Here is a 144,179-nt window from a genome sequence, read left to right as displayed (position 1 = left end):
GACAACAACACTGCTATGCTGGGGACCAGGGGAATTCTGGGAGATGTATGAATTTGCAGACAAATGAACTGTGAATGTGGGACTAGATTTGAACTCCACCCATCAGAGGTCAGGGAATGCACAAGCTGCCATGAGAGAACAACATATGGTGTATCAACATATCAAACATACTGAAAGCAGTAGAATTAGCTTTTATTAGTTCACTTTAAAATGAACATTTCCTGATAGTTTACTTACCCCCATGTCATCCAAGATGTTCATGTCTTTCTTTCTTCAGTCGAAAAGAAATTACGTTTTTTTGAGGAAAACATTCCAGGATTTTTCTCCACACAATGGTCTTCAATGGCAACCAACGGTTGAAGGTTCAAATCAATGCAGTTTCAAAGGGCTTTCGAAGGGCTTCAGAGGTTCTGCACAATCCCAGCTGAGGAATAGGGTCTTATCTAGTGATCTAACGATCTGTCATTTTCAAGAAAAACTACTTGGTGTTGTGATTCTTCACGGCGTGTGACGTCATCACGTGGAAGTACCAACCCAGTGTTAAAACGAATGTGCAAAGACTAAATCAAACGGCCTTTAAAACATAATTTTGAAATTGGAGGAGAACATGAGATGGAGTTTTTCGGCACTGGGCCGGTACTTCCACATACGTCACCTGTGACCTTTCCGGCATGATGACGTCATACGGCTTGAATAATCATAACACTGAAGTTAGTGGCTTTGCATTAGTGGTTAAAAAGTAACTCGCTTCACTAAATAAGACCCTATTCCTCAGCTGGAGATCAACCCTTTGAAGCGCTTTGAAACTGATTTGGACGTTCAACTGGTTGGTTGCCATTGAAATACATTAAATGGAGGAAAATCCTTGAATGTTTTCCTCTTAATTCCTCTTAAAAGAAATTCAAAACTTAATTTCTTTTCAACTGAAGAAAAAAAGACATGACCATCTTGGATGAGATGGGGGTGAGTAAATTATCAGGAACTTTTCATTTTGAAGTGAACTAATCCTTTAAAGGGGCTTAAAGGGATAGTTCACCCAAAAACTACATTTTTATGTTTATCTGCTTACCACCAGGGCATTCAAGATGTTGGTGTCTTTGTTTCTTCAGTAGAACACAAATGAAGATTTCTAACTCCAACCGTTGCAGTGTGATAGTCGTATAATGCAATGAGAGTAAGAACACATAGACATACGAATCCTTATTAAACCATGCGGCCCGTGGGGACACATTGATGTCTTAAGACAAAAAACTATAGTTTTTTTTGAGAAACCGAACAGTATTTATGTTATTTTTTAACCTCTTATCAGACCAATGTCATCTAGTTTTCCCAGCGCCATAACTTCCGGCGAATAAGGTCAAAATACTGGCGCGATCAAAGATATATATACACGTAGATACCTCATTCGACCGATCTGTGCAGGCACTAATGAGGAATCTATGTATATATCTATGATCACGCCGGTATTTTGCATGTATTTTGACCTTATTTGCCGGAAGTGATGGAGCGGGGATGGCTGATGCAGAGCCATAGAAAAAAATGAAATACATTTTTAAATATGGATATTTTTCTCACACAAATGCATCGATTCGCTTCAGAAGGCCTTTATTAACACCCTGGAGCCGCGTGGAGCATGTTATTTGATGGACAGATGCATTTTTTATGGACTTCAAAAACAGAGCAACTATTACTGCTATTATAATGCTTGGATTAGCCAGAACATTTTTAATATAACTCAGATTTTATTCATCTGAAAGAAGAATGTCATGTACACCTCGGATGACTTGAGGGTGAGTAAATCATGGGCTAATTTTCATTTTTGGGTGAACTATCCCTTTAATGTCGAATGCAGGACCCTTGTTATTAGTGACACCGGTGGCCATTAAGTGAACTGCAGCCAGCAAACATTTTGCTCCTGTTTGCAGCCTCGCACTCGTGCACACATAACATAATGTACAAAAGACTGAAAGCGATTCAAGATCCCGATATAGCCTACTCATGGCGACATTCTTTATCGTTCTTTGCTTCTGAGTAAAAAGAATTTGGAAATACCTTTGCAGATACTGTTAACCAACATCCAGACGCCATCCACGCTGCTGAATATGTAAATATTTGCTGCACGCTTTCCTTTACAAAACAAAAATGACAGCGGTGAGAAAATAGCAGTTAAGAAAGCTTCTGATCATAGCGATGTGGATATGTTTGTACGAGCTCTGCAATTCACCGAGATCCTGTCAACAGATGAGGTAATTAAAATTACACTGTTATTATAATTTCATTATTAAAAATATTTGAAACTATTACTATAATATAGATCTTACATTTGAATCAATCCCTTTTCTTTGCATGACACATTTATATTACAGTACAAAATGGCTCTTTCTGCGTTATCCTGAACATTGTATGAGCGTGTGGAAACATCCTTTTGATTTTCCTGGCAAAAACGTCCAGAGTCCTTCACGTAAATATCAGCCTACAGGCTTTCATAGACAACCTAGGGCGTTGGGAAAGATCTCAGTTTTAAGTTTAGTTAGCTGTTCACACATTGGCAATAAAAAAGAAATGAATAGGCATACATGACAATTCTTACATAGCCTCTTTAAAGTAAGACACCATGGCAACATCTGGTTGTTGTTACTACCAAATCAAAATGCAAAAATAATGTTTCATGAAATTGTCACATGCCTATCTCTTTTTTTTATATTTGGTTTTATATTGAGTTTTATTTTTGGAGTATATTGCTATTTACTGTTTATTCAGCCTGATGTCTGTAGTATTCATAATGTAACACTCACATTTTGGATAAATGCTGAACAAACAGCATATAAACAGTACTTAGGCTACATATGCACAGTTTTAGAAAGGTAAAGTCCTTTACTCATTAATTGCGTTATATTTCAATTATAAATATATTTGTATAGTTATAATCATGAAGTAATGAATTATTAAATGATTTGTTTGGTTATTTTAACAAATTAAAATTCAAGCTTGGGTAACATGATGAAATCCTTGAGTATGGCGCCAGAAATTATATAGGGCAGAATTAAATCAATAAATTATAAAGAGCAGAATTAAATGAATATAATATCAAATTAATGTTAAATAAATTTAATGGCATTAAACACTTAATCTCATTGACAAAATACAATACAAATAGGTTACACTTTAGTTAATAGTTAGTTAATAGTGAGAGTTGGACCCTGATCTAAAGTGTGAACTAAACTCAGTATTATTGTAACCTTAACATTGTACTTCTTGTACAAGGTTGTTAATATGTAAAATGCTTACATTTTAAATGTTGTCAATATGTTAATAATTAAATTTCAGCATCTAGGCAAACATAAAAATGTGTGCTTGAGCTATGTTTTACAAATACCCACAATTACTAATGAGATGACATTGGTTTATTGTAATCTGCACTGTCTAGACCCCTTGCTGTGCTTGACAGTTACAAGGTTGTTAGTTATCCTCTCCGATATATTGTGTGTCCTTGCATTACCTCTCCAGTACAGTTTACAGTTTTATTGCCCTTTAAATTAAGGAAATTAGAAAATTTGTGAAAGTTGAATCTCACACACACACACACACACACACACACACACACACACACACACACACACACACACACACACACACACACACACACACACACACACACACACACACACACACACACACACACACACACACACACACACACACACACACACACACACACACACACACACACACACACACACACACACACACACACACATACTTTTATACTCTATGTCTTAAGGCAATCATGACAATATTTGGCTCGCTCTAAGATATACAGGAAGCCAGTCCATGAAAGAATACAATTACAATCCATCATTGACAACGTAATCCCCGCACAGGAGCAAGGGGAGTGACACACACCCATCAATGTGCTCTTTTGTAAAGATTATCTCACCAAACAAACCTTCTCGTTCTCAAATGTTGGGAGCACTCCAATCTGTGCAAGAACAATAAAGTCAATTAAGTTGCGTGAAATGCACAAATCATACAGTGACAGTCTGCGGCTGTTCGTGATCCAGACTCTTACTCGCAACTGTAGTTTAGAGTGACATTCAAATTGCTTTATTACATTAGGTCTAATATGTTAAGAGAGAAACAATTCAGGAAATCAACACTCAGGGTACAAATTACTATCAGGTTTGAAGTGGTTTTGTGACAACTGAAATTACAGTGTCCAAAAGCAAACACAAAGAAAACAATGGACTAATTTTGATCAATTAGTCAGGTTTGTACCTCAGGCATGGTATTGTGCTTGGCGTATTGCTATACTGGGGTTGAGATCCACACGACTGTTGTAGCAACATGGGGTATAAATACCAGAGGTTGCTAATGTGATCAAAGTTGCAAGTTTGAATGTGAATAATATGCATCACTTTGTGAATGCTAGATTGATGTCACCATGGAATACATCAGAGGTGATATACTGCATCTCTCAACACTTGCATGAATCTGAAGTTCAAAGAAAACTAAGGTGCCACGTTATATTATCTAAATTTAGATAATATAACGTGGCTCCTTAGTTGAAGGTTTAAAGCTGCCGTTTACCACACAACCAAAAAACAATATTTTAGCTATGCCTATTATCAACCGTGTGTTCCCTTCCTTAGCATTTTTGGTTTAATTTATTGTTCAATATGCTTCAACTGCAGAATGAGCACCTCAAGTAGTACTTTAGAGCGCAACAATTAGTTAAAATAAACTGAAAATAGAACAAACTTTGCTAAAGTGATTGTTTTCAACAAGTATTAACATTATTAAAACATATTATTTAAGCTAAAATACTTGTGTAAATACTTTGTGCTTTGCCTCATGCTGGTGAGTATTTTACCCCGTGTGTGGGATAAAAGGCCCACCTTGCCACCTCATACATTTATACGTTTTTTAAACAAAATAAAGATAAGATAAAAAAGATTTATTTTCACACAAAATCTGTTGCTCCATCAATGTTCAATACAAACATTTGTATTTTTTCTGCAATCATATGGGAGTTGTAAAAAAAGCTATTTTTTCTTAATGTGTGCCAGTGTGCTTTTAGCCCTGTTGTACCCTGTCTGTTAATGGCAAATGTATGTATCGTCCTAAAACAACAATATAAATATGATTTAGCACTTAAGTACATTTCATAACTGAAATGTATAGCGTCATCTTTGACTTGGTGTTAGTAAGGTTGTAATTTGTAAAACTTCTTAAAACAATATGTATTGTACAAACAAATTATACATTTAAGTGTGCAAGCATTGAAATTTGCAAACATTTTTGATACTGAAATTTCTATTAAAAATATGAGGAAAGAAAATATCCCAAGGAAGGGATGGAAGAGGTGGATATGAAGATGTGAAACAGACAGAGAACTTTATCTTATTAGATAAAAACATGTGGACAAAGATTCACTTTGCGGACATTTGCAGTTGAAAATAGGTAATAAACCACAATATATGTTATTACAATACTCAGCATATCGGAAAATGCTTAAAATTGCAATATCACACTGAGGCTTAAGAATCATGATCCTAACATATTGTGGGACCTCTGGTGATTCCCACCTTGTTCACAGTGCTTCATTTTTTTTGCTTCAAAGTTTGTAGTGTTTGTGATTTACCTTGTAGCTGGTTGGTTTAGTCCATGGTTTGTAACTGTTTAATGAATACTTTTTTAAAAATCCCTATATAGGAAACATTCATGGAAAAAAATATTTCTGGAACCAAGGCCACTGAAGAAGTTGGTAGGCACTGTTGCACTCGCAACTGATTCTGACTGTTCAATCGTGACATTCAGCAGTCTAATATTTCATAATATTCGCAATCGTCCATGGGGACGCTGTATACCAGACCGCTCAAACTGGCGTTACTTTCATGAATCACACTGTGAACTTGCTCTTTGAAGGCCCTGTCCCAAATTACACACTTCATATGAAGCGCCCCCTTTGTGGTCAAAATGCGCTCTTGATCCACACTTTTGCCCAACCCGCATAAGCGGCATTACATCATGAAAGTGCAGACTGGTAGGAAGGCCTGCTTGGTGTAAATCATTAGTCGCCAGCAAATGTTACTAGCTTTATCTCTTTGGTGTTTCATCTTGCAAGAACAAACAGTATCAAATGGACAACTTCAGGGAGTGTCTGAGGCACACACTGAGCGGAAGACTGGAAGGGTTAAAAAAAGAAAATGAAAAATGGTAACTGTGGCCCAAAACTTCAGACCACTAATTTCTCTCTGACAGTGTTTTGTATGTCTCTGGCAGTGTGATTAGTCACCAGTGAGGGGTCCAATTTTACTGTGATTATTACCATGTTAACTGTGAACTGATGGAGCCCATTATCCATTATGAAAGTATGATGTCATCACTTTTTGGAAGGATAGAGAGATAAGGCCATGCAGGCAGCCAGAGGGGAGTTGGTAACTGCAAAAACTTGTGTGCCTTATTCCATACCAAACATTAATGTTTCAAATGTTATATTTAAATTTGCTTCTACACAGAGAAGCAATCCTAAAACACTGAAAGTTTGAGGGGTCTTTCTTGTAAATGTCAAGTATGAGTATGCTCAGTAGACCTTCAGCACCCTTAGGGCAAACAATCCACTTTTCTTAAAACATAAAGAACAGTCAATAAATGTCATACATGTGTGTCATTCCCCAGTGGTGGGAAACATGAATCACAGTTCAATTAATCTGACTACGCCACCCTGGTGGAGGACCAGGGAAATACTCCCAATGGACTCTTTTTACAGACTGTGATGATGCGTTTTAACGGTCATTAATATTGTAAATCCTGCAAAGTTCAAAGGTTTTTTTTTTAATTTATGTACATTTATAACACTAATACTTAGTATTATATTATTTTTGCATCAAATTACAAAAAACAAGTTAACACTGCTGTGAGGGTGTCTCTAATACAGCATCTATTGGAGTGACGGTAAAATGAACATATATCTCTCTTTCGCCGTTATCAATCTCACTCTATTTTTGCCCTCTTTTTGAAAGTTGTGGAATCACTATTGTGGAGTCTTTCTTTTGCTGTTTAAGCAAATGGGGACACAAAAATGTATTTAATGTATACTCATTTCACCGCTATAAAAGTTAACCCGACTATGACGACATCCGCTTCTGAGAAACCCGGAAATGTGAAAAGGGTCTATAAGGACACAGGTACGCTTTACCGACTGAAGCCAAATGAATAGTGAGACGGGAGTATCGTTACAAAAATATACTTTATTATAAAAGCATTCAAATTCTCTCTCATAAAACATGCCCAACAACATAACAATAATTCTCCAGGGCCAGGTTTTACAGGAACAAGGCAGGCCAGCTGCAGGAGGTCGTTCAAATTGGGAGTATTTCCCTGTCCTTATTGGGAGTATTTCCCTGGTCCTCCACCGGGGTGGTGTAGTCGGATTAATTTAACTGATGTTTGCCACCACTGGGGAATGCCACACATGGCATACTAACACAACCAAAGCTAAGTTTAACTCACATTAAATGTCGCAAAAATGGGCGTTTCCATTTTTTGAATAGAACTGACTCAGTTCTTGCACATGCATTCTTTCGCCTATGCAGACAGAACACTAAACATTAAAATGCTCTGAAAAGTGTTACCTGTGTTTTTCAGAGTGAAGCACAACCAGTGAAAGCCCGGTCAAAGTAACATTACAGCACAAAAATGTGAACTTGGAGGAAGACTGCAAAGAGACTTAGGATGCCATTTAGGACAGGGCCATACTGCTCGAAAAGTAAAGTCTAAACAGTCGGAGGCTGCAAGTCCTTATTGTCTATTGAATTGTTGTCTAAAATCAATATCACATTTGCAAACGTGCTGATATTTGGGAAAACAGCAGTTTTGCTCGTGTGATTTGACTTATAAATATTACAGAAAAAGATTAGATTTTTTTGCACCATATATTAGTTTTTGGAAGCATTTTTATTTATTTTGGTCGCATTTTTGTCCCAAGCTCCCGTTCATTTCTGACCCTTATGTGTGTGCGGGCACTATGTGATGGCAGGGGACGGGGATTTGTTGCGAGGCCCATTTCAAGTAAAATGTGTGAAACATAGCAAAAGCCGCTACTGTCAACTTGAAGCGGTATTGCGCAGAACAATCAGTGTATGAAATTGAAGTACCGCGAGAGCAGATGCCTCTGCTTGCTTTTGAACCGCTCTTGCGATATTTTGATTTTGAACTAAGACTCTGATTTGGTGCATCAGAAATCATATACTTCCCTAATATATAGTAGGCGAAAATAGTATGTGACAAAATAAGTGTCCAAATTTACAGTATTCATAAACGAGTAAGAAAATGTACCCGGGTGAACTACTATTTCTGGCGAGATTCTGAAGTGTGCATACGATGGACACTTTACTATCCCATGAGGCCACGGGAGATGATTTGTGAATGCCATTGAAGCAACACAACTGATGCTGGTAGGTCACATGATAATGACAACACAGTGAATGTAGTATGTCCAGGTTATTCAAAATAAGTACCTACTCAAGATTTTGGACACAGCCAAAGACTCTTTGTAGCTGGTTCATTTTAGTGATCATAAACTCATAAAAACATAACAATAAATAAGATGGAGCAGTTTCTTGATATAATTCAGACTTACTTACTGAACCACAAGTTATTTTCGTTATATCCGACTCAACTGATACCCTACTGTGTTTTACTATGTTTGTGAAACCTCAGACAGTGTAGTTACTGACCAGTTGTTAATAACATTGTGTAAAACATACACATCATGAGTTTTTTTTCTTTGTTGTTTTATTATTGGAACAATCAGCATTTGGTAACAGTTGTATTTCTTTCTGAAATTCAAAATAATCATTAATGGAGCCATTATGAAATAAGAATTATTAAATTCCTAGTGCCTCTGGAATATCGTTATAATCCCCTTATATAATTGACTGGATGTGGATGTTTACAGTTACTGTACAGTAAATAAGCTTAACAGATCAGCTGTACACATTTTTGGGCATGTTTGTATTATATTTTCGAACCTCTATGTGGGGATGCTAATTTAGTTGTGTGGCTGAAATTATACTGTTTATACTGTATAAGTTATACTACTGTTTATTTGAATCAGGATTAATCTGATCTGAGTGTACGCAGCCAGAAGCGTTGGCAAACAATGGTAATAATATGGCCATAGTTGGGGGTGCGAGCTACAGGAATGTTCTAGATTAATGACGGGTTTAACACATACTTGTTTTCACACTCCCAGGCGCCTGCACAAGGGAATCTTGCTGGACCAGGCACAATCAAACATGATCTCGGTTAAAATCTCCCTCCAGTCCTCTTTGGCTGGGCTCCATGCAGTGCTACCTGCTTGACGAAACCTTATCCCTGAACTTGCTTCGCATGCCCCCACGAGGTGGATGTTAACTATAATGCTTTCTACACATGTGCAGGGGTGTTGTGGTTTGGGAGTTCTGAAGCAGCAGGGTTCTGAGGAAGCTTCACGGCAGGGCAGGAAGGAGAATAAGAAAAAATTGTAAATAAAACCTATTAGGATGAAGAAAAAAACAATGCAGATAATCCTATATTTTGCTTTGAACCAGACAGGATGTGGGATTAAGAGGAGCAGGAAAAAGAATATTGAGCTCAAGGAACCCACACACACACACACACACACACACAAACAAACATGCAGTTTCAGCTTCCAAGGCCTTTCACCTTGACTCCTTAAATAAGCTCTTCGAGTGCAGACATGCTCAAACTGATTCGTTTGCTCTGTGTCCAAAATATGGGTTCTTCTATAGCCCCTGGAACTGGAAGGTTTCTACTTTAAGTAATTATTATGAATGAGAGACATGTGACAGCAGCGAACATACTTAAGACAGCCAAAAGAGGATAAATAGGGTGAAAACACAGGGTGGAAACCACAAATGGAGATTGAAAGATAGAGAATGAGAAATTAGATAAACTTTCGCTTTGTGCCAAATGTTGGTCAGGCATGACCATGACCTTCCCATACTGCAGATGTTGTCCCCTTTGAAGCATATTCTTACCATCCTAGAGGGAGTCTACCAATAACACAGGTGTAGACACACTTTCCTGTGCTGAACTGTGTAATTTATGGCAAGGGGTGCCTGAGGGAGTCACGAGAGAGGGGTTTTCCCTGTCAGAACGAGATCCTGGTTGCTGGCAACAGCCCTGGATAGAGTCAGCGATGAGAACCGATGTAGATAAAGTCATGAGCAAAGAACGGAAAGAGGCCCCTCTTGTCTCTTGTATACACATCCTCTCAGCCTGCCAAGCTTGGAGTTGCATGTTCTGCACAGCTCACCATAAACAGCTCTCGCAGTCCGAAAGACTTCATGCCTGAGTGGGGCTCCTTCAAACCGCTGAATCATGAAATGTTTCAAGAATGGTGTCATCACACCAAAGACTCATCATTCAAGACATTGCCACTGGAGGGAGGTGGTGAGCAGCTAATCACTCCAAAAATATATGACAGCTGACCGTTCTGTAACAACCTGAACCAAAGAGAACAGCAATTTCATAGGAATTTGCACAGTGTGATTCTTATGGGAAAAAGGAAGCATGATGGTCCGCCCTATAACCCTACACTCTAAAAAATGCTGGGTTAAAAACAACCCAAGTTGGGTTGAAAATGAACAAACTCAGAGATTGGGTTGTTTTAACCCATCAATTGGGTTGTTAAAACAACCCAATTGCTGGGTTTGTCCATTTTCAACCCAACTTGGGTTGATTTTAACCCAACATTTTTTAGAGCAGATCATATAAAAATGTATTAATGAAACTGTACAAATTAGCCACCAATTTGTTATGAGAGTGTGTTGGCTGTAAGGAGATACAATATGTGTTGCCATTAACTCTTTCCCCGTCATTGACGTGATTTTCCATCATTTACCAAGGTAACATAGAAATAAATAATGGTATTAATGTACCAACATAATAATGTGAAAACTAAAAAAAGGTACATTCATAGAAGAAAGTATTAATTTGATACAAACGTATATTTTTATTTGGTTATCGGTCTTTGTCAGGTGATGTCACACTCGTGAGAACCGAAGTGCATTATTAGCCGCCATTTGTAGGGTATCAATGCTGGGGGGTTCTGTTAGAGAGTTGTGTTTTTGATTCATTTCTTTTCAGTGATAAAATGGTACGTTCTTGCTGTGTGATAGGCTGCAATAGTAAGTCTCATGACAGAAAGGGTCAAAAACTAAACAACGGGGAAAGGTTTTTTAGCTTTCCCACTTTGAAGAAAAGACATGGACAGCATGTAGCGGACATAACGAGGCGGCGGATCGCCTGGCTTGCAGAGGTGCGACGCAAAAACATCACCTTCGCAAACACATCTCAGAATGTACTATAATAAAATGCACTATTAAATTCTACATACATTGATTTACTTCAGTAATGTCAGATAGTTTGTTTCATGATGATGACTTGTTTTATTGGAACATTGGGCCTCATTCATGAAATACGAGCAGAACGAATTTGTGTGTAAATCGTTCGTAAAGCCGCTCTGACGTAAATTTTCGGATTCACAAAAATGTTTGTATTTTCAAAATGCTAGTTGGTACGAAAGAAATGTACACCTGTACAGCTGAACGTACCTTTTTGAAACCCAAAGAACAAAAAAATTAGACCTATAGAAACAAAGGAAACAGCAATATTTGGGAAGTTACATTCTTGTTGGAAAGGAAATACATATCGATACATATTTTTTTTGTTTGTTTTGTTTTATCAATTAATGTAACTCACCTGTTGAGTTGGTATATTGAAAATACACATTGTGTGTTCAAACAAATGTTCACTGTTGTTGTGGCATCTTTCTCAGTAGCGAGTCTCTTTCTTCTGAAACGCTGGTCCATACATTGGCATATAACGAGTTATTTATTGATCTACAAGTTATTAGCCAGAGAGTAAGCGCTACACTTGCCCACCATTAGACTCACGTAGCCAGACCTTCAGACTGACGGCAGAATAACATGTAACGAATAACATGTTATTCTTTGAATAACATGTAACGTCATCAATCACAGTTCGTTTTGTTCCACGTCATGTTTAGGGGCGTGAAAATGTAAAGTCGATGTCTCTGCAATAACAGACCGGCATTCATCTATATAAATGATTCATTCAAGAACGTTGTGCAAGTTTACTGCAACAATGGAGACGTGAACTTCACATACTTCCAGCGTTTAGTTGATCCTGGTAAGCGCTCATTGTCACAGTTGTGAACACGATGGCGTTCTTCTTTCACTAGGGGGTTTGGCATCACAGCGTTTGTTTGGAGGTGGACCATTAAAGAACGCATCACAAATGTCTCCAGGACATCCTGTCCAATTCAACCAATCAGAAGACGACTTTAAAACTCCTGAAGTGTTTCTAGATAAGTGTGCCATATGCATCAGACGTTCAGACCACGATCCGTCATCCCCATCATTGACAAGATTTTCCGGCTTTCGCTGCTTTCGCTGCTTTCGCTGTTATACAGTATAGGGGCCGATGTTACTGAAATAGTACAGCATCTCCGGATCCAAAAGCAAGTGAAGAAAAATATCTGCATAAAACAGGGATGCATCTCATTTTTTTTTGCATCTTTGTTTCCTTTCCTCTCTTCCTTTCCTCGCCTCTTAACTCCACGCCCTTAGGATGCGAGGGAAGGATACACCTGTGATACACCACACTCATGCCTCCTAATGAAGCTTCCTCGCTCCTTGCTCCTCGTCTCCTCGCAGTGCAATTGGAGAATCGAGATGTCCTTCAAGATGGCTGAGTACGATCGGTTTCCAGGTCACGGGCTGGAGGACGGAGGAGCGGGGAAACGAGGAAGCATCAATTTGAGAACTGAGCAGCACCCCAGAAGGAGAAGTGCTTATGCACAAGTAAGCGTGATCACCAAACATTTAACAGCAAATAAATCAAAACTGAAATGTCAAACCCACAAAGAGATACGACTGTGCAAGCTTTGGGGGTGTTTATGGACTTGATATACGTTTTGATTGTTGTTCTGAATCCGATCTGGACAAAGTCTGACAAAAAAATATTTTCTCAGCTTTTAGCTCAAATTATTATTATTTTTTATGAAATGTACTGTATTGTATTGACTGTTTACATGTTCATACAGCAAAATATTCTGGGAGCAATGAAAAGTTTTGGGAAAATTATCAAAAATGCTTTTTTTTAGTAAACTCTGGTGGGGAAAGAGTTAAAACCCAAAAGTGCTGCATCTTGGAGCAGGTACTGAGGGGTTAAATTTACAATGAAATAGAAGTAGCCACAGATCTTTTCTTCAGTATTGTGACATACATCCAAGTGTAATAGATTATTGAAAAAGTAAAAGCTAATTTAGGATGGGGACTTAGCCATTGCACTCAAAAATGTATGCAGATGAATGCAAGCTTGCAGGGGAGTTTTACTGGGCTTTATGATTGGAGAAGTTCTGCATAAGCCACCAGAAAAAAGCATGTTGTTTTCACTGGAAGGTCCAGTTATGACATTTTTAATTAAAAATTACAAGGTCCATTTTTGCACAGACAATTTTTCACAGTAAGATCAATAACGTGCATTTAGAAAATTGATAGAATGATATTTCATTTTATGCCAACTATAAGGAAAAACCTTGGCCCATGATGGTGAGGAGAGGTCATGTCCTCAGCTGCTTTCCAAGCACCAAAATCTGCCCACTTTTCATCTGATCACTGACGGCAGGCTTAGAGGGATCACTCTTGTTTTTTAATAATGTTTTCAGATGAAACAGCAACCGGGGCGCTCCCTTTCTTTAATCTTCCTTTCCGGTGACATCAAATCCTCATTATTGTCTAAAGCACATGTGAATGTTTGTGTGTCCTTAGTTGTCTGATGAAGAAAGGAAAAGTAAATGATTGTTCATGTGCTGCTGTCGCAGAGGCTCACCTGTATAGAGAAATAATGGTCTGAAACCGGAGAAATGTCTTATGGACAATATACAGAAGAGGGGATCAAGACACATTTGAATTTCAGTGTTTACATAACACATCTATTAAGATATCTCCCTCAGGTTGTTCTTTGAAGGCAGGATAGATAGAGGATATCCCACATAATCTTGTATGTGCGGTTTGGCAGTTAGAGGGTACAAATGCACAAAAAAGGTGAATGAAAGATGAACGGTTGATTGAAATAAGATGAATTAATGTTATCAACTTAAGATTTAATTTCTAGTTCTTTAGATCACATCATCTCTTTGCACATTTACATAATTAGGACACTATGAGGTACAAAGTCTGCTGTCAAATACCCTGGCTGAATTCAGAATAGCATATGCCATAGAACGTTATTAACTAGCAGAGATATGAACTACTCCACTTTATTAATTATATATATTAGTATATTCTATCATCATTTACTCACCATGTCATTCCAAACCTGTTTTGATTTCTGTTGAACACAAAGGGAGATACTATTTTGAAGAATGTTGGCAACCAAACAACTTAGATATCCGTTGACTTCCAACACTGATGCATTTCTCAAAAACTCTGGTTTGTAACTAAATTAGTAAATGATTACAGAACTTTCATTTTTGGCAAAAATATTCCTCAAATGAGTTTAAACACAGTTAAAAGTGTGGAAGTGGCGGTTGAAAGCTGATTGAAAGTATGACACTGGAGCTGGAGCATGAGCTGTATAAAGCTACTTCACAAGTAAATATATATGTTTATACGGTTGCGATACATTATTAATTTTATGTTTTATGTGTAGATGTTTATACTTATTCTCTTCTTGTATAAAATATATGTAAGTGCTTAGAGCTCCTGCAAGCCAAAATAAATTCCTTGTGTGAGTGCACTTAGCCAATAAAGCTCTTTCTGAATCTGATTCAGATCAAATGTCATGAATTATTTTGCATTGCAAAGTGGAATGTGTAATTTCCTGTACTTATGCTGTATCTTAAAAAAAAAACCTTGAGCTTACTCAAGTGATGCTTACAGATACTGTTCCATCCAGACACAGCAGATGTTTATTCATTACGTTATCTTGCTGACACCATTCTGTTTCCTCATAGTGTCAACCCATTCTGCCAATCCCTGCTTAGTTACTCCTTAGAAGAGCTAATGAATGTTTTGCCACCTTAAAGGCCTGTTCACACCGGGATGATTTTCACACGCGTTTATCACCAACGTTTAACGCCTCGTGACTAAACAATGGCCGCCAATGTGAGTGTGCACACCGATGCGTAAAACGCCAGGCGTAAAAGCGTCTTTTAAAAATAAAAAAAAACGCCTCGGGATCGTTTTTTTTATTTTGACGCGGCACGTTAAAAACTGGCCGACCAATGAGATAAGTGCTTTTGTTCACGTGCCTGGAGCAGCTGAAGTGACAGTAAAACACGACTTGGTGGGGCTCAAGCACAAAACGGTCTTACCGAGCACACACTGATACGACGAAGAAGTAGTAAGTAGACAAAGAAGAAAATGAGCTGATAATGATATCTGCCAATTAGCAAAAAGTGTGTGAATGGTTTTGGCCATAGACATAATATATCTGTGGTTTTGGCAAGCACGTAAATACTGTCTCTCTTCTTCTTCTGCGTGACAAGCGAGTGTCAGAAGCGTAAAGTGCCGCAGCACCATCTTGTGTATCGGGAGTGCTATCTACTGAATGTGCACGTTCACTCAGCGCATCGCCAGTGAAAATCGCTTGGGTGTGAACACTCAAGACGCGCCGAAAAACGTCACGAAAAACGCTGGCGATAAGCGCGCGCGATATTCGTCCCGGTGTGTACAGGCCTTAATCAGATTAATCAGGATCAGATTTCTCATTCATTCTGCACTCTAAATCATTTTCCCCCTGGCAAGAAACCTCCTTTAGCCTAGAAATGTAGATGCACCATAGCGGCAGCAAATCTATTTTGCAGCCAGGGTAGTCTAGCAACTCTCCGTTGGCTTGCGAGCTGGAAAAACCAAACTCTGATCAGGCCAATCACATCGTGTACTGTATAGAGTCGGTGGGCAGCTTAACATAATGACGGCAGAGTTGCGGCAGTTCTACTTGTAAACAAAGAAGCTGGCAAACAGCGGCCTTTCGAATCGGCTTTGGCCGCGACTCTGGAAGACTTGGAGTTAAGCTTTTCTTTGAGAAGTTTAATCTATCAACTAGCTCCGCTTCACCTTCTTCATTGCTCTGGTTGGTTGTAGCGCTATCCTATTGCTTGCAGAGGGAATTTGAAAGACAACCGTTTATCCCGCCCCTCGGATTGTGTTCCCAGACCCAACATCTTGATGTGGGTCTGGCTTGTCAGGCTAGACCTCCTTCCTAAAGTAAATTAAATGTATATTAATACATTAAAATAGAAATAACTTTTATATTTTAATATATTTAAAAATGTGATTTATTCCTGTTCCTGATGTCAAATCTGAATTTTCAGCATCATTATTATCACCAGTCTTCATTGTCACATGATAATTCAGAAATAATTTGAATACGCTGATTTGTTGCTTAGAAAAATTTCTTATTATCAATGACAAACTAGTTTGTATACATTTTCAGCAATAAAATAAAATAATCACAATAAATTTTGGCATTTTTTAAAAACATATATTAATCTCCTAACTGCACAAGTTAACAGCCCTAAAAAAAAATTGAAAAAAATAAAAATAAGAAACAATTCTCTCAAATGTTTTGTGAACCCATTAGCACCCCCTTGTGGCCCCCTAGGGGTCCCCGGACCCCAGTTTGAAAACCACTGCTCTAAATAATAGAAAACATCCATCTCTCCATTTATTTTCCAAACCTCTTGTCCTATGCAGGGTCCCTGGAACAGAAAGCATCTTACTCAGAATATGATGAAACATTAATCTGCATGGCATGATTTCCATATGGTTGTTTGAACCTTAAACTGTGATTCTCTTCTGTTGTTTGTGGGGGTGAGTGTTTGTGTGGGTGTATGCGGGTAACCCTTAGCCTCCGGTGCGTCCTCTAATCGATCACGTCTGTTCCTGCCCTTTCATCTGGCGTTTGGCTAGGCTTGACTGGCCACGTGGGCTTTGCAGAGTTCATCCAAACCGAAGCCCTGACTCAGCAAGTGACCAGAGGGAAGGGTATGCAAGGCTGGGAAAGAGCTTTACATTGCGGGATAGAGCCTCAGGATGCACAGACCTGGAGTCTGCAGCTGCCAGCAACCCTGCAACACTGAGGCACTGTTCAGACTCTCCAGGATACTTCTAATTTCTTTGACTGGCTCAGATTTTTAAACCACGATCAGTCTCAGTGAAGTAGGGATGTGTATTAAGGCGTTTCGGAAAGTAGTTTCCATTATTTGAGAAATTTAAGTCAATATTTGGCTTTGACACTAATGACTCTCATTTGAAAACACTAACGTGGTAAATGGATAAAGGTCGCCTCTATCCGTTAGACTGAGAGACAGTGGAAAGTGAGCTGGCCTGTGCTCTCTCTCACAGTTAGAGGTGTGGTGCGGACAGTGCTGTATGTGGGTGTTATGGGTGGATGGAGGTGGTGGTGCTGCATACTATGAATCCTGTCTGTTAATGGTTCTGCATTTCCCCCTGATAATTCTAAATCCATCACTCAATTTGGGGCGGGTCTCTATTCTTACTCTCATTTGTTTTCTCAAGAGCTGTTCCTATAGAGACCTAATATAAATCAACCTCAGTTTTCTTCTTCACCACCGGCCTAAAACTTTGTGCATGTATTAAACTTTGAACATTCAAATAGTGAACTTTAAATGTTTGTTTTTTTTAACATATAAAAAATTGTTTATGACCATAATCCCCATAATTTACACGCTCATTCTTTTCAAGCCTTAATGTCCTGTTCAATAACAATCAATGTTCATAACATCCTATCATGAAATCTGAAAATATATAGTCAATTTGATTGAGAACATCATAAAATAAATAAGCTGAGAGGATAAGCCACACATTCAGTAGTGTAAACGTCATTTTACTGTTGACTACAACTGACACAGTATTTTTCCTCTGCGTGTAAATATTTACAGAGTGTAAGATGATGTCATGTCTCAAGTCCCTTGTTCAAAATGCAGATTGTCTCTGCTGGAAGCAGCAGACGTGGTACAACTCCAGAACTGTGCGGCCATATCAAAACAGAGTCACTGCTCATTCTGACCAATCAGGGCGGAAAATTGGAGACAAGGGGCCTACGTGGACTTCTAAAGCTGGACCAACAAACAGCAACCCACACATAGTGTTTCCTTTGCCTAAGAGCCCTTTCAAAGCGTCCTCACAGATTACACTAACAATCCCTATTGTAACAGATCATTGGGAAACAAATGTCATCCCATCTAAATGCAATTATTCATCCTAGAGAGTGGGGCATAGTGGGATATGGTTGTTTTCATCTCGCCGCTGAGAGGTCTGGTGTGGGGGACAAACTCAAACTGCCATGGTAAAAGGAATGACAAATCTTTCCTTTAGTTTAGCACGACAAAATAACAAAACTAAAGGAATAATCTGTTCAGTACATGTTAAGATTAAGCTTGACAGCACTTCATATTTTGGCACAATCAATTTGGGTTATGAACTACTTATAATGGAAGTGAATAGAGACAGTTCCTAAATGTTGAAGTCAACATGAAGTGGAAATTCATGCTATTTTGTAAATTCATGCTATCGATCCAATTGTGAATGATTATTGTCATCCATGCATATCATTTTATATATATCAAAACATTTTTTAAATCAAAATGTCATTACTGGATGTTTCCGAGGATATGACATATTTCTCTGGCGAAGTATGCTGGACTTCTCATGTCATCCACATACTCCCCAACAACATTATTTGTTGTGTGGTAGTCAACATTATGCCACAAACGCTGCTGATTGAGCTTAACTTGTGTTATACCCGGAAATTGAATGTTTAAAACAGAATCAAAAGAAGATAAGCAATGACTTACTTTAATCTTCACTGAGAACTTTGACTGTAAGAAACTCCAAAAAACCCTCATAAATCTTCATTTCCCGGTATTTTCACAAGGAATAATTGAGGTTGCACAGTCAAGAAAACGAATGCTTGATTAGCTCAGCTGTGGTTTCGCTCCGTGACAGACAGTGGATAATAGGTATTTACAGTAGTTACTGCAGACAAACATGTCTGAGCGTGCGGCTGTATTGTGCTCGGTCTCCCGCAGTGAATGAGTTTTAACGAGGAACAAATCGTCTGTGGATTTTTTAATTGATGACTCTTATATTTACAGAAATGCGTTTCCACCGCTCTTCAGGCTCATTTAAATGTGAAGTTTGAGATGCTCTGAGGGTGGAGAGTTTTCAGGACGTGCAGTGTCAGTGTGTTTTGAAAGATTTGCTTTGACGCTTCTGTTTAGACAAGAGGGATAAAGGCTTTCAGCTAGAGAAATGAAGCTGATGACAGAGTAATTTACAGCATGTGAGCCAGAGAACCAGTTGCAATCTTTGATGAGGGGATGGATTTATTGTTGATCTCTTCTGCTATTGCGTTAGAAACACCGCTACAACACAAAAACGTGCCAGGTGAATTGCCATTATACCCAAAGCTCCTTAAAATTGGCAGAAGCAAAATAAACATGCCTGATTTATCACCTGAGAGGAAAGAGCTCACTGTACACAATGTCGAACAAAGTTGGACATAACAATGCCGCATTAGGCTACTCCTGATGTTTATGACCCGCTGACTGGTGCAGTGCTTGATCTGTTTAATTCATTACGTGATCCTCGGCAGCCACACACCCTGTAGATCAAAAGATTGCAGATTGAATCAACTATTGTGTAAAACTGCAATTGTATATACCATTGTATGTTTGGATTTATGTGCTGTGGCAACGTGTGTGTGCTCACTTTAAAAGTGCTGACTGTGTTGATTCAAACAAAGTAAAGCCTCTGCATGTCGCACTCATCATATTTATGCTATATGCTTCTAGGTTTACTAGAAGCATGAACAAAAATGTGATTTACATTTTTTTTGGTTTGGTACAAAGTCGTATTTCATGTGTTTTTCCTGTTCAGACTATAAAAAAACTATTAAAAGTATGGTTTGCTTTCTGCCTGATCAAGGTGTGCTTGAATTATTTAGCAAGAGCCAGAGCCGGGGCTAACTGGGTCATGCTGACCAGCCAAACTTTGACCCCTTGGTCATAAAAAAAAGAAGAAGTATGACATCGTTCTATTGAGTTTCCTCTCCGTTTCATATCCACAAGATAATTACAGATTGTTTCATTGTTCTGTCAGACCTGGGTGTTTTTGTTCTCTTGAAAGAGTGCAGAGAGGATGTTCATGACACACCTCGAGGGAAATGAAGACCTCCTTCACACCACTTTTGGCAAACTAAAACCCAACCCTATATGAGTAGTGAACAAACGACCTTTGTTTCCAATGCTTAGTTGAGTTAAAAGGGAAACACTGTGTGTGTCTGTTGTTGCGGAGAGGTTGGCAGAGACCAACAGGAAAAGTCAAGAGAAGAAAAAACTGAGTAAAGTAGATGTGCAGGTGCTGTGGAATTATGAAACACTATCACCTATCACAGAAGACTGCACCTGAAATCTCAGGCTCTCAGAGTAATCATCAAGTTGGTGCAGTGCTCTCTCTCTCCACTGAGCTTTGTGGTCAGAAACACTTCATCCTCCAACTTGTAGAACTTGGATAACAATTTCACAATTTCAGCATGGAGCACTGGCCCATAAGAGAAACACACTTTTATTTTAACAGAGCTACATTTTTGGTAAAAAGACAAAAAGCTTAATTCACCCAAAATCAATAGCAACTTTTAATATAAAATATTTATTCATTTTATATATATTTAAATATGAATATGTATTATATATAATACTAATATATTTGAATAATTATATTAAATATCTAAATATAAATAGACTATGATTACATTATTGGATTCCCATTGTTGTACTGCAGGGACTGAAATACATACAGTACAGTGGCACTTAATATTCAACAAAATTATTGATCTGACTGCACTGACACTATTGGATGAGAACTGAACTGAGCTGGACGATGACATCACTGTTTTCTGCAGAACTGCTTTAGGGATGAAATTAACTAATGTAATAACTGATTATCTTTACAACGGAACATAATCAATACTGACCTGTTTTCAGCTGAACAATGACGCTCTTTTCTTTTAGAGCAGCTGTACAGCCCAAATGAACTCTGTTTGCATCATTGAATCATTTTCCTGTTATCACTGTAAAGTTGCTTTGAATCTGAATTGTATAAAGCTCTATATAAATAAAGGTGACTGTTCTAAAGTTTGTGGTCAGTATAATAATAATAATAATAATAATAATAATAATAATAATAATACAAAAAAATATCATACTTTTATTGAGCAAGGATGCATTCAGTGAATCAAAATGGACAACTCCCTTATGTTACAAAATATTTCTATTTCAAATAAATGTTCTTTTGAACTTTCTTTTAATCAAAAAATCCTTTAAAATGTTTTAGTTAAAAAAAAAAGATTAAGCAGTAAAACTGCTTTCAATATTGATAATATTAAGAAATGTTTCTTGAGCACCAAATCGGAGTAATGGCTGCTGAAAATTCAGCTTTAACATCACAGGAATAATAACGGTAGCGTATGAAAGGTTCTGTGCATGAGCGTTTGATGATTTCTGTGTCTTGGGCTTCGGCAGCTTAGTGGATCTTTCCAGTGCTTAGTGCTCCTGTTTCAGATTCTTGAGGTTGGTGAATTGCTCCTTGCAATTGGATTTTGAAACTCATAACAGGAACTTTAGGCTCAAACAGACCATCCAACCTTCCAATTCCTTTATCCATTAAAAAGAATTGACTTAGTATCTATCCTCGACAATCCTCTAGAAATGTTCTTATTGATTGTTATATGCCTTTTTGGGTTTGAATGAAAACTACCAGAATACATTTTAGATTGATCGCGGTCATGTTGACATTAGCATCAGGATTGAATTTGGTGAGATTTGAATAAAATGTCCAGATAGGCCTCAGATATGTCTGAAATATGTCTTTCCATAAATTTTGCATTTACAAAAACCTCTGACTGAGATTCTACAAATTACACATCAACACCCAGTTAAACCAGAGTAAATCATATTGAGAGTGTAATTCTGTTCCTTACAGATTCATGTCAGCTTAAAGGGATAGTTCACCCAAAAATAAAAATTTTCTGATCTGGCTATTTTACTTTATAAAGTTTTAAATACGGATATTTTTCTTACAAAAATGCATTGCTTCGCTTCAGAAGGCCTTTACATTTAAAGGATGTAAATGTGGATTACATTTAATAATGGAAGGGTGCACTTTTTTGGGCTTCGAATTTTGGGCTCCTATTCACTACTATTATAAAGCGTGGATTAGCCAGGAAATGTTTTGATATAACTCCGATTGTATTCATCTGAAAGAAGAATGTCATATACACCTAGATGGCTTGGGGGGTGAGTAAATCATGTGGTAATTTTCATTTCGGGTGAACTATCCCTTTAAAGATGGCATCTATTGTGAATAAAGGCTCCTGCAGCCAGACCAGTCTCTGGACATGAGCCCTAAAACACTCAACCCCTCTTCAATAATATCTTAAAGCACATGTTCCTTTAAGTAAATAATTATAATACAGCTCCCAAATTGCATATTTTTTTCTGCTTTGTGGTGAATAAGCAGAATGTTTAAAAGAAACATCAAAGGCAATCACTCCACCCATAGACAAGGCATACCACAAAGTAGAGGAATTATCATAATCAGGGATGAAACTTTTCCTATAGAACAATTCTAAAAATACCTTATACCAAAAGAAGTTTCCCCCTCAATTTTTCTACCTCATAATGTTAACCCTCTAACTTTGGAAATGCTGACATTTTGAGCCCAGACACTGACCAGAAAGAGAGATTTGAGAAGTGTGTCTTGGTGTGATGGAAGAGTTTAGGCACCCTGAGCTCTGTCACGTCCTTCATGGTGAGGCACTGTCATGAGTCTCACAGAGGTTTTATAGATCATCATTTTAAATTTTGTTTGTATTGATATTAAGTCTGTCTTAGCAGTTTACTTCATTTTTGTCAGTTTTCCATTTTAATATTTTGTAAAATATAATGTATTCCTATGATGACAAAGCTGAATTTTCAGCAGCCATTATTCCAGTCTTCAGTGTCACAATAACAATGTCACAAAAAAATGTATACCTCAAATGCACTATAAGCTTCTTTGGATAAAAGCATCTGTCATATGTATAAATGTAAAAAAAAAATAAAAAAAATACCTCTTATGATTTATATCCTGTTATTCACATGTTTCTCAACTACATTGTTGCGATTATGATAGTTTGCATCTGTGTTACATAGACCGCTGTGGTTATTGCACAAACACACACATGAGTATGTATAATCGGGTAAAGCCGATTTGGGTTTGGTCATATTAATCATTTCTATCTGGGAGGTGAAGCTGCTGTATTTGATACAGAGAGCTCAAGCATTGCTCTGTCTGTAGACACACAGCACTAATGAGTGACAGGCAGCTCCCACAAACACAAAGCCCTGCTTATCCTCTTTAAGGTATAAATCCAAATTCATTTGAGTAATCCCTGGCAAATGTTCCCCACAGACCTCATGATCATCAGAGCTTCTGTAGTGATTTCTGGGAGAAAGCCGTTGCTTTTAATCTGACCCCACAGCCAACACATGCTGATAGACAAAAGGGGAAGCAGTCATACGTCAGATGTATTTACACAATTAAAACACATGGGTGAAGGTGAGCTCATGCTATTGCCCATTACAATGGAAAGTCTTTCTCCACATGCACCTTTGGTGTGTGTTTGTGTTTATACAGACGTGTGGGAAGTAAATTATCCTGTCTGCTGTCTCCGAGGTGTGTGTGTTTTCTTTGCTTTATTAAGCTTTACAGCCCATAAACCTATAGTTCTCTAGGAGTGCTGGGCTTTGATGGGTTGCTGTTAATTTTCCTTGCTCTCCCTCACTGTTGTGCAGGACTGTGAAACGCTGGTAAAATGACTGGGTTAAGACCTCTCTATAAAAGCCATTACGTGGCTCGTGAGAACCGGTACGTGATTTACTCTCGGGGTCACTTGCTTGTTTAGGTTTCTCACTCCTGTTCATCGGCATCTGCATGACCGTCCGCTTTGGATGCGTATATTTTGTTCTGAGACATGTACCGTACCAAAGATCAGAGGAAATAAAACACAAAAAAACCCCAAAGTGGATGTCTGGATGGTAATTTATAGCTTCGTAAATATAGCAGCAGATCATGATGTGGTCCAGAGGGCACTGTGGAGCCAAGCTGTTGACAGTGAGCGATTGGATTTGCTCTACCCTCCCATTATTCAAAAATGTAGCCTCACTACATCCCGTGCGCTCTATCAGCTCTGCCTCTACAGTTTGGGTCTGTGCTGATGTGGCACGACTGTGTTAGAGAGTCTGCACCCTTTCCAGGCGACGAGGAGTTTATGATTGTAAGCGTTGGCAAAGACCAATTCAAATTAAAGAACATGTAGTGTCATAAATGAATCAGTTGCAACATTTTCTTGACGTCTCTTAAAACAGCTAATTTTTCATAGTTGAATCCAAATATAGCTCACTCCAAGCAATCAGGCAATTTATTAAGTGATGAGGGACCCATAATGTGGGGAAGGCTGGGAGATTTTAAGGGCTCTTTACAGGCAGATGGGCCAGCAGAACCTTCAACTTTTTCCTGCATGACTGTTCCTTTTCTAGACTTGGTGTTAAGAGTGACCAAACATGTGGGCTCCCTCTTAAAGGGTTAGTTCACCCAAAAATGAAAATTATGTCATTAATTACTCACCCTCATGTCGTTCGACACCCGTAAGACCTCCGTTCATCTTCGGAACACAAATGAAGATATTTTTGTTGAAAGCTGATGGCTGAGAAAGGCCTCAGATAGGCCTCCATTGGCATTCAGTACATTTACACTCACAAGACCCATAAAAGCCACTAAAAACGTCGTTACAAAGTCCATCTCACTACAGTGGCTCTAAAATAATTTTACGAAGCGACGAAAATAGTTCTCCTCCTCAATCTCCTCCTCGCTTCTGGGTCATGTGTCCGAACGGCGGATCTGCGTCATATTCTCGCGCATGCGTCGTGGTGCTTCATGAGTTCCAGTCCGAGGCCTACACGGAAGACAAGAACTTGTTGAATAAAGTCGTTATTTAGATTTTTTTTTGCGCACAAAAACTATTGTCGTCGCTTCGTAAAATTATTGTAGAGCCACTGTAGTGAGAAGGACTTTGTAACAACGTTTTTAGAGCCTTTTATGGGTCTTGTGAGTGTGAATGTACTGAATGCCAATGGAGGCCTATCTGAGGCCTTTCTCAGCCATCAGCTTTCAACAAAAATATCTTCATTTGTGTTCCGAAGATGAACGGAGGTCTTACGGGTGTCGAACGACATGAGGGTGAGTAATTAATGACATAATTTTCCTTTTTGGGTGAACCAACCCTTTAAGGCCGGGACACACCAACGTCGGGCTGTCGGTGAGAGTCTGTCAGGATAGTTTTTGTGTTGTATTCCACATGTCAGCTCTCGTCTGGCTCACATGCTACATTTCGTAAATCTCTCGTATAGGCCGTTACCTGTTTCGGTTTCTCCTTCTGAATGATGAATATAGACTTTTGATACTTGCTGATATAGACAGTTAATTCCTTACATGCAGGCACAGAATGCCTGTGCTGTGTGTTCAAGCGCAGCCTTTTGGTCCAGACAACCATTTTCGTTGCCTCTAGATATTCGAAGTCAGCTTGGTGTGTCCTAGGCTTTAAGATGTTTAAGCCCGCACTTAAGACTTATAACACTCCCGCAGGTAGTTGGCAAGAGATGACAAATTCAAAATTAAGATATCGGAAGCAGAAAGACAAATGGGAGAGAGTTGGAGTAACTGAGCAGTGTTACAGCTGAGTTCCATGATTTTGCCTGAAGCAAGCACATTTTTTTTCACATTTTATTTTAAAAGTCGGTTTCTTTTGCATTACTGTAATAATGCTCCATCACAAGAGTAACTTGCATGTGAACAAATACACACACTCACAGTTACATACAAAACATTCACTCAAAGTGTTTTTAAAGGTCATTTATATTTTGACCAGTGTGTGTACAGGTTTAATCTACATCTACTTAACTTACTTCTGAGCCCGACTTGTCAGATTTAAAGTTGCAATTACATTTAAAAAAAATCAATATTAAGACTAAAATCAAATATAGATATTCATCCACTGTTTATGTTCATTCATAATTTATTAACAAATTTACAGGTTGGACTTACAATAAAACAGTGGCCCAGAATCTCATCTGAACCATCATCACTGAACCATCTCCTCCAATGATGTTCTTTTAAACAGAACATCTTCTGGTAATCCTGTTACATTTTCTGAGCAGTACCTGAATTTGGAATTGTGAGTATATTTGAGTATATTTGCATATTGTTAAATTGCATATGTAACCTCAACCTGGATAATCTACTGACTGTTCTGTATTTTTTTTCTGCCTATCAACTGATAGTCACTGAGGGCTATGAATCACTCACATGTCCACCTAGGACAGGAATGAAGTAATGCCCTATTATTCAATAATATAAAGGCTCTCGGTGAGAAGAAAAAGGAAGAGGAAAAAAAAAATAGGTCATAAACTTTCATTGTAGGATGGGTAACTGGAGCTCTTCACATAGTCATTGCCAACTTTTTTCTTTATACACACACAAATATAATCTTGAATGGCTGATTGTGGTTAACAGCGGTGGCTTTGCTGTTGATGGAGCCCTGCTAGCTGTCTCCCATTCAGAACTGAGACCACGTGACACCATGTCACAACGTGTCCCGTCACGCCTGTCTTGCGCCTCCAAATGTCAATGAAAGTTAAATATTTATCTGCCTAGTCCCTGTTACAGCGACCGTATTGTTTAAGAGCTTGATTGACTTTTGTATTTTAATGTGGTAGAGTCTCTGCACTGTGCATCTTCTGTGGTGGTTACACTGTGTCAAGGCAGGATGATAAATCTTCAATGATTCAGTATGCTGAACTTCAGTGGATCCTATATATTATATATGTTGCTGATATAATAAGTAACTTAATATTCACACATACTGCATGTGGTGGTGCTCATATTGACAGGTTGCTGCATTCACACTAAGAGTGTAAACTGTGCAGTATTGAGTTCCAGAAGCATCCTGAGTAAAATGAAAACCCCTTGCACATGTCCTGCACACGGATATGTATTCAATGACTCACTCATAAAGACAGTGGCTACATCTAAAATTGCATACTCTCTGATTCTTTTGAATAAGTAATTACTTTACAACTGTTATGCTCTATATAGTAAGACTATGTATAGTGAATGTAATCTAAACATAGGCTACTACATTCATTATATTTTCATTGTCATGTGACTTGCCAGTGTCAGTTGTATTGCTTCACTGTTATTGCAGTTTCTCTCCCATGTAAAGTGTCCATTAGATCCTCAATTCAGAATATCAGGGAAAGCAAATCAGTGTTGTTGAATGAATTGTTTAAATTAATGATTCAATGACTTATTAATCAAAACCGTCACTTGTTTTGTTCCTAAGTGAAAGACTGCTGTTGAACAAATCTGTTGAATGAATGATTCAATAACTGCTCCGCAGGCCACATTCAGAGGTAGGAACACAACACGGCACTGTCCCAGAGTCTGTCCGAAATAAGTTTTGTGAGGTACCATTGTGCGCAAATGCAGCCTGCAAAGCCATTTACTAATAGGGCAGCGAGGCATCAAGTTTTCAGATGCAGCCCATGACTTATTTAGTACCAAAGTGAATCAGTTTTGTTAAACAAATACATGACTCACTAATAAAGACCCTCACTTGTTGGCTGCGTCCGAAAACTTAGGCAGCTGACATGTTTCTTTGCTGCCTTATCAGGCAATGACTTTGTAGGCAGTGTTTGCGCAAGAAGGTACCTCACGAAATTGAGCGTTATGGTTGAATGATCTACAGCTAAATTGAGCGACCTTTGGTGATAACTAAACAAATATTTAATTACTTAAACAATAGTAATTTCTCGCTAGAAATGACATCATAAGTAGAAAACATTAGTCAAAAACGTACATTTACACAAACTGGTCACCAACTGCAACTTTCAGATGCAATCTTTATTATTCTTTTTTATCTGTCACAAAATGGAAAGCACAGGATTGTGGGATATCAAACGCAGTGAAGGATACATCTATGCTGCATGCCTTCAAAATCAATCAGATGAAGGGATCTCAGGAGACAGGAAGTGAAACTAACATTGGATTTGGACATGTCTTGATGCCTTCCTACCTTGGAATGAATCCTTCAGGATGCAGCCATTTTCTTCCTAAATGAATCAGTGTTGTTAAATGAATCATTTGAATGAATGATTCAATAATGACTCAATCATAAGGACAGTCACTTGTCGCCACCTGGTGTAGCTATTTAACTTACAGAAAGAGTCACTAAAACGAATGCATAGACTTATAGCCTATCTGGATTGCATAAACAGACAAGTGGAGTAATGCAGTGCTGTTGGATATGTTATTCATGAAATATATAGCATATATCAACATGCTAAAATGTACTTCTTTTATGTCTACATGTAAAAATATTTTTTCTAATACATTTTTTGCTTGGGCCTTATTACTTTTATAGCATTTTACCATTGATTTACTCTCTAACAAGGACGAAACAAAAATGTCCTCTGTAAAAAGGTGCAGACTCAATGGCTGTTTGAGCAGAGAGTTTCTTTGAGCAGAGGACAGGCATTGACGACTGTGAATGGGTCAGAGTGAATTGGCCTCCTGTTGATGCCCGGAGACGTCTCTTTAGCCTCTCTACAGGAGAAGAAAGCCAGAGTGCCACTCGGCCCACAGCTAATGCTGCCTGCGGCTATTTGCAAGACCCCATGTGAATGTGAGAAAGCAGAGGTGGCGGGGGGCTAATTTGACAAAGTTAAAGCAAATCATCTTAGAGAGTGAAAGGAGCAAGTAAGAGAAAAATGTGTGCGTGTCCGTGTGTTTTCATACTATTGACGGGCCGGCCAGCAGGGGGCTACAATGGGAATTCCCAAAGCATGCTGAAACACATCCCCTCTTTTTTTCAGTCTTTTTAACCTCAGTTCTGTTCACCAGAGATCTTCTCACTTTTATGCTCTTTTCTCATTCATTCTCTCCAACTCTCACTGCCCCTTCCTTTGGTGGTAAAATCACATTGTCAACTTGAGTCATGTAAAGGTAAAGTCTTGAATCCTAGTAGGCCTGATTATTACTTCAAACTTAATGGCTTCAATTTAGCCTGATCAAATTCTAAATGAAAAATGTGCATGTCCTCGTTTGTTCCTAAATTTAAAAATCACTGTCCAACATGGGAACTTTAACTCCGATTAACCTTGTACACAGACCGTCAACCAACTCCTGCAATGTCCATAACAGAATTCGCATACCACAAACATTTTGGCAGCAGGGCATATGTCATAAATTATGTTTATAGATGGACATTATTTTGCAATCTCCTCTTAATAAAATCTAAAGTGAAATGTATGGGGTTTAAAAGGATATTACACTGGAGAAATGGTAAGCCATCCAGTAGACACGTAACACATACCGGATCTTTAAACAGGTTTTGTGACGAAAGACAATTAGCATAAGTATGTTAGTAAGCCATATGTGAGGCTTTTCTGGCTAAAAGGGAATATAAAAGGAAGAAAAATACTGCAGAATATTACACCCACACTATTTGCCATTTGGAGATGTGGTCAGTCTCCCAGTGAGAAGTTTATTCAGTCTATTTTCATGGACTGTGATACTGTCCACTACCGGCTTATGGAACATTGGGTATTAATTCTTGTTGAACTTGTGATTCATCATGATTGTAAAATAATGCAAGTGTTGTGTTTTCATGTTTTATGACAACTTTCCATAGACATAATGATTTTTTTATACTGAACAATCTGCATCTTATATCTCCCTATACTAACCCTTCCCCTAAACCTACCCATCACAGAAAACGTTCTGCATTTTTACGTTTTTACGTCAAAAAAATCACTTAGTATGGTTCCTCAAGAGGACCAAAAAGGGTTTTGGATATTGCCATCTTTGTGGGGACAATTGGTCCCCATTAAGAAGGGTTTAACTGGACCACACACTGTGTGTGTGTACAGGTTTAATCTACATCTACCTAACATACTTCTGAGCCCGACTTGTTAGATTTAAACTAGCAATTGTGAAAAAGTTGCAATTTCCTTTTTATACTTTTATTCCACAATGGAAACATGCTTCCATACAAATACTCTCTGAGAATCACATGAATACTTTTGCCCATTTGGATTTAATGACATTTCTGTGGGGGCTGGGCTTCCGAAAGCACGTTGAAGATAACAAAATTTCTGAAATGTCTTTTTGCACCTCTAACATTTTGAATTTAATATTTTAAAGTTACTATTTATTCAAAATACGAAATTATAAACATAATATAATATAATATATACAGTATATATATATATATATAATATTTTGCATTCCGCAATACTCTGAGCTTTAGAACTTAAATATTGGGTTGTGTTAGAAGTTCAACACGGTATTAAAACAAAAATTTACTTTTTGAAAATCATCCTTACTTCATTCCAACCTGTCAAGCTATAAACTCTGCAGATGAAAGAGGGAATCCAACAGTTCATTCAACACTAAAGACCCTCATGTGGAGGATGTGTCTTTCGTTATTTGTCCAGTAATTTTAACGTTCATCTCCGCTCACCTCTCTTAATCTTAACCTCCAGAATAGCTCCCTCAGCAGCCTGCTCGGGGCTGAGATGGGCCCTGCCTCCTGGTGTGTTCAAAGGCTAGCATTATGTTCTAGAGGGGTGTAGGTTACAGTGCCATTCACTTTATGGGTGGTCAAAGGGTCAGATGAACATGTAACCACATAGGAGATAAATCTTTAAGTAGCAAGCCCAGGGTCAGATGGGTTGTGATGTATGAGGCGATTGGGGATGATATCACATCTACTGCTCTCACGGACCACCACGACTCAGACACTCAGTTCATTGGTGACTTATCTAAACTGTGTATGTGTTGCCTCAGAGCTCAGTAATACAACACAATGCGAAGCTAGAGACAGATGAACTTAAACACTCAGAAACCCAATGTCTCTGTGACATTGATAGAATGTGTATGTCAAGATTATACATGACAAGAGAACCATTCTCAAACCATTCACACTTATATTTTGATTCTGATTAGTTATACATTCCAATGTATTATCTGTAGAGTAAGTAGTTCTACACATTCACCTGAAAAAAAGTCTTGAGATAAAAAAACTTGTTTTTAGATGTGCATTCATTTACATTTGTTCATTGATCTATTGTGAATAGGTTGCAACAGTTAGGCTCTGCAAGTAAAAATCCCATTAATTTTATATTAAGAGGAATTGAGCTTTTACCAATAACTCATAAACCTTTAAAGATTGTGGAAAGAAGACTGTGAGCGCTGATGTTGTTAATCGATAATGTAAATGTTAAAATAGGCCTACTTATGTATTTGTGTATACCTGTATATTTTTCGTAATGCTTCATGGGACTGTAGTTCATTCCCTCTGGTTATTTTTCATGCTAAAAGTAAACCTAAAGTTTACCTAAAGTAGTTTTTCTTCATAAGAATTTTAATTGAGGTAATAACTCTTAAATGACTTTTCTTTACTGATGACATCACTGATGCCATGCAGGCTAGATGGTGTTAACGAACAGCCAAATCACCCCAAGCAATCAAAATCACATTATGCCTCGCTCCATTCTGGTGTGTAATACTATTTTCCTCATCCAATCAATTATCAATGGTTAAAATGAAGCGCAATCATACCTATTTTCTTGCTTCCTGGGACTGTAGTTCATTTCCCTAATTAATATGTGTACCTTTGTTTGGTTTTATGTTCATATCTTTTTTGGCTTTAAATGAAAGTTTGTAATGTTGAGATTCACCACAGAGTTGGTTGTTTTAGTTCATTAGAACTCTTTAACAAAGCCTTTCTTTAAATCACTATGTAAAAATTAATAAATTAAAAATGAACTTTTATCCAATTTCTTTTTTTCATTTTCAATAAAGGCTGATGATATCTGATGCATTACATAGCTCTCAGATCTCACCATGCACGCTATAAATGTATCATTTATAAAGTTTTATACTACCTATACTGTATCTACTTGACACGTCAGTATTTTTGAGTAAATGGAGTAAAATGAGCCATAAGCATCTTTATCTTGATTATTGTATTTGGAGTATCCTTGGTGCCACTCCTTATCCTCCGGCTCTCTTTGGTCATTGTGGCAAGCCAAGAAAGAGGCTTCAGAACAAACTTCTGCCTGTTCCTCTAACCTCTCCACTCCTGCAATTTTTACATTTCCACAGATGGGGAAAAAAATAACCAAAACAACAATATTTAGGCTGCAATTATGGGAGAGTAAAATTCTATGTCTGACAGCGAATGAAGGATGGTTTCGTATGGTCAAACACGCCACTCAGAAGATTCTTCGTGCGCAGACCGCTAAACTAAAAATACATTGAGTCTGGTCTATTTGCTCACTGCAAACAAGAACACAATGGAGACTTGCTGTGAGGTTTAAGCTAATTCACTTCAACAAGCATAAATCAGATGCTAATAGGATGTGGAGTTTTTACTGCTTGAGTAGTTTTGTGAGCTTTCATGTACAACAGTAAATAAACATTGACGTTTCAAGGTTGTGAGTACAGGAACAAATTAAACGAGTGCATATAGATATGCTCAGTAGGTCTGTCGCAGTGAAATAGATAAAAGTGATAATCCTTTAAAGAAGAATCGGCAGACTCCCAGGAGCCTCGTCTCCCACAAATGATCTTCCTCCTACCCACAGCCTGCAGGGCTAAAGCCCACCTGTGGTGATATCTTACACAGGTACAGTACATTCTTTTTTGTGGATTGGAAGAGAACAGATGGTTGTCATATATAGCTGTGTATTTTGTTATTAAAAAGTGGTAGATGTTTATTTTTTTCCTTCTGTTGAAGTCAACATGTCAATCAAAATAGAACCTGTTTACTTTCTTAGTGCATGTTTCTGGTTTCATTGTGAACAATTCATCTGTGCATACTCTGAATAATTTTTTTCCTCAATTAATCAATTATTGATGGTTAAATTGAAGTCTAATACATAATTTCTTGCTTACGTTCTTGTTTGCTATTCGCTGACTTATACAATAAAGGTAAATACAATATTTTTTAGTACTACTGTATATAGGATGTATTCAAAAAAGTCCATCATGGAAATGAGTCATTACGGTTTTATGGGTCAACACTAATGGCTTTTAAAAGGGAATGTAGGAGGGGGCTTTATCCCAGATTAAGCAGTCATTAGCTGCATTCTTATCAGATGTTGAGACATTGTTTAATACATGGAGTATTTTTCTTTTGCCCCCTACAGCACACAGACTTACACATACGTGTTTGCAGACAAGGCAAATATTACCAAATAGAGCAGCTACACATACACAAACCACTCTCCCACCATGTTTTTGTATTTATGTGAATGTATTTATATGAGCATTTGACCCTTGTCTAGAGCCATGTCATGTTGATACTATTGGACTTATTTATTTTTATTGCCCTGAACTTCAAGGAGCTTCTCTGACAATGCCAAGCTGTTTTTCTTCAACTACAGGCTGCTTCTCAGTGCTAACATTGTGCTTGATCATTTATTGAGTGCTGACACTGTTTTTAAGTCTATATTCTCAGGCCAGGTACACAATATCAGGGAATAGTAAACAACATTAAACAGACAATAAACAGCTACATCCGTGCCAATTTAACCATTATTTGACCCATAGCACATGTGGACAAAAGCTCTTATCTCAATCCTTGCAAATGCAAATATGTTAGGTTTTAGAATTTATAATGAACACATATGTAGCCATATTTGCAATGGTGTCTGTAAGAATGCGAGTTGGAAGTTTCCTGAGACCTTCAAGTCATTAGATAACAGATATCAAGGATGTTTTCCAGGGTAAGAGCTGAAGTCAAAAGGTCAGGCTTGAAAGGCAGTTATTTCTTAGTTATTTCCTGGACTATTTGGGGTTTCAGTGACACAGTCAAATAAATAGTGGGTGCAACCGCCACTCAAAGGTGTATTGATTCTTGTCATGGATTAAGATTTATGACCTCTCCAGTCAACATCTGAGTCTGGATCCCACATTTACTTCCCACATAGACTTTACTATGGATAAACATTTTTGTTTTGTTTTTTCAGAGTAGAATGGAAATCGGCCCATTCATGTAGGTTGTGACTTGATCTATGGTTTATGTCCTCCTCAGCAAAATGAATGAGTGTTTACAAAACCGATGTTACCAAATACATGTCCATGAGCTGTGCTGTGTTATTCTGCATAAATGAATTGAAACCCTCATCATTTGGAGATGTGCTTCGACTGACCGTCAGACATTATGGTTCCAGTTTCGCACTCTGTTCTCTAAACGCAGTACGGGGTAAATTAGGAGCAGATATGGGCAACCCTGACCTGGCATAGTTCTCCTCAGCTGGAGCCACTGCTGGAAAAGCCATTTCTCCACAACATGCAAACAAATATAAAACAAATGGTATACATCCATGTAAAGAGAGGGGGAACAAATGATAGCAAATATGAGGTCAGAGGCTGAGTTATGACCTCACTGCCCATTGCATTACATTAAATTGCGAAAGTTGCTTTAAACGATCATATGTGCCAATTCAAAACTGATGGAAAACTGATGAGGAAACAGGTTTAAGAGTCATTTCATTTACTCCAGAAGTTTTTACTGGCAAAGGCTCTATATATATAGCCTTTGAAGTCTATATTCTTTATAAGTCTATATTCTTTATGAAGTCTATAGTCTATATATAGTCTATATAGTCTATAAATAGTCTATAGTCATATACTGTATATATATATATATCTGTGCCCCTCCAGGCTTTAACTGCTCATTGGTTGGTTGTGTGACTGATTTTTGGACAGACTTCTTTGAGTGAGCCTTTTGACTAGTTTGTTGTTTCACTCCATTTAACATACTGTATACATAAACCCATATGTAAGCAAGTACCACAGAACTACAGTATCTGTGCCCACTCCATTCAGCGGAGTTATGGCACCGTTTTAAACCAGAGAGAGAAGTGTTGGCACACAAACATATGGTAAATAACAACACTGTAGTCAAAGCAAAAACCATCTTTCTTTGGGCTTTGATGCAGTTTGCTTTGACAAGCATAGCCCCCAGTCAACATTTACCAAAACATCTGACAACACTCTTTCTGAGGACTTTTCCAATTGAGGCTAAAAACTAATGGATTGTAAAGCACAATTGAACTCACTGGATGATTCTTTTCACATGGAGACTTTCTTTGAGCTACTTGTCATATGGTTGATATTGTGTAGAGCACGATTATCTTGCATGCCCTTATCTGTTAATTAGAGGCAAAATCCGAAAAATAAATAAATAAACGCCAACTATACTTTTAATCCACCTCTTATGACGTCTTGAACTGATCTTTTATGCTTTGGCTGAACCTTGACTTTAACTTTTATGTGATTCATAAACATTTTAGTATGAAAATCACATAATAAACCAGCAAACAGGGAAAACGATCAAACAAATGAGAGTGCTCAAATGAACCCAAACGTAGACAGAGCTCTTGTCCTAATAAGACTTTTGAGTCGTGTGTATAACAACTGCCCTCTGTTCGGGTCTCAAGAACTTGTTCATATTCAGACCTGGTTCAATCTCTGAAATGTGATTGCACAGCGAATGAGCCAGATCTTTTGTATGATTTTTGACTTTTTGAAAATGAAAACGAGCAACTAGTGTAGTCCGATTTCTGAAAAATTATTCTGAAGTGCAGAATCTGACTCATGTACTGAATGTCACTTGTATGTTGTACGTTACTTAAACTTGGGACTTTTGTTGTTTATTTGTTTTTGTTTTTTAATTTTACATTTAGGGCCAATGGATTAGCTACACTAAAAATTGCTTAAAAATAACCCAAGTTGGGTTGAAAATGGACTAACCCAGCAATTGGGTTGTTTTAACCCAACATTTGGGTTGTTTTAACCCAGCGGTTGGGTTAAATGTTTGCTTAAAACAACCCAATTGCTGGGTTAGTCCATGCATGATGTCTCTGAAAGGTATTTCAAAGTATGTTTAGACTGATCTATATTTAATCATCTATAGATAAATGGCGTAAACACATTTTGAAAGAATTGTAGCATAGGCCTACTAAATATCTATGCAATTTGGCACCAGACTACTGAGAGCATCCCCCCCCCCTCCAAAAAAATAAAAATAAAAAATCACTCAAAAGTTGCCTCATAAGAATAGTTTAGGCTATATGCTGCTGGAATCAAGTCATCAGGAGATTTGCACAATTTTGAAGAAAACGCTGAATAGATGCAGTATGAATTGTCACAGTTTTAAGTCGAAGAACACCAACAATAACTTAAACAAACTGCTACATTCAATGAAGCCTACTGTTAAATATCACCTGAGCTCTTGCAGAACAGATGACAGTACAGTTTTAGGAACAAGACCTGACGTGAAAGCGCTTCATTATACAGTACAGTAGGCTACACTATCATAAATCATCCCGCAGCCCATTCACAACTCTTCAGTTTCACATTAAACACATCAACTCTTTTGACAGCGTGTGTTTACTTGCTCGGACCGTTCATTTAGAGGGAGTGCTACGAACATGCTTCCCATTTCAATAAACTCTCTGCTCTTTTTATGGACGGTCGGACAGTGAGGAACGCTAATGCACCGAATCGCTCGCAGATGGTCGTCGCTGATTGGTGGAAATTTAAACCCCAACCCTTTCCCCATCAACTGCAACTATTGCCGTTATACACACACACACACACACACACACACACACACACACACACACACACACACACACACACATACGCGTGCGCGCGCGCACACACACACCCGCCGACTGTCACCGCTCAGCAGTCAGCAGTTCTCTGTGTACCTGCGCTCGCAAACAGAGGCGGTGCGCATTACCCAAATGGAACCGGTGGATTTTACTTGAGAAACGACAAAAACAGGGCAGTTTGAACAATCAGCAATGTCTCTAAATTGCATTGCATGGATTTGCGGATCGTTCCTTTGCCCGTTTTTGAAGAGGTAACAGTTAAGGTGCATGCATGCCAACATGGATTGCCTTTTCCTTTTGCTCTGGAGTTTACAAATCCCTCTGGTGAACAGCACATCTGTAAGATTACTGGCGACTGTGTCGTTTGGGAACTTTATTAAGGCAGGTGACACACTCATAATTAATTATTTATTACATATACTGTACTCATTGTCATTTAGCAAGTTAATTGTGGTGAGCTGTTTGCGCTTTTGCAGGCTCTGCAGTTCTGTTGCTTCCACTCTGTGACATCGGTGTCATTTACCGGCGACACCGGCGGCCTCTATCAAGGTTCGTGTCTTTACGCACTGCAATTGTATTTCAATTCTTAATGATGACAAGGCAATGATTGATGCCGATGGCGCTCTTGCGCTCTCGCGCTCTGGTTGAACCAAAAATCCTTACCTGTCCGGTATACCTGTACAGATAAATTTATCAATACGCCGAAGCTTGATACATATATTCGGGGAATTATAGGGTTTACAACTAATATACTCCCAATATACGAGTTTCCTGTGCCGGCGGTCGTGCGCTAACACGCGTAGGCTGTTGTATTAAGGGATTCCCTCATCTCATATCTGCCGCGTACTAGCCAGTCATAGAGAGTTTGTCTTTTTTCATTCATATTTACACTACTAGTGGAAAGTTTGGAAACACTTCCTCGCGAGATTATGCTTAGCTAAATGCTTGACATTAGTTTTGTATATAAATTGTGGCTACATGAAATATAAGTCATTTTCACAGCTTGCCCAGGCTACAAATGGCATTGAAATGCTTGTAAAGCTCACAATGCAGAAATATGAGACGTATGTATAGCAACATCAAAGTGTAAAGAGTGATATACAGATAAAGTCAGGAGGTTTTATTTAATGGATATGTTAGACCAGATAGTGAAAGTAAATAAGCCAACAAGTATTGACAAGATCCCATGACATTGATAAGTGCAGTTTTTTTTCCTGTTTTGCATTTTGTATTAACAAAGAGCGTTTTGGTGGGACATATAATAGGGCTTATCCCTATTAAAGTATATGCTAATAATAAAAATGAATTACCATTGGAATTGCTTGTCTTTGGCAGGTGGTATTATGGGGAGTGACAAAATCATTACAGACCATTTCATTGGACATAAGTCTGTGCAGTGCAGGATGATTCATCTGTATTTTTGCTTTCATTTTCCTGGAAGAGAAAGACTTTTAAAAGTGTATATCTGGTAAAATAGTCAGCTTTTAGGAGTGTAACCACAAAGACAATAGACATGGAACCATGGAAACTGTCCTAATTCCTGATGGACAGAAAACCGTTGCTGACATTACAATGTTACGTTATATTAGTAAGACTAATGCAATAATTAACTGATGATTGATTGATATTGAGTCAGATAACTTAAACTGTGTTTGTCCCACTCCCAGATTACGATTTTGCCACACCAGTGCAAGTGGACTCACTTGGAGGCTACATTTCCCATTATGTGTCAAGACATGAACGGAACAGGAGGTCCCTGTCAGAAGCTGGCGGTTCGCTGCACTATCAGGTCTCTGCATTTGGCAAGGAATTGCATTTAGACCTGCAGCCGTCCCATGTGCTGGCAGAGGGGTTTACCATACAGACACTGGGTGCAGAGGGCATCAACACAGCGACCCTTGACCCTTCTATTCATAACTGTCTCTATCAGGGTTCCATACGAAACCATTCTGAATCCTCTGTGGCTATATCCACCTGCACAGGTCTGGTAAGTGTCTCCTTTTACACTCACTCATAGATTCACTGACTCCAAAACTTAATGAGCCACATCAATGTCTACTAGTTTCATAGGAAGCTTTGAGGCAACCTATGGAGTCTTCCTAACTGAAATGGAACCTCATAAGTGACTGGTTTGAAATGCACTACATGGGCAGCAACTTCTGTGCTCAAACATTTCTGAACACGTCACCCAAAAATGTGTTGGTAAAAATATTCAGTTTGAAATTAATTGAAAGTATTAAAATTTCTTCTGCTATGTCCACCATCTTTCTTTTTTTGGTTCAGTGGTCCTCTGGGATTATTTTGCAGAGCTACCTTTGAATTTGGCCAAAACATACCTTAATAATTAAGTTTCTAACAAGCTTTGTGTCTTGTGCATACTTAGACACTGCATTGCCATCTACTGACATGGATCAGCATGATCTCAGTTTTGTCAATTACACGGTACAGTTTTCAACTCAAAACGGAAAACTTTTTATGGCCGTTCATTTAAACGACAATGGCGTTTTGGGGGCCTAAAAACATAAGCTCTTGAAAATGGGTTGAAAAGTGCTAGGTTTTGAAAACGGTGCTCTTACCGTCTCCATGTAAACAACAAAAACGTGCATATGGTGACGTCATGCGCATGTTTATTCACACATGTGTATTACGTGTTCACATGCTGTTCCTTGACAAAGTGACATCTCCAACTACTGGCCTAGCATACATAATACAACCTTTTTTTGCCATTTTTGTGTGAATAGGGATCACTTTGACAACGTTGTCGTCTGTTTTTAGTACGTCGCTGCTGTGTAAAAATACCCTTATACTAGTGAGTTTAAGAGAGCATTCTACACAGTGATGAATTCGCTCACCTGTTTAACAAAAGAAGTAACTTGAGCATCAAATGTTTACGTTTGTTTTTTGTCTTTGTTAGTCTTTCTGTCTCCTGGCTTTAGACCTTTTTGCCTCTTCGGCTGTATAGGTACTGATTCTACCATGATCCCGGTTGATAATAAGTGTGTTCCATTGTCTAATTAAGATTTTTTTTTCACAGCAAAAAACTTTAGCACGAAACTACTGAATGCATCTTGAATCTGTTGACTACGGATATAGCTCACTAATTTGTGTAATAAAGGTCATATGTGCTGTTCCACTGCTTTACTTATTAACACAAGGACATGTTTCAAGTAGCTGCCAATGTCAAGTAGCATGTTTGCAAACATGTTTGAGTTACGGTATACGTATAGTGTAGTATATAGTGTGCATGAAGAGCTTAGTAAAACAGGTTCACTGAAGCATTGAAGTATGAAGTAAACCAAAGTAGAGAAATGACTTGTGTGGGATGGAGCACTGACTTTTGCTTGACACATCTTGGGTCTTTATGTTTGCCTTCAGTGAGGATCACGTCTCACCTTGGGTAGTGGGCTACTGTAAAATCATCCCCAGAGTTCTGCTGACGGACTCTGCCTCCACTCCCTGCTCTTTTGTTCTGTGTTTGCCCTGCTTTCCTGTCTCCCTTGTTCTCTACAATTAAAGACAGAGTGAGGTTTCAGGCGCATGGCTGGCAGCGCTAATCTTTGCATTGTCCTTTTCATTAGTGCTAGCTTCTCCACTATAAAACAGCAGTGACCCATTCTTTTAAAACTGTGTGACAACACAATGTGATTTGGGAGCAATTGCATCTGAATAGACTGCAGGGACTCTTTGATCTACTCCCCCCTTCTTTTGAAGCTCTTTTTTTGAATGATGGCCTGAGCTCAAGGTGGTCTTAAAGGTGCCCCTATTTCAGATATACAGGACGCCAAACAAGACCTGTGTGTCCCTTCGGATTTTGTGCTTAAATGTACAGAAGAAAAAGGAAATGTCTGAGAAAAAAGGGGTCTCTCACTCTGTCACTCTGCCTCTTTCACTCTCACTTTCTTTGTTGGATTGAAAAAGAACGAGTCACAGAGGACTTTAACCCTTCCATGTCATCTCCGCATGATGAGGAGCTTTGGATTAAGTACAAATGAGAAACCATTCATCTCTCTGCTGATCCGCAGCAACCCCTTGCGCTGTGAAAGGCTGAGGAGGCAGTTGCTTAGAGGAAGAGAGGTTTTGTGTGGCGAGAATGCCAGTCCAAAAGTAAAATCAATGCTTATCTGGATGAGAACCCCCACAGTCGAAACATTCAGAGGTAATGCCGTTCATTAGGTTACTGAGTTGATGAAAGCCTGATTTGCTTGTGCTAGTCCTCTTGCTTGCTGTTAAACAGTGCATAACGTAGCAGATGGACAGGGATTCTGTTGTTAAATGAAGAACAGGCGGTCCCGGCCTTTAAATCAGGAACAGAGGGATTTACTCACTAAATCCTGCTTCTTTTAAAGTTTTTAATTACGGAGCGCTCTTCAATTGCTGTTATCACTTGCTTCAAATGGATTGTGTGGCCTCAGATTTAACGGCATGATCAAACATCTTCCATCCAACCTTAAACAACACACATCATCCTAGTAATAAAATGCTAGTTGATTTGTGGATTAGTTTAGTCATGTGTGCTGTTTCTAGCTTGGTTCAAAATCTTCTAGATGGGCTGCATCCAAGATGGCATATGAATGCCAGTCCCGCAGTGCAAGCTGCTTCAGTTTGTAAAAGCGGATTAGCAGGTGGAGCTTCTGAAGTGGCGTTCTGCTACTTCTTGTTCAGAGGTCAGAACTTCCACCAGATCAAGCTTCAGGGTCACATGGTTTTGCAAGTTCAGAGTTGCTTTTCCAGCCTAGGCATAGACAAATCCACATCCTCGGGTCTTCCCTGGGTCACTGTTCCATATGGCTGGTGGCAGGTTCAAGCCCATCCCCCTTTGAATTGGCTGATTTTGCTTTCTAGACGTGTTTTGACTGGCCCGGCCATGCTGTCCAGAAATAGATCAAGTAACACAATGAAAGACATAGAGATCTTTCGTAATACTGTTCAACTTGGATTATTGATGGATGAACTATTCTGACAGTGCTGCTATATTTAGTTGTTATGATTTGTTTGACACCTGTCAGATCAAGTTTTTAAAGCAGATAATGAGACAGCAGACATGTTCTTTATCTGTTTATGTTAATTGGCACCATTGTTTGCTAATAATTAACATGTTAGGAAGCGCTGCTGGGTAGGAAAACAATAGGTTGAATAAATAGCCTTAGGTTACATATGTTGACAATGTGAATCAATCACTTATCTCAGTCAACATACATGGATGGAAAACTTCCCCTTTTTCATGATGTCCAACTTGATAGAGATGCTATTTGCTGATGTTTTGCTAGCTGTTTGGTATTCTGAATCAAGGACATCCTTAGCTTTATTCACTCTTTATCTTTGTTTCCATTTAGTGTACACTTTATGTATATGCACAACTTTTTTTTAACATGGATAATAATAAGAAATGTTTCTTGAGCAGTTATTCAGCATATTAGAATGATTTCTGAAGGATCATGTGACACTAAAGACTGGAGTAATGCAGCTGAAAATTCAGATTTGCCATCATTTTAAAATAGAAAACTGTTAACTTGTAGTAATATTTCACAATATTATTCTTTTAACTGAATTTTTTTTGTCAAATAAAGGCAACCTTGTTGAGCACATAGAGACTTCTTTCAAAAACATTTAAAAATCTTACCGACCCCCAAACTTTGTGTGTTCTGCTTCATGTTCTCTCTATAGCTCTCATTTAGAGATTAACCAAAACTTTTCATGGTAAGGCCAGAAATGTGAATATAGGCAGGGAGGGTTTTTCAGAGTCTATCAAGCAGACAACTGAGTATAGTTAATTATCCTCCTAGTCTTTTGAATGGTTTGCAAGCAGGTCTTTGTAAGGCAGGGGACTCACTAGATTTGCCCTTCAGCTTTTGCTGAACTCAGACATGATCTTTCCAAAGTCCCAAGTTATATGAATAACTTATTCAAGCACACCTATTTAAAATGATCTGTTACTCATATTGAATTAACCAAATTAATGTTAAGCCTTCATAAATGTATTGATTTGATGTGACATAACGAGTAAAACAAATGGAAAACTGAATCAATTATGCAGTTTATACAAATTTTATGAGGTGTTAGTCATTTTTGCTAAACAGGTTTCCCACAGGTTCTCTCTCTCTCTCTGTCTTAGACACCCTAAGACAGAGAGAGAGATAACCTGTGGGAAGCCTGTTTCTTTTAACTGGGGGTGTTTCATGAAGTCTTTTTGGATGGCAAAGTGTTCTTTTATCTTTTATGGACAGCCCGACCAATAGTCCAACCTTGTGGGTGCTAGACGGTCTGTGAATGTGTGAGGTGTGTATGTGTGTGAATTGCTGCTGAAGCACTTCAGCTGTGTTTATTCAGTACCAGACCTGCTGGTTCAAGCTGATGCGCTAACGTGTGGGATTGCACTTAGGGACAGTTGTGATGCTAATTCACTCTGACTGGAAAGGAGGCAAGCTGTCAGTGCGCTCAAAGCTTGGATACACTGCAGTGAGAGTAGAGCACCGGGGCATTCAAACATCAATGGAAGAGAGAGGCTGGGAATTACCATATACAGACTCCAAGAGCAGATCTGTAGTGCTTGTCTGACTCAGGAAATTGTGAGAAAATGCAATGGAGTTTCCATCAGACATGTTTTTTGTCATGATTGATACTTATGGATTCTGCTGTTTGGGGCCTCCCAGTTTAAGCCCCTTTTTCGGCCATCATAATTAAATGTTGATGCATTGGAACATTTGGGCAGTGCCATTATAATTATATATCAAGATTCTGTGATTCTTTTGATCACGATTATTTATAAAAATGTAAAAAACCCTGTGTCATTTTTTTTTCAATAATCAATACTTGTAAAATTCATGCAGGTCATGTAAATTAGAGGTTTTCAAACGGTAGTCCGGGCCCATTAAGGGTTATTTAGAGCTACATTTCAGAAAAAAAAAAAAAAATGTTTTGAAAAATATATATTTTTTAATCCAAATATGTAAATTTAAGAGATTAATCATGATTGTTCTGGTTAGAGCCATAGTTTTAACACGACAAATAAAAATAAATCTGCATGTATTTTTGTAAAAACATCTAGCAAGAAAGTTCATAGTTGCAATGTATAAAAGAGTTTATACATCCAGCGGTACATATATTTTTCAGATAACATTTTTCTCATAGCTTTAGAACAACGACAGCAGAAATGAAAATTTTTCAATATTTAATCTAGTAAAAAAAGATTTTATAGTATCACATTTACAGTTGCGTTTCCTCACATGGTATAAAAGTGTGTTCAAAGTGAAATTTGATGGGCAAAAAAGGTCCATTGTCTATTGTCAATAGTGTAGCATAGGGGTTGAACGACATTTATGTGATGAAAGTCGAGTCGAAGTAGACTAGTCGCTGATGACGTCATAAATAAACAAATAAGCCTGAACCTCGAGCCGAGACTCAAACACGGGTTGCCTCGTGCTCACCTTTAGCCTGGAACACACCAAGACGACAAGTTTTTGTGAGTCAGCCAACTAAGTTTTCTCGGTGTGTTCCGCACCGTCAGCTGATGTTGGTCCTTGTTGGCTATTTTTCAACATGTCGAATCGGCGTTGGCGCTTGTCGGTCAGTTGGGCCATCTGATCATTCAGATTGGCTGTTCAGCTAGCAAACCAGTGCACGAGAAAAAAACCCCAGAAGTGATCGTCTGTAGTGAGCGAGATTATGAGGTGCTTTGCTTGTATCCCTGTAGCTCTTCCGGTTTCCCGCTTTGAATAACGAAAACAGACTACTGCCACCAGCTGGAAAGCAGAAAGCTATTAACTCTTACGCAGACGCAGAACGGACGTGCTACTTGGCCGTCGGATGTCGAGTGTCTGCTTGGTGTGTCAAAAAGAGATTAAGATTTTTGACGAAAACATTCCAGGACTTTTCTCCATATAATGGACTTCAATGGGCTCCAAACGGTTCAAGGTCCAAATGACTGATGTATACGTAGATACCACATTAGCGCTTGCACGGATCAATAGAATGAGGCATCTACGATTGATATATCTATGACCACGCTCGTATTTTGACCTCACTTAGCGGAAGTTATGGCTGAGCTCAGAGATGATCACGTTCGTCTGATAAGAGGTAAAATAATAGCACAAATACTGCTCGGTTTCTCGCAGAAACTGATCATTTCGCTAGATAAGACCCTTATTCATCGTCCGGTATCGTTTTGTATCGTTTAAAGCCCTTTGAAGCTGCACTGAAACTGTCATTTGGACCTTGAACCGTTTGTAACCCATTGAAGTCCATTATATGGAGAAAAATCCTGGAATGTTTTCATCAAAAATCTTAATCTCTTTTCGACTGCAGAAAGAAAGACATGGACATCTTGGATGACATGGGGGTGAGTAAATTATCAGCAAAAGTTTATTTAAAAGTGAACTAATCCTTTAACTTACATGAACGTGCATTCTCCCGATCAGTTTTAAGCATTCAGATGGTATAATCAAACATATCTTGTGGAGCGCTCTCGGAGTATGCATTTATTTGTCATTTTAACTATTTGGAAACGGGGCGTAAAAAAGTGGACTTTTTAGTAGATTTCTTATCCTGTTGCGCCCTCTATAGGCCATGATAAGCGACTAGTCGACGTCAAGCTTAAAGCGTCATGGCAGAGCATTAAAGTCAACTAGTCTGTGCAACCCCTATGTAAAGCACATCTCACACAAAAGTCACTTTCAAACCAAGCATAAAAACAACAGTAAATATGGCTTAAAATATAAAGGGGTCTTTCTCAAGGGTACATCATATTACGGGGTCCTTTACATCAAATGTTTGGAAACTCTTGGACTGCTGTTACTTAGTTAGTCTTCCTTGTTTGTTCAGTTTACAATAATGTGTTTAAAATAGCAGTACAATTATGATACACAGCATATGTGTTGATGTATCATATCATGAAGTATTTAGCGATATCCTACACATACAGTATCTCTACAGGGGCATGCCTGGGACCAGTCTGGGATTCTTCCTGCCACTATTTGACTCAGTCCCTCGTATTAACCACTCTGAGTCTGCTAGCTGAGAGTCAAATGCTCTGCACCATGGGAGACAATAATGCTCAGGTGACGTGGTGGACATTTATACTTGTCTGAGTTTTGGGAGGGCAGACAGACAAATTGAAACCAGAGTGAATATATGCTGGGCTTCTTTGTAGTTACAAATGTTCCCCACTCCCCCTTTCATAATTCATGGGGTGTTATGCCATGTTAGCACTATAGGAGTTGCCAGGGGCTATTCCCTGGTGGTCTGTGTGGTGACAGTGATGTAGAGGCTGCTTTGGGATGCCAGAGAGAGAGAGAGAGAGAGAGAGAGAGAGGCTTTTGGGAGAAAGTAAGGAAGGGGAAAGGCAGGCTGTTCCTGTAATAGCTCTTGTTCTCACTCACTTGAAGACCTAAAACTAATGGCCAGTGGTGAAGTGGCTGTCACACCAGCTCTAAGAAGCCATAAATATTATAAGGAATCCCATATCTTGTGCCGTGGACCATTTGGGACAGGCATTTTAAAATTCTCATTTCTCCATTGAGGTTTAATTATGTTAGTCAAGCTCATGCATCTAATAGGGTTGTGAAAGGACACCTTTTTGTCATTGACAATTTAGCTGTGCAATATTCTGAGGCTTGGGCAGCAGCTTCATCTTTTTAGTCACTTCTCTTGTTTAGTTTATTTAGGTTTACCCACTAGACCAGCTTTCATTGTGATTTTGCTCAAGCTTGCTTAATAGATCTTAGTCAGTGTGGCACCATATGAAATTTTTGACACACATTAAAATGAGCCTGCGAGAGATAGAAGTACATTGTGTTTTGTACTGTAGTTTAACAACATGCAGTTTTTTTTTCAATGGACAAAACATCTTTCTAAAAAGAAAACCTTCAGCAGACAATTATCCGAGTCAATTTAGAACATTATGGCATATACCGTATAGTGTTCAGTACGACTGTAAAGACTCCAAGTCTATCCCTCACAGCCGTTTTCAACCTTGTAAAATGCATTATGTGGTCTAACCTGACTAAGGTCTATGGAGAAATTCAGTTTATTACCTGTTGTTATAGATTCAGATCTACAAGTTGCTGGAAAGATCTGTCCCAAAACCCAGTGTGCAGGATTTTTAAGGCATCATAGATGCACTCCAAACATAAAGTTGTGTGTATCTTTTTCAGAAAACAGAATGCACAGAATACAAGAAGCTCTATATGAAAAAATATATATATTTTAAGTATTGAAAATATAAATTTCACTTTGCAGAGTTTTTTTTGCTTTTAACAGTGTAACATTAACTCTGGGCCCCGTTTTGTAGAGTAAATAATTTTCAAGCCCCCCATGCACCCACTCATATAAAGACACTCTCATAACCTTACTTGCAAAATCCCATAGGATTTATTTGAAACATTGTAATTAACTACAAGTACTACAACTAATCAACTTCATTTGGCTTCTCTTTGTGTTTGTGATATAAAGTTAAGAAGGGGCATCCTAACTTTTTCGGCTTCATACTGTCAGAAGCTATTTTAATGCACACTGTGGTCTCTTTTCATTACCCACCATAGTATTGGTGAATCTGAGGGCGAGATATGCCTCATTATATTTTCTTGTCTTTTAAACACTATGTCTACACTGGACACGATGGTTGTCGTCGCATTGCGCCATGTTGCAACAGCTTGATGAAGCTGTCTACCCTGGACGTGGCAAAGCAAACGTTGCAAATCCATTTGTCCTTTGTGTCAGAAGTTGTGCGGGCTTTTAAGTACATCCGAAATAAAACAGGGCATCAGTTTACTGTGAGAAATTTGTCATGCCGCGTCATGCCGCTTCCAGTGTAGACAGCATCACTGATTACAATGGGTTCTATTTTCTTATGTAGGGTTGCTCCGCTCGCATCTGGTGTAGACACATTGTTTTGGTAGTTGTGATGTTTGAAGTAGATTCATCGTCTGCTTTACATTTACCTGGCAGTGGCAGTCCTTTCAATAACTTGTCCATGCTTAGTGCAGAACAATGCATCGTTCATTTATATCTTTACACGGCTCCCTGCAATACTCAATTCTGATTCTTCAATCGCACCATCTAGTGGTCTGTTATTCCACAACAACCACTACAACTGATAACAGACTGATTGGCCGGTTATTGTATGATTGAAATTTTTAGCCTTAAACAATTACTAACTAATTACTAATTTCTTTTTTTTCATGCATGGATTGCTACTGACAGCGCTGCATGAGCTCGCAGAGCCATCTGTGGGACACCCTTAGCATGTTAGCCATTCAAAGCGCCAAATTCAAGTAAAAATTGGCACTGAAACTGTGTTACTCGCCAGATGCCTGGCGACTTTCTTTTTTGTGTGACAATTTTGACAATGCAAGGTTGTGAGAATGTGATATGGCTTAGTGTGATCATAAAATCATTTGGGAACGCAATGTGTGCCAACCATCTTCCCAAATTCATAATGAGAATCTCTTGAATGAATGATTAAATTGACAAATCCATTTTTAACAGTCACTTACAGTCACCAGGTGGCATAACCATAGATATACATAATAAAGGCTAGATGTCTTACGACGGAGTCTCTAACGTCATCACCGGCGGCCATCTTGTCACAGGCAGGGTTCTGTGGTACCTGATGTATGGCGAGTGATCTGCATGAACACAAATATACTCTTATCTCACTGAAATGGATTGACGGATTTACAAATGGTTTCTTACAAACGTGGCTATAATTATGGATGCTTGAACAAATTATGAATAATTTTTCATAAGTATGCAGTGTCATAACTACATCTCTGACGTTTATAACAAACCAAACAGTTTGAAAATCGGTAGAAAATGGAGCAATTTATGGTTATTTAAAAAGTGCAGTCACCCATGAAAACAAATTAGACGAAAATGTTTAGGTATGATTTGGGAAGAGATCCAGTCAGGGCTGATGTCCTGCGTGAGCACAGCGTGTCATTCCATTTTATGTATCATTTCAGCCCTAATATTTATTGTACATTTTAGCACTGCAAAACCATGCTAGCCCAGTGTTTCATAAACCAGGGTTAAAAGTATATTTAACTCTAGGGTTAAAAAAAGTGTTAAGTGGAGTTTGTGAATTTGTGTAGATCTCCAATATGCAAATGCCCCTCAAGTGACCATTATTTTTCTGAGCACACAAACACACACTCTCACCCCTCTGTAGCAAGTAGAGTTGATGCTCTGGTCAGATGTTACCCAGCAGTGGAATGCAGATGTGTTTTAAAGCTGGGTAATAAGCAGCTTTGGGTTTCTCACTGCTCCCTTCCAGCCTTTAACAGCATGTAAGCACTTACTCATCTAGATTATAATACCATGGTTGGAGGCTTTAAAAACACTCAAGGTTTACACAAAGAGATGCTAATTACGTTTCACAGAATCACAGAGACAGGCAATAAATTATTCCTCATACTTGCACTGAAGACTCACTAGTTATGTAGTCAAAGACAGATCTCATGAAACCACATAAAATAGACAATCCCTGTGGTTAAATCATCCATAGAGTATTACTTTTGAGGATCGTGGTTTATTAGTTAATTCCCAACCTCTGATATTCCTTTGAAATATGTGAAAATGAGGGGGCTCAATGAGGGGAGTGAAATTTAAAAGAGCTCTCATGGTTTCTGTTCACTGTGAAAATGAAACATGTTTATCTGGCAGCAGACAGTGGCCCTCTAATCTACATCTCTTACAAGTGTTTCTTGAAGAAGAGAAGAAGAGACTGTGGTTGAGTGCTTCCCTTCCATCCCTCGAGTGTAATAGGCTTTAAGTAGTCAGGTGGTTTTTGGAGAAGGCTGTAGTTAGGCACTTGTGTAATTATGTGATCACCTGTCACACATTATTACATTAAGACACATTGGAGCTCAGTAATATCTTCTACAGCAGAAATTCCCAAACGTTTTTTTTTGTCTGCCAAACCCATTTGACCTAAAATATTTACTTGAAGTACTCCCTGAGATTTTGAGTGAATATTTCAATAATTTAACAACACATTCACAGTTGGTCACATGACATGTAGCTTAAACGAATTAAAAACACATTTTATAGTACTTTATTTTGAAATGTATTGATTAAAATAATCAATTCATTAATTATTTAAAATGTTTTATGATTTAATTTAATCAACTCATGAACCCCAGTTTGGGAAACCCTGTTCAATAGCCTCAGATCTGAATACTGAACCGGAATACTGATCTTAATTACCTTTTTTTTTTAATGAAATTTGACAAAAAGAAAGACAAGAAAGCGAGAAAAAAAGATTTATGTTGTGATAATAGGATCCCTGCAGTTCTTCAGTTAGTTTCCTCTCTCATGTCTTCAGCCAGCTCCTTTCTTTCTGCATCCCGTCAGACATAATGGCCAAAAACTGATGGTCCCAGATGGAATCCATTTACCCCCATTATCGAAGCAAAGCACCTCCATCTGCTAACTGCTGGACTAAGTTGTAAGATATTTGACAGTAAAGTTTGTTATGTCTCTAAAACAAAAACAAATGGAATACATGTGTGATAATTAAATGGACTGCGGGGCACTTGTAGAGGATGTTGGTTAAACACATGCTTGCGGGATGCCGTGTACGGGAAGGGTTTCACTGCAGGAAGCTCATCTCAAAGAATTGAAATCTGCCAGCTTTTCTGAAAATGCCAGTTTATGAAGTGAATAATCCCCACTCTGAAAGCAAGTGGAAATTAGTGAAAAGAAATTGTAAAAATTTTTTTCTTCTGTAAGTGTGGTTTAAAATGAAAACCCACATCACAGTGTCTGGAGTTGTCCAGTTATTTTTAAAAGTAGTGTTTCATAATTTGCACAGAACGTGGATCAATGGCTTTCTGGTTGTGAGTAAAGTTTTAATGCAAAACTACACTGTAATTCCAATACACTAATAATAGGGTGATTCTGCCCTATTATCATCAAAAAAGAATCTTAACCCTGTTATTTAAAGAAAGCAAATTACATGCTGCCCTTCTTTGGTAGATTTGTATGTGCCAGACGTTAGCTGGTGTCTTGTGTATAGTCTGTATGTACATTTGATGTTCTTAATGCTTGAATGCAGATTTCAATTTTACAGTGGTGCACAATATGACTCCTACATCAATCAGATGAAACTCACACACATGGGCAGTGTGGATGAGAACAGGGTCAGTCGAATGCACTTTTACATCCAATATGGTTGTGCTCCACAGTGTGCATTAAATTTTTACTTGTAGGTGTATATGTTTGATTCCACATTTTAATGATTATTATAATCAGAGTGCTCAGCACTAAGGATGTCCTGCTGGCCTGGAGCCTGTGTGAGAGAGTGCTGCATTGCTACAGACATTTTTACATTCATTGATTTTGTCCATTGTTATGCCATACAAAAATCAGTAATGTTTTGCATTTAAGAAAAAATATTTCAGCTAAAGTGGCCACACTATCTTGTCCCCACTGGCATTTCATATATGGGGCTACGTAGGAAAACGTAAACAAAGGAAAACATAAACAAAGAATAAAGAAAACGTAAAGGGTGCCCATTTACGCCCATTTTTACAAGATGTAATATAAAGGGTTACTTCAGCGATTTAGCATTAAGCTTTGTATCAGTAGAAACCCGGTAGTATATTTGAATTATGGTACTTTCCCCCCTCATATCCCCCTGAGACGAGAGAATTATGCATTTTATTTCTGGAAAAATCCTCTGACGACGCAAATATCATCATTTTGCGTCATTGGAGGATTTTTTGGCCAGAGGCTAAAGACTACAGCCAGTAGAAGGAGCTAGTTCCACATGTTTTCAACCCGCCCACAGAGGAGGGATCTCACTCACAGAATGTAAATGCGCACGGCCGCTCGGATCGGGCATTAATAACGGAGCGGTGTGGAGCAAAGTGAGTGTTTCAACTTTTCAATGAATTCCTATGGAAGTTAAGCTTCCATAGGCATGATCTGACAACGCGCCACACTGGACATGCGTCGTGAATGACTACCACGCTTACCTCAGCTCTGCTCTGCTCAGCTCAGCTTTCGTGATGAATGAAATCTGACTCCTGCTGCATTTGTGTCTTGACTTTCGTTCGGCTCACTCACACGTTATTGAAAAGACACGTTCAGTTTTTAATTGTAGTGTTTATTATCTAACTGAACAAAATAATTGTATTACTATGAATATCAAAACGACGGTGGAGCCGGTGGAATGTTGGGCAAGTGATAACTACCCGGGACTTGGGAGTGGCCTCGTTGGGCAGCGAAGCAAGTGCATTCTGGGAGTTGTTGTCTTTCATCCACATGAGACAAAAAATAATTTTCTGTCTTTTCTCAGTCTAGAAGGCACCAAATTCAAAAATAATTTCACATTTCTTCTACATAAATGACCCAGTTTAAATACACATTCATTTTCCCAGTGCTGAAGTACCCCTTTAAGTCTCAGGTGTCCCCAGAATGTGTCTGTGAAGTTTCAGCTTAAAATACCTCGCATATCATTTATAAATCCATGTCGTAAATACCCATTTCTGACTACAGTCAAGAACAGGCTGTTTTCGTGCATGTGTCTTTAAATGCAAATGAGCTGGTGTGTGCCGCCCCCTTTCTACACAGTTCCTGCCTTGATCGGATTCTCTGCCAAATACTAATAAGGCATCTGCTTGGTTTTGATTGTCATCTATATCGTGATCACTCTCACAGATATCATGGTTCTTCATTCATCATTAAAGTTTATTATTTCCACGTGTTTTAAGTGAAGTTCCAAACATAATTTAGGGAGGAGCGAGCCCAATCGCCCAATCAACAGCCAGAGTATATAAACAGCTGCTTACCTCTCCTCTGTCTCAGATGTTCCAGCATCCCACCACCTCCCCAAACTCCACTTTTATCTTAGGTACCTTGCCCTACATAATCATTTAGTCACCATGGGGGTATATCAGAGCTCGAGTTGAAACTACTTCATCGAGCCCCTCATCAGTTGACAGCTGGCCAAATAAGCTTAACCTAAATATCTTAAGATTATATGGGCAAACAAATTTGTTAAAGCTATATTAGTTAAAAATTCTAATGGATTGTTTTCTGGTTACATTTTGCACTTATTTTTGCACAGACAACTGGCTGTCAGATGTCAAGTCTCGTGAGTAACTTCTCTTTCAGATTTTTTTGTTGTGTTTAAACGGTCAAATACACACATGGGTCTTGTTCACCGTTGTCACTTGCAAAAACAAAATAGTGGTGCTGTGGGTGGAAACATGCAGATTAAAGGGCAGTAATATTATAATAAGATCCCCTTCCTATGTCAGAAGGGAAGAGAATTCTGAGCGGCTCGTTTTTTTTTCAAGGGCTTGCAGAGAGAGGCTTACCAAAACAAAGTTACTGGATTGTCCTTTTTCACGTTTTCTGGGTTGGTAGATGCACCAGGGAACCGATTATAGCACTTAAACACGGAAAAAGTCAGATTTTCATGATAAGTCCCCTTTAAGGGGTTAGTTCACCCAGGAAATGAAAACTCTGTCATCATTTGTTTCAAACCTATAAGACATTCATTCATCTTCGGAACACAAATGAAGATATTTTTAATGAAATCTGATAGATTTCTGTCCCTCCATTGAAAGTCTATTCACCCAAAAGTCTTGATGCTTCAAAGCATTCTAAAATATAAATGAACGTACACTCTAAAAAAAAAAAGGTTCTATATTGCACCAAAAATGGTTCTTGGCTCGTAATCATAGGGGAACCTTTTTTAGTGCTATATAGCACCAATTTTGGTGCTTCAGTGGTTCTTCAGCGGTTCTTCAGAGGTTCTTCAGCGGTTCTTCAGAGGTTCTTCACCGGTTCTTTGACTAAGGTGCTATATAGCACCTCTGAAGAACCGCTGAAGAACCACTGAAGCACCAAAATTGGTGCTATATAGCACTAAAAAAGGTTCCCCTATGATTACGAGCCTTTTTTTTTAGAGTGAGCACACATCTTGCTTGACATGTGGGAACGAATCAGGATAATTCTCACGTGTCACGCCAGCACATTTGAGCTTCCGGCAGAACCAACAAGGTTCGTTCTTGCACATCAAGCAAGTACAATTGAGCTTCTGCTTACCATGTTTGAGGGATCTATGTATGTTTGCTGATCAATGTTTATAATTTATAATGTTTATAATATTTCATTTTTGGGTGAACTATCACTTTAACATCAATATTATTTATGGCAAATATAAAAATACATATTTTTAGGCAGCGGCTAAGTGCAAATAGCGATAGATTCTATTTACACTAAGTGAAATTAACATATTTTCTTAGCGATAGATGATATTTACACTAAGTGCAAATAGCTGTAGATGCTATTTACTAAGTGAAATAACATACTAAGTGAAAATAGTGATATATTCTATTTACACCATGTAAAAGTAGTTATTTGCAATATGTGTAAATAGTAATTAGATGCTATTTATACTTTATTTTGACAGATACATACCATTTGCACCTCAGTATTGTTGTACATTAACAGGATGCAATAATAACATAGAGTATAAATTATTATATTCATTAAAATTATTAAATGGATGCCACCGTAATATGACAATAAAAGTCCTCCCTACACCTATCCCAAACCCTACCCAATAAATGCTTTTATTATTATTAAACATTTCGTTAGTCACTTTATTTCCACATTTAGAACATTTTCTTACTTTTTATTGAAAGTAAATGCCTTTCCGATGTGATTTGTGATGAGAAAAGGGATAAGAGCGAACTCTGCAAAAATTCGAACCTGGGTTGATCACGTCAAAAACAAGATCCTTAAGCCATATGCTTTACTGATTGCACCACTGAAGACATTGAAATAAGCAGTTTTTTTAATCTTATTTGGCCCAACCAGTCATTGTTAGGCGGAGCTAGTGCGAATAGCACTTGCCAACAAGACACGCTATTTGCACTTGATGTGAATAGACACTGTTTTTTTAATATTCAAAATTAAATGCATTGCAAAGTTTCTGCAATTAACTGATCACTAATTGAGTTCTTCCTATTTCCTGAGATCGCGTTTGTAGATGTTGGTAAAAACTAACATCTCACATCAGTCGACTCAGTTTTGTTGCCTTCAGCTAGTGGAAGAAAACCATTGGAGAGGTCAGCACGGCTGGAGAGCGATGAATGCCCTTGTTGCCCTGTGTTTAATGGTGGGAGCAGATGCCCCAGATCATTGCGGCAGCCTGCCACGGTCTACCACTGTTTTCACAGCATGGGCTTTTGCGGACACCGCCTCAGCCCTGGGAGTGGCCTGTGTTTACTTTGCCACCTGCGAGACGGGAGGGGTCAGGGCATGCAGGATCAAACACACAGGGGCATGAAGAACGCAAGGGGGTTAGATCAGTGACTGAATGCACGGCTATTCTGCAAGGATTTGCCTGTTCATGGAGGGTGGGATTAGGTAGAATTCCAAAGCCAGACGGAATGTGTGAGTTATAGCAGTTTGGGAGACAGAGGTTAAAGATCTAGTCTTAAAGAGGGGAGATGACCTCAGCTCGGTGATGAGAGCAGCTCAAGTCATTCAGGAAGATGCGCTTTCCCGTGACATATGGTCTCTTTACGACACCACAGGTCTCTAAATATTATCTTCGAATTTGTGTCATGTAGCCAGTATTTAAGAAACCATTCAGTATTTAATTCATCCCCAAGCCAAACTGACAGGACAGAGTGGCTCATCTTTAGCACAGTTTGTTTATTATATCTTTGTGGCTATGCTGGTAAAATATTCCTCTCACTGCTCACAATAATCTGCCTTCTCAGAAGTTTGTCTCTCTGGTAATAATGGCTCTGCCAGACTGTATGGTCCTGGAACTGATGACTGGAGGACTATGACCTATTTTACAACTGCAACACTTCCCACTTAGCAAAGCCAGACCTGTCAGGGGGTGCTCAGTATAGTCATTGTGCTGAATTAATAATAACTTTGTGTTCATATTCAAATTACCATATACAGAGTATATATGCAAATATTGAACAGGATAGAGACAAAAACAAAAACAAAAAAACAATAGAGAAACACCTATTTTATCTTTTACTCCACTCTAGACTGTCTGCAAGAGCAGTAAACCAGTCATTGATTAAAAAAAAAAATTTCACACGTCATTAAACAAATGTATTGTGTGCTGTACTTACAGTGTATAAACCTAAAGAACACAACTTTATTCAAGAAAGCATCCTGTAACCTAAAGGACCTAATGTAAATAAAATCTAATCATATTATTCATATTTGGACAAACAGCATGATTGCAATAGTGTGATATTTTTATACAATAACAGCAACAGAAAAAAAAGAATTTAAGTTGAAAATGTATTATTATTAATAATAATATTATTATATATTTTCATGTAGAAAGACATTAATACTGTGAAAAAATAATATTATAAATATGAAAATATTATTTGGATAAATAATGGGAAAATATTTAGTTTCTATTATATTACATCATAACTTTTTACACACTAGTATTGTACTGTTAGATTTAATTTTAATTTATTTAATTTATTTTAATCAATTAGATTAATACTTTGCCATTAATTTATTATTTTAATCTATTATTTAATTATTTAAATAAAATTGTAATATTTTTATTTGAATGGAATTGAGTTAGTTGGTTAGTTTAATGTTAATATTATTATTAATTTATTTGGTAACACTTTACAATAAGATTCATTTTAATTCATTTTTTTTTTTTTTTAATATTTAAAATTATTCTGTGTTTTAATGAATAATGAATCAATTAATTTAATGAATATTTTAAAATGTAACCAAATTAATTTTGAACAAAAACAAAGATTATGTGATATTCCTTCAATACAATTTTAATAAACTATATTATTAATATTATCATTACTTTGAGAATTACATTCTACTGTACAATAATACAATATTTCTGTCATACTTTCTTCAAGTTCACTCGCAGAATATGCAGACTTCTTATTTAATTAGCACCTATCATGGCATTTAAAATGTTCCAAATATTGTTTTAGAAGTCCCCAACAACAGTTTTGCATGCATGCAATGACAAAAAAGACTTTAGTTTTCTTATAATATGCATTTATTTTTACCTGTTTTGACAGCGATTCTCAAATGATTCCTTTAGTGATTCACTTTTCAAAACCCTGCCTTTACGTGACGCTAATCTGCGGTGATTGGTCCGATGACCCAGTCAGTTGTGATTGGTATAGTCTGTGCAGATATTTTCGGAAACGGAACGCCCATCAAAGTCTTATAGTGACAGTAATTTGTTAATATGTGTCAGGAGTTATGAATATGAAAACCGCGTCTGTACCTTTTGATTGTAATATGAGCCTCAGCTGATCTCATTCATAAAAAAAACTCCTCTATTCTCCTCACGAAGACTCGCGACAAATCAACATCCCTCAGGGCTTTTAGTTCAAAAGTGTGCAGATGAGGAGACATATTGATAGATTCTCATATGTCTGTGTCAAATTTCTAAACAGAGGAGTATTTTTTATTCAATACTTCCTCAAAATGCGCAGATATAGCCTAATCATGAGCGATTGAGTCTCTTATGTGTTGTTTTCAATTTATACTGGCAGCCGGAGGGCGCTCTGTGCACATGTAGTCCATGTACAGACAGACGAAGAAGATACCATGTGCCATAATAGAAGTCCATAATAAAAGCTTCCTGAGATCGCGAAACATACATTTGACGACTAATAAACACTCAATCGCGACGATGTATGGTTTGTCTTCAAGCCACTTAGTCTTCAAATGCTCATCCTTGGGCAGATGAGAAGTTTGCTTTTGAGTCGCACTTCAGAACACAGCGTCTCGTGGCCATGATGTTTTCTAGTTTTCACTGGCGTCTTGGAGCGCAATAAGTGGGCGTATCGTATTCAAATAACTTGACAAGTTGACGTCATCTAGTCAGAGAAAAAGCTTCGGTCTTCTAACGATTCTTAAAAATGACTCAGAGTCGACTCTTACTTTTGAAAGAAAATAACTATATATACGGTGTACGGTCATATTTCAAACTATGCAGGATGTTTTTGTTGACTTAGATCTATGTTACACACTACATGAAAGGTTAATTTCAAAATTCCATGATAGGTGCTCTTTAATAGTAACAGATGGTAGTTCATATCATGATTTGTGTACTGGCCTACTTTTGATGTATTCATCCAAATTTTGCTGTGACATTCTATTTTTATGATGGGATTCCTTCAGGATTTTCCACATTGCGGAAATCACAGGATCCTATTACATACAATGAAAAGATTCATCATGTAAACCTAAAGAAAGAATGAGGCCTAAATGTATAGTACATGTTTGCTTCAAGGGTTAGTTCACCTAAAAAAAAAAAAATCTGTCATTAATTACTCTTCCTCATGTCGTTCCAAACCCGTAAGACTTTCATTCATCTTCAGAACACAAATTAAAGGGGTGGTACAACACATTCTTTTGAAGGCTTGATTGTGTTTGTGAGGTGCACTGTAACATGTGTTCATGCTTCGTTTAAAAAAAAATAGCATTATTTTTCATATATTTGACACTTTCTGATTATTCTACACTGCTCTGTCCCTCCTTGTAAAACGGTCTGATGGTTTCCGGGTTCTATGAAACTAGTCCCTCAAAAATACGCGATGGGCTCAGATTGGTTAGCTGGCCCAGTGTGTTGTGATTCGCTAACCGCAGTGCATGTTTATCGGAAACGTCAGGCCCCTTACCTGGAAGCTGTGCTTTGGTCAGTATTAGAAACAATGGCGTCAATAAAACCATATGAGCCCGAATCAGACCCAGAACATTTTAGTGAAGATGATCGAGCAGAACCTGTTCAACCTGTTCAGTCCTCAAGAGTAAAGACTGCGGGTCTATAGTGATCGCTACTGAATGGCACTTTTGTATTTTTAGAACGATTATAGCCAAATATCTGTTGCAAGAACCCAAAACGAACACTAAACACTGGCTTTACTAGTAAGTTTGCCAAATCACACACAGAACCATGTTTAGCATGCCTGTAGATAAATAATACATAAAAGCTCTAATCAAAGAATCATTTACACTAATGCCAAGTTCGCTGTTGAGATTTTAACGTTAGTGTTTGTAACGTTAGGTGTTCGTCGGATAACATTAAGTATGAATGAGCATTTAACAGACTGGTTTGCAGAACAGCGTTGTCATCTGTTTACTTCCTTGCTACAACGTACAATTAACCTATTACAGGAAAACACATCGATGAAAAATAAATCAGACTTACAGGTTGTGGCCCGTAAACAGCTTCTGTTTGTAAATCCAGCTTTCAGGACAAGCCGTTGTGCAAATCATGCATTGAACTCGCAAAGATTGTGGAAGTTTTCCTCCGTGAAATGTGCAGCGGGAGCCCCGCGCGCGTCGTGCATCCACACACTGGCAGTGTTTGTCTCACGCAGCTGACGTTGTGCGAATCCTGTATTGAACTCGCGAAGAATGTGGAAGTTTTCCTCCGTGAGATGTGCAGCGGGAGCCCCGCGCGCGCCTGTTCCCCTCTGTCTCAAACACACATGCATATAACATGCTGTATGTTAAACGCACTGCAACGCACCCCCGTCCCTATGAAGGCTGCACAAAGCAAGTACCCCAGACCTGCAATCCGGATGAAAATAACAACGTTTCGTCGGCATTGCAGCAACACCACTCCAGCCTAACTATACCACAACAACAGCGATACAAAATGGCCTCACCTCCCCTTATTTAATATTCTCGGAGGAGGGGTTTATGTTAATATTGAGGCTGGTGATGTCACCAACCCTGGAGGAATGTCTGTAGTCGCCTACTGGCCGTTTGCCGTAGTCCTTAGAAATTGATTTCTTTAAAAGCAATTATCTCCCTTTGCTTTAAACTTTGAACGTTGTAACTTTGCAGATGTTGTTTATGCTCAAGCAGCAACATTACACGCTAGCTAAAGTTAGAATAGTGAAATCGTGGTTTACCACCCCTTTAAGATATTTTGTATAAATCCTGAGTGATTTCTGTCCCTCCATTGACAGCTACTCAACTACCACTTTGATGCTTCAAAAGGTTCATAAGGAGATCATAAAACTAATTAATATGCATTTTATGTGGGGTTTAGTCCAGGCTTTTATTCACATATAAACATTCATCAACGAGAACAAACCTCATTGGTTCTTGCAGAAGCTCAAAAGTGGTGCGTAACACACAAGAATGAACCTCATTGGCTCTCGCACGTCAAGCAAACATTCTTGAGCTTCTGTTTACCATAACTGATTTGTGCGTTGATGAATGTTTATATGTGAATAAAAGCCTGGTCTAAACCACTCAATGCATATGGATTAGTTTTATGATCTCCTTATGAACCTTTTGAAGCATCAAAGTGGTAGTTGCATAGCTGTCAATGGAGGGACAGAAATTGCTCAGATTTCATTAAAAGTATCTTCATTTGTGTTTCAAAAAATAAACGCAAATGATGACAGAATTTTTATTTTTGGGTGCACTATGCCTTTAATAAAGCTGACATATATTGCTTTTCCCATTGGTAGTGCAGTTCTGAAAGTGGTTCACGCTAGAATATTGCTATATTTTGCTTGTATCATCATTGTAGAAACACTGACCCAAACCAAATAAACCTGGAGACACATGTGTATGACTTATAATGAAGCATTTAAACTTTGACATGTTTTATTAGTAATGGCTAAATATGTGCATGTGTTGGCTTGCTGTGGATGTGTCCCAGGGCACCAATGCATGTCACTATCATAGCAGACGATAAGCTTTGTGCTCGCCTTTGACCCCACACCTCATTAATCAACTGCTTGTGAATATCTGACCTCCTCCACCTACCTCTCAAACATGCCATCTAATTCAGCTCTAAAAGATACATAAAACTCCACCAAGCAACACACACGCACGCACGCACGCACGCACGCACGCACGCACGCACACACACACACACACGGGTGAGGAGCCTGGGTTATGTGATTTCGATATTTCAATTAATATTAGTATTTTTTCTGATAATGTGTTAGAAATGGCCAGCTTTGCAGAATTGAAGTTGCCATGAAATTGAAGTTGCAATAGTCTTTTCTTCCCTATTGTGATCCACCCGAGGGCAGGATTGTTAGATTTGTTATTGTTTGCTGGTGCTGCGATCTTATGTAAGGGACAGGTTGTCCCACCCTCGTGCTAGTAAACACGTTATCAAAGAAGAGAGCTGTGTTTGAAATCGCCCCCCCCCCCATATGCTCATTCACTACGTCCTACATTACTCCACTAACAGTGTTGGAGAGTAACTAGTTACATGTAATTAGATTACATAATTTAATTACAAAATAAATGTAACTGTAATCAGTTACAGTTACTGAGAAAAAATATGTAATTAAATTACAGTTACTTATGAAAATGTTATTGATTACAAGGGGCTTACATCTGAATATTTTCTGTAAGACACTAGGATTATGTAAAGTAATCAAATGTATTCAGTTACATTACTTTAAAGGGGTCATGAACTGGCTTTGTAAAATTTTTTATACTGTTGTCTGAGGTCAACTTATGACATTCGCGTGGTTTTAACATTAAAAAAAATCATAATGAATAAGTAATAGGCTATTTTCTACCCTGGTTTTGAGCCTAGCTCTTGAAATGCTTTGTGTTTTTATGGGCGTGCCACATTGAAGACTTGGAAGTAAACGCCCACTGCTATGATTGGATAACAGTTTTGCATATTGTAATGAGCTTCTGCTCCCCCGTCAGTACACGTGGGAATTGTGGAAAAACAGCAACTGGTATGATTCGCCCAAAGGGCTTGCAAAATGTCTTTATCAAACAAACACAATGATTTATATCTCATCCACCCACCCGCAATTAATTGTAATGTTACGTTATTTTTTATTACTTGGATACACCCGATCGGTGGATATACCACGAAACGTGCATAACACACACAGATATGCGCGCGAGTGCGAGTGCAAGCCCTGGCCCATACATGTTCAAGTCTGATCAGGATCAGTCAATGAACCAACTCAAATACAAAGCCTGTGACTGTGGTAAATTATGTTTAGGTAGACATGTACATAATAGATATCAAATGCAACAATGCAATATTATCACATACAAAAAATTTTTTTTTTACTCACATAATTGTATTGCATCATTCCTGTCAGATTCAGAAGTCACATCATTCTTTTTTTTTCTCATCCTGTCTGCAAATCCAGTCTCTTGTTTACAAACGAATCCGTGGTGAAATGAAGCAAACAAATGCAATGTCTTCTCCACATGAGCTGGATCTTCATTAAAAATATAGTTCAACCATGCCTTTTGGAATCCGAAGGAAGCTTAATTCACGTTTGAAACATGCCGTAAGCTTTATTGCTTGGAAGTTCGATCTGGTTTAGCTCCACGTAGGCCTGTTATTTATCTAACATGCCAGGTACGAGTCAGTGGGCGGGGCTACAGAATCAGGAGTGAGTCTTCTTCTGTTGAGGCGGCGTTTCACCACATCTGACGTCACAGCCTTAGGTCTCTCGTTTGGTGGGCCTGGTGTCAATAAAAGCTTTTCTTTGACTAACAAGGAAGTTTTCAGCTCTGAAACTTACAGGATATTCTTGTATTACCATGACCTTTTTGTAGTAGTTTTTGGTTCTTGTGGGTGTGGGAAGGAAGAAGACCAGGGTCGGCTTTCTGGGACTCGTAAGTGCTCTTTTTATTTTCTCCTTCGGTCACTCAATAAACTGTGTGCACATCGCACAAAAACATAAAACAATAATCAAACTCTCTTTTCACTTCGTCGGTTTTATCAGCAGTTCCTCTCTGCGTGGCTGTGTGCATACGAGTCCCAGTGAGTCTCTCTCTCTCTCATCTCTCTCTCTGCTGCAGCTTATAAGCAGTCTCTCCAGCCAATTACTGCAATCAGAGACAGGTGTTACTCATTTGCACTTGACCCACTTACCAACCGCTCGGCCCTGCTCTCTCTCCCGCTACAGACCTCGCAAAACCACGCCCCCTCCTCCACATACCCCCACCGCCCGACTCAGGCCGGGAAGCCATCCGGCCTGCAGCCTCCCCCCCCCCCCCCCCCTCCTGGAGAGGAAGTCAGCCACAGCCATCTGAGCACCCGGCCTGTGGACCACCTTGAACTTAAATGGCTGTAAAGCTAGATACCAACGGGTGATCCGCGCGTTGGTATCCTTCATGCGGTGGAGCCACTGCAAGGGGGCGTGGTCCGAACAGAGGGTGAACTCCCGCCCCAGGAGGTAATAGCGAAGGGTGAGAACGGCCCACCTGATGGCCAAACACTCCTTCTCAATGGTGCTGTACATCGTCTCTCTCTTAGAGAGCTTGCGACTGATGTACAGCACCGGCCGCTCCTCACCCTCCACCTCCTGGGACAGGACCGCGCCCAACCCTCTGTCCGAGGCGTCAGTCTGTAGAAGAAAAGGGAGAGAAAAGTTAGGAGCCTGCAAGAGCGGTCCACCACACAGAGCAGCCTTTATCTGAGTAAAAGCCTGCTGGCACCGCTCCGTCCACTGAACCGTATCTGGTACCTCTTTTTTAGTTAGATCAGTCAGCGGGCTAGCGAGGTCCGAATAATTAGGTACAAACCTCCTGTAATATCCCGCTAGCCCCAGGAACTGTCTAACCTCCTTTTTGGTCTTGGGTCTCGGACAGGCCGCAACAGCTGCGGTCTTGTCAATTTGGGGACGCACCTGCCCATGACCCAAGTGGAAGCCCAGATACTTTACTTCCACCTGCCCAATTGCACACTTCTTCGGGTTGGCGGTAAGCCCCGCCCTTCTCAGCGACTTCAGGACAGCTCGCAAGTGCTGCATATGACGCTGCCAGTCTGCACTGTAGATGATGATATCATCCAGATAGGCAGCGGCATATGCTGCATGCGGCCGGAGAATTCTGTCCATCAGACGCTGGAAGGTTGCGGGAGCCCCGAACAGGCCGAAAGGAAGGGTGACGAATTGGTGTAATCCAAACGGCGTGCTGAAAGCGGTCTTTTCTTTGGTCATTGGAGACAAGGGGATCTGCCAATAACCCTTAGTCAAGTCCAGCGTTGAATAAAAACGAGCAGTCCCTAGCCGATCAAGCAATTCGTCAATCCTTGGCATTGGATAAGCATCAAATTTCGACACCGCGTTCACCTTACGATAATCCACACAGAAACGGACCGAGCCGTCAGGTTTAGGCACTAAAACAATCGGGCTCGCCCAGTCACTGTTGGATTCTTCTATCACACCCATGTCAAGCATAGCCTCTAATTCTTCCTGAACCACTTTTTTCTTATGTTCAGGCAAGCGGTACGGCCGGCTGCGAACCACAACTCCCGGCTCAGTCTCAACGTGGTGCTGGATGAGATCGGTGCGACCAGGTAGGGGCGAGAACACGTCAGCGAACTCCGCTTGTAAATGTTTTACGTCAGTGAGCTGCGAGGGCGAGAGGTGGTATCCCCCCGGGCCAGAGCGAGAGATAGAGGTTTTTGAACCGCCTCCGGCCTGAGATCCTCCTCTCCGCTCACCACCGTTGCGAGCATCACTGACTCTGCCTCAGACCATTTCTTTAGCAGGTTGAGGTGGTAAATTTGACGTGCCCCGTCCCTATCTGATCGAATCACCTCATAGTTGAGATCGCTAACTCGCCGTGTGACCTCAAAGGGTCCTTGCCACTTTGCGAGTAATTTCGAGCTCGACGTAGGGAGTAATACAAGTACCTTATCTCCCGGAGTGAATTGACGAAGCCTAGCGCCTCTGTTGTATAGCTGTCTCTGTTTGTCCTGAGCCTGTAACAAATTCTCCATTGACAGCCGCCCCAAAGTGTGGAGTTTTGTTCTCAGGTCCAGGACATACTGAATTTCATTTTTACTTGCTGAAGGTCCTTCCTCCCAAGCCTCCCTAAGGACATCCAGCACCCCCCGGGGCTGGCGCCCATAGAGAAGCTCGAAGGGGGAAAACCCTGTGGAGGCTTGCGGGACCTCGCGAACAGCAAACATCAGAGGTTCTAGCCATTTATCCCAATTTTTAGCGTCCTCGTGAACGAACTTACGAATCATGGATTTCAACGTGCGATTAAACCGTTCCACCAAGCCATCTGTTTGTGGGTGATAGACGCTTGTGCGAACCGATTTAACGCCCAACAACTCGTAAAGTTCGCGAATCGTTCGTGACATGAATGCCGTGCCTTGATCAGTGAGAATCTCTTTCGGGATTCCCACCCGGGAGATGAATGAAAACAGTGCGCTCGCAACACTTTTCGCCGAAATAGTGCGGAGCGGGACTGCTTCCGGGTATCGCGTTGCATAGTCTACCATAACTAATGCAAAGCGATGCCCGCGTGCTGACCGCTCTAATGGCCCGATGAGGTCCATACCAATTCTCTCGAAGGGGACCTGCACTAGCGGGAGTGGGCACAATGGTGCTTTTGGGGTGGCCGGTGGATTCACCAACTGACATTCACGACAAGACGCACACCATCTGCGTACATTCTCGTGAATGCCCGGCCAGAAGAAACGGGCCATTAGACGGTTGAGTATAGCCGTTTGTCCTAAATGCCCGGCCATAGGATTAGAATGAGCCGCCTGGAAAAGCATTTCCCGGTGGCTTTTAGGTACTAACAACTGGGTTGTATCCTGCTTTGACTGGGTGTCTTGGGTCACCCGATACAACCTATCCTTTAAAATACAAAAATAGGGATAAGAGAGCGGCTGGTCAGGCTGGAGGAGGTGGCCGTCGATGGAACGGACCTGATTAAACGCGTTTTTCAGCGACTCATCCCGGGACTGTTCCAGGGGAAAGTCATCGCGGTCTGTGAGAATGGGCATCTCCAGACCGCTCTGTTCCCCCGGACCGGCCCCCGGAGGTCCCGAATCCACCTCTCCCGACTGAGCAACCGTCTCTTTCCCCTTTACATGTTTTCCCCAAGAAGCATCCGCACACAAATGCCCCAACAATTTATTAAATGATGGCCAATTGGTCCCCAAAATTAGCGGATGCCGGAGGTGCGGGTTAACTGCTACCTCCACACTATGCTTTTGTCCCCGAAATTGAATATCCACGGGCAACACCGGATAATTCACCACTTCCCCGTGCACACACCTCACCTTAACCATGCGGCGGTTATCCAACACCTTAGACTGAATCAGGCTTTGATGGATGGAGGTCTTGTTACAACCCGAATCCACCAAAGCCTGATAAGTACCCCCCTCGATACTCACAGGTATCTGGTACAGGCCAGCTTGATCGGGGGCGGCTTGTGGCGCGTCGGGGACCCGGATCAGTGTCCCCACCTCCATCACTGGATACCGATTGATGAAATAGCCGGGGTCCCCACAGCGCCAGCAAGCCGGCCCAGGCTTCCCCGCCGCCCTAGTGGCTGGAAGTGGGTCGGGGAATTGGCATGGAGAGAGTGCTGGAGAAGATGAGGAGGGGAACGGGTCGGTTGTCGCTCCCCCTCCCCGGGGCGCCGGTCTGGGAGCCGCCATGGCCTTGGGCGGAACCCCCGACCTCCACCTCGGCGCCGGTCTGGGTATCGTCCTGCGCCGCAACCTGGGAAGGGGGACAGGTTTGGGGAGAGAGGGGGAAGAAACAACAGGGGGGAGAGAGAGAGAGAGAGAAGCGGATGGAAGGGGTTCGCCGACCCCGGAGCACGCCACCATTTGGTCCTCCGCCAGCTGGATGGCCTGGTCTAGCGACGTCGGGCGGTGGCACTGGACCCACTGGGCAGTTGTCTTCGGTAGCCGGGCGACGAACTGTTCCAGTACCACACGATCGATCATTCCCTCGACGTCACACCCATCGGCCATCAGCCATTTGCGGCAGGAGTCCCGGAGCTGTTGGGCGAAGACGAAGGGCCGGCCGGACTCTTCGAGGCTCAGGGTCCGGAACCTCTGACGGTGTTGTTCTGGGGTCCGGCCGACCCGCTGAAGGATGGCCCACTTCAGGTCCTGATAGACCAGGAGGTTCTGGACTGGCAGTTGGTGGGCGGCTACTTGTGCCTCTCCGGACAGCAAGGGAAGTAGCCGCATTGGCCAGTCCGCGGTGGGCCACCCCCAGACCTCGGCGGACTTCTCAAATAAGTCCAGGAACACCTCGGGGTCGTCCTGGGGACCCATCTTGGCAAGGCTCAGAGAAGCCGCTGAGTCAGATGGTGCGTGGGGGGCGGCCTTAGCCTCCCGGTCTATCCAGCTCCGGAACAGCTGGCGGTCTTCATACTGGCCCTGGAGGAGCACCTCGAACCTCTTTTCGTGCTCCTCCCTCATGGCCAGTAGCTGCTGGTGTTGCTCTTGGTGAAGATCAGCCAGCGAGTTGATAATCTGCGCAAATGGCGTTCCTGGCGGGGATTGCATGGCGGCGGCGTTCTTCTCCCTTCCCGGGTTTCGGCACCAGTGTAGTAGTTTTTGGTTCTTGTGGGTGTGGGAAGGAAGAAGACCAGGGTCGGCTTTCTGGGACTCGTAAGTGCTCTTTTTATTTTCTCCTTCGGTCACTCAATAAACTCTGTGCACATCGCACAAAAACATAAAACAATAATCAAACTCTCTTTTCACTTCGTCGGTTTTATCAGCAGTTCCTCTCTGCGTGGCTGTGTGCATACGAGTCCCAGTGAGTCTCTCTCTCTCTCATCTCTCTCTCTGCTGCAGCTTATAAGCAGTCTCTCCAGCCAATTACTGCAATCAGAGACAGGTGTTACTCATTTGCACTTGACCCACTTACCAACCGCTCGGCCCTGCTCTCTCTCCCGCTACAGACCTCGCAAAACCACGCCCCCTCCTCCACACTTTTATTTATCAAAAGCTCAAGGGAAAGTTGATTTCTCAATTCATGACCCCTTTAATAAAGTAATTGAAATAGTTACACTACTTATTACATTTTAAATAGGGTAACTTGTAATCTGTAATAATTACATTTCCAAAGTAATCTTCCCAACACTGTCAACTTGAGGGAGTGAATAAAATCTATGGAACGGACTCGGACACTGAGAAGGGCTGCTGCTTTTGCATAGTTTGTGCTTTGGTGTTTAAAGGGGTGGTTGCATGCGATTTCACTTTTTAAAATGTAGTTAGTGTGTAATGTTGCTGCTTGAGCATAAACAGTACCTGCAAAGTTACAGCGCTGAAAGTTCAATGCAAACGGAGATATTGTCTTTTAAAGTTATGGCAGTTTATTGCCTACAAAAACGGCCGGTTTGGACTACAACAAGCTTCTTCCCGGGTTGGTGACATCATAAACCCTTGCTATTAACATAAACACTGCCCCCGCGAACACGCAACAAAGTGGGCGAGGCCACGTCACAGTCATTAAGAAAGAGTAATTTGTCCATCTAACCAATCTAAGACTATTGCATTTTTTGGAGGGATGGGCTTCATAGAAGCCGGAAGCAAACGAGCCGTTCAAAGGACAGTGGAGACAGCGGTGTGGAATAAAGGTCAAATATAAGAAAAATACGGCGTTTAAAAAAAAAAAGAAGTATTAAGACATGTTATACTGTGCCCCATAAACACAACCAAGCCTAGAAAAAAACCACAGAACCACCCCTTTAATCATTTGAAACTTAGCAAACTGGCAATTCCAGTAGTAATGAAAACTAGCGTCATGGAAACTAGCATGTATAAACCTTATCAATTTAATAATCAATTAAAAAGGAATTTAACCTGTATGATATTACACTGTAACCACATTGGACCAGCGGTTTGGAAAATGGATGTATGGATGATTCAGTAGCAGGCGCCATTTTCTGGTAAGACACAGGAATTTGTATACATCAGTTGTACATTCATTTTTGCGGAGCATTGTGCACTCGATAACGTCCACTATGGTTTTGACACAACTACAAATGGCTGTCCCCTCAAATAGTGCCCTATTTTAGGGTATAGGGGGTGATTTTGGACAAAAGGGAGGGGAAGTTACTTTGATTAAAGATTACAAAGGCACATTTATAATAACTACTGCAATATAGCAAAAAACAAAAAACAAAAAAAAACAAGAACTGTCCATTTTTATTTCATGGTGAATTAACCATACAGCATGGTACTATACAGTAGGTTTCCTCACTTTTACTTCTCAGGTTTCCTTTTCCTTGGAGAAAGGGAGTTAATTAGAGATTTTCAAGGGCTGAGTGCTGTTGAGAGAGGATGTAGATATGATAGTCTATCATACCTGTCATGCCTGGCTTGTGGCTATGCTAATCGTCACTGTAAAACAAGCTGCTGAAAGGTTATGCTGCATATGAACTTTCCTCTGCTCTCTGTAGTGAAACATTTGATAAATGGGCAGCTCTTTAAGATGCCTTCAGAAGCCCCAGGCTGCTCTACGTCCCGCCATGTCATCGTTTGTTTATTGTGTACTGACAGCTGTAACTATGGCGATGCCCGTGTTTTGTGACTCTGCAACAGCTGTTTTTTAACCACTATTTCAGCTGGAGGGACCATGAATCCCCCACAACCAGGAATATAAAAGTCGATGGTCTCCTGGAGGGCTTTTCTTCCATGACATCAAACTCACCTAAATACCTCCATGTCTTTGATTTGATATATTTTCAGTCCCACATCTGTGCGCTCTGGTTTTAGCTTGGTCTTGAGGGTTATCTCAAGGCTAATGTGTCCTTTTAGGAATATTCCTGGTTAACTAGAAGTTGACCTCTGTTGACAGCATCTGTTGCATGCTGTTGATTACCACTGAGAGCAAGCACAAATCAGCCCTCGGTTTTTCAAAACAAAACAATAAACATGATGACAGTTGTGTTAACATGTATTTACAATGGAAATCTTTTGGGCAATTATTGTATAGTGTGGAACAGATGCTGCAAATAGAGCTCAACTTGAATATTTCCGTTGCCTGCTATATTGGACATTAGAGATGCACAATATTAATACTAATTGTAAGTAGAATATACACAGGTGAAGTGAATAACACTGATTATCTCTTCATGACAGCATCTGTTAGTGGGTGCAATATATTAGGCAGTAAGTGAACATTTTGTCCTCAAAGTTGATGTGTTAAAAGCAGGAAAAATTGGCAAGCGTAATGATTTGAGCAAGTTTGACAAGGGCCAAATTGTGATGGCTTGATGACTGGGTCAGAGCATCTCTAAAACTGCAGCTCTTGTGGGGTGTTCCCGGTCTGCAGTGGTCAGTATCTATTAAAAGTGATCTTATGAAGGAACAGTGGTGAAGTCATGGCCGGCCAAGGCTCACACGTGGGGAGCTGGCCTGTGTGGTCCAATCAAACAGACGAGCTACTGTAGCTCAAATTGCTCAAGAAGTTAATGCTGGTTGTGATAGAAAGGTGTCAGAATGCACAGTGCATCGCAATTTTTTGCGTATGGGGCTGCATAGCCGCAGATCAGTCAAGGTGCCCATGCTGACCCCTGTCCACCGCCGAAAGTGCCAACAGTGGGCACGTGAGCATCAGAACTGGACCACAGAGAAATGAAAGAAGGTTGCCTGGTCTGATGAATCACATTTTCTTTTACATCATGTGGGCGTCGCTTACCTGGGGAACACATAGCACCAGGATGCACTATGGAAAGAAGGCAAGCCGGCGGAGGCAGTGTGATGCTTTGGGCAATGTTCTGCTGGGAAACTTTGGGTCCTTCCATCCATGTGAATGTTACTTTGACACATACCACCTACCTAAGCATTGTTGCAGATCATTTACACCCTTTCATGGAAACAGTATTCCCTGGTGGCTGTGGCCTCGTTCAGCAGGATAATGCACCCCCCCACAAAGCAAAAGTGGTTCAGGAATGGGTTGAGGAGCACAACAACGAGTTTGAGGTGTTGACTTGGCCTCCAAATTCCCCAAAACTCAATCCAATCGAGTATCTGTTGGATGTGCTGAATAAACAAGTTCAATCCATGGAGGTTCAATCCATCCCAACTCGCAACTTACAGGCCTGAAATTATCTGCTGCTAACATCTTGGTGCCAGATACCACAGCACACCTTCAGGGGTCTAGTGGAGTCCATGCCTCAAAGGGTCAGCAAAAGGGGGACCAACACAATATTAGGACACAATATATGCCTGATCTGTGTATATCGGCAAATATTGGATATTTAATTGTTCATGCTCATTGCCACTATTTTTATATTTAGATTACCTTCGCCATCATCTTACCTTCACTTTAAGTTAATATTTAAAAACACTAATAAAGAAACTGTTAAATATATAACATTTAGCAAACTTATTTTGGTTGCACTTTATTTTACAGTATGTATACTTACAGCGTTCTTACCTAAAAAAGTACTGGGTTATATAAGGTAACTACATGGGTTAAGGTTAGGTTTAGGTTTAGGGGTAGGTTCAGGGTTATTACCCAGTTATTGTAATAGAGAATGGTTATTGTAATAACTGCAATAAGTATATATAATGTACGGGGAACAAGACTGTAAAATAAAGTGCTACATTTATTTTTCATACTGTACTAACACATAATAATGTTGTAATGCCAAGATTTATATAGCATTTCAATAATTAGTTTAATTCTTTTTTTATTTTTATCACATATACTATTAATAACAGTCATTTGTATATAACAATGAATACTTTTATTCAACAGTGATGCGTCAAATTAATCAAAAGTGATAGTAAAGACATCTATAATGTTACAGTTCAAATAAAATGTTCATAACATAATTGTGAAAAAGGTATCACATTTTCCACAAAAATATTAAGCACAACATTGGAAAAAAAGAGGAAATGTTTTCTTAGCACCAAATCAGCCTATTAGAATAATTTCTGATAGATCATGTAACATTTTACTGTATTTTGATCAATTAAATGCACCTTTGCTGAACATTTAATAAAAACACAAAATAATCTTACTGACCCCAAACTTTTAAAAAGTGCATATACATTTGACATGGAGTCCAACCTCATAGTTTGTTATTATATGGCTCATAGTTTCCTGTTCCTCTGTACTCTGCAGTCAGGTCTGCTACGATTTTCCGGTGAGGAACTTTTCATCACTCCACTACCGCAGCATTTGGCTTCACGACACAACTACAGCGCCCCCTCTGGACATCACCCACATGTCATCTACAAGCGATCAGCTGAGCGCAGAGTGCATGCAGAGAAGACTGACTGGTCCAGCGGCTTTAAATCAAACAACCCCTACGAGGACCACCACCATCATCACCACCACCATGACTTCCAGCACGGAAAGCTCCAGAGACAACATTTCTGCGGACGCCGCAAGCAATGTATGTAAGGGAATTTCCTTTGAGCTTTTTTTAGTTGGAAAGTGCATCACACATGATTTACTTATAGAATTCATCAGTATGCATATAACAACAAAGCCCTCTACAGCAAAGCTATTTAGAAACTGTGTCATCGTTATCATCTGTTGTACGGAATTGAATGAAAGCTCGGAAACATCATGTGAAGTTAATGACTGTGTATTTCCTGGTCTGTCGTCGCCTCTCAGCCGCTTTTTATCAGAGAGCAAGCTTGGAAAAAGGAAAAGCAGTTATCTGAGGCAATTTCCAGTTTCTCTCACTCGTTTTCATGAGTTTCCATACTTTTATCTCTCCACCTCATCCTAACTACAGATACTCCCAAGCCTCCGACAGAGGATCATTTTTTCATGCCTGATGAGTTTGAGCAGCAAAGCCGGGTTAAACGCTCAGAGATTACATCGAGCAAAGACGGTGTCCTGAACGTGGAAACTCTAGTGGTGGCAGACAGGAAGATGCTGGAGAAACATGGAAGAGAGAATGTCACTACTTATGTCCTTACTGTCATGAACATGGTGAGCAGAGCTATCAGCAGCATTGTTATTGAGAAGACACTTTGATCCGGCATGTTCAGTGACCGTTCTCTTCTCCCTATACGTAGTAATATGCAATATATAATATTGTTGTGCTAAACAGGTCTCCAGTCTTTTCAAAGATGGAACGATTGGAAATGATATCAATATTGTTGTGGTCAGCCTCCTTCTGCTAGAGAAAGATCCGGTAAGATACATACATACATGGTCAGTAACCATCCATCCATCCATCCATCCATCCATCCATCCATCCATCCATCCATCCATCCATCCATCCATCCATCCATCCATCCATCCATCCATCCATCCATCCATCATCATGCTGGTCATGCTGTGTGTTTTTAATTCACTAAAAAAGGCTTACAAAAGTTATTTGCGCATAAATCGGACTACACTGATATGTTGTTGTGCAGTCTTGTAACTCAACAGAAAGACAATTCTTGGCATTATTACTACATTATTATTTCATTTGCTTTTGAGCTAAATAGTGCAGAAAACACTGGTCACTATAGCTAATTTATTCTCATTAAAGGTACATTTGATGTGTAATATCTTCATTTTTTAAAGAATGCCAGTCTTTTTTTCTTTTCTTTCATACACAACAGATGTCTGATCATTCATTACTCTTTTATCTCTCTCTCACCACCCCTCTGAACACTTCATCTCTCTTGGTTTCACTGCTGTCAGCTGGGCTTGTCTATCAACCACCACGCAGACCAATCCCTCAACAGCTTCTGCCAGTGGCAATCAGGCCTGATAGGTAAAAATGGCAAGCGGCACGACCATGCTATACTGTTGACGGGGCTGGACATCTGCTCCTGGAAGAATGAACCGTGTGACACCTTGGGTAAGGCACTTGACATTCACCATCCAGCAGCAGAAGTGGGTCATGTGTTGTGATGAGGGAGGCTGAATTACACAACGCCAAGGTTAGAAAGAGCTTGTGGTTGGTGATGTGTGTCCTAGTCTGCCCCCAGTCAGAGAACTTCACCTGAATGAATCCAAGAAAGCTCAAATCCACTTTGCAGTCAGTTGGCAGCTTTTTCAATTTTTACTATAGAGGCATCAGCCAAATGTAATGAATTCATCTCTGAAGCTCCAAACCACAAGTATGCACTCCTTTGAATGTATGGCAAAGGGGAGAGCACTGCTTTTAAATTGCCCCTGCATGATGTGAAACTTAAACCAAAGCTTTTTCTGAGACCATGCAGTCAGAAAAATAGTCTGAAAGTGTGTTTCTGCGCAATGGGATCCTGTTTCAAATTCTATAGTTGTGAATACATCGTGGTGTGTTCAGTGATACTTAAATCATGTATTACGGTTTTCATCCAGACCTCTTGGTAATTGTAATGTCTTTGTAAACAATCAATTTGATTCACGTTCCCAACATGCATCAGTGTCATTCTTCTTCTTCCACCCATGTTTTGCTGTTTCTTTCTGTTTGCAGGTTTTGCTCCAATAAGTGGGATGTGTAGCAAATACCGTAGCTGCACTATTAATGAAGACACAGGGCTGGGTCTCGCTTTCACCATCGCCCACGAGTCAGGACATAAGTACGTTTACTCATTCTTTCAGGTCCCATACAATTTCAATTTGGGAAACCATATGCTGTGAAACAGGCAAACATTTTGTTTGTGTTTGCTGGTTGCCATTGTGATAAGGGGAAGTTTATGTAGTACGTCTGAGACTTTGTTTTTATGACAGCCGTATTTTGATTCCTTTGGCGTATTCTCAACATAAACTGGAACAAAATATATCCTGGAGAACCACCCGGCTGATAACATGTTGTGGGATTTGTTATTCCCAGTGGTTAAAACATTTTGGTCAAATGAAATGGACACGTGCCTCCAATGTGCATGGTGTTTGGGGTAAAATCTTCACTGGCCAGCAGTCATTAATCACTCATTTATTGAGGAGTGGTCATTTATAATCACATGGCACATCGTGCAACACTGAATTTCGTGACTATAGTGCATATGTTTATTTTGATGCTTTAATTGGTCTGATTCTCACAGGGCTGACGAAAGTAAGCATGTAAATGTGTGAGTGTGAATCACATGACTTGTTCTATTCAGTAGAATACAGAGAATATTGTAGAGGTTTGTGTGATGCAAGAGCTTTCAGTTATAGAGGTAATGTCCCACCTGACTCAGGGAGTGGTTTCTGTCCTGAGGTTGTACATTAATAGTCTCACTGGGTAAAACTCTCAATCTCCATCTCTCCCTCTTTTGCTCCCTCCTTTTTTTATGCACCAGTTTTGGAATGATCCATGACGGAGAGGGGAATCCCTGCCGGAAGACTGAGGGGAACATAATGTCTCCCACATTGGCTGGAAATAATGGTGTTTTCTCTTGGTCTGCCTGTAGTCGGCAATACCTGAACCGATTTTTAGGGTAAACTTTCACTTCACATATCATTATATTCAGCTGACAAAGAGTAGTATATAAATATACTTTAGAAACGTATATATTTTTAATTGTAAAATATATATATATATATATATATATATTTGTTTATTTTTAAAAAATGCATGTTAATATAATAAGAATTTTGAACATGCATTTTGAAAACTGCATTTTAATAAATCATTTATTTAATATGTTGCTAAATTATTTATATTTAACTATTTTCCCCCATTTGAGATACATATAATATGGTAAAAAAATTATTTTTTTTAAATGCCTGTTTCTATGCTCATGTTTCTTTGCATGCATTTGTGTTCACAGTACAGCTCAGGCTTCGTGTCTAGTGGATGAGCCCAAGCAGATAAGCCAGTACAAATACCCTGAGCAGCTTCCAGGTCAGCTGTACGATGCCGATATACAGTGCAAATGGCAGTTTGGATCAAAAGCCAAACTGTGCAGCCTAGACTTTGTAAAGGTAACCCATAGATCTTCAAAATATGCTATCAGGCTTCTCTTTCAGAGTTAGATTACCTCACATTTTTATGCTTAATTTGTTTGAACACATTTGAGTTAATTTAACCGTGTGTCCACCAACGCGTCTTTTCCAGCGGATATCGTATTTTTCCAATTTTTTTTCAATGGGAGCACCACGTTTTTAAAACGGCAGGAGTGTAATGAGGCTATCCATTTCATGCTGAATCGCTGAGCGCGCTGCGTTTTTTACCGGTCGCCAAGAGTTGAAGAATGTTCATCTTTGAGTAAAACGCAGCGTTCATCGCTGACACTTTTCACCCAGCCATCCAATCCCAGTGGAGGAGGGGCGGGACATATACAGCACCGACCAACCGCCACATTCTGCTTGTAAAACGTTAACCGATAATAACAAGTGTAACAAACTAATTTAAAACAAGAGCCAGAGCAAATACTTGACATTGCATCGACATTTTTTATATAGAAACAATACAGAAACACAGAAACACTAGTTACACTTTTGCGGATATTCCGTATCATAGCAAGTCTCAACTGAAAAAAATGCTGCACTGCCAAAACGCTCTCAAGCACCCACAGCTAGGCATTTTCAGTAGATCACCTAGCGTTTTCAGCTGGCTCAAAACGCTTTGGTGGACACATGGCCTTAGGATCTTAGATATTGAAATGTGCTTCAACCTGTAATGTTTGTGTGTAGAGACATCATGCTCAACACAAACACATATCTAAGCTTTGGAATGAAAACAAACTACTGAGAGGAAACCCATTGCCTCAAAATCTACTTTAAGTCTTCATTCACAGTCCATGTACAAAGGTTCAACAAAGATGGACAGGGCCCCCTTTGGCATCCGCTGTAGCCTTTAGCGTCTAACACACACATTGATATGCAAATAGTTATGCTTGGGAAATGAACATTGCGAGAGTCTATCTGTGGGATTAGCTCTTATATGCTATGGACTTCCTTTTTGAGAGATCCCTGTTGCTTTTGTGCGCTTCAGAGACCTTATACGTGCGCTGAAAAGAGTCTTGAACGTCGACCTCGATGGAAGGCAGCTGTACATCTTAATTAAGAACGATTGTGAAGATAAAACCCAATGTTTTTGTTTTCTGTCCCCCCAAGCCATCCCGTCCTTGTCACAAAGTCGTTAAGATGTAATTAGCCGTGGGAGCTAGTGGTGTTAGCTACCCGGTGATCCAGAGTCCAGTGTTGCTAGCTTTTATAAACCACGTCTCTCTCTCACTGTCTGCCAGATGCAATCGGGCCGTCGGCCAGCAGTGGCCGGTCTCCCAACCCCTCATCACCCATTATTATCGTTGTATTGTGGGAAGAAACAAAATGCAATGATAATAGCGTGTTTCTTTTGGGCAGAACAGTGATTGATTTTGACAGGCTTTTTTATTTGTTGGGAAAGTTGATTGGCCGTTGCTGTAGAAACAAGAGGTCAGCGTAGCGAGGTGGAAGCCAGGGAGGTTGAAGGGTTCCCAGCGGGTGGATGCTCGTCTTTGACTGTGCTCTCTGTGTGTTTGTGCCCACCAGGACATCTGTAAATCATTGTGGTGCCACAGAACAGGACACCGGTGTGAGACCAAGTTCATGCCTGCTGCTGAGGGCACCATCTGCGGACCAGACATGGTGAGTGAGTGCTTGTCAGTTCACCCTTTCTCTGTCTGAACTCACTTGAACCACCATTAAGGATGAATACGGACTGACCAGTCTCTCTCAGCATCGTTCTTCATGCACACCTGCGGTATTGTTCTCTGCTTTGTGTAAATGTTCCATACGGATGGTTAGTCCTGCGTGTCTTTCCAATGGTGAATGGGGATCAGGGTGAGAGGTGCTGATGTGTGGGACTGTGTGGCTTGGCTGGGCCGAGTCCTGCTCTCCAGGTGTAACTCTGGGCTCCATCCCAAACCAGCAGGCTCAAGATCTCCTCAGCAGATACACTCTCTCCTTTACTTCACATCCCCTCTCATACCTTCTCTTTGACATGAAAGAGATCAATTTGGTCTGTGACCTTTTTAAATTTAAGCACATTTTTATGGAAATCTCTTTCTGCCTCAAAGTAAAAAATAAAAAGATAATTACTAATTATAGGATAGTAAGATATGAGCCAAGTCTAAAATGAGAAATAAAGCCACAATATAAGATTTAAAGGTGAACTTTTGAAATGATATAAAATGCAATTACAAGAAATAGTCATAATCGCAAGATTGTGAGATATGATATAACATTTTGAGATTGTTAGGTCGTAATTGCAAGATATAAAGTCACAATGTGAAAAATAAAGACAAATAACTTTTGTTTGAGGAAGACACTTTTTCATACATCACTGATCAATGTGAGATGGTCTTTCTTTTTCTTTCCCATTATGCAGTGGTGCCGGAGAGGACAGTGTGTCAAATTTGGTGATCATGGTCCTAGAGCAGTACATGGCCAGTGGTCGGGCTGGTCCGAGTGGTCCGACTGTTCACGTACATGTGGTGGAGGGGTCATGTATCGAGAGAGGTCCTGCAACAGCCCCAGGTAACCAACAACTCTAAGATTCAGACCCTGTGCTTCAGACTCATTCAGATATTGAGACATCATTATCGTTTTCTTAATGAACCATCTACTCTGCATTTGAAGAAGAGGGTGTTAAATTCAGTTTGTGTATGTGTTAGAGAAGAAATTCCATTGCAAAATGAGCTTTTTGCAATATTGTGCTGTGGCAGGTTGTTTATGCTAATTAAAATTGCCACTGCAGTAAGTGAATGGCACTTTTTTATCATTAGGCTGCCCAAATGTTTACTTTCACTTTAGACAAAACTGACTGTGTTTACGTGAAAACTCACCAAAATATTCTGAAACATAAATGTGTGTATTTGACAGTTGTAGTGCAATAGCGAAAGTTAACTGTATTCAGGACTCAGATGTGCGCCACAGAAAGCCGCCTCAGTACCGAATTCAGTTCTCTGTCGTGGTTTATTGTGCCTTTAATAACTCATCATCAAGCACACGTCCCGCTCTTTCTTCTCATTCATCCATGTTTCTTTGCTGCTCCATCATGTTTAAGCGCTGCATAGATACACTTTTTGGTCAAAAGTATTGGGACACCCCTCCAAATCATTGAATTCAGGTGTTCCAATGACTTCCATGCCCACAGGTGTATAAAATCAAGCATCTAGGCATGCAGTCTGCTTCTACAAATATTTGTGAAAGAATGGGTTGCTCTCTGGAGCTCAGTGAATTCAAGAGTGGTACAGTGATATATTGCCACCTGTGCAATAAGTCCATTTGTGAAATGTCCTCACTTTTAAATATTCCACAGTCAACTGTTAGTGGTATTATAACAAAGTGGAAGCAATTGGAAACAACAGCAACTCAGCCACGAAGTGGTAGGCCACGTTCAATCACAGAGCTGGGTCAGCTCTGAGGCGTACAGTGCGCAGAAGTTGCCAACTTTCTGCAGAGTCAATAGCTACAGACCTCCAAACTTCGTGTGGCCTTCAGATTAGCTCAAGAACAGTGCATAGAGCGCTTCAATGGAATGAGCAGCTGCATCCAAGCCTTACATCACCAAGTTCAATGGAAAGCGTCAGTTGCAGTGATGTAAACCATGCCGCCACTGGACTCTAGAGCAGTGGAGACGTGTTCTCTGGAGTGACAAATCACACTTCTCTCTCTGGCAATATGGTGGACGAGTCTGGGTTTGGCAGTTGCCAGGAGAACGGTAGGCCTACTTGCCTGACTGCATTGTGCCAAGTGTAAAGTTTGGTGGAGGGGGGATTATAGTGTGGAGTTCTTTTTCAGAGGAACTTGACTGGCCTCAGTCCTGACCTCAACCCGATAGAGCACTTTTTTGATGAATTAGAACGGAGACTGCGAGCCAGGCCTTCTTGTCCAACAAATGCGCTTCTAGAAGAATGGTCAAAAATTCCCATAAACACACTCCTGTACCTTGTGGAAAGCCTTCCCAGAAGAGTTGAAGCTGTTATAGCTGGAAAGGGTGGGCCAACTCCATATTAAACCCTACGGATTAAGAATGGGATATCATTAAAGTTCATGTGCATGTAAAGGCAGGTGTCCCAAAACTTTTGGCAATATAGTTTATATTTACACACAGATAAACTATATAGAAAAATCTCTATCAATTATAATCGTCATATTTCCCACATGGGCAGGCACACCCCACACTTTGAAAACCCCTGGTATATAATATAAAGCAGGATTGTTAAAGATGTGAGTGTCTGTCAAATAGTTGATGTAGTTTTTGTGCATTTAGGTTCAGGTGCTTCCTCTCTGAATGTGGTGGCAGGTTTATTTGAGATTGGGTTTCAATGGACCGCAGGTGTCTCTACATGTGGTTTGGTCAAGCTGATGGAACATGGGTTTGTGCTTCATCAACAGTTGGCTGTCTAGAGCATCTTAACATATTTCTGTTGGATAAGGAAATACTTATAATGTCTTAGACAGCCAGACCAACAGTCAGGAACAGTTCCAGTAAAGAAAGAAAGTAAGAAAGAAACTATTCAAAGGGATGTGAAGTGAGGTGGAGAACTCCATTAAAGCCCTGTAAATACCCAGCCCAGAAAGAGTACATATGAAATATTAGATTGGGTACATATGATCTATATTATGCAGTGTGATCTCATACAATGTGCTTAGGTAGAATCCTGGTTTTGATTTAAAGATCCTTCTCATAGATGCACAACGTTTAGAGATGTTGCAAAATGATTGCTTTTGGAAAGCACGTTTCAGGAAAAAACAGAGTAGGCATTTACCCACATTATTGCCAGAAAGCTGTTTTTGAATTCAGATTATGCTGCATAGAAACCTTTACAATGACCTAAATACAGTTACATTTTTGATATGTTGTATTTAATCCAGAAAAGAAATGGTTAGAATCTTTTTTATGAATTCTGATTCTAATGGTCTGTATTAGTCCAATGGCGTCTGATCCTCTAAGAGAGGCTTAGGGTGTAGTGAATCTGTTTGATGGGTTGGTGTTTAAGGCAGAATTTTCACTATAATATGAGACTTTGGAGAGGTATTAGCATCCAATTTCTCTGTTTTTGCTATCAGTGTGACCCCCACTCATGGTTCAATAAAAATAAGGGGATATTGTGGCTTTTCACCCTGCAGTCAAGTTTACAATGATTATTGTAACTGACTTCTCTTTTTATCGAGCAGCTGTTTACACATATTTATGAGGTGCACACCATGAACATCTGCTTGCATTCTGTATCCAAAATTCATGATGATCAGAACGTGTCCTGTCATTCTATATTCTTTCACTCGGAAATTATTGAGAACACTTTCCTTTAAATGTTGCAAAAGAGGCATTTTGATGGATAATCTTCCCTTACTGCTCTCAGACAGCACCTGCAGCAGAATATGTGTTGGTATGTCTTCTGTTTGTGGCGGTGCAGTTCAAGGGGAATCCCTGTACTCATCACTTCAGTATAAGGTCCTCCGGAGACATCTGTTGAAGCCAGAGGCAAGAGATGTCATCTCACTCAAATAACATTTATCAATAAAAATGATCTGATAAATGTACTCCCTTGACTGTATCCATACTCAGCTGCCAGATTTACAGTTTCATGCATCTTTGATATGAGTGTTTTAGAAATATGTCTCTTGGCAACAGCCTAGTGGAGATGGTTGCTGATGGGATTGCCACAAAGATGGCGCCGCCGTGCTCGGTCGCCGTTCAGGTCGCTCCGCTAAGACTTTGCTTTTATTTATTATTCTACTCTCTTTTACTCTCTATTTTTTCCAACGGATCATCTGCTTTGATCTGTTACGACAGCAAAACACTTCTGGAAATTGGTTACCGCTACACTGACCTGTTTCAGGACACTTTCTCCAATCTTCCATCTGAGATTCGCCGGGACGCCGAGTTGAACAATGGCCACTCGAGTCGACGGCGAAGATTCAAAAAACACCGCGGGAAACGCGCTGGGATCCGCAACAGACTGAGAAAAAGAGCATTCAGTCCTCCTCTCCCGAGCATTTTGCTCGCAAATGTCCAATCCTTGGAGAATAAGATGGACGATCTTAGAGCCAGGATAAGTTTTCAACGGGACATGAGAGACTGCAACATCTATTGTCTGTCCGAAACATGGCTCACGCCAGCGGTCCCGGATACAGCCGTGACGCCGTCCGAGAACTTCTCTGTTTTTCGGATGGACAGAACAGCCGAGGCCGGGAAATCTAAAGGCGGTGGAGTGTGTTTCATGATAAACAAGAAATGGTGCGATCCTAGGAACATCTCCATTCTTTCGCGATCCTGCTCGCCTCACTTGGAACATTTAACTCTCATGTGCCGGCCTTTCTACCTGCCGAGGGAGTTTTCCTCGGTCATCACCACTGCCGTTTATATTCCACCACAAGCAGACACGGGGCTGGCTTTATCTGCCCTCCATGATGTGACCAGCGGCTTCATAAACAAACACCCCGACGCTGCTTTCATCGTCGCGGGTGATTTTAACAAAGCAAACCTAAAGAAAGTATTGCCAAACTTTCACCAGCATGTCTCCTGTCCCACACGAGGAGCAAACACACTGGATCATTGCTACTCTCCGTTTAAGAACGCCTACAAAGCTCGTTCACAGCCAGCTCTTGGCAAATCGGACCATGCCGCCATTTTCCTCACACCGGAATATAAACAAAGGCTCGTTCAAGAGCCCCCGGTGAGGAGGGAAGTCAAACGCTGGTCATCCCATTCAGAGATCACGCTACAGGCAGCTCTTGATGACGTCGACTGGGACATGTTCCGCGCGAGTTCTGAAGACGTCAGCGAGTTCACAGAAGTGGCGCTCTGCTTTATTAACACACTGACAGAGCAAGCCACACAAACAATAACTATAACGTCCTTCCCTAATCAGAAACCGTGGGTGGACAGTTCAATTCACACTGCAGTAAACTCGCGCACCACCGCTTACAATGCCGGTCTCCTAACGGGGGATATGAGGGAGTACAAAGCTTCATGTTACGCTCTCCGGCGCGCCGTTAAAGCCGCAAAACTCCGCTATAAAGACCGAGTGGAATCTCATTTCCAACTCAACGACTCCCGGCGGATGTGGCAGGGACTGAGAACCATCTGTGCTTTTGGAACTAAATCCTCTGCAGAGGTGAGAGCTGATCCGTTACTGGTGAACGAGTTAAACTCTTTCTACGCTCGCTTTGATGGTAATCGCGGCAGCGCGACTCCGGCGAGTGACGCGTCAGAGAGAGTCCCTCAGAGCAGCAACGGTCACGTGATCTCTGTCACGGAGGACGAGGTTCGGAGGGCACTCAAACGTGTGGATGTCAGGAAAGCTGCTGGGCCGGATGGTATTTCAGGTCGTGTTCTGCGGTCCTGTGCTGATCAGCTCGCAGGGCTCTTTACATCCATATTTAACGAGTCCCTTGCTACATCTGTTGTCCCCACCTCCTTCAAACGATCCTCCATCATCCCTGTACCTAAGATCAGTAAACCCTCTTGCCTAAATGACTATCGTCCAGTGGCTCTCACATCTTTAGTCATGAAGGTCTTTGAGAGACTCATTAAAAACAACATTTGCTCCTCCATTCCTGACACTTTGGACCCTCTTCAGTTTGCCTATCGTCCCAATAGATCGACTGAAGATGCCATTTCTCACGTCCTTCACTCCTGCCTCACTCACATCGACAGCAAAAGTGGGAACTATGTCAGGTTGCTATTTATTGACTATAGCTCAGCCTTTAACACCATAGTTCCCATTAAGCTAACACACAAACTCCTGGATCTAGGCCTGAATTCTTCTCTCTGCCTCTGGATTGAAGATTTCCTCACTGGCAGACCCCAGGCGGTGAGAGTAGGCCAGTTCACCTCCACCTCCATCACCCTGAGTGTTGGAGCTCCACAGGGCTGTGTGCTGAGTCCCCTGCTCTACTCTCTCTACACCCATGACTGTTTGTCCACACACAGCTCCACCTCCATCATCAAGTTTGCTGATGATACTGTTGTCCTGGGTCTCATCTCCAACAACAATGAGACGGCATACTTGGACGAAGTGGAGCAACTGACATCATGGTGCCAGGACAACTGTCTCTCTCTGAATGTTAACAAGACCAAAGAACTGATTGTGGACTTCAGGAAGAGACAGCATCGGTCATACTCCCCTCTCATGATCAGCGGGACACCGGTAGAGAGAGTGAGCAGCTTCAAATACCTGGGTGTGAACATCTCCGAGGATCTGACCTGGACTACACACATCCAGACTCAGGTGAAAAAAGCCAGGCAAAGACTGTACCACCTGCGCCAGCTGAGGAAATTCAGGGTTTCACCAGCCATCCTGAAAACTTTCTATCGAGGGGCGATAGAAAGTGTCCTGACTCAGTGCATCACAGCGTGGTACGGGAACAGCACCAGTCACGACTGCAAAGCCCTGCAAAGAGTGGTGCGCTTATCCGAGCGCATCTCAGGCTCAGCTCTCCCGTCTCTGCAGGACATCTACACCAAACGCTGCAGAGGTAGAGCTACAAAAATCATCAGAGACATTAATCACCCTGCAAACTCTCACTTCACCCTGCTGCCATCTGGTAAGCGCTTCCGTAGCCTGATGGCAAAGACTGAAAGACTCAGGAGGAGTTTCTTCCCCCAGGCCATCAGACTCCTGAACTCAGTCACGTGACTTCACTTCACCACGCACACGCATAAACATCCAGTTTAAACATTAACATCAACATACTGCCATTGCACTGCACTTTACGTTCCTATTGTTACTGTGTAACAACCTGTAATAAACCTTGCACATTATACTTCTTTATATATACATATATATATATTTTATGTTAACCACTTATTTTTAAGTCTACAGTTTATCTCACTTATCATATCCACATATTTTTTATATTTTTATTTTATCTTATTTCCTATTTTTATCTTTACTTGATTTATTTATAATTCTACTTATGTTAATACTTTTTATTCTAATTTTATTCTATTTCTATTTTAATTTCTTGTAACTGTTATTTGCACTGTCCATGGAGCGGACCTGTTTACATTTCACTGCCAGTTGTATATTGTGTATATAACTGTGTATGTGACAAATAAAACTCTTGAATCTTGAATCTTGAATCTTGAATCTTTTTGAAGTTTGTTTAGTGTAGAGGAAATATTGTTAACTAGCAGAGTATGGGTTAATGCACCATTTCCAGAGGCTAAACTTTAAAGAGTAGGATGCATGTACAACCCCAAATCAGAAAAAGTTGGGACAGTATGGAAAACGCAAATAAAAAAAAAAGAAGTGATTTCTAAATTTACTTTGACTTGTATTTCATTGCAGACAATATGAACAAAAAATATTTCATATTTTGTCTGGTCAACTTCATGTCATTTGTAAATATTCATCCTTTCCTGTCATTCAGACCTGCAACACATTTCAAAAAAAGTTGGGACAGTAAAGCATTTACCACTTTGTAATGTTGTCATTCCTTTTCACAACACTTAAAAGATGTTTAGGGACTGAAGACACCAAGTGATGAAGTGTTTCAGGTGTAATTTTGTCCCATTCTTCCTGCAAACAAGTCTTAAGGTGGGCAACAGTACGGGGTCTTCGTTGTCGCATTTTGCTCTTCAAAATGCGCTACACATTCTCTATTGGAGACAGGTCGGGACTGCAGGCAGGCCAGTCAAGTACCCGTACCCTCTTCCTCCGCAGCCAGGACTTTGTAATGTGTGCAGAATGTGGTTTTGCATTGTCTTGTTGAAATATGCATGGATGTCCCTGGAAAAGATGTCTTCTTGAAGGCAGCATATTATGCTCCAAAATCTCTATGTACTTTTCAGCATTAATGATGCCTTCACAGAAGTGCAAGTTACCTTTGCCAAGGGCACTGACACAACCCCATACCATGACAGACCCTGGCTTTTTGACTTGTTGCTGGTAACAGTCTGGATGATCCTTTTCTTCTTTGGTCCGGAGAACACGGCGTCCATTCCTCCCAAAAAATACCTGAAATACAGTACACGTTTCCACTGTGTGATGGTCCATCCAAGATGCCTCCGAGCCCAGAGAAGTCGACGGCGCTTCTGGACACTGTTAACATAGGGCTTCCTTTTGGCACAGTACAGTTTTAACTGGCATTTGTGGATGTAACTACGTATTGTGGTACTTGACAAAGGTTTGCCAAAGTAGTCCTGAGCCCATGTGGTGATATCGCTTATAGATGAATGACGATTCTTGATGCAGTGCCGCCTGAGGGATCGGAGATCACGGTTGTTCAGCTTAGGCTTGCGCCCTTGTCCTTTACGCACTGAAATTCCTCCAGATTCCTTGAATCTTTTAATTATGTTATGCACTGTTGAATGTGAAATATCCAAATCTCTTCCTATCTTTCTTTGAGGAACATTGTTTTTAAACATTTCTATAATTTTCTCACGTATTTGTTGGCAAACTGGCGATCCTCGGCCCATCTTTGCTCCTAAAGGATTAGACCTTTCTTGGATGCTGCTTTTGTACCAAATCATAATTACAATCACCTGTTGACATCACCTGTTTCAAATCACATCATTATTTAACCATTTTACCTCATTACTAGACCAAAATTGCTCCTGTCCCAACTTTTTTTGAAATGTGTTGCAGGTCTGAATGACAGGAAAGGATGCATATTTACAATGAAGTTGACCAGACAAAACATGAAATATTTTGTGTTCATATTGTTTGCAATGAAATACAAGTCAAAGTAAATTTAGAAATCACTTCTTTTTTTATTTATTTGCGTTTTCCATACTGTCACAACTTTTTCTGATTTGGGGTTGTACAATCACCCTCAGGACTTCGGAAAGCTTTTAACAAACAAACGATTCAATTTCATTACATCATTGTTTGGTATTGTTTATTTATATGTGGAGGGCTCTGTTTTAATGACTTTACTTTAAAGTGGATACCTAATGGCTAACAGTGTGGGCATAATGAGGGTTTGATTAAAGATGGGGGTCTTAGTGATGGGTGATGTATTGAGAGAGTGAGATACAGAAGGATGTGGGTCTAGGTGGGGGTTTTTCGGGGGGGATTCAGGCAAACAAGTCTGACAGACAGGGTGACAGACTTGTTTCCTCTAAAGTTTGCACCCAGTCCTGTTGTTAATAGATTTAGCGTTCCCCAGTTGCAAAACAATGCTACAAAGTCTTGTTGACAGAGAGAAGAAAAAGAATAATGTTCCTTTTGCCAACAACTCTTCAGTGAAGTTTAATATGTAGCACAAACTTCATTTGGGTTCATTTCAAATAATTTTTTTCTATGTCTAATCAGAAAACCTACACTTATCATTCTCCCAATCTCTTACTGTGCACTGTGTTGTTGTTGTAAGTGCTCTACCGTATGGTGCCATAGTACACTGTTGCTAAAGCTCTAATAGGATCAGCCTGAAAACCTGCTCCAAAAACAAAAGCAGACATGCACAAACAGCCGTCTGACAGCACTTTTAGATGTTTAGAAATCTCTTTTTCATTGATTTCTCCTGAAAAACGACACATTTCCCATCACAACATGTTTATACACACCTATAGATCTAGAGTTTCCAGACTCTTTCAGTCACTTTTTCAGTCTCGAGACATACCAAAAACATATTAGTGACATGCTAAAAAAGAAAACATTATTAAAGTAATTGAAGCCTACATATTTTTGTATGCCAATCTGCATCACCCTGGTCCCCTCAACAAAAATTCCAATTGGCTTTTGGATTATTGCAAAAAATATGAGCTCGGTGACCAACAAAAGTTTATGATTCTTACATATTGTGGCGCCTAAATACAATCACCAGAAGTAAAAATCTATAAATGAACACCACTAAGCGTCCAACAAATCTTTTGATCTTTATTTAAAATCTACAAGCCAGAAATTTTTAGTTCCGTTTTCCGGTTTGTATTTCCACAGTATGAAGGTATGATCTTACGGATTTATGAATGAACCGCTCGTTATATATACATATTTTGAGCTTGTGTTAGCCACAGATCTTATTTCAGGCATTTAATCAAAAACCCATTCAAACGATTCATTAAAATAATATAAAACTCTTTAGAGTAATTTGTTGGATAGGTCACTCAGTATGTTTGTTTTCACTGCAGCTGAACGCACCACCATTCTAGTGACCCACTTATTCCCACTCTTCAACCCACCAGCAGGTCATGACCCACAGTTTGAAAACAGCTGCTCTAGACAATAGAAGCATGTTGTCAGTTTTGAGATTAACAGTTATTCATGTATCTCACTGTGTGTGTTTTTCCCAAGCTTACTGTGTTTGATCACTGTATGTGCATCAGGGCTTAAAAACGAATAAAAAATATCAATCGGTTCACTCCGAGCAGAATCGATATTTTAACGTTTCCGTTTTTGCGTTCCTCAATAAACATTACTGTTCCGAAAACGGTTTGATATGAAAAAATACCGGTTAATAACGTTATTTTAATTTAGCCTATACTTTAAACAAATATGTATAAATAGACTTATTTTCACTCAATAATAATATAACGCATGGTAATTAAACTTGAATATTTAATTCATAACATTTTTAAAACCAGAAATACATGCATTAGAATTACAAAGCATAAACAGCAGACCTGTTTTAATGGAGCGTTAGACAATCGAAAGTGGCTCTTATGCCTAATTATTTTCAGAAGAGTGATAACATTTTTTGTACATAACTTTTTTTCAACACGACTTGTTTTAAAAATTGCATGAATAAAGAATAAATAAACTGGATAACCATTGCTCTTTTAATGCACCGTCAACTGCTAATTTCAAAGCAAACACTGCGCAACACGTCCTTGCATCACATAATCAAATTCAGTCAGCTAATAAAGCTTGATAATTTAATGAAATATAACATATCATTTAATACGAAGCATCAACCGTCTATATAGAAAACATTGACCTGTCCTGTATTGGCAATCTGAAAGACTATAGGAAAAATGTTTGATAGATGCTAGTAGACTTGGACAGGCTTAAACAAAATCCATAAACTAGCCTAAATCGGTCTGTTTGAGCTTAAAGTCTGTACTGCTTATTTAAACGTACGAAAATAATGTCCTCCAATACCTGCGCTTTCATTGTAGACCTCAGCGGGGAAAGAAATGTACTTGAGGCATGAAAATGCGCGCTCTGCACTGATGGTAGATTCATAGATGACTGGTGCGCGGGCATTTCACTCACGCTTGATAAGTCAACGTCACATGCTGGACTAGCTACTCTATTCATGATTGGTCACTGCCAAATTAAAACATTAAAGAGAACGATAAAATAACGTTATTAACAGGTTAATGGTCATTTCAAATTAACGTTTCTGTTCAGAACGATTCAAATTGATTTTGATTTCGTTTCCGTTTTTGAGCCCTGATGTGCATAAAGATGAGTGATTTTTAAGAGCATGAGGAAGACTTATCTGTTCTCTCTGTGAGCGGTTTCCTGACCTCAAGTGTGAACACGCTATAAAAAGCTAAAGGCCAGAGACTAAAAGAACATGCACAGACACACACACATTGGCTGGCCCATGGCACAGTCCTTTGCTTTGAGGTTATAGGCTACAAGAGGGTACCCAAGAGTCTTCCACTTTAAAACATGCAACCATGCCGCAAGCATGCCTCCGCTCTCACAGCCTCAGATACAGGAGCTGCTGGGCTGCTTTTCCCTCAGGGAAAGATGGTGACTGTGTGCTTCATGTGGCACTCGGAGGCATTCCTGTGGCATTGGGAGGAGGCTGCTTCTCTTCTCCAGCCTCCAGCTGCCTCAGCAATACAGGGTGATGGTTCGAAAGAGCTGACCATTTATGAGCCATTACAGGTTTCAAAGAAGTAATAAAGGTAAATGAATGCATTTTATGCTGGTCAAGGCAGGTTTATGTTAATGTGGTGGTGGCTGTTTTTTGTTGGATCAGCATAGTGATGTTGTTCACCAGAAAAAAGGTTCACAGTAGTACCTTAAGTGTACATATTACTACTCTAAGGTACTAAAATGCACCTTTTAGGGGTAGATAAGGTGTGAGGGTACTGTCCCAGGGACAAGCTGTACCCCTAAAGTAAAATTTTTGCACATTTTTCGGACAGTGTACAAGCAGCCAGCATCCAAAACAAAACATTTTCAACCAGGTTTCCTGCAACGTGGAAGCGTTTACTCAGATTACAAAATGTGTAAAGTAGATCAGCACAGCTGTGTGTTGTCATGTTCTTGCTGAAGTTTATTATTCAAAAATCATTGCTGTTGAAAACACAGACGTGTCCAAGTCATGAATTGCATCCCAAACACTTTATATCTCTTACAGCTGTCAGTTGGGATGTGATTCAGTCAGACATATCACAGATAACACACAAAGACATTCTTTGAGTGCATGATGCTAATGCACATCATTTGAAATGTATCTCACCAGCCCCTCTTCCAAAAAATACTGAATGGCTGTCATTCCACACGCATGTTGAATGCTTGCTGAGGCACATCTGTTTCTTCTCTTCTTCTCTCTCTCTCTCTCTCTCTCTCTCTCTCGCTCCCATGCTTCCATGTTCACTTGTGCTAATTGCTGGTTGTTTCACCCAAGCCCACAGCACAACGGCAAGTTCTGCCAAGGCCCCGGTCGACTGCACCAGCTGTGTAACACCAAGCCATGCCAGCCCAATGGAGTGGACTTCAGAGCTCAGCAGTGCGCCGAGTACAACAGCAAACCCTTCAGGGGATGGTACTACAAATGGAAGCCATACACCAAAGTGGAAGGTATGGGAGATATTTGGGCCTTAATGCAATAATTACGAACAAAAGCAAATGTCTCATTAACTCTTTCCCCCGGCAGCGTTTAAAAAAGTCATTTTCACAAACTTTTCATGGCCTCCTGAATATGTTTTTGTATGAATATCTGAACATGCAATATATCAAAACAAAGAACAGCCTCTGCTAAATTCTGAAAAATTCTTTAATAATGCATTCTTTTTATCAACACTTGAATGTGGGAAAGTTTCATAAAAAGCTACATTTTGAACAAAAAGCGGAGAAAATCGCGTTTTTGTCAAAGCCAGATCGGATTCAGAATGAGGATCAAAAGTATATCGCTTTTATCAACACCACAAAGCTTGCAGTCCTATAGCTCATCCTAAATTTCCTTCAGTGTCTGGGAAGCGTTGTGTCATAAATGAAAGAAAATTCTGTCAATGGTGGTGAAGGAGAACCTTTGCTGTGGCTTAAAAATCCCCATGTGTATTTCTTTGTTTACTGCACGTGTGAGATATAATGTGCATTTATAATATAATATAATATAATATAATATAATATAATATAATATAATATAATATAATTAATATAATTAATATAATATAATATAATATAATATAATATAATATAATATAATATAATATAATATAATATAATATAATATAATATAATATAATATAATATAATATAATATAATATAATATAATTATTATATAATATAAATATATAATATACAATGAATATAATAAATATTTTTTGTAAGTGTCTTTGCTCACCAAGGCTACATTATTTGATCAATGATACAGTGAAAACAGTAATACTGTGAAATTTTATTACAATTTAAAATAATTGTTTTTTATTTTAATATATTTTAAATATAATTTATTCCTGTGATGGCGAAGCTGAATTTTCAGCATCATTACTTCAGTCTTCAGTGTCACATGATCCTTCAGAAATCATTCTAATATGCTGATTTGGTGCTCAAGACACATTTCTTATTATTATCAATGTTGAAAACAGTTTTACTATGATTATTTTTTTCTGTTTTCTTTGATGAATAGAAAGTTCAAAAGAAAAGCATTTATTTGAAATAGAATTTTAATCTAACATTATAATGTTCTATAAATCTAATGTGTCCTTGCTAAATAAAATTACTCATTTCTTTAAAAAAAAATTGTACTGACCTCAAACTTTTGAACGTAATATGTAACCGTCTCAGACAAAATCTAACAATAAACCTCTAAAAACATTCATCCTAGCCTAGCTTGCCTGCTTAGGTTTTAATACTCTCTGATATCTGACTCAGCTAGAACAGGTGTGTTTTTAAATAGTAATCATTCCCATTTGTTTCTGACAATATGTGTTGAGATTGTTACATCAGACAAACATATTCCACCCAAGCGATTCATCTCACCTAATGTGTGTTGACTGAGCTGTGGATGGATTTGGACTGGAAACATGTAGCCACTTGTTCTGTGAGCACAGTGCACTGATCGACCCTGTAGGCAGGTTTGTACCTGAAAAGGAGCCATTGAGGCTGTTTATGTATTTGGGCTTTCTTATGAGTTAGTGGGCTAGGAGTGAAAAAGGGAAAGGATAAGAACATTTGGGTACCACCCTGTCAGTTTCCTTAAAACTAAAGAAAAAGACTATGAGGAGATGCTGAGCTGTCTCCTGGGTATCCAGGGGTGTCAATGGGGTAATTGGAGCTCCATTCTCTAATCAGTAGATCATGTCTGGCCTTGGGATACTTTCAGTGACTAGTACAGGTGTTAGGAAGCACTTACCACTGTTTGTCTCGGCTTTTGGCATTAGATCAAATTGGATTAACCACTGACGTCTTCTGTTGATAAATTTCACTTGGCCTTTACTTTTAGGGACATTAATCAGAATTAAGCTTTTGTTGTTAAAATTTTACCATTGTTTGGTTCCCCTTTCAGCTGCACCTTTAAGTATGTCACATCGTGGTTTTGCAGAATTTAAGTGAAGTGATTTACTTTGAAGTAATAGCACAAGAATTATGATATAATGTGTTCCTAATAGAAGGACAAAAATCTAACAATTCATACTGTGCTGCTCTATTGAACAAGCCTGGGTCTGTTTTTTCTGCCTGGGAAGCGCGGATGCAGATGCATCTCTGATAGGTCCATGTTTTTCTCTCGGTGGGAGAGTTGGATAAAGCCGCCCCTCTTGCATTCCAGCTTTATAGGCCCATTTGTAACAGAGTTTTAAATTTTAGTGTAACATGTGTTTTGTGGGTATGTTCTGTACAGCATGGTGAGTCTTTTAGTTACTTCACAGCCAACCACACATGGCTTACACATGCCCAGTAATTAGCACTAGACAGTAGTGCACATTTGCATTGTCTGCTTGGAATAACAGATGCATTATGCAAAGCAAAGCAAAGCGACTGTTTATTTTATTTTATGTATTTTATTTTATTTTTACATTTTTTTATGCAGCCATTTGCGTTTGAGCAATCCAATACTCAAGCTTAAACCTACTAAAATGTGATAAATGGGAATCATTACGTTTTCGGGGTTTGTGCATGTGTCTCAGTGAACTGTTTTCCATTTGACATAAAAGTCCACCTGCGTTTTGTCTGAAAAATGTTCAAAAGATCATTGCTTTATATGTCCTCATGCATGAAACTTCATAGCAGCATGCTGAGGGTACTGCTGGACAGCTTAAGAAGATCTAACATAAAATCACTCTGAAGTTATAATATCTAATGACCCTATTCATCTGCTATCTAGAAGAGGACATCTGCAAGCTGTACTGCATTGCTGAGGACTTTGATTTTTTCTTCGCAATGTCCAGCAAAGTCAAAGATGGGACGTCTTGCTCTAACTACAAAGGAGGTGTGTGCATCGATGGGATATGTGAGGTATGTGAGGTGCTTTTTCATTGGTTTTCAATTGAATGACATGCATTTTGTTGTATTCAACAGTCCCAATGGGCTAAACTGAGCATGTCAGTTTAAAAATTTCATTTCAATAACTTTTCCTGTGTAGCCGGTGGGCTGTGACCAGGTGTTGGGATCAAAGGCCGCTCTGGATGCCTGTGGGGTGTGTAAAGGAGACAACTCCACCTGCAAGTTCTACAGTGGCCAGTACACCCTTCAGCACAGAGCCAATGGTAAGGAGAATTACAGGCTTCAGACAGAAACAATGAGTAAATCATTATAAAATAATAGAAAGATGCCTAAAGCATTTGTCCTCACCTGAGGTGGTACACATGACCCTAAAACAAAATATTTAAAAAAGTACTTTTTTCTAAGATTATTTTATAATTTTTTCATTGTTTGATTATTTATAACCTGCAATTTTAATGTTTATGCATTTATAATAGTCTTGCATTTTTACATTGGCAGTGCGGGTGTAAATTGGTAATGTTGTGTCTAATAACTCAAAAGTGTACGGAGCCCAGGAAGTCACATGTAGGAAAAAACTAAACCTGGAAATCCGTGGCCACTGCATTGCAATTTGTTCCCTTAGTTGATAAACCATACTCACAAATTATTTATTTGTTCCCTCGGTTTAACATATCGTGTCCATGGATTGATAAACAGTACCCACAAATTCATAAACTGAAGGTATGGTGTACAAATCTGAGTGCATGGATTATGAACTCATGGGTATAGTTTAGTAATATGTGGGCACAATTTGTTAAACTGAGGGAACAATTTAAGAATTTGTGAGTACGGTTTATAAACTGAGGGAACAAGTTGCAAAGCTGTGGCCACGGATTTTAAGGTCTTGTATTTGTTTTCCTCCAGTTGACTTCCCATGTGTACGATTTAAAGGGGACATTTGGAAATCTGACTCTTTTTTTTAAATAATCAAGTCCCTGGTGCATCTACCAACCGTGAAAAGGACAACCCAGTAACTTTGTTTTGGTAAGCCTTTTTCTACAAGCATGTGAAAAAACGAGCCGCTCAGATTTCTCTCCCCTTCCTCACGTAGGAAGGGGATATATTATAGTATTACCCGCCCCTTAATCTGCATGTTTCCACCCACGATGCTGACAGATTGTTCCGTATTAGCATAGTTTCCGCCCTCAGCCAGTTGTACACTGTCCGCCATTTTCTCTGCACTTGAGCAGCTATAGCGACAACAATGTCTGGTAAGCAATTCTGGTGCATTGCCTGAACGAGGGACAATTCAAGGCAGGTTTAGCTAAAAAGTTAAAGTTCAATGATGGATCAGTACCAACTATTTGTGATCCAGCTTAGTCTCCAGAGCAATACTGGTCACGGCAGTAATTCATTTATTACAGTTTATCCGAGTTGTTTTACGGATATAAAGTTTACCAGTTTATTAAGCACCCCCTGAAAAGGCATAAGGTCTGTATATATTTGTTTACTGTTAGTTGTAAAGTGTGTTTTTGTGTAATTTGCTGTGTATGCTGATGATAATGCAAGGGAGTATGGATAAAACTTTAATGCGCACATCTTATACTTGTTTTATTCAGCTTTTACAGTGATTTTCTGGAGTGAAAACAGACACTTCGTCTTTAGTGTGATGAACAATAAACTTTTGGCCATCATTCGGACAGGGTCCACTACAACATGCTTGTACTAATAGTGGATAAAAGCAAGATGGCAACATAAGTTAAAACCAGAATTAAACTAAACTACACCTGTTCTATCTCCATGCAGCATTTATTCTCTGGCTCTGGAGGCATCAGTGTTCGACTCCGGTTCAAACGGAACACCATTCGTTTCTGACATGTTCTGTTGTTGTTGTTGCACAAGCTATTAGTGATGGGGAGTCGACTGTCTGTGTCGACTCTGTTGCTGTGTCTGAAATCGCTCACTTGTTTACGGATTCTCTAATCCCTATATAGTGCATGGCAGTTGAGTGCACTCTATAAGCAAGAAGTGAACGAAATGAAGGGAGAAATTCGGACACTGAAGTATTACACCGTGTCAGAGTGCTGTCGCAGAAACTTTTTATACATTTATCCTACATGTACAGTAGATCAATTTAGAAATAGATAACATCCATAGAGACTTTAGTTTGTAATTATACATAATTACATAATTATTAGCCGTGCCAGCTTTAATTTAATTGATAGTATATTAATGCAATAAATATAGATTTGGTTTTCCATGGTTAACCTTGTGTTCATAATCATTAAACTAAATATAAATCATAAAAAAACTCTCATAAATAATAAATATCAATAAGTGTACAACATCATCGTATGTATTGTATACATTTTAAGTATCTTTAACTATCCTGTCCAAACACCCTTTAAGCTTTTAAGACAATGATAACCTTCTTTCTCGTTGATATAATTCTGACATAATATTCGACCACGGCTGTTTTTTTCGTGAATTTTCCCTCTGTAAAATTAGATATTGGCAACAGCTAAGTAGCAACGTTGATAGCTACTCATCAAGTCATCGCTAAATTGGACTAATTTAGTTTTAATAGGGGATTTTAAAACTTTTTGTCGGAGGTAAATACATAAATTAAGTGTGTAACGATTGCCATCTTGTCTTATGTCTGACCCTGTTTTGATGTAAAGTAAATTGAGTAGAGGAGTCGATTCCATCAACTCCTACAGTGAGAGTCGGAATCAGAGTCGACTCCAAAAAACCTGGAATTGAACACCCCTACGAGCTCTTCTTGAAAGAACAGGCAGGGGCCACCAGCTCATTTGCATTTAAAGGGAAATACACAAAAACTGTGTTTTTGTTCAACCCAAAAAAGTGGCAATTCTAACAGGCTATAAAACATGTATATATGTAAAATATGTAAAATATGTAAATAAATGTAAATATGTAAAAAAGAAGTAAAAACAGTAATATTGTGAAACAAAATACAATTTAAAACAAATGATTTATTTAATTAAAAAAAGTAAAGGCAAGTCTGTGGGCCACTTTAGAGCTCCTCTCCTCAGACTTAAAAGAAAACGGCAATGCATTTTTAGAGCACTTACACAGCAAGAGCTCTGCAGTCTGGCACCTCATCGCTTTCTTCTGACTAAAGGAGGTGATAATAAATCAGCTCAAAGATGCCTGTTCCCTCCAGGCCTAAAAATTGCAAAAAAAATGCAAAAGTGAACAGCTCTTTTTTTCTCTCTCTTCAGAGTATTACCCCATTGTGACGGTTCCTGCTGGAGCGAGGAGCATCAGGGTGCAGGAGATGGAGATCTCTACCAGCTACCTGGCTGTCCGCAGCCTGAAGCGTGGCACCTACTACCTGACGGGGGATTGGACGGTGGACTGGCCGGGCAGATTTCAGTTCGCCGGCACTACGTTCAACTATCAGCGCTCTTTCAACCGGCCTGAGATCTTGTACGCCACAGGCCCCACTAATGAGACCCTGCTCTTTGAAGTGAGTCACCCCCGTCTGGCCTGACACCTGTTAGCGAATTAGCCATGACAGGGTCTTGGCAAGTGCACCATAGCCATTCGGTCAGATGAAAACAAGGCTGAGGGACAGTGGGTGGGCAAGAGAGATGAGAAACAAATGAGGGAAAGATAGCGAGAGAGACAGAAGAGAAGGCACACAAATGACTCAAACGGGCAGACTAACGCCTCTGTTTGGGATTAATTGCAGGCAAGAGCTGACATGGTCATTGTGACTTTCATCTTCAGTATGTGGAGATTCAAGATCAAACGGTGCGACTTTGTGAATGGCACCAAGCTTTGAACTTGCTGCACTGTGTGCTCTTGCTAATGGGCAGCACAGGGTACCTCTTACATGATGAGTATGGGTTCAGATGACCTTTGAGGTTAAGTCATAGTAAGGGCGCTTCATATATCTGAAGTAAGAAAGGGAGATAATTAGATTTCAGAAAAATCATTTAAACTATCATTTATGCCATCAGAACCATTTATGCCATTGTGTCCTACTGTAGTAGATCAGTTCTGTGGGATGATATGTAATATTATGCTTGTTCTTGGAAAGAGAACTTGCTCGTCCATGATACAGCAGTATATATACATTACAATTACAATTAGACATGGATTTTGATTACATCCAGACCAAGAAGTAAAATTTGAGAACACACTTTTATGTCAAACTCATACAACTACTCTTACACTGAGGTTATAGAACAATTTAAAAAAGTCAATCAAGATTTCAAGTAGAAGACGTTTGGGTTACACTTTATAATAATGTTCAGTTATAAGTCACTAGTCACAAGTTATTAATTAATGATGAACTAATCATTTACAAAACATGACATATATTCATAAGTGATTAATAAGTGATATGCTAACATTTTATGAATTTGATGTTAATTTGGTTATAAGTCATTTATAAATTATTAATTAATATATTCATAAACTATTAATAAGTGGTATGCTATACCGCCTATATCCGTATATATAAGTAATTAATAGTTTACACTTTAGTTTAAGGGATGCAGAAAGCTTTGTAAATGACTTGTATACACATACACGGAATGTAAAAAAAGGTAAGAAATATCTACAAATGATTTGTTACACATTTACAAGTGATGAATGGTTTGCACTTTAGATTAAGAGATGAAGAAAGCTTTGTAAATGATTTACACATCATCTATATCAGGCGTTGAACATTGCAGTGTGTACTGCAGTGTAAGTGCTGACTGGTGAGGGAGCCTCTTCTCTGACACACATGGAGCCTTTAAAGTCCTCATGAAATCAAAATTGATCTTATTTACTTTGTTAGCCCACATTACAGGTCTTAATGTGAACAACTAATCCGCGCAAGTTAATACACAGAGAAAAAAAGTTTGCCGTGGTAATCTTTAATCAAAATCTGAAAAGTAACTTCCGGTCTGGAATGGCGTTCCCTTTCTGATGACTCACACACTCCTGTGTGACAGGCTTGGGTTTGAATATCCTTAACCACTCCCCTCCAACCGTTAGTCTGCTATGAGTGAGCGATGGAGAGGAGGAACGCTGAAGTAAAACCCTGCCCTCTATTCAATATTCTGTTTCTCTTGGAAATATGTCACAGCACTGAAATAAAATCAGTTGCAACTTCCGGTTCACTGGGACTTTAAACACTGTGCAGATGAGGTGAGCTTCAGTGGATGGTGGAACTGGTTCACATTATCAGTAGATCAAATTATTTATTAAACCCACTGGAAGCCCTTGACTGTAAGCCATTTATAAATGTTTATCCCCTTGAAAACAAATAAATTACTCATCCTGCATGTTTGTGCTTTTGAACACAGACCAGTTTATATTGATCATTTACTAATGGTCTGTTCATAATTTGTTCAAGATTAACCATTGTTTATTGAGACAATACTGAAACAAGTTTGACATAAATACTTCAATGATTTATACGTGATAAATTGTGTAGCAACTAATAACTCATCAACCATCTACTATTGATCTGTTTGATTTATTTTGATTTACACTTTTTTTTAAAGATAACTTACATTACATTTGTATATCATTAGCATACCAATTATTTATAAGTTATATTTATATAGTCATGTTTTGTAAATGATTTGTTCATCATTAACTAATAATTAATAAATGACGTAACTAAATTAAAACATTTATAAAATGTTTGCATATCACCTATTAATCATTTATGAACATATAGTCATGTTTTGTAAATTATTAGTTCATCATTAACTTATGTGACTTATAACTGAACGTTATTATAAAGTGTTACCGATGTTTGTTATCAAGATGTAGATACAATTAAGTTATGGCCATGACAACAGAAGACTAAAATAACAAATAATGCTGTAGCAACAAAACAATTATATTTTTATGCTGAAATTTTTGTTGTAACTATCATGAAAAACAGTTATTCGAACTCTAAGTAAGATGAACATGTTTGGATGTCTTTCTGTTGTTCTCTTACCAGTTACAACAAATGCTGATACATTATGTAGGCTACATAAAATATTTGCAATCATACGTCCAAATTTCTTTTGTTATCAACACCTCAAACTGTTAAAAATCCATTTGGTTTTGATAGTATTGATAGTATTGTGTTGTTGTGTAAGTAAGTTGTATAAAAGCTAGACATGCTTCACTTAATACACTTTCATTTTGATCTTATTTTCTGGCCTTTGATCTGCACTGTACTCAACCTGTGCGTTACATGCATGCAGAATTCCCCTTTATCCTAAATGCCCTCTGTTCATTACGTTTTCCCCAGGGTGGGCAGTGGCAGCAGAGGTCTGATTTGCCGATGAGTTGGCATTAATCTCTCTAAGTATGCTCTGTAATTTCTAAAAGAAGAGGAGGGTAGAAAGAGATTAAAAGATTAAGATTTCTGCAATTGAACTCAGTAGATCAGAGAGGCTTGGGGTCGCGATTCGAGGGAAGCAGCTGGTCAGTTATGCTTGACTGGATCTCTCAGTCTACCCTGCTACTTCAGCCTCAAGAACCTTATTGAACGCCAAGGAAAATGCACTTTACATGAAAGTACACTTTGACTTGGTTCCAGAACTTGCAATCAGCTTAGCAAGGTGGATTGAGAGGCACTAGACAAGACATATCAGAAGGGTTCCCTTCAAACTTGACATGCTTCTGATTGAAACACTCTTTTAAGATTCCTTTAGGTATGGACATTCTTGTAGCATTCCTGTAGCAAGCATAGCTCGTAGCAGACCCAGACTGAACAAAATAAATTACCCAGAGAAGATTTCCAGAGCCCCGGAGCGCACCTACCTATTACTTAATTGCTATAGACCAATCGTAGTTGGAAGGTGTAGACCAAATAGACCAAACTTTTCCGGAAAGTTCAACGCGTTTCTGAATTCATTGTGGCTTGATTTTGTTCAAAATGACATCACACCAGTTTATTCTTCGATCTTGCTTGAAGTATATTGTGGCCTTTAGATGTGGTATCCATGCTCCCATTCATCAGTCGTTCATCCACTCTTTTTTCTTCATGAGAGGGAGGAACTTCCACAGTTCTAGCCAGGGCACAGATGGATGTTTGTGTAGTAACTCTATACTGGGAGTGCTTGATAATGAACCTGTCCTAGTAGTCCTGTTCAACAGAGTTCAGTAATTGCCCCAGATTTTCTGTCATTATTTAGAATGATTAGGGTGAAAGATAGTGAAGGGGTGTCTAAGCTCGAAAATGGGGACAGAAGCTTGCAATGAAGCTTTTGGCAACACAAGACAATGTAAGACACAAAAAAGCAGTATTTGGATGGGGAATGATGTTTGCATGTTGAGTTGATAATCAGAATTGTGATTCTTGTTGCATATGTTAAGACTGAAACTCGAGACTTGCTATACCAGAGCACAGACATGGTGCAATGGACTCTTTTGGGTCTTGACCCTGGATCAGAAGAGGTAGATTTTCTCCATGTGTTGTATCCATAGTCAGATGGCTAGCCGGATCACAGATGGATCAGAGACCTTCTCCTGAGCCTGATTCTGGAAAAGCTGATCTGTGTTCAGTGCCAACTGTAAATCTAGACCAGCTTTGAAAAGGTTAGCGTGCAGGGCCCCATGGATCGCTTCTAGGGCAATAGATTCAGCCTAGATGCTTGGAAGGAAAGTTAGCCAAAAAGTTTGCTAACCTGCCACTGTCTTTCAATATACTTGTTTTACTTCCTTTTGAAATCCACTATCCTTCAAACACCGCCTTTGTTTGATTCACACAAAACCTTCTGATGTTCTGTTGATAGAATCTTTGCCCCTCTACAGGTCTCTTGCATCTCATTGAACAAAAAACATGAATGCAAACAAACTCATGCCTCTCCATCCTTAAAATAAAACATAGTCATGTCTCTAAACTGAATCCAAGTTTGGCTAGTAAAGATATTGGATGCTTTTAGCTATAATATGGCAGAGCATTGAGGCTGGTTGAAGAGTATGTATTGTGTTTATTGTGACTGACTTAAGGATAATCTTCCCACATCAGCAGCAGCCTGCCACACTCTTCCTGTTCAAAATATTAACTCGCTGAGGATAAATCCATAGTAATTAGAGGTTGGGTGGCATCTGCCTAATCCACTATTTCAGTTTGCACTCTTACTTACGAGAATTTTGGGCTGCCTTGCAATTACTGTTGGCTTGTGTAAACACTGCTGCAACTCTTCAGTGAGATCAGTGACCCTTAGTATTCGATCCTTGTTTAGCTGCTTTGTTTGTACTTTCTACATATAGCTTGGTGGTTTACCATTTCCAGTGAATTTAGTGTCATTGCATTTTTTAATACAAATAGTCTGAGGAAAATCTCCATGTGGCAAAGCCTAAGTGAAAACAAAGCTTCTCTTCTTGTCTGAGGACTTTTCCACTCCATTAGAGTTATCCTCGGGCCGTCCTCAATGGCCCTGGGCACAGATTTAGTGAGAAACCTGCTGAACTTCCTTTGTGGTCTAGTCTCACATGAATGACTATAAGATCTTCTCCAGGAACAGCTACCAAAACTATAGCATACAGGCCTAACGAAACATAAACATGGATGTAAATCTTCCTGGGAAATTAAGTCTCATTGTACACTGCTATGTGAAAATATGGAGATTCATCCAACCCACAGTTTGGTCCACTTGTGCTGTTTTCCAAGCTGACAAGCTTCAGTTCAAACACATAGACAATCTAATTCAAACATCCCTCCTAGTGTAGCATCACTAGGAACACTGTGGTGACATCTCTCAGTCCCAATGGAGCTATAGCCACAAAACAGCACCAGACGCTCTGGCACCTTCTCCCTTGCTGAAATACGAGAACATTAACAAGACATTCAGCGATTTCAGTCAGACTGAAGCAATAATTTAAGTCTTTGAAAATGTTATGTAAATGACTGAAATCAGTGAACAGTAGTGTATACTTGGATAGACAGAAACCTGTCACTTGATTATAAGTGTTCTATGATCATCTCTCCTCCACAGATTCTTCTTCAGGGTAAAAATCCTGGTGTATCATGGGAGTATACTCTACCCCATCCAGAGAAGAAGCACAACTACACCTGGTCTGTGGTGCGCTCTGACTGCTCAGCGCCTTGTGCTGGCGGTGAGTATGTGCTAAATGTACTGTAAATGTTTGTTTTGTTGACTCAAGTGTGAGAGAGGGGAGAGTTTCTGTGCTTGTGTGTTGAGTGTGTTTGTCCAGGTCCATCAAATGCACCTTTGTGAGGAGGACATAAAGACAAAAGCATGCCCCTCCTTCCCTTCAGACCTCCCAATCTCATTGGCTCATCTCTGTGGTTGTGGCTCCTCCATTCACAGTCAGTTTTCTCTGAGTGTTGGTGGCAGACAGACAGCACTATGACATGCCCAGAGCACAGATCTCTATCTGCGCTCTCACACAGTTTCATTCATGCTTTTCTTTAGAGCAGACCTCTGGGCAGCCCCTCCTGGCCTCTCACACTGACAGAGGCCTGGCTTTGTTTGCCTCAACAGAAGCCACACTACAGTACTGCCATTCATCCTGAGCTCCCATAATCCCCAGAAAGACCATCCACGGACAGTGTGCTCCAAGCTTTCCTTTTCAAAAGATTGCTCTGAGGATGCATTAGTTTATCTCATGATAAAGACGTATGTTAGGCCGTATTAGAAAACATGGATCTCTGCAACATGTCCAAAGAGAGTAGATGCAAAGTGTTTGTACTCATCCCTCATTCCATCTGTTTCTAATTATCTCTCAGGTCGGGTCTCGACGAAAGCCATTTGTCTGCAAGATCAGCACACGCAGGTCAACTCTTCGCTCTGCAACCCTCAGACCAGACCGGTGGTGGGCTCTCACCTGTGTAACACACAGCCCTGCCCTGCCTAGTAAGAGTGTGTGTGTGTGTGTGTGTGTGTTGTATGTGGCTTCCCTGTGCCATACTTGCTTTAGGTTTGGCTGCCTTTCAGTTCATGCGTTGAAATCTGAATTAAGTTGATCATGCACGGGTAGTTAAATTGCAATTACAGAAACTGGAACTTCAGAATTACAATTCATAGAAATTTCCTGAAATGGAGTTTTGGTGTGGAAGTATTTGTCCATAAAATAAAAGTTAATTTATTAAATATAAACAAATAATATATCATATTTACATACAATACTTTTTTTAAAGTTACAAAGTAATGGAATTAGCAACTGATATATATACATTTTTTGGTATTGTGACAGTGTTAGAAAAAAAAAGTAAGGGCAAGGACTTTTATAAATTGGTTGTTGATTGTATGGAGGCAGATCTGATTGTGAGCTTGCAGTCAATTTTAAACGTGTCATGAACTGGCTTTAAAAATTTTTTTATACTGTTGTCTGAGGTCAACTTATGATGTTTGTGTTGTTTTTACATTCAAAAACATCATAATGAATAAGTAATAGGCTATTTTCTGCCTTTTCTGGTTTTGAGGCTCTCTGAAAAACGGTCGGTTTTGATGGGCGTTCCACACTGAAGACTTGGAAGTAAATGTCCACGGCTAGGATTGGATACGATTTGCATATTTAATGAGCTTCTGCTCCCCTGCAGTGACAGCGTGTGGCAAATGGCAACCGGGATGAATCGCCCAGCCCACAGCCAGGGCTCGCGAAATGTCTTTATCAAACAAACACAATGATTCATCTCTCATCCACCCGCGATTGATTGGAATGTTATTTCTGTATCATTTCGCCCGATCATCAATGAATATAACTGCGAACCGTACACACACACAGCCGGTGATAGCTCATCTGAAAAACACATAGCCCAGGGGCTTTGCAAGCTGGCGTTACAAGTCCGAGTCTGATCATGAATGAACCAATAACACCTTCTACAGCCTGTGACAGCGTGCTAAGGTATGTAATCAATAGATATCAAACGATATGTAAAAAAACATGTTTTACTCACATAAGTGTTGCACCGTTCCTGTCGGATCCAATATAGAAGGCACAGCATTGTGTTTTAATCTCAATGTGTCTGCAAATCCAGTCTCGGTCTCTATCTTGTTTACAATCGATTACGCATCGTATAGCTCCACGAGTCGGTGGGCGGGCTTGAGGCGGTGCTTCTGCGTCCTGATACGTCAATGGTCGACACATTGTTTGAGCTCTCATTTTCTGGGCCTGGTGTCTATAAAACCTTTCTTTGACTAACAAGGACATTTTCAGCTCTGAAGCTTACACAATAATAAGACAATAAACACAATGAACTTTTATATACCGAAGGCTCAAAGGAAAGTTGATTTCTCAATTCATCACCCCTTTAAGGAAAGGGCAGGAGCTTAAGCTGACAAAATGATTGGAGAAGTCTGTTTTTTTTTTCATTGGAAAATCGAGTTGTGACATTTTGATTAAAAGTGATGTGGTCCAAAAATAAATAAAACAAAATATCAATAATAAAACAGATGCATGGATTAATCTTAAACATACACAACATGCATTTAGAAATAGATAGGGGGAACATTCATTTAATCTCAAATATTTTTTTTTGTTTAGTTTAATTCCACTTTTTCAAATTCAATTGCAATTCTACATCATGTTTGCTACCTCCATTCAAATTCAAAAACTGAAATGGAATTTTAAAAGCATTCTTCAATTCTCAATGGTGTACAACCACGCTCTCCAGCATTACTGCCCTGGTATGTCTGCCCGAAATCAGCTGTGGTAGCTTCAACGTGAGCAGAAACCAACTTAAAGCTCTGAAAAGTCACGTTCTTCCTCGGGTTCTCCTCTCTGTTTTATTCCTTAAAGAAAACAGGATTAACATAGCCTCCAGACAGGGACTGACTGCTCCCTCACTGCCCAAACTCTAGCTCCAAGCCACAGCCTGCCACACACGCACCTTAAATTATACAAACACAAACCCACATACACACATACGCAAACCAGCTTTCTCAATAAGGCATATACAGTACTCACACAAATACTAGTCTCTCGTTCTGTCTTGTCTTTTTGTTGACTACAGTGAATTAATACTCAAATATTCCAAGAATTGAAGTCATATTTATCAAATACTCCCACTATATTTACAATGAGAGTTACGAGTGAAAAGAATAATGTTATATTTGGAAATGAGGAGGATAAATGGAAAAAAGGCACTTAAGAAAAGACACACTTAAAGATCTTTTTTGCATGGAAAAAAAGAAAGAAAGAAATGTGGGGACTCTCTCACTAGGGACCCTGGGAAAAACATCCTCAGCCTATAAGTGTCAGAACCCTTCTCTGGGCTCTGAAGACTATGAAAGGAGCTGCTCAAAACAGCCTTTCTCTGGGTGTCTCAAAGCTAAAGTCAATCTATCGGTCCATCTTCCTTTTGAGATTCCTGCTGCCATTCTTACAAGAGCAACACTCAACTCGACTTGATTTACTGATCTCTTGCCTTGCAGAGGCATCTACATACCCAGCATCCTTCACTTGCAAGGGTGAATAGCATTGACGCTGCATTTTGGCACTCAGATAACAAATCACCCCTCCTGGCTTTTCTCCCTCCATCCCTCTCACTCTCTCTCTTTCTCTCTGGCCTTACATCGTGTGAAATGTTGGCTGCGACCGATTATAATGTGCAGGCTATAGCAAGGCGATGCTAAAAGGGGAAATCAAGACCATATGATTGTTTCCTTTCAGCAACAAGCTCTAACCGATTTGGCTTGTCCCATTCAAAGCCTGACAAATAGTTCAATAACACTGTAATTGAAAACAACGGCAGGGTTGACGGGAGAGCAGCGTGTCTGCGGCGGTGCTGGATATGTGTAGACAGACTGCACAGGTTCCCATCACTCACCACCAATGTCTGCCTGTAACCCTATGACACTTTAACTTGGTGAGCAGAGGTACTTTGATTACCGGTAGAGATTACCAGTGATCCCAGGCTCCTTCAGTTGGCGTCACACCTTAATGACATCACCATTCTGTGGGTCACACAATGAGTTGGTTGCCCCGTCACACCTACATGTGAAAAGCTCTTACAGGGATAGTTTGTAAAAACATGAAAATTCTGTCTTCATTTACTTCATCAACCACATCATACAGTCATACATCATAAAGTCATACAGGTTTGGAACAACATGAGGGCGAGTAAATGATGAGAGCATTTGAATTTTCATCCATTTAAGAGCTTTTCAAATGACGGTACAATGGGGTATTATGCTAAACCTTAAATGGCCTTGTGCTTTTTCTTTTCTCTTCATGAGATTCCCACTATTCAAGATGGATTTTTTTCTCTCCGTCTAGGTCATACTGTAAGTGTGTTTATTGTTCAGACAGACAGGTCTTAAATCCCACAGTTACTAATGACCTCCCCCACCATATGCAGAGCAGAGTCTGTTTCGCTCCATACTGAATGACACCAAGGCCTTATGATATCGACTTTAGACTCCTGAAACATTATTTGTTTGAGGCATTATGCACTTTGATTTATGAGCGCTGAAAAGAGGAAAACTAAAAAGAGGGTGCAGGAAAGGGAAAATAAATAGACCTTTGGAAACACTTCCAGAAAAGTATGGACATGCATTCAAAACAGGAGAGAAAGACAGAAGCTTCTGCTTATCTTTCCAGCAAATATCTTCAGTGTTGACAGGTCTGCCCATGTTTTATTATGGAGCAAGAGAGACGGCATCCCTGTGGGGATTGAGCGCATCTAGCCGACCAGGAATCGAGCGCTAATCTCCGGACTATGGCCTACAGGATTCTGCAAACGCTGCCCTGCTGCTTCTGTGAAGCGTGGAGCGCGGTGACTACAAACATGGGCCTGGCCCAGAAGCGGCCAGCTTGATTTGTGCCCTAAAATGTCACGAAAAGATTAATGCACATGCCTTAAAGACTTTTGCAGTGCTTTTCTTTTAGTTTCTTAGCTGCGTTTCATGATTATATGCTTTTGTCTTTAACTGACACTCTTCAAGTGCAGACAGTACAGCCTTTACATTGATACAAAATATTTGTATTTAGAAGAAATGCTGTTCTATTCATCAAAGCATCCTGAAAAATAACGTATCACAGTTTCCACAAAAATATTATACAGCAAAACTGTTTTCAACAATGATAATATTATGTTTCTTAAGCAGCAAATCAGCATATTAGAATGATTTCTGAAGGATCATGCGACACTGAAACTTAAACCCTTAAATGCATGAATGTTTCACCAATCATTCTTACATATTCGGGTATTTAGCGACTCGGATCTATATCTAACACAGATGGATCTCTATGTTGTGATTAATATAAAGCTCTCCTAATATTAGAGTAACAATTACAGAAGAATAAAATAAAGCATATTTTATTACCTTTTGGAGCTTGGAAGGGTTCAGTTTGAGCAGATGTTTTATGCCATCATCACTGTCCTTGTCAGAGCTAATTTCCCAGTACATTCAGCATCTGGCCCATATACGCAATCTCAAACATATTCTCAAAACTAAAATATTGATTCTGAAGATGTTGAAAAGGATAATCGCTAACAGCTTCTTCACCAGATCCACCATCAAGTGACAGAGACACTAACTTTTTAACAGTCATGTACATGATCACTGAAAAAAACAAACAAAGGCTACTGTATTTAATAACATTAAAAACAATTTCATATCGTAAACAACTAAACATACTTAAAGTTGTTAATGCACATGCTTTGGTTTGTTTAAAGTGATATATTTAGCAAAAGAATTCAAAATGTTGCATGGGTTTAGGAAAATACATGGTTCTTCTAGAGCTCTTAAATTGACAAATGCTTTTAAACCAAAAGAATTCCACTGAGAATGCTAAAAAGTGATTCGGAATAAGTATGAATTATGGGTGCATCGTTTTGGGCAGACATGGAGAAAATGCCAGCAAAATCAGACCATATCCGGAAATGTGAAGCAGTCCACAGTATTGTCCCCAAAGACATCTTTGACCAAAGACGTCTCCTTTAATTGTATGGCTTGAAATATTCAAGTTATTGAAAGATTCCAGAAATACAAAATTAAAACAAGAGCCAGCAGTGGTTTGCAGTGAGGCACGGCATGTCAGCTCTTTGACCAATGACACATTGTCATTTATGTGGCGAGGAGAGCACGAGGGGGAGTGAAAAGGCATATTGTGCCGTGGATCGTGTTTCTTCCCTCAATTAAAATAGCAGTTTAACCATCTCCCTCCAATTTGTCAGATGGCTGGAGAGAAAATTAAAGGATTTTTCTCAGCTCCGTGGCTCAGGTCTGTGAGAGTGGTTGGGTGGAACCGGGTCTACTAAGAACTCGACCCGCGGCGTCTGTCCGGTGTTGCGGCCACGGCTCTTGTCATAGCTGTCATTTGCTCTAATCTCTCCCTGGCCTGCCCAGCTCTATTTTAAAGTCTCTTTTCATCCACAGCCAAGAGAAGCAAGGACAGAGTTGCAATCTGAGCACTGGAAGAGAGCTGCTGTGGCATCAGTGTTGATTTTTTACAATTTTATTTTAGACATAACTACCCTTTAAATTTAGTCAGTATTTTTGTCAGGTCATATCCTTTAAGTAAAGTTTAGTCCACAAACATATTTTTTTTAATGGAAAATTGCTAAATGAAACCAAATATACATGTTTTAGTCTACCATTCTAAGGTTTGGGGGTCCGTTTTTTGTTGTTGTTTTTGTTGTTGGAAGAAATTATATTTTTTGTTAAGCAAGGATGCATTAAATTGATCAAAAGTGACAGTAAAATAACTTATTACAAATGTTTAATGATTTCATGTTTCATGTGGTGATAATAAGAAATGTTTTTTGAGCAGCAAATCAGAATGATTTCTGAAGGATCATGTGACACTGAAGACTGAAGAGTAATGATGCTGAAAATTCAGCTTTGCAATCACAGGAATAAATTACATTTATAATAATAATAATAATGATACAGTAATATACATTAAATTGTAATACTATTTCACAATATTACTTGTTTCACTGCATTTAATTAAATAAATGCAGCCTGTGAGGCTTAAAACATAAAAAAAAATCATACTGATCCCAGACTTTTGAAAGGGGGTATATATTAGCTTAAACGTGTCAGCATTTAACAAAACAAAACTCCTTGTTGTGAAATCTGAAAGCTGAAATAACATTCAGTACATTACTGAAATACAATATTCTTTATGCTTTAGTTAATAATTTTCCGCGTTTTAGTGTGCTACAGAAAAAGTGCATTTGCAACGTCACTTGAACATTTTGACTAGAGCATACGTTTTTTTTTTTTTTTACTGAATGATTGGCCGTAGGGGGGCACTATTGCATTATCACAAATAGTGTCCAAAAAGCAAATTTGTCATATTGACTATTCAGAAGGAAGACATTGATTCATTCCAGCTGTTGTTTATCATATTGTTGCAGTGAAACTGATTAATCTATTACAGAACCTTGGAATGTATCATTTACTTGCCAGTTCTGTGTTTTGTAATATTTTGTTGTGAAAATTGCATAATCAGAAATCATATTTATGAACTCAAGATGTATGCATCCGTTGATAATGATTGAACTCTAAAGCTGGAAATGAAAATGATATGTGCATGTGTGTATATGCTCATATGAGCCCACAGGGAGAGGGTGGGGTGGGTGCAGACAGATGTATGTGTTTTTTTATTAGTCTTTCCATCATGTGGTTTACAGAGTAATCAGATTGGCCATAATCTAATGATCATCACATTAGGTCGATTTTGTCTAATGAAGCCCTTGTGTATGTCTAAGTGAATCTGTGCCATATGGATTTAAAGTGTCCTCTTCCATTTTAAAATATGCTGAAATGTTCAAACATAAGGTTCACATCTGAAGGTCAATTCATTTGTCTTGACAGTTGGACAACAGGCAAATGGGGAGTGTGCAGTAGAACATGTGGAGGCGGGCAGCAGACGCGGAACATCCGTTGCATGAGGAAGGTGACATACCAGCGTGAGGAGGTGGCAGCTCACTCGTTATGTCCAGTAATGGCTCCGGCCCAACTTCAGCCCTGCAACACACAGGCATGTCCTCCAGAGTGGAGCACTGGCTCCTGGTCACAGGTATGTTTACATGAACATGCAAACCTACAATTAAAATTCAAATACATTTTACCAGCAAAATTAATAAAAAAAAAAAAAAAATGTTTTTACTTTAAATGTACTCTTAGATCTTTGCTGTCTTTTCATCAATGAATTAAAAAAAACAAAAAAAAAAACATTATCAAGCAGCTTAAAGGTGGGGTAAGTGCTTTCTGGTAACCGATGTTGATATTTCAAATCACCAAAACAAACACGCCCCTACCCCAAAAGGGTATCGCCCCTATTTTGATAGCTCCGCCCCAGACATACGTACGCAATGCAGGCAACGACTATGGCGGAATCTGCTGTGCCAGCCGGCGGAGGCTATGCCATAAATAAGTGAAAGCAAGCATATATTAGTTTATTGTCTTACTTTCCGGACACACTGTGAGCTGATGCTTGAAACATACAGTGGTTTATATAGGGTGTTTAAATGAATGGGTCTTTATCATCGCTGAAGTGAACGACGATATGATTGCAAATTGACAAACAAGCAACAAACATGGCACACAAGCATATTCAAGCAAAAGCTAGCATATATTAGTTCTGTGAAACAAAACAAAACCAATGTTACTCGCCTATCGAGAAGAAATAAAGCAACCTCGGTGTCCGATTGCAGGTCTTAGTGCTCCTTGAGTTCTCTCCAGCGCTGAAAAGCTGATACTTCTTGTCTGATCGTAAGCCTTCTTTTGTTCACCAGACATTTTCCACATTTGTTTTTTATCTGCCATCTTTCTCTTTCTGTCGTTGCTCGGCTAATGTCCATCCTGTGTGTCGTGTCTTTTGAATAATGACGTGCACTGAGCGCTCTCTTCTCACCATCATTAGTAGACACGCCCCTTCCTGCCGATTGGCTGCAAGTTTGTTTTGGTCCTCGGCCCGAGACACTTCTATAAAGCATTTTTGAAATAACACTTACCCCACCTTTAACCTCCCAAGCTCAAGGTTTCAACACTGATAATAATAATAAATGTTTCTTGAGCAACAAATCAGCATATTAGAATGGTTTTTGAAGGATCATGTGACACTGAAGACTGGAGTAATGATGCTGAAAATTCAGCTTTACAATCAAAGGGTTAAATTACATTTTAAAATAGAAAATAACCATTTTAAATTGTAATATTTCACAATATTACTATTTTTGCTGTATTTTTTATTAATAAATTAATAAATGCAGCCTTGGTGAGCATAAAAGACTTTAAAAAGCATTAAAAATCATACCGACCCCAAATGTTTGAACAGTTGGGAAACAGTCAAATTACTGCAAAATTTATTGCAAATTCTACAAAACTACTACTACTACTACTACTAATTCTACAAAAGCCAGGTTCTGTCATTAGCATCGGATTGATGAATTCAGTGATGTTCTGTGGAATTAGTAAGTTTGTCTCGCTTTAAAACATTCCATCCTGTCAGGTAAAGTTACAGAAATTAGTATGATATTATAAAAAAATTAAAAGATGGTTACAAAATATTAAAATTAACTCCAGGTTTCATGTACAATAAACCTCATGTAATCTTACTCCCGTTCCTTCCATGAGGCTAACAAGGGGCGATTTTAGCTCTTTAATTTATTCCTGTTCATTTTCATGCCTTTGTGTAAATAATTTAGTTATAATGAATTGTTTGAGCTTGACCAGAACATGTCTCCGAAATTCTGCTATACCCTTTTATAGAAATACTTAACTAAATTACAACACAAGTGTATTCAGTTTTGAAAAGTGCTCAAAAAAGTTCTACATAACAGCAATGACCCAAATAAAAAGTGAAGATTTGAGATGCCCAGAACAATATAATGGATAATTGTGCTGTATGTCAGTGCTGAAACACTACTGCCCCCTGCTGTTTTTGCACATGTAACACATTATACTCCACTGTTGCATTGCTCACAATAAGAATCTATTTTGGACTTCTGAAATGACCATGCAAATCACTTTGCTGATGTTTGGAAGTGTTACTTTAGATGAATGAGTACTTTAAACACTGCATATTTTGTAATATATTTTGTCTTTTGCTTTGCTCGTGTTTGAATATTTGCAATAATATATTTGTGTACTCTGTACTTGATCTTCCCATTTACACACACAGAAGCCACAGACAATGCTTAAACACACCACCAGAGTTAATTTCCTCATTAGCAGCAGTTCATTTCTTTAACTTTTTTTCAATCGAATCCTATTCAATATGTTAAATCATAAATCCATGTTTTGCATAAGCAGTTTGAGATATTTGAGAATTTTTTGCAGTAGTTGATATTGACTAAATTCCTTCTAAAGGTCAGAATGAGTTCACACCGCCTGTCTCAAGAGTTCATTTCAACTCTTGTTTGAGGTGAACTGCATGCCACTGTGACCTTTACAATGTTTAAACTAACATCACTCAAAGACCACACGAGGGTAACTCTCTCTGTCTCTGTTTATCTTTCTTTCCTTCCTTCTCTCTAGTGCTCTAAGACCTGTGGGCGAGGGTTGAAGAAGCGCAGTGTTTTCTGCAGGAGCACTGATCCAGGTGCCAGGGCTGTGGTGGTGCCTGACAGCATGTGTAAATTACACCTGAAGCCCAAATCCCAAGAGACCTGTGTGCTGAGCCGCTGCCCGAAGAATGAACGTCTTCAGTGGATAACTACCGCCTGGGGAGAGGTAAGGCCCCTCATAGGAATATCAAAGGTTACGTAGAAGCGCTCACACAAACAGTACATATTTAACGTGAGCATATACTCAATCATTTAACCCTGATGCAGAATACTCCGCGTGCACCATATCCAGTCAACATACATGTCATTACTATTTGACAGGACACATTGCATCTAAGGCTATATCCAGTTATTAGCAAAATATTTTAAGGTGTCCTTGTTACAGTGTAACTATACATTTAAGGACTGAGTGATATTAATTAACAACATACTTATTAGGCTAGGGTTAGAGTTTGGTTAGTTGCATGGTATTATGCATAATTTACTGTTAGTACGTACATGAAACATATGTAACAAGGACACTGTAAAATAAAGGGTAGCACTTTATTTTACAGTCCTGTTACCCAGTACATACCACGTACTTATTATAGTAATAACACTAACTGGGTAACTAGGTACTAACCCTGAACCTACCCCTAAACCTAACCTTAACCCATGTAGTTACCTTATATTACCCAGTACTTTCTTAGCTAAGTACACTGTACGTGCACACACTGTAAAATAAAGTGCAACCAAATAAAGTGTCACCAAATATCCCACCATTTACTGGTGTGCTCAGGTCACACTCAGTTGCCATTATGGATTACATGTATGATCAAAAACACAATCTATGATGTCCAACATGTATTGACTGATGCAGGACAGCAATTACAAGTACATTTTCTGTCATCTTTGCAGGGATATAATATGAAGATTGTACAAAGAAACGTTTATCTTTAGCAACAATGTGCAATTGAATAGCACACAGCTGGCACATATCGGTAAAACTATAGATATCCTATACAATATGCGTCTCATGACGAAAAATGCGGCATAGTTTTTGAATCTCTTTTCAAAAAATGTATGATTTTGGAGTGTGTCTTCAAAATGTTCTAGAAATGCTTTCTCAGTGTGGACAGATGGCCAAAACTTACAGAAAAAGATGTTTTCAAATGTATCAGGATGAATGTAGACGTACCCTTAGATACGTGGTTGGAGCAATATCTGTGCATGAATATTTAAAAACAGTGGCACTTTCTACATTTGTTCTTAAGTGTCTCTCTCTTCTCCTAACTAGCAGCATTGTTAACATTTGTTATGGAGGCATGAGATGATCTTTCAGCAAGGGGTCAGCGGAGGATTTATGTGTATATACCTTATTATCTGATCGTCTGGTTGTTTTACACAGTGTTCAGCCTCCTGTGGAGCAGGAGTAAGGAGAAGAGAGCTGCATTGTGGGGAGAAAGAGTCCCAAAGAGGCTACACAGAGTTCCCAATAAGGAGGTGCAGAAACCTACGGAAGCCCCAAGAAGACCTTGAGCAAGCTTGTAATAATGGCCCCTGCCCAGAGCCCCCACCACCCCAGCTCCTACAGCCCGGCCCAGAAAGGAGTGGTTCATCTGTGACTTTGGGCTGGTATTCTTCTCCTTGGCTGCAGGTATGCAAAACTAGTTCTTTATAACCTGTCAGGGATCTGTTCGGTTTCTATTCTGCCAGACCTCTAATCTTCCTGTCCTGTCCATGTGTTTTTCAGTGCACAGTGTCCTGTGGTGGTGGGGTGCAGACACGGAGCGTTCAATGTCTGAGACTAGGGCGTCCGTCAGTGGGCTGTTTACCTTATCAGAGACCCATAAGCTCACGGGCTTGCAATACACACTTCTGTCCTGGTCCAATCCCAGTCCCACCTCTCTCACCCACACTTAAAGGTACAAGTCTTTACATTTACATGTATTAATTTAGAAAGCACTTAAATCCGCTACCGTCCAAAAGTTTGGGATCAGCAAGACCATTAGCCAGCACAGGAATAAATTACATTTTAAAATATATTCAAATTGAAAACAGTTATTTTAATTTGTAATAATATTAATACAAAATCGTACTGACCCCAAACTTTCGGATGTTAATGTATACATTTTATCACAGTTTGTGTTTTCCCTAAGAAAAAAAACCCAAGATCTTGGCATAAGCATGGAATACAACATAAGTAATTTTATTGTTCAGACAAGTACAGAGAGCATTGCATTCTAGAGTTTACAAGAGCCTCAATAGGGCTTGTGCTGCAGATTGAAATAGGAACAGCCTGATCTTCTTCATGACCAGACTGTTTACACAATGTGAAGGGAAATGTTGTTAATCTACTCCCATTGTTAGTTCCCTTCCTTCCTTGCAGCTTTAGAATAGCACCCAACCAGGAAATTGATTTCCACGACTTTCATGTGATGCTGCCCCAGAACATACAGGGATGTTCTCAATTGTCTTGCTTATAGCAACAATGGTGTTGGCTCATGGATCAAACCAGCAAACATCAGTTGCCACTGTGAACACTACACCACACCACCCCAAATTTTACCTCAACTGTTGTTATCGTATTTAACAGTACCTGCAGTGCCTGAGTGGACACACTGCTGAATTTGTTTTGAACTCTCATATCTAGTTCTGGAGCTCAACTGGCAGAGCGTTAGTAATGTCATGGGTTGGATTCTCAGGACACATATACTGATAAAATGTATGAACTTGACGTTGCTTTGCATGAAGAATCTGCCAATTGCATAAATGCATGTATGTTTTCCAGCATTAAGTGTTATTGTTCCCTTGATAAATGAACTGTCAATCAATTATCAAGCTTGATAAATATCTCTGGTGTTTACACGTATTCATTATGTAGTGGTAAAAAAAAATTGCTTTTTACTTGTTGATTTGTAAGACCACATTGGTAGGCCACTATTTAACAATACTGACATAAATTGTGATAACAATTATGATTTGTTCATTTAAATGATATTGTTTTATGTTTCATTATAATCTCTTTCTCTGGCAAGTACATGGCACATACCACAGAGAACAGAAGTGTGTAATTGTTTATTCTCATGGGAGAACTAAATGTGAGGGCCTTCAGAGAGCAGGTCAGGTCCTTATCAGTATGCCGGGGCAGTAATTCCAAGTGGTTTGCAACATCGCCACAATGTCTCTATTCAGAGTAAACAGTACTTACAAAAACACTGAGTGCTTGTGTGCGCAATGTTGTTTTTAAGGCTTAATATAAATAATAGTCATTATGTGTGTTCCCATTAACAGAAGGCCAGCCTTGCATCGACTTCTTCAGCTGGTGTCATTTGGTGCCTCAGCATGGTGTTTGCAATCACAAATTCTACGGTCAACAATGCTGCAAGTCCTGCTCCGCCAAAAGACAGTAAAGCAGAAGATATTCACTTCCCACAAGCCTCCTCACTGACTCTTTGAAATCTGTAAATCATTGTGATAATGATGACCACTATGGACAAAGTTGATATTTGCGAGATGTGGCACAGAAAGAGGCATTCTAGTGGACCTTTTCTTGGACAGATGAGATGTAATGGGAGCACTGGATTCTGGCTTCAACAATGGTGTATAATAACTAGAATTGTGGTTCTTCGATAACCAATCTACAGAACATTTATTGTGTAAATATCTCTGTTTGTTCTCTTAAGATTGGAGATGTGACCATTGGTTAATGCCATTAAGAGACTTCTATTATCAACTCATTTATATGCTACATTGAAGAGCACCAAATGAACATTGGAGCTACTCTGGTTAATGTGTACACCTGAAGTACTCTAGAATTTGCGTTTGCTCTTTGAGCTCCAGCCGAACCCATACAACAGTATGTTTATGTCTAGATTTCATGACTCCTTAGCCTGTAATATTTTAGTGTAAAGGTGCGGTCACAGTAGTGAATTTTTTGCTAAATGTTGCAGCAAAAAGTCCATTGTCATGTTCAAACCAAGCAGCTATCTGTTGGTAAACATGCTGAAAACATGTGACCTGTTGTGAAATTTGCCTGGGAAAAATGGTTTGCCCTCACACAGAATTCCTGATTGCATGGATTCCTATTGAAATGACTACATTTTGACCTCGAAAATGGGCCAAACAATGGTAAATGTGACCACACCCTCATACTGCCTGCTTTACATGGCTGCTATACATTGAATCAATGAATCTGTTGAATTAGTGTTTTTGGTGCTATAAGAAGTGCAGTGCACTTTTATTCAAAACAACCTACAGTGAATTCAACTTACCGTACATCACAATCTTATGTTTACTTAAGTATAAAACCCCTCTACTCTAGTATGTTTGCAAACTAACTCAAACTTTTCCATTGGTCAGAATCCTCTTGTCAAGAGAGCATCTACATCCCCATCATGCAGGCTTCTGATTTTAACAAACATTAACATGCTCAAATTTTCTCTGTGGAACTGGTCTGACCTGTATGGTTGAGCCACAATCCCGTCTGATCACCACAGAAGACTAAAGCAGACAAGATAGATTTATCATTAATGAAGATCAGTGCTTCTGCTGAAATATGCAGTGGGTCCATTGGCGGATGAACTGTGTATGAGTGTCAGTATGTGTGTGTAATTTGTGTGCAGTTCATGCAGTGCTGTCTCCCACATGGCGTACGAGAGGGCTGAGCTCGTCCCAGACGAGTGTCAGAGAGAGTAAAGAAGGTTGCTCTCAGTCACTTTGGAGGGACTAATTAGTGTGCAGGAGTGAGTGTCATGTTCAGAAGGAGGAGGAGGAGCAGCTAACAAACCCAAGCCTCTCAGGACTTGGAACCTCATCTCAGTTTACTTTATTAGTGCTCTTCATCTCTTTCTGTTTCTATCTCTCAGTGTGCTGTAGTTGTTGGGCTACCTCATGCTAACAGAAGAGTGGATTCTCACCTTAGTAATCCTTGCACAGGGTTCAGGTATGATGGTCCTGCTCTAACAACAAACATTGGAGCAGGTGGCACATGAGGCACATTCCAAACACTTCATTACCAATCCCCAATCCCTTGAAGGGATATTTGCATACACTAATAAGTGCAAAAGGTCACTTTTAAAAGTAGATGTTGCACTGCAGGGTGCTCAGTCCTTTTTTTTTTGTTGCCTGAACCATTTTAAAGGGTACTTTCACTTATTTCTAGTTGTATAACTTCTGGATCTCCATAAATGAACTTTTGGTCTTTTGCAGCGTTTCATTCGTTCCTTACTCGACTTTAAGTGTTCCTAATCACGAACAAATGGAAAAATACATTGTTTAGCCTTGTTGTGATGTTATGTATGTTGTACAAACGATGAGTCATGTCTTTCATCACTGTCTGAATTGAAAATTGTGTAATTTATTACTATGTCAAAATAGTTCCTGGCCTACAGTGTTGTCTGGAGAGGAGCTGCCTGTATAATAGCACGCTGAAAGTGTGATATTTAATATTTCCACTGAAAGTTTTATAATAAAAGTATCTGATTTACTGTATTCCTCTAGTGAGGCTTTTTCCACTTGTGCTCTTGCAACAGTGAGTAAAGAAAGCCCTTGAATGATGAAAATGCTGCAGTATTTAAGGAATGAAAAATGATATGCTGTCATCACAACAAATTACTATGAACATCAAGCCAGAAGCAAAGTGGATTTTAGACAAAATACTCCCTAGCATATTATCGACAAGGAAAACAGACTTGTTCTTGTGCAAATATAAAACGTTATTTAAAATGTGCCACTAAGGGACAGACGCTATAATAAGCTATAAACACATGAAAAAAACCCTCTAATACAAATAGCAATGTTTCCCAGCCAACCGTAACGTTAAATACCCAAAACATTCATATTCCTCACTTTCCTCTTTGTGTTCCAGGCGAAATGTTCCTGTGTGTACTAAATGCCCTAGTAAATCACACAGAGTTTGCTTAAATCCTCCCTCGACACTCTTGCATATCTATTCCTCCTCATAATATGCATACATTTGTCATTTTTGTCATATTTCTTAATTTCCTGTGTGTACAATTATTTGTGATAATTTCTGACAGCATCGAGAGACTCGTAAAAGAAAGGAGCAATTCCTCATCCGTGTCACTGGATGCACAGACACTGATTATGAAGACTGAATACCAAGCACGTCTGTGGCATTCTCTATCCTCTTGTGCATGGTGCAAACTCTCTTTGTTTCTCTCTCTCTTCTTGTCTGCTCACACAAACATGCACATAGTCTCTTCACTCTCTGGAATTCTATGTCACTGTGTCACTTCAGCTCCGGCAGTATGATGCTTCTTTGGAGTGCCCCTCACTTCTGACAGGCTTTCTAATCACATCTTAACAGGGCGCTGGCCATGAGCACACTCTCTTTCTCTCTTTTCCAGCCCTTAGATGAAGTGAGAGCTGTCAGCACATATCTCCAATCATCAGCTAAAGGGTATCATCCAGCATTCACTCTGTGCCCTTGCAGACAATAGATCACTCAAAGGGTGAATGCACATTTACAGGATCATACTGAACAGTGATTCACAACAGGTGGTCACAGGTCAGTTCTGATCAGACGGCAGAGGAAAAAAAAAGTACAAATAATAAAATGCAACTAACCATAAAATTGTGTATAGTTGAGACACTTCCCTATGTTTTGTTGTTTGCGTTCATTATACAAACAAACTCTACTGTGTCTTGACACAAATTCATCTGTCAAAAACCAAAGCTAGCCAAATAATAAAAAAGAAAAGAGAAAAAAAAGCCCCGCCATACTAAGTATCATTTAATCACTCCTTATGCATCAAACAGACGAGGAGAGACTTGTGAAAGTTTCAAATTGGATAGTATTTGAATCATCCCCTTAAGCATCACAGAAGTGAGAAGTAAGAAGCATTACAGAAGTCATGAAAATTCAAGGTATGTGTTTTACGCTTTATATGTCGTTGTAAGAGCGAAAACGTGCCAAAAGAGAGAACTGGCCCTCGCGCTGTTCTGATTGGCCGTTTGTGAATGATTGTGTCAGGTCGCGCTGAAAATCCAGCTTGATGCTTGAGCCATTGCGTATTTTGTCACGTAGCAGGTGTCGTGTACTTTGCATTTTGTTGGACATTATGCAGTTCAGTTTTGGTACTATGTTGGTGCACACTTCTTGACATTATGGAGATATAGTATATCAGTCAATAATACAGTCAATAGATTTTTTTTCTGGTAACACTCTATTTTAGGGTTCAGTTCTCACTACTAACTAGCTTATTAACATGCATATTACTAGAATATTGGCTGTTTATTAGTACTTATAAAGCACATAATGCCTTATTCTGCATGACCTTATTCTGTATCCCTTAATTCTACCCATTCAATAGGCTACCTAAACTTAAATGATACTAAAACTACCTTACTTACTATTAATAAGCAGTAAATTAGGGGTTTATTGTCGTAGTTAATAGTGAATACATGTGTTCCCCATACTAAAGTGTTCTTTTTTTCTTGAAATTTGGGTTACTTGCCACTGTTGCCACTTTATGTTAAGCAATATTAAATTGATTGCACTGACAATATTTGATGAGAACTGAACTGAGCTGGACATCACTGTTTTCTACAGAGCTGCTTTATTGCTGAATTGTAGTAGAATAACTCATTTCATATTTGATTGCCTTTGCAGTGATTGAACGGAGCTGAATTAACACTGAACTGACACTATTTTCATTTTATGCATCATCATTGAATCATTATTTTCTCTTTATCTCTGTAAAGCTGCTTTGAAACAATCTGTATTTTATAAAGTGCAATATAGCCTAAGTAAACATGACTTGACCTGCCTTGATAGAGATAATCGACATATCTGCACAGTTTTCGCACCTATCTTGGGGGCATGCAAGTTAAAATGTAACAGTTAATTATTTGTGTAAACAGTTGATTATGTCTTAAGTGAATGTAAACAGTTGGGGGGAAAATTGAATGTCAATATGTCATCCCTCAATATTACCGTCATATACCTTCTGCTGTCTGTGTCCTTAAAGTCACTATAAAAGCAAAATGAACAATTGTTATTTTTTGTCGAATATTGCAGTATTTATTATCCTATACATGATTTATCAGTGCACATCATTATTATTATTTTTAAATCTTTAATCAAAATAAAAAAAACTTCCCTTCCTGTTGTAACAACATTTCTTATGATGTGTTTTTCGGTGTGAGGGTGGGACAACCTGTCACTCACATGAGATCGCAGCATTAGCAAGCATCAACGGTCCAACGATTCAATCAATTCCCAATGGGCAAATTTATATCCCGGCCTACATTTTTTTCTTGTTTGAGATGCAGTTTCATTTGGATACATGTTACAATAGGGAAGAAAAGACTATCACAACTTCCGTTACATGCTGACTTTAATGTTAATAAAAAAATAAATTAAAAAACAGCTCTTAGAAGAAGAAGAAGAAGAAGAAGAAGAAAAAGAAGGTCACTGTACATAGTGCTATACATTTGCACACCCACATACACAATACAAGCACAGGCCTTATATAGCCACATTATTCAAAATACATATTAAATAGATACATCTTTAGCTGAGTCTTGAAGGTAGACAAAGATGATATATTACGAAGTGGAAGGGGAAGCGAATTCCATAATTTAGGAGCATCAATACTAAATTACCTATCACCTAAAGTGGACAACCGAAAATGAGGAATGGACAAAAGACCAAGCTCAGATGATCTGAGGGACCGGGCAGGAGAGTAGAAGAAGAGTAGGTCAGACAGATATGTGTCACAGACACGTCAGGTTCCACCCTTCACCAATCACAGCGCACTCCATCCCCAGAGTACTGATCACTATCACCTGCACCTCATCATGGCACTCATCACCAGCACTATAAGAAGCACACGCACACAGCACTCCACGTCCGGTCTCGTTCGCATATACTGCTACCTATGCTTACCTCAAGGACTCGCCTATCGATACTAACTGTCTCCAGCGTGTATCCCTCCTTCCGTGTTTCCTGTCTGCTGTGCCAGTCTCCAGCAATCTCCAGGCTCCAGCGTCATTCTACCTTCTATGCAAAGACAGTAACTCTCTCACTCATATCACCTTCCTAACTACCATCAACCGCTTAACTCACCTGCTCCACTTCCCATGCTCTACTGTGGTCAATAAACTACCATTCCTGTTAACACCTGTGTCTGCCTCCTGTCTACATGTAACAATATGGAGGTGCAAGACCATTTAATGCCTTAAATGTTAGAAGTAATATCTTAAAGCTACACTGTGTGATATTTTCCCCCATCTAGCAGTGAAAAGGTATATGACCATCCAGTGAATATTAGTTTCTGTTCCTCTCAATTCCGATTTCGTTTTAACTCCTACGGTGGCCGATTTAGTCCAAGATTAACATGGCTTCCAGTTCGACCTCGTCCACATTCGACACGGTGCCATTGAGTGTTAAAACGCGAAAGGCGAAGCTTTAATTTACGGGTATGTCCCTCTTTGGCTAATGTACTTTCAAGATGAAGGGGCAACATGGCGACCGGCATTCGAAACCCTCACCCGTATGTATTTTCAATGGCATATTATAAACTTACGAGAATACTTTATTACTTGAAAGAAGTAAATATACATTAATGAGCACATATATTTTTGAAAGAACTAAGTGTTTTTAGCTAAGAATAAACTAAAAAAGTTACACAGTGTAGCTTTAAAGTGAATTAACTCTTTTAGCTTTAATACAATTAATGCATATTAAAACATTTTATTACAAAATTGTACTATTGTTTATTTAATTAATTCAAAATCCCTGTTTATTTAATTTGTATATTTGTTCTGTTGTATTTATTTCTCCTTTATCCTTGATAGATGTTAATTCTGATCTTATTTTATTAGTGACTGTTTACTTCTCTTCAACAATGCTTGAATTTTTTGACTTGTATTAGTTGGGCTAGCATTAGTTTTTGCTGTAGTGTTGAAATTGGTTCAGAGATTTTCAAACTTTCACTGCTATCTAAAATGTTGATATTGTAACAAATATATTTCCAGAAAAATTAACTATTTTGAGGCTAGTTGTCATGAAATAAAATTACACATACTACAATATAAACTTTTGGTCATATAATTTGATTACATGTTCGTCGTAAAGTCTGGATCCTGAAGCGAAACAGGTTGAGAACCAGTGATCTAATCACAGTTGCATTCATACAGGAACCATATTCACACAAGCATCCCTCTCTATGTCTGCTCTTCTCTTTCACATTTCTTGATTTTTTACACACACACACATACAATTTCTCATTGCCTCTGTGGGAGAATTTCAGCGTAGGTTATTTCGGGAGGATTAAAACGTCAGTGTGGGTTTAGATGGCTGTGATTGTGTCTAGGCTCAGGAGCGGGGCTCATTTGTAGCTGTCAGTCGGCATTGGCCTTTTCTCAGTAATGTAAAGATGGCAGTCTCCGTTGCCCCGTTTGTCGCTGCAAGAGCGATCTCACAGATTATCATCTCAAAGGGACTGATAGCGGCTTGCTCCACCTTTGTGTGGCTGCCTCTCCAGCTGAGCAGAAGACCCCCGACCCCCACAGTCTCGACTCCTGGAAGCTCTGCGACTTTGAAAAGTTTTACTGGTGGCATTAAAACCCTGCCAGAAAGTCTATATAGGGGAGATTTGTGGAATGCCACCCACGTTTTACAGGCTTTTGGGGGGGAAATTGGGCTGTATTATGGAATTTGACATATCTCATAAAACCTGCACTGTGAAGATGGTTTTGTGGTAACATCTCGATTAAGTAGTTTTACTAAGGCAAACACATTATTTAATAGGTAAACCAACCCAACTACATTGGATTATACCAACAACAATATTTTAAGGGTTATTTCAGGTAGAAATACAGTTGCTCCTTAAAGGGAAAAATGACATTTATTTCATCTTTTACTCGCTCTCTTGTCGTTCCATACCAATGACTCTTCTGCAGAACACAAAAGGAAAAATTGAAGGCTGCTCTATGCTCTTTTACATGCTTTTGCAGAAATAGAGACTGACTGAAGCTTTCAAAAGGATGCAAAAGTGCCATAATAACTCCATATAGAAGTCCATATAATTCTTGTGCTTTATGAAAAGTTTTCTGAAGCCATACCATGTCTTTATGTCAGAAACAGACCACAATTCACAAAAACAAATCACTAAAATTGTGACATCCTCCCTAACTTATGTCTGCTCACTCATGATAGATTAGTGATGTCTTAATATATAAAAAAGTTATTTTGAGTCATATCATTGTAATAAATCAATGCACTAACTCAATCATCTGCTCATACTGTAGCAGTTTAATGGGGTACTTTACTGCTGACAAAAAGGGCTTTCAAGAAAACATGGTTGCCTACACAGTAGAAAGGCAAAATAAATAAATAAATTGTAATCGGTGCAGAGAAACAGAGAAAAAGGCTGTTGTCTTCCATTTTGCCAAATAGGTAGGACACAAAATGCACTAGGCATCTTGGTGTCCAAGGCCACTCCCACCAGTCTGCTATTGTGTTACGCTTACTAGAGACAAATACTGTCTTGCTTTAGTAGGAAATACCTCTTAGCAAACTTTTAGTCAAATTGGTGTATTGTTTCCAACTGTATTGTTGTATTGTTCCCGCGTGCAAGAATTCAAAGAGTAATTATGAGTGAGTTTCGGTTTCCAGCGAAGGATCTAGCGAGTTGTAGGCAGTGACTAAAGCCCACAAAGAATCATAAATACGGAGAGAACGCCACAACAGAAAATCTGAAAAACCTCCATGTTTCAAATTAGATGACCACGGACACAGTGTTTTAGGCCAAACGGGGGGAAAAACTGTAAGAAACCACTGTTACGTGCTGTTTAAAGAGTAGACTAAGTACGATACAATTTTCAATTATAAACCCACTCTTACAATGACTGTTCTGTTAATAACCCTCTGTCGGTGAAGTAACATTTTAACATCTTACTGGAGGGAAAGGTTTTCATTGAAAAACTATTTGAATTGTGGTCTGTTTTGCATACAATGCTATTGCATGATCTGCAAGTCACAAGGACCACTTTTATGATGCTTTTATCTTGTTTGCTTTTGTGGGTTTTTTTCTGTTTAAAAGCTCCAGTTTATTTGAATTAAAGATCATTGAAACAAATTGTCTTCACATTTTCTTCTTTTGTGTTTCACGGAAGAAAGCAAGTCATACGGGTTTGGAACAACATGAGGGTGAGTAAATGATGACAGAACTATCCCTTTAAGGTAACAACCGCACATTTTCACACTTTGCACAGACAGAGATGAAGGAGCTTAATGTTTTGTGGCACTGAGACTGTATTCTCACCTTATCAAATTATAAAGCACTGGGATCAGAAGATGTAGCTGGTCACGTTGATATTCCACTGAGACACAGCATGATAAAACACAATTAGAATTATTATTTATCTTATTAAATTCTTATTGGACAGCCGCACATCTCTTTGAGATTTTACATAGTCCTATTTGTTTTACTCCTTATGCTACCTTACTTTCACATTCCAACTACACACATAGATAGATAAATAGTGGAGCAATGGAAGCGCAAAATGTTGGCACTTCAAACAGAAAAATCCACAAACACCCCTTTCCCTCGCTTTTCTGAATAATGCATTTTGCAATGGTTAAGGGCAAATTTACTGCAGCATGTCTCTCTACATCTCCTCCACAGATCATTGATTAAAATTGTAATTTATTGTTTTTTTCCCTGTACGCTATGAATATTATTGATCTGAGTGTTTGTGGCTGTGCTCTCTCATCTATCTTCCTTTGAGCGACTTGTTCAGATTTTGCTCCCCTTGAAATGTAAGAATTGATTACAATTCCTATAGCGGTAGACAGCCGCTGCCTCCTCTTCAGCCTCACTGACCTTGGCGCAGAGAAAAAGATGCTTGCACACGACGCGAGGAGCGTTCTGTCCCCCATTCTCTTTCTCTCTCTCCTCCACTTTAACCTCTCCACTTCAAGGCTATTGCGATGCATTTCATGACTCTTAAACTGTCGTAGTGTATTACCTTAAAGACCACAGGCAATCTGAAGTCCTTCCTTTTGACACTCCAGAATTAATCAATTTACTGCCAAAAGCAGATCCATTTCTTGTCAGTGTATTTCAAGGCACTGATGTGCCTGATATTGTAAAACAGCCTCGTACCTGCAAGCACACACACACACACGCCTACCGACCGACCCTCTTCTCTCTTCTCGCCTCCCCTGAGATGTTGTGTGTTGGAGGACATCGATTTATTTTACATAGTAATACAAACAGTGGGAGGGAACAGGTCACCTCAGCTATTGCCACCTGTGCGTCGGTATAAAGCACATGGCACAGGTCAGTGAAGCCCTTTCTGCTTGAGTGGCTGCTGCATATTTCATATTACGCATGAAGAATGCCAGCCGTCTCTTTAGAACGAGGACATTTGAGTGGAAGCAGCAAGTGAAGCAGCACTGTTCCGCTTGACTCCAGTAGAGGGAGGTGCTTACCTGCTGTTGAGCTGCAGGCTTTGTCTCTGAGGACAAGGAACCAGAATTAGATTCCTTCAGGGATGAACATCAGAAGTGATCACATGAGCATTTAAGGAGGATCTGCACTTGCAAATGTGTAGATGCAGAGTATAGCTTTCTCTTCTGATACAAGATCTGGGGACTGATGTATTCCTGTTTGACCACACAATTTGTTTAGATGCATCAAATGGATTAAGATCATTTCATTGTAGTCTGCTTTTTTTTTACGAATTCTGGTCAATGACACAAAAGTGTGTCCACAATAATGAAAAGCAGAAATCTAAATGAAACACAAATGCTTTCAACGTAACTTTGAATTCTTGTTGGTTTCTTACGGTTTAGAAAAACGGTAATACATTTTTCAGTAATTCACATGAATTGCACTACATGACCCCTAATATTAAAAATCTAAATGAACTTAAACAATATTCATCATAGAACAAGTGTATTGCAATTTAAATTTGAATGTAGTTTTGAATGAACTAGGGTATGGATCAATTCCATTTCTTTCCTATCTCACAATCATCCAAAAAAAGATGAAAAATCACATTGAGAAATCCTGCAGAAGGCACCAAAAAGTTGTTTTAGCGTTACTGGACATGGTACGGTTCAGTAATCAAAATGAGATTCAGGGTTTCACATGTGAGCTTTAACTGTTTGTGAAATGTATATGGGATATCACAGTTTTCTGTTCTCAGTACGTATATAGGAGCTGTCGCACTTCCATTACTTTAGTTTGTGGTAACTGCTGTGCATCTTTGTTTAAGTGTCTGTTTGGTGGAGCTGACAGTGTGCATAGTTTGTCTAAAAAAAAACCTCATAGAAATTGACAGAGACTGTGTTCAGCACTCTAAAGGGGAGCTATTTTTACACGGCTGTCTCTGAAGATCCCTCTAAAAGACAAGTGACAGGCAGGTATAACTCAAAACTGGCCTGCCATCTCCAAAGATAACGCCACTATCTCAGCTACCTGCAACTGTTTTGCTTCAGAGCTGTCAAATTTGTCAGCAGGAGACAGGGGAGTGTCGATGACAGTTACAGCTCACACTTAAGTCGTGTTCTTTCTTTCATTTAGTTTTTTTAACTCGTCGCCTCTGGTAAAGTGAGCATGAAAGTGGTGAGTTGTGGCAGCGTTGCTATTCGTTGTCGTTATTAAAGCACAAAACAAGCTGTCACTGAAAGCCAAGCCACGCTCCTGACGGGCTCGGGAGCCTTCGTGTGACGCCGTGAAACACAAAACAAATAAAGCGTGTGCGCCTCTAATAACTTTCGAATAAATAAATCATATTTACAAATCACTCCATTATTAAGGGGAGCGACAGCGAGCGCCACGAGTGCAGTCTCCTTCTCAGCATGTGCCCAAAGCCCAAGGCACAGCTGTCAAACACGGTAACAATTACAATAGATATCACAGCAAATGAAGCAAATCAATCACCTCTCCAACCCCCCTCCATCACCTTCTCAAAGAGAGAATAAACAATCATTAACATTCTCCAGAGCCAATAAGGTCTGTTTTGCTCTGGGAGGCTCATATTCTCATTTGGGATACACAATCGGGGGTGGAGAGTGCGATGAGTGCAGTCCCATAAGCCCTTGTTGTGGGAAGTTTACTCTCCTCTCTACAGTCTGCCAAATACCCCCCTAAGAGCCCACGTCTACCTGTTCTCATCCCTGGCATCACATCAGTTAGGGGAGATTTAAAGAATCGTTTCGCCAGAACCTGTTCAGGGGGCTGGGGGGCTTAATTAGTCCAGAGCGGTGCATGCTGGTGGAGAAGTGATTACCAGACCAACCCTCAGAAAAAGAGCTGTGAAGTGTAGTTTTGGAGAACAGCGGGACGCAACGATTAGTTCCACCACAGATGCAACAAGAAGAGAAACAGAGACAGTTGTTTTGACTCCTTAATACCATCCCACTGTTCCAGGCTGGAGCCTGAACAAGGCACACTCAATAAAGAGGACTTCTCTCGTTGATTGCATATACTGCATCACAGCTGTTGTTATCAGAACCACAAGTGTGAAAAAATCACAAAATCAGTCTCCTTCCACTGTTTCCAAAGATATTTAAAAAACGATATAAAACAATAGTGATACAAATGATAATGTAATTTACATCTTTTATTTATTTATTATTAATATAATACGAAACGTACTTGAGTGAATTAGATTTTTTGATAAATTGATTAGATTTCATATATGATGATAACTTGTTTAAAGATATTGAGGTTGCACTTTATTTTACAGTACATGCACGTATGTGTACTTGCAGTGTACTTCCCTGAGACAGTACTGGGTAATATAAGGTAACTACATGTGTTAAGGTTCAGGGTTAGTACCAAGTTATTACCCATATTGCAATTACTATAATAGGTACATAGTATGTACATAGGGAACAGGACTGTAAAATAAAGTGCTACCGTTTATTTATATTGTGCATATCTGCAAACTTTGAATGTGATGAGGAGTATCTTGTGTTGAAGTGGAGTCTGCGTAGAATAGGAGTAATGTGGGAATATTTCTTTGTATATCCGACCCTTGCTGTGGAGTTCTGAATATATTGGATCTTTTTTACTGTTTTGGGTAAGCCATAGAAAAGAGAAATACAGTAGTCAAGCCGTGAAGTGATGAAAGCATGAACTAGGGTCTTAGCATCACTGTCATCACTTATTTGTGTCTCTTTGTCACTGATAAGAAAAAAATCAAGCCAATCATGCCGGCGCGACGGTCGACTCGAGAGGGTTAAAAATGGACATAAGCGAGCGATATTATTGAGGTGAAAGAAGGCAGACTTAGTGAGTGAGGAAATGTGAGGAAGGACGGAGAGAAAAGAATCAAAGATTATACCAAGGTTTTTATCAGTGAGGGAAGGTTGAACCAAGACTCCTGCAATATTAACATTGTCAACACAGAAGCAGGATGCAATTTGAGGTGAACCAACAAGAAGTAGATCTGTTTTATCAGTGTTGAGTTTGAGAAAATGATTGGTCATCAAAGCCTTTATATCATCAATACAAGCTGATATGGAGTTAATGGGGAATGGAGCATTGCATTGAGAACGGATGTAAAGTTGGGAAGTTAAAAGCCATGATGATGGATAATGTTACCTAAAGGGAGCATGCAAATGATGAATAGTAGACGCCCAAGAACAGAAACCTGGGGAACACAGTGTGAGACAGGGGCAGTAGTGGGCTTGGCCTGGCGGATAGAGATGTAATGCTGACAGTCAGACAGGTAGGAAGCGAACCTGGATAGGGCAGTTCCAGAAATACCAAGAGCAGAGAGTCGTGAGATGAGAATACAGTGAGAGATTGTGCCAAATGCAGAGGAAAGGTCTAAAAGAATTCAAATGCAAATGGAGCTATAAGGAGATAATTGACAACCCTAAGAAGTGCTATCTCACTGCTGTGGAGAGTGAGGAAGCAAGATTGCAAACATTTGTAGAGGTTATAAGATGACACATATGTTTGAAGTTGAATATCGACCACTTTCTCAAGCAGCTTAGAAAGAAACAGAAAATTCGAGGTCTGTAATTTGGCCTTGTCAGAAGGGTCGAGGCCGGGTTTCAAGGAGCCAGAAGAACACACAAGAAGTGTTATGCTAGGTTTGTTGTCATGATTGGCTAAAAACATCCTCCTATTTAACTGATCATACAACCTGATCTCACAGAATTCCGTGAAATGAACATGGACCCCTTAACTCAAAATCTGTGGCAGTTTCATGGAATTGCCAAAATTCCGTGATGGGTCCACGGAAGTGATGCCTATGTAAGTCAATGAGAGTAAAAAGTAGACATGATTTTATGAATATTTATAGGCTACTTTTATATTTTGGAGCAACTAACCCCACTCCTACCCTAAACCTACCCACTCTCAACAATATAAAACACATAACAGACAAATACAAGTACAGTCACAGGTATTTATTGCAAAAACTGACCAAAAACAGTATAAAAGTATTAACTCATGTTGCATTCCAAGTCTTCTGAAGTCACACGATGTCTTCATGTAAAGAACAGAGTTGATCTTAATGTTTTAATCCCTAAAACGATGATCCCGCCGCTCCGTGAACACACTCATTCATATCTCATTCAAATAATACACACAACTCTTTAGCATGACGCAATTGGTCACGAGACATACGACAGCCAATGCTGTCAAAGCTGACGTAACGTTTCTTCCGGCGGTAAAATTTGAAATGTGTTTGCGTTTATGATCTTTGGCGGATGGACTCGACGCTGCTGATCGCTTTTGGGGATTTTCTTCACACAAATCAATCGTTTGGGCTCGGAACACTTGGAATATTTGTACTTTTTGAATAAATTGTGCCTGAAGTCGTATCTGCTTGTTATATCCTGTTTTTTATAATACACAAATGGGTAGGTTTAGGGAAGGGATTGGGTTACGTGTTCAAAACGTGTCTGAATACTGTAAATAAAAAAAAAGAAAATAATTGTAAATTAAATTATGCTGGCTGATTAAATCGAGAATCACACTCCATGTCATAATGGCAAAATCATAGTTTCATGACGATAACCATGCCCAACGCGTCTGTATACTGTCATTGACTTACATAGGCATCACTTCCGTGGACCCATCACAGAATTTTCGGCGATTCCGTGAAACTGCCACGGATTTTGAGTTAAGGGGCCCGTGTTCATTTCACGGAATTCTGTGAGACCAGTTTGGATCATAATACATCAAATTTGAATGTGCATGTTTTCAAAGTGCAGAAATAAGATATGAGAGCTACAGTGGTGGGGGCAATTTTCAGTAAATAATGACTTTTGGGTATGTTTCTCACGCAAAGCTACTGTTCTTACTTTAGCTTTTGAGAGTGTTTCTTTACCCTTTAATTGTATAAAAGACCAGTGTGAACATCCTGCTAAACATCTCTTCTTATGTTCTGTGGAAGAAAGAAAGGGGTTATGGAAAAATATGTGGCTGAGTAAATGACAACACAAAGACTTTTTTTCTTACCCCATTGGCAATTTTTTTCTTTCTTATTTTTTTAAGCAAGAATCTAACTACATTTAATGAGATTTATGCTGAAAGCGAGAAAATAATTTGCCAGCGGGGTAGGAGAAAAAAATTACACTTAATTCAAGAGATACAGTGTGAAAACAAGTCTTACTATATTACACACTTTTACTCGTCAAGTAAATGTATCTGGTTTTAATGATAGTTCGTTTTACAGGGAAACCAGCCAGAATTCTGATTAGGAAAATGATGTTCTGTAGTGTCGAGATTTCACTGCTATTTTAGTTATTATAATAGAGCCTTTCTCAGAAATCTGAATATAAGCTTTTAAAGATGAGGGATGATAATGCCGCTCTGTTCTCCCTGCTGCTCTTCAGAACAGAACATTAAACCCAAAGCGCTACTCAGCTTATTTTCAGCCCCGCTTTTAGCTTGGAAGTGCTGGATATTGCCGCAGAGTGTCTGCTGCCTGAATACCCGAGAGCGTCTGTGGCCACTGCAGTCCTCTCACCCAGCACAGGTTATTTATGTCTGTGCTGTGAGAGGGTCAGTGCACAACACGGGCCAAAGCCGTGCAGGAGGACTGAACCCGGAGATGAGGATGTTGGTTTATCCAGAGACACACGAGTCTGCTCATTCCCTGCTGACTAGTGAGATGACAGGTGAGGCGGAGGGGTTTAATTTGTCAAAGACATCTCACTGGCAGTGTTTGTGCCCAGCTGTGCATGTTTGTGTGTATGCATATAGGTGAGGGGGTGTATTTTCAACAGAAACACGCATCCTGGTCCAAATATATCCTGCATATTTAGTCTCAGGTGCATTGGCAGATCCAAACAAGCTAGTTGGGTTTGGTTTGCAGAGACGAACACGTGCACGTATACATGGCAACATGTGTGCACATATACGAACACCCAGCGAACGGAAAATGGAATGGAAGTGAACACAAATGCGTGTTCCTGTAAACATGGAGAGGGATTCGTGGAGGGTGGCGGCATATCAAAGCCAGTCTTATCCATCCCCAGCTCACTGTTTCTAGGTAGCTCAGGGATGACGGTCCCTCCTCTATCCCTACGCTATTATGTATGGAAGCATTGTTTCCGCCATGGACATTTATCTCACAATGCTTTTTTATCTCACAACTCTTTTTTTATCTCACAATTTGAGTTTTTTCTCACAATTGTGAGTTTATATCTCGCAATTGCAAGTTATAAACCTGTAATTGTGACGTCTCGCAATGAATTTTTTTTCCCCTCAGAATGGCGAGTTTACACCTCGCATCTTTTACTTTTTTTCCCTCTGAATTCTGAGTTTACATCTCACATTCTGTTCCCCATCACAGAATAAAAAAGTTAAAAAAGTCCTTGCGGCTTTTTATCTCCAAATTCAGCATTTCCCTAGCCTGGCTCCGCCCACCTACGTACGTCCGCTCAATTTTCATTTTCCTTCAGTACTACGTCTGGGACTGCGGTGTATGCTTAGGTTTTCTCCTGAACAATTTTTTACCGGTCCAATCAGCGAACAGAGGGAGTGGCTGAGAACGATGACGTTGATGTCGTGCGCTAGTTTGAGTTGTAGTTCAGTAATGACGGCGGAGAAAGATGTGAGTGTGTGGCACTGGCACCGCTGACGAATGTCCAGAAGTTAAAGCCGCAGTGTGGCGAGGTGGACGAGCGAGCGAGATCGGTGGGCGTGATTGAGAATGAGACACCGATCTCGAGTCCTCTCATGAGGGAGCACGGAGGCATATAAGGACGAGCGACACCAGTGAAGGACAAGAGAGGACCAGGCCTGGAGTTTTGTTATGTGTGTGTGGCAGTCGTCCGTGAGGTGCTGCCGCTTACTTTCATTTTGTGTTTATTATTTGATTAAAAGTTGTTAAACGTTCGCCGGTTCCCGCCTCCTTCTTCACTGAAAAAAACGAACTCCGTTTCACCGAGCAAGAACAATCACTGCTGAGTTTTGTTGGTGGCCATGATGTTGTGGTCCGGGAAAAGTATTTTTCAGCTCGCTCTGTTAACGTTAGTGATGAAGGAGTTGGCTGAAGCCGTCCGTCTCCCACCAACCGCGGAAAAAACCCAGGCTGAATTTACGTTACCGACTGCTTTTGACAAACACCAAGGTCGCGTGGTAATGTGATTGCTGTCCGAATCCACATCTCTGAGTTTTCAAGAATATATCAGTTCAAAATTCACTGTTTATATCCTTTTTAGACCCCTGCAGAGCACCGTGCGGTTGCGTGCGCTATAATTTGGATGCATTTCTAGACTTGTATTTCTTTAAATGCTGGCAAGTATTTATAAGAGCAAAATATTTCATCACCGCTCAAAAAATAAAAGAAGAAAAGCACGTAAACATTTGAATTGGGCTGTTATTTATGGCAGCATTTATTCTTATCATACCAAGCATATGACATTTTATTTACAGCATATACAATCATGTTATGATTGCACGATCTGCTCCATGAGAGTCTGCTCCAAAACTCTCCTCTCCACCGTGAATAAATCACAATCCGAATGCACAAGGTTTTATCACTGACACTAAGGTGGTGTGCACAGTTAATGTGAGAATCAAAGGCGAACGGCGCATGACATTCGTCACGACCAAACGTTAGCGATTGGTTAGGCAGATCCAGAGTGACTCTTGGCAGATCCAATAGTTTTGAACTTCAACAGAGTTCCTGCCTTCAAGGAAGTGAACACTTGTAGAGAGTGGCCAGACTCTATGTACAAATGAAATGTACGAGAGTCTGGTAAGACCAGGCTAGCATTTCCCCCCATCATAATTGAAGTTTATATCTCACAATTTGTATTTTTCTTCCTGTTTATATCTTGTAATTCCAAGTTTATACCTGGCAAGAAACAAAGTCATAATTGTGAGATAAAAAAGGTCACAATTACCTACTTTATTTTTTTTTTTAATTCTGTGGTTGAAACAAGCTTCCATAATTATGCTCTCTGATATATGCATCTATGAGATTAATAGCATGTTCAAGTACAACTCTCCTTCTTCTGTCTTTCACTGTGCATGTGCGGGGGAGTCTTCCTTTTTCGAATTATGGAAAGGCTTCACAGCAGGCAGCCGGAAAGGCCTCTAATGGGGGTATATCTAGAGAGAATGACAGCAAAAGCGTTTTTTTGTTTTGTTTTTATGATGCGTTTTAATGGCTTCGGGCGTCCGGTGAGCTGCTGGAGTTGAGTTTTCCATGCACGCCATGTCCCCATCTCCTAGTCCGCCCTCCCCTCTGGCCCTGTGGGATTTGGAAAAGCACTCTGTTGAGGGCTCATCAGCCGCCTGGCATTTGATCAATTCGGAGGTCCCTTTGTGCAGGTAACCCGCAGATAAAAGACATTGTTATCAGCAGAGGATCGCAGGCAGATAACAGGGTCTGAGAGAAAGAAAAGGAGAGGATGGGAGAGAGAGGCGGTGGGGGCGGAGAGGGAGACGGAGAGGGACAAGGAGAGATGTGGATAATGAAAGAGGGAGTGACACGTTGGAGGTCAACACCTTGATATGAGCTGTTACAGCTGTCAGAGGTTTGAGAGTGAAAAGAGAAGGCGAGATAATGCCGATGGTCCGGTAAGTGGAAAAATACTAGTTGTATAGGAAGAGTAATTATTATCACACAGGTGAAAAAAAGCTAAACGTTTCCCATCCTAAATTTACTATATTTCAATTATGTAACTGTCACAGGGTGTTTTGGTGTTGGTTCATGTTTCATGTGTTTAGTTCATCAAGTTTACTGTCATGTTTCTAGTTTGTCTTGTCCTTTCAGTTTCCTGGTTTTGTCATGTTTCATTGTCATGTGACTCCCATGCCCTCATGTGATCTTGTGTCTTGTCCTGTCATTGGTTCATTGTTTAATCACTGTTCACAGGTGTCACTTGTCTTGTCATTAGTGTGTGTATTTAAGCCCTCATGTTTGCCATGTGTCTTTGTCTGTTATTGATGTTGTTACCCGCTGTAGGTGAGTGGTTCTAAGTCAAGTCAAGTCTTTGTTTGATGTTTGTAAATAAAATAACTGCACATGGGTCCTTGAACTTGCCTCCAGTGGAATAGTGTTACAGAATAACAGACCTCCAAAATGGACCCAGCAGTTGTTTCTCTGCTCAAGCTCTGCCAAGGTGATCAAGCCATAGAGAACTACGTGGAGGAATTTTGTGGACTCTGTCACTTAGTTGAGTTTAATGACGTGGCGCTTAAAGACATTTTTCGTTTTGGTTTAAATAAGCCTATTAGCTCCAGACTTCCTGGAGGCAAGATCCACTGGTCATTGGCAGAGTATATTGACTTTGCACTTCAGCTGAGTGGCTCATCTTTTACTGTGGGAACGGTGGATGAGGAGCTCCACGTTCCCACAGTACTCTCCACCCCAGTGAGTCCAGCCCAAGTCCACGTCCAGGCTCCAGCCCAAGTCCACGTCCAGGCTCCAGCCCAAGTCCACGTCCAGGCTCCAGCCCAAGTCCACGTCCAGGCTCCAGCCCAAGTCCACGTCCAGGCTCCAGCCCACGGCCACGTCCAGGCTCCAGCCCACGGCCACGTCCAGGCTCCAGCCCACGGCCACGTCCAGGCTCCAGCCCACGGCCACGTCCAGGCTCCAGCCCACGGCCACGTCCAGGCTCCAGCCCACGGCCACGTCCAGGCTCCAGCCCACGGCCACGTCCAGGCTCCAGCCCACGGCCCCGTCCAGGCTCCAGCCCACGGCCCCGTCCAGGCTCCAGCCCACGGCCCCGTCCAGGCTCCAGCCCACGGCCCCGTCCAGGCTCCAGCCCACGGCCCCGTCCAGGCTCCAGCCCACGGCCCCGTCCAGGCTCCAGCCCACGGCCCCGTCCAGGCTCCAGCCCAAGGCCCCGTCCAGGCTCCAGCCCAAGGCCCCGTCCAGGCTCCAGCCCAAGGCCCCGTCCAGGCTCCAGCCCAAGGCCCCGTCCAGGCTCCAGCCCAAGGCCCCGTCCAGGCTCCAGCCCACGGCCCCGCTGTCCCACCCAAGAAAATTTTGGGGGGGGGGCAAGGGGTACATGGAGGCCATGAAGGCCCCGCCTCTGTGGCCTAATGAACTCCCGTTACCGCCATGGCCTGATGAACTCCCGTTACCGCCATGGCCTGATGAACTCCCGTTGCCGCCATGGCCCGGTGAACTGCCGTTGCCGCCATGGTCACCCACGCCTGAGGGTCCAGGTCCTCCCACGCCTGAGGGTCCAGGTCCTCCCACGCCTGAGGGTCCAGGTCCTCCCACGCCTGAGGGTCCAGGTCCTCCCACGCCTGAGGGTCCAGGTCCTCCCACGCCTGAGGGTCCAGGTCCTCCCACGCCTGAGGGTCCAGGTCCGCCCACGCCACAGGGTCCAGGTCCGCCCACGCCACAGGGTCCAGGTCCGCCCACGCCACAGGGTCCAGGTCCGCCCACGCCACAGGGTCCAGGTCCGCCCACGCCACAGGGTCCAGGTCCGCCCACGCCACAGGGTCCAGGTCCGCCCACGCCACAGGGTCCAGGTCCGCCCACGCCACAGGGTCCAGGTCCGCCCACGCCACAGGGTCCAGGTCCGCCCACGCCACAGGGTCCAGGTCCGCCCACGCCACAGGGTCCAGGTCCGCCCACGCCACAGGGTCCAGGTCCGCCCACGCTCCCAGGCCCGGCCATGTCATGTCTGGGTCCGGTGCCCCTGCACGGGCCTGGCCCACCATCCCTCCCCCAAGACCGCCCCCCAAGACTTTTTGTAGACTCTTTGTTAGGCTATTGATATGTTCTGGTATTGTTTGGGCGTCAGGGGCCGCCCATAGAGGGGGGGATCTGTCACAGGGTGTTTTGGTGTTGGTTCATGTTTCATGTGTTTAGTTCATCAAGTTTACTGTCATGTTTCTAGTTTGTCTTGTCCTTTCAGTTTCCTGGTTTTGTCATGTTTCATTGTCATGTGACTCCCATGCCCTCATGTGATCTTGTGTCTTGTCCTGTCATTGGTTCATTGTTTAATCACTGTTCACAGGTGTCACTTGTCTTGTCATTAGTGTGTGTATTTAAGCCCTCATGTTTGCCATGTGTCTTTGTCTGTTATTGATGTTGTTACCCGCTGTAGGTGAGTGGTTCTAAGTCAAGTCAAGTCTTTGTTTGATGTTTGTAAATAAAATAACTGCACATGGGTCCTTGAACTTGCCTCCAGTGGAATAGTGTTACAGTAACTGTAATAACCCTGGATTTTTTTTTTCTCCCCCCCCCCACTTTTTTTGCTGTTAAACTTTTATTTTTTAATCTGGCCGGACATACATTTTTGTTATAACTTAATATTAAGATTATAAATGAGCCTGGAAGTCTTTTCTCTCAGGTTATTTTAAACCCTGCTCTGATATCATTTTATAATAATGCTGATGAAAAATTGTCCTCAGCTTAATTAAGAATGAATCGCTCTAATGGAATTTCACAGTTGCTTTCAATTAAAAAAAAAGAAAAAATTATATATATAAAAATATATAGGCTATCTTTTAATTCTAAGGTCATGAATTGAGATTAGCCTACTCTAGTTCCAAAGAGACAAGAGCTGGAGGTAAATAATAAGCCTATGACAAACAGCATTGACATGCATCCTGCATGCTTCGCTTGACGTGTGTTAAGCTGCGTTCACACTAGACATTGTGTATGCGAAATCTATTCGGACGCTGCAAAGGTCGTGATATGATGTCATATATGATAGCAATACACTCAAAATGTAAATTCGAGTAGATTGTATATTTGTACTGCAAAAATATTGTTTTTAATTCAGCCAAGCGTCACATATCAATCTTCTACTGGTCACTCGTCTTTACATGATGCACAATCACAGGTCAGAGTTGAACTTTGGAACCCAGCGAAATGCGAAATGAGCTTACGTTTTCGGTCTCACGCATTCCCATGCGTTCGAATGGAGGTCAATGGAATGAAAAGTGCAGTGTGACCGGCTCTTGTCAAAGACAACTGATGCTGTAATATAAAACACTAAACTATGATAGACAAATATAAAATCACATTCTTAGCTTTGTATCGCTGCATTCTCTTCTTCTTTTTTTAACGCGAAATATTTGATAGGGCTGGGGTTTTTGTAAACAAAAAAACCTAACAAACAGGAAACGGACAACAGAATGCTTCTGTTTTGCCACATCACACCGTGAAACTCCACAGCAGTGATGATGGACGAAAATGGCTGCTGATAAAAGAGTGGCTGAGAGAGAGACGGAGGGAGACAAAGACATAAAAGCCTCAGTGCAGGGAGAGGTGGTCCGGGCAGAGCTGCCCTGCATGCGCTCTGGATTGTACAGGGCTGTGCTCTAATTGGACGAGCATTTTTTGCATCATGGCTGAATCCCCAGATACTGAATCCACTGTGAGTCACTCCACCTGTACAGAGTGGACACAGAGAGCTTTCTGTCTCTCTTTCTTCCATATTTCATTGTCTTCTTTTTCATTTGTTCCAATTGAGAGCTTCCTTCCTTCCTTCCTCCCTTCACTCTTTTCTTCCTCTCATTCTTTCACTCTTTCCTTTCTCTCATCCTTCCCTCCTCCCTTCATTCACTTTTTCCAGTTTCTTCCTTTCTTAGCTTCTTTCTTAGTTTATTTGTTCACTTTGCTTCCACTCTTCTATCCTTCTTCCTTCACTTGTTCACTCTTTCCTTCCACTCATTCTTCCCTCATACCGTCTTTCTATCCTTCACTCTTTTCTTCCTCTCATTCTTTCTTTGTTTATTCATTCACTCTTTCCTTTCTCTCATCCTTCCTTCCATCCTCCCTTCATTCATTTTTTTCTGTTACTTCCCTTTTTAGTTCCTTCCTTTACTTATTTGTTCAATTTCCTTCCACTCATCTATCCTTCCTTCCTTCTTTCCTTTGTTCATTCGTCCATTCGTTCACTCTTTCCTTCATTCCTTTGCTCAGTTGTTCACTATTTTTGCTCTTATCATTCCTTCCTCCCTTCATTCATTCGTTCACTCTTTTCTTCCTCTCTTCCTTCCTTTGTTTGTTTACTTTCCTTCCACTCATCCTTCCTTCCTTCATTCATCTTTTTCTTTTGTTCATGCATTCACTCTTTCCTTCCTTTGTTAAATTTTTCCTTTATCTCATCCTTCCTTCTTATGCTTTCCTCATCATTCATTTCTTTCTCTTTCTTTCTTTCTTTCTTTCTTTCTTTCTTTCTTTCTTTCTTTCTTTCTTTCTTTCTTTCTTTCTTTCTTTCTTTCTTTCTTTCTTTCTTTCTTTCTTTCTTTCTTTCCCTTCATTTGTTAATCTTTCCTTCCTCTCATCCTTCATTCACTCTCTTCTTCCTCTTTTATTCTTCATTCCTTCTTCCTTCCTAAATTCACTTTGCTCTATTTTCTTCCTCTCCTTCTTCCTTCGTTAATTTGTTCACTGTTTCCTTCCTCTCATCCTTTCTTCTATCCTTAATCTTTCCCTCCTGTCTTCCTTCCTTTGTTTGTTTGTTCACTCTTTCCTTCCACGCATGCTCCCTTTCATCTGTCCTTCCTTCATTTGTTCATTCTTTCCTTCCTCTCATCCTTCCTTCTCTACTCAGTTTGTTAATTTATTCCTTTGTTGTTTTGTCAGTCTCAATCTCTTTCCTCTGCGTTTTCTTAGCCTGTGCTCAAATGGAAATGTGTTTGTGGTCTGTTGGAGGGGCAGGGCTATTCATGGCACAGTGACAGGGCCATCAGCTCAGCATGACACATCCGGATTTGCAGGAGTCCTCCACACATTCAAAACTATTACCCATGACCTTTTACTGTAGGAGAGACACCCCCCACCGCTGCTTAAAACACACACACACACACACACACACACACACACACACACACACACACACACACACACACACACACACACACACACACACACACACACACACACACACACACACACACACACACACACACACACACACACACACACACACACACACACACACACACACACACACACACACACACACACAAACACAAACAGAGAGACACAGACATGCACACACTGCCCAAGCGCTGTGTTCAAATTCACCATATATCAACTGCAAAGCAATGTTCAGAATTGCTTTTATGGCCAGAGGAGATGCTGGTTTATCAGGCTAACCAGCTGTTTGTTATCATAAGCTCAGTGCAGGTGGAGACTCTGAAATGGTAATGGCCGGACAGCTGTAGATGCCTTTCTCATCAACGTTGGAAGTTGGGAAAAGTGACAGAGTTTATCACCTCCTGCCCAGCCCACACCCGCCACACACTGCTTGTGTGACACCGCCTGTCACAGCACTGTCCATCAAACAGGACTCACCACCCATGTAGAGTCACAGATTCCCCATCCCAGGAGGCTCAGAGGCAAAATATCTACTGGGTGATATATATCGCTGCTACCACCCTGTCCCCTCTGGCAACACAAAGCTTTATTTAACCCACACAGTTTGCTTTGCCTCCTTTTTTGCCTCCTTTTTTTTTTGCAGCCATAGCAAATGCGTGTTTTCAACAAGACAACTTTGTCCTGTGATGTATATCCCAGCTGCACACAGTGATCACAGCTTGCTCTCTTGTTTGTATCTCTCTGGATAATATCTATAATCGTAACACTGTTTCAATAGGAGCACATCGTCCTGTGCTTCTCTGTCATTTGTTCTCCCCTGCTTCATCCATGGAAATGGAAAGCGTCTAATTTAGTCTGAAGTGTGCCGCACACTTGTGCTGTTGTTTAGTTGTGCATATTACGTGCTGGAGGACTACATTTAGAGGTTTTGTTTAATGGCTTGATACAGATGCTGGATGAGTGATGTTTGCATAGGTGGACGAGAGTGAGATTGCTGTTGAGAGTCTTGGGCTTAGTAAGTCGGCTTTGGCTTAACCTTTTCGACACGGTAAGATCAATTGGAAGAAATGTGTTAAAAGACTACATTTTAGTTCAGTGCACTCTAAAAATACTGGCTTGTTTCGATCAATTGGGTAAAATTTGGACAAACCATATTGGGTTTAAATTTAAAAATGGTTGGGTTTGTCCGTTTGACCCAATTGATTGAAACAAGCCAGCATTTTTTAGAGTGTGGTTTTCTTACATGGTGCCATCAGGTGGTGCTATATGCGCTATGGCTGTTGTAGTTGTAGATACTCACATATATTTACCCCAAAAAGTATTGTTGAGGCTAATCTTCTTTACCAACCTTCTTTAGCCCTTTGAGGTTAGCGGAGGAGTCTCTCCCGATACGCAAGTCCATAAAGCACGCACGGAGATGCAGTCATAACAACAAAAGGCCACGGTTTATTGATTACAATCTCCGGTTTACTTTCCAACAAAAATACAAAATTAAACTTTCAAAGAAAACTTAATATTTGTGTGAACAAACATGCGATTGAAGAAACTGTTGCTCTCCACACTCTAACCTGTCTACCAAACAATTCTAGTTTACTATTAAGACCTGCACTTTCGTGCCGTAGTGACGCGTGTCAAGGGGGAGGAGCAAGTCAAATCACGTGGACAGGTTAGTCCAAGTATTAAACCTAAAAAATATATAATAAATAAATTAAACATGAATCTTTTCTTTTCTGATAGTGCACAAAATTCCAGATATGGCTCCTACAAGTATAATGTGGCATTTATTGTCAAGCAATATAGCACAATCACACTTTTAAATCAAAATATTTCACAGCTTGCTAGATTTCAAAACATGAAATAGATTTATTGTTTCAAAAGAAGACAGTCTTTGACACATTCTGATTGTCAAACTTTGTGGAAAATGATGAACTACACCAGTGATTTCTACGATAATACTGCAATTGTTGTTTTAACAATGTGTGAGCTGATATTATTGAGTATCTCGCTCTCTATGCAAAAACCAAACAAAAAGAAGCCTTGAACAGTGCACCGTTTCACTGCACGAAGTGGCCTACCATGCAGGTAGTTATATGTATGCTCTGTCTGTTGTTTTCATTGTGTTTTTAGTTCAGTCCCTGTGACCTAGTTTTCCCCAGTCTGTCTAATTAGTTATTTTTATCACCTGTGACTTGTTAATTATCTCATTTGCCCTGTGTATTTAGCCTTCAGTTCTCCCTCAGTGTTTGTCCGTCGACGTCAATGTATACTTGTGTTATATGAGAGTTAGCAGCTCATTTATAAAGATGGTCAGTTGCATTGTTGCTAAATGAATCAACTGTTTGAATCAGTTGATTGTAAGGCACAATATGTAAGATTTTTAGATTAAAATATACAAAAACCACTATAACAGTGTTATATATTTTGTTGACCTGTGTACTTAGTTTATCCCAAATGTTTCCAACAATGTTTAAGTCCAGCTTAATCCGCTATTTTAACTAGCATTACGGACCATGTCCTGTCAATGATGTCATATCTGCGCTACCCTTGATTTCCATAGAAACCAAGAAAGTTTGTATTTTTAGACAGGCGCTCGTTTGGATATACATTTATCAACAGAAAATGAATAATTTGTTATACAACGCAACACGGTTAGTCTTATTGTTTGAATCGCGTGTTTCTTTGGTTCACCTTGGGTAACGTTTTTACCCTGCCACAGAGACAACACTATTTTGTCAATTCACTAACATAGCATAAAGAGAGCTTATAGAGAGAGCTTTCTCCATCATACAAAATATTTTAAGATTATTTGCATGTCATTTAGCAACAGTCATTTAGTCTTTTGGATTTTATTAACATGATATTGAAATTTCGATCTATATTACTGCAAAGTGCAACAAGTCTCTCATACCAGCCACTGAGTGAACGCACAGTAATGTTAAAACATAACTTTCAACACACTTAAATGTATTTAGCAGGGACATCGTTAGGCCTATTTTAGGGGGGCTGAAGTTACACCAAAATGATAATAAGTACATCAATAACAATTTGATTTATAAATAACCGTATCCTCATTCATATTTAGATGCAACAAATTATATATATCCAGCTTCAAAAAAATAGCCGAAAAGTCGGAAGTTGGACAGAAGTACAAAGAGTTGTTGTGCTATCAAGATGATGCATTGCGTCTCGTTGCATTTGTGTGAACTATGGCAGTTTTCAGAGCGTTGCAGATCGGAACGCTACTGCAAGTAACTGGAGGATTCATCTCGTCGTTACCAAGGTTATAATCGTTAACGAAAATGAACGTAAAAAAACGAAAACTAGGTGGGTTGTCGTTAACTGAAATAAAAATAAAAGAGGCATTACAAAAAAACGATAACTAACCTGTCACATGGTGTTTTGGTGTTGGTTCATGTTTCATGTGTTTAGTTCATCAAGTTTACTGTCATGTTTCTAGTTTGTCTTGTCCTTTCAGTTTCCTGGTTTTGTCATGTTTCATTGTCATGTGACTCCCATGCCCTCATGTAATCTTGTGTCTTGTCCTGTCATTGGTTCATTGTTTAATCACTGTTCACAGGTGTCACTTGTCTTGTCATTTAGTGTGTGTATTTAAGCCCTCATGTTTGCCATGTGTCTTTGTCTTTTATTAACGTTGTAACCTGCTGGTGGTGAGTTTTGTTTAGCCATGCCATGACTTTGTTTTATGTTTTGACCAAGTTAAGCCAAGTCTTTGTTTTAAGTTTTGTTTATTGTTAATAAATGCTGCACTTGGGTTCAAAACACTTGCCTCCAGTGGACCGTATGTTACAGAATAACAGACCTACAAAATGGACCCAGCAGTTGTATCCTTGCTTCGTCTACGCCAGGGAAACCAAGCCATAGAGAACTATGTGGAGGAGTTTTGTGGACTTTGCTACCAGGTGAACTTTAATGATGTTGCCCTCAAGGGTATTTTCTTAAATGGACTTAATGACCTTTTAAGGTATTTGATGCCAGAGAGCAATTCTCCAGGAACTCTAGCTGGATATATTGACTATGCACTTCAGTTGAGTGGCTCATCTTTTACTGTGGGAACGGTGGATGAGGAGCTCCACGTTCCCACAGTACTCTCCACCCCAGTGAGCCCAGCCCACGTCCATGCTCCAGCCCACGTCCATGCTCCAGCCCACGTCCATGCTCCAGCCCACGTCCATGCTCCAGCCCACATCCATGCTCCAGCCCACGTCCAGGCTCCAGCCCACGTCCAGGCTCCAGCCCACGTCCAGGCTCCAGCCCACGTCCAGGCTCCAGCCCACGTCCAGGCTCCAGCCCACGTCCAGGCTCCAGCCCACGTCCAGGCTCCAGCCCACGTCCAGGCTCCAGCCCACGTCCAGGCTCCAGCCCACGTCCAGGCTCCAGCCCACGTCCAGGCTCCAGCCCACGTCCA

At 39.9% G+C, this 144,179-nt stretch overlaps 1 protein-coding gene across 1 annotated transcript; it reads left to right on the top strand.

Moving 5' to 3' along the window:
* The first annotated feature begins 37,000 nt into the window (after positions 1 to 37,000).
* On the top strand, positions 37,001 to 117,988 carry adamts18 (ADAM metallopeptidase with thrombospondin type 1 motif, 18). The gene is made up of 23 exons (XM_079808585.1): positions 37,001 to 37,291; positions 37,387 to 37,459; positions 38,578 to 38,897; positions 71,770 to 72,043; positions 72,392 to 72,591; positions 72,713 to 72,796; positions 73,297 to 73,456; positions 74,057 to 74,162; positions 74,865 to 75,002; positions 75,336 to 75,489; positions 77,041 to 77,136; positions 77,879 to 78,027; positions 90,037 to 90,209; positions 92,957 to 93,087; positions 93,215 to 93,338; positions 96,300 to 96,547; positions 102,024 to 102,144; positions 102,779 to 102,905; positions 109,821 to 110,025; positions 112,488 to 112,682; positions 113,904 to 114,152; positions 114,249 to 114,420; positions 115,790 to 117,988. The coding sequence occupies exons 1-23, from the start codon at positions 37,178 to 37,180 to the stop codon at positions 115,906 to 115,908; spliced, it is 3,732 nt and encodes a 1,243-aa protein (XP_079664711.1). The 5' UTR covers positions 37,001 to 37,177; the 3' UTR covers positions 115,909 to 117,988.
* Positions 117,989 to 144,179: the final 26,191 nt, after the last annotated feature.

Source organism: Gobio gobio, assembly GCF_949357685.1.
Source record: "Gobio gobio genome assembly, chromosome: 2".
Taxonomy (NCBI): Eukaryota; Metazoa; Chordata; class Actinopteri; order Cypriniformes; family Gobionidae; genus Gobio; species Gobio gobio.
This window is presented reverse-complemented; position numbering and strand designations above follow the sequence as displayed.

Coding starts and splice junctions, on each gene's coding strand:
- adamts18 (XM_079808585.1), top strand. CDS start 37,178: ATGCATGCCAACATGGATTGCCTTTTCCTTTTGCTCTGGAGTTTACAA. Junction 75,003..75,335: donor TACCTGAACCGATTTTTAGG/GTAAACTTTCAC, acceptor TTGTGTTCACAG/TACAGCTCAGGCTTCGTGTC. Junction 96,548..102,023: donor ATGAGACCCTGCTCTTTGAA/GTGAGTCACCCC, acceptor TCTCCTCCACAG/ATTCTTCTTCAGGGTAAAAA.